Source organism: Aquarana catesbeiana, linkage group LG13 (genome assembly GCF_042186555.1).
Source record: "Aquarana catesbeiana isolate 2022-GZ linkage group LG13, ASM4218655v1, whole genome shotgun sequence".
NCBI lineage: Eukaryota > Metazoa > Chordata > Amphibia > Anura > Ranidae > Aquarana > Aquarana catesbeiana.
Genome location: NC_133336.1, coordinates 177,772,101 through 177,885,545, shown reverse-complemented (window position 1 = coordinate 177,885,545; position 113,445 = coordinate 177,772,101). Strand labels below are relative to the sequence as shown.

At 46.6% G+C, this 113,445-nt stretch overlaps 1 protein-coding gene across 1 annotated transcript; it reads left to right on the top strand.

Moving 5' to 3' along the window:
* The first annotated feature begins 14,981 nt into the window (after window positions 1-14,981).
* On the top strand, window positions 14,982-82,842 carry LOC141117522 (CD48 antigen-like). Its single transcript, XM_073610419.1, has 6 exons — window positions 14,982-15,309; window positions 30,307-30,630; window positions 61,663-61,947; window positions 71,844-72,035; window positions 75,111-75,205; window positions 80,531-82,842. The coding sequence occupies exons 1-6, from the start codon at window positions 15,246-15,248 to the stop codon at window positions 80,612-80,614; spliced, it is 1,044 nt and encodes a 347-aa protein (XP_073466520.1). The 5' UTR covers window positions 14,982-15,245; the 3' UTR covers window positions 80,615-82,842.
* Window positions 82,843-113,445: the final 30,603 nt, after the last annotated feature.

The window sequence follows — 113,445 nt, the reverse complement described above, 5'->3', positions numbered from 1 at the left end:
AGAAAGAGTATGGCACAACTGCAAACCTACCAAAACAAGGCCCTCCACCTAAACTGACAGGCTGGACAAGGAGAGCATTAATCAGAGAAACAGCCAAGAGGCCCATGGTAACTCTGGAGGAGCTGCAGAAATCCACAGCTCAGGTGGGAGAATCTGTCCACAGAACAACTATTAGTCGTGCACGCCTCAAATCTGGCCTTAATGGAAGAGTGACAAGAAGAAAGCCATTGTTGAAAGAAAGCCATAAGAAGTCCCGTTTGCAGTTTGTGAGAAGCCATGTGGGGGACATAGCAAACATGTGGAAGAATGTGCTCTGGTCAAAGGAAACCAAAATTAACTTTTTGGCCTAAAAACAAAAAGTATGTGTGACGAAAAACTAACACTGCACATTACCCTGAACACAACATGGTGGCGGCAGCATCATGTTGTGGGGATGCATTTTTTCAGCAGGAACAGGAAAGCTGGTCAGAGTTGATGTTAAAATGTATGGAGCCAAATATAGGTCAATCTTAGAAGAAATCCTGTAAGATTCTGCAAAAGACTTGAGACTGGGGCAGAGGTTCACCTTCCAGCAGGACAACGACCCTAAACATACAGCCAGAGCTACAATGGAATGGTTTAGATCAAAGCATATTCATGTGTTAGAATTGCTCAGTCAAAGTCCAGAAAATCTGTTGCAAGATTTGAAAATTGCTGTTCACAGACGCTCTCCATCTAATCTGACAGAGCTTGAGCTATTTTGCAAAGAATGGGCAAAAATGTCCCTCTCTAGATGTGCAAAGTTGGTAGAGACATCCCCAAAAAGACTTGCAGCTGTAATTGCAGAGGAAGGGGGTTCTACAAAGTATTAAACGGGGGCTGAATACAAATGCACGCCACGCTTTTCACATATTTATTTGTAAACATTTTTGAAAACCATTTATCATTTTCCTTCCACTTCACAATTATGTGCCACTTTGTGTTGGTCTATCACATAAAATCCCAATTAAAAAAAAAATTACGTTTTTGGTTGTAACATGACAAAATGTGGAAAATTTCAAGGGGTATGACTACTTTTTCAATGCACTGTATGTAAACCTGGCATTAATCTCTCAAAAAATAGAATTGCTGGCACTGAAAAATAAAAAAAAAAAGAGCGTGGACTTCCTTCGGGTCCCTTCGGGTCTGCTATGGATTTTGAGTAGAACACCCATGGCAATTTTTTTTTTAAATGTTGTGGCCCCCCATCCCCCCCCCCCCCCCCCCAATCCAAACCAGACCCTTATCTGAGCATGCAGCTCGGCAGATCAGGAAAGGGTGGGGAATGAGAGAGCAGCCCCCCCACCTCCTCCTGAACCATACCAGGCCACATGCCCTCAACATGGGAGTGCCCATGTTGATGGTGACAAGGGCCTCTTTCCCACAACACTGGCAGTGATTCCCTTTTGTGAATGGAGCCCATGGTGTTGTCCATTATGAAATGTTTTTCTGCTCACCAAAGTGGGTAAAAAGTAGTTATCTAAATTACCCTATTCTTTCAGTCAACGCAAGGCTCACCTTTTGAATTTATTATTGGCCTTGAAGTAATTGCTTTGATATTATTTTTTTGGTTGAATAATGATTTGATTTGGTATATTTTCAATATTTTTGGATGCATAGAACGCACTTTTTGGTTAAGTTCTATTGGCAGAAAGCATGTCCATTTTTTTTTTTTAATGCTCAATATTAAAATTGTGGAGAATAATACTTGGCTCTGTGTTTTACTTCAAATGACAGTTTGGGAGTAGGCAGTTACATTTAAAAAAATACAATGTAAAATTGACAAGGGACACCAACATAGTTGTATCTTTGTTCTTAAAAACTACGGGATAATGGTGTTGTGGTAACTTGCACAAATAAAAAAAAACAAAAAAACAATTATATTATTCTTGATATCACTAGAAAAAAAAAGCCTTTGATAATTAGTTTGCAATAACTCCATCAGTATCACCAGCAAAGCAGCTTCATTATTATCCCATTAAAGAAGAAGAGAATGTGCGCTACATTTGGAGATTTCATAATTTGCCACGTCCCGAATGTTAATTCTCCATTACAAACGCTAGTTTACAAGACCGACCGCTTCTGCTTCCGAGCATGCGTCTTTGTACTTTGGACTTTTGTCCGACGAACTTGTGTACACACGATCGGAAAATCCGACAACACACATTTGTTGGTGGAAAATTTGAAAACCTGCTAGCCAACATTTGTTGGCGGAACGTCCGACAACAATTGTCCGATGGAGCGTACACACGGTCGGATTGTCCGCCAACAGCCTGACATCCAACATTTCCCATTGGAAAGTCTGATCGTCTGTACGAGGCTTTAGGCTTAGCCTATGGGGTCTTATACCACATTCAATGACAGTGGCACGCAATGCATGTTAAAGCACAGCAGAACTAGCATGTGGTAACATACCTCTGCGTCCAAAAAGGATTTTGAACATGAAGGGCACATTGTGTATATTATGCAACTAATCAATTTCTCTTCACACAATTATGTTCTCTCTTGGCCAGTGGGTCTGAACTATCTCTCAGTATTTCAGAAATAGAGTAGTTGGAGACTCACCCCATACTCTGCAGTATCACACTGGCATTCTCCTCTTGTTTTACTTAACAACTTGGGAGACCCCATTTTCCCTCTCACGGGAGTTCAGTCCATACTTCTTCACAGCCCCAAATCCTAGGAGGTAATCATTCCTCTCTATGTAGCCCTTCAGATACAGTATGGCTGCTTCCCATTGTAGTCAGTCATTCTTTGGTATCCTATTCTCTACCAGTATAGCCATCAGGCTGTGGCTTTCTTACAGTGTAATTCCCAGTCCAACATCTATTTTCCATGGCTGTCACCTACTTCACCTGGCTTTTTAACATTGTTTTTAACACTGTTATAGACACTGGACAAAGGAACTTTACTTGAACTTCTCAGTGTTTGGTGGACCAGGCACAGGCTTAGACATATTTTTATTGTTGCCAGTCATTGGTTGGTGCTAGCAGGAATCCCAGGGGAAACATGGTCTTCAACCCACGTTTCCCTCAGAAAAGGGAGGGTCCAGTTCTTGTTCACATGGCAGGTCTCATTGTCTCTTACCGGACAAAAAGGTTTTATCACTCTGACTGCTTCTGAAGAACACCACCTTCCATCCAGCTTACGGTGCCCTTTCTCTTGATTAGAGAAGATTTCCTACAATTATTGAACCATGTACAAAGCAAGGTCCATAAAGACGTGGATGATTGAGTTTGGGGTGGAGGAACTTGACTGGCCTGCACAGAGTCCTGACCTCAATCCAATAGAACACCTTTGGAATTAAATATAGTGGAGATTGCGAGCCAGGCCTTCTCATCCACATCAGTGCCTTACCTCACAAATACGCTTCTGGAAGAATGGTCATACAGTCCCACAGACAGTCCCCTAAACTTTGTGGACAGCCTTTCCAGAAGAGTTGAAGCTGTTATAGCTGCAAAGGGTGGGCCAACTCAATATTGAATCCTACGGACTAAGACTGGGGTGCCATTAAAATTCATGTGTGTGTAAAGGCAGGTGTCCCAATACTTTTAAAAATATATTGTATATGTGGAAGCCGCATTGCCTCGTCAAGGCCACTCTGTAAAGTGCGCTTCTAACTCAGTTTTAGAGTCTTCAAGTTGGATCATATATAGCAGTGGATAAATTAAGAGCAGGTATGCATGGAGGAAGCCCATTCTTCCTTAAAGGCACAGGGATACATAGGAGGCCCAGCAAGAGCACAATGGCAGCTGAAGGAGTCCTATGTATCCCCATGCCAAATCTAGCAAGCAAAGCTATACAAGAATGGCGACCCCCCAATTTATAACTAGCTTTTCAAGTAAGGAGCATATAGAAGGACATTGCACAGTAAAACAAACAGAACATCTTCTCAGCTCACTTTTCAGCTAGCCTGCAAAAAAAACAAAAACAAATTGCCAGCAGGAGCTGGATGAGGTGGGGGGTTCAATTTCCCCTTGCGCATTCTTTTACTGTGTGTGGTGGGGTGCCAAGTGGCTGCCCTGCCTTTCTCTATATTTATACTACAGAAGAGGAGTCAGCTGCTCCTGCTCTATGTCATTGAGCTCGCATTGAGCTCATTACTGCCACTAAATTTTCATTATGGGCCACATCAGCAGTATGATTGCCCTTAAAGGGCTGGTAATAATATGCTATGTACAGAGTGCAGGGATTAGGGGTGTGCTGCGTACAGAGTGCGAATTTCCGGCGTGAGCTGTATACAGAGTGCAGAGTTTAGGCGTGAGCTATATACAGAGTGCGGAGTTCAGGCGTGAGCTGTATACAGAGTGTGGAGTTCAAGTATGCACTGTATACAGAGTGCAAAGTTCAGAGTTGTGCTGTATATGGAGTGCAGAGTTCAGGGGTACACTGTATACAGTGTGCATTGTCTCATTTTCACCCATCCTTCTGGGCTCTGACCTCTGTACACATCTCCCTCCACCATACCTCCACAGCCCTCATCTCCCTCTCTCTCTCTCCTACCTGGCCCAGCTGTAGAACCTCCCTGTGTAGGCAGCTCAAGTGGCAGTGTATTTGGCTCTGCCTCGCCTGATTGTTCTGTCAGATTCAGGAGCTTTGTCTGCGCCATAAGTGCCTGTGCTGTGGGGATCTGTAAGAATAGATCTGGGAGCTGCCGAGAGCAAAGCTGTCATTGTAAACACAGAAGGCTTCTTTGTTTACAGTGACAGCAGGAATGGGAAGCAGAGGTTAAGAGAAGGAGCTGGCTGAAAAACTGCGAGGGCCACATGACATGGCTTGGCTGCCTGCAGGCCTTGTGTTTGCCATATATGGGTAGCCATGCCCCCTTGAAGGTTGCTGAAAGTTGTGGTTCACCCGTCATCCTGCCCAGCCCGAAGTCCATCTTACAGTCACTCAGTAACACAGACCAGTCCATAGCTTGTTTTATTTTGTTTTATTGAGGGAATTAAACTTGGATGGGTATTAGGAAATTATGGGATGCCCAGGATTTCAGAACAAACAATTGTGAATTGTAGATCAATCAATTGTGGATTTCAGAACAATAAATTGTGAACTGCAGATCAATCAATTTCGGATTGCAGAAAAATCAATTGTGAATTGTAGATCCAATTGGGACTACTATGTACGCTCCCTGTATATACACCTCAATCTTCACTCCAGCACTTCGCTTGCTGCACACTGTTCCCCCTCCAGCACTTTACTTGCTGCAGACTATAACTCCTCCGGACCAGGTAGCACTGCATGGGTAGGCCTGACGCTGCTTCAGCCAGGCCTCACTGAATGGCCTTTTGTGGGCAGGGACCTCGGGCCTCTGTGGTGTAGAAAAGTTCAGGTGCTAGCTGTTCTCTGCTCAGCTACCACTCCCAGATAGCTCTTTTCAGGCCCTGCCAGCCAGCCTGGCTACAAAGACCCCTTTCCACTGCCCTTTTCCACAGTCCTCTCTCCACTGGATCTGCAACCATCTCTCAAACTGCAATCTCCTAGTTCTTTCAGGCATGCCTCCCAAGTCCTCTCGACTGTGCTCACTCACCAGCCCTCCTGGCTACAACCAGTAGTCCTCCTGGAGACTCCTAAAGTGTTCTCTCCTGCTGTCCTCTGCTCCCGCTCTCTCATGTGCCTCTGATTCTGGGATCTCTTCACTCCTCCTGGATGCACCCCAGCCCAGGGTCACCCCCCCCCAGACTGGGGAGCTCCCCGTGGGCCTGACAGCCTCTACACCCTCTCACTCCAGCTCTGCTACTGTTTTTGAATACATATACTACTGTTGTTAATTTTGTACCAATAAAAAATGTATAGATTTTTTATAGTACAATATTCTTCTTTTGGTGTACCCTGTTCCACTATCTCTCTTTGTCCGTAATATCCCTGGGTCACTCCATCTAGTGGGAGTGTCAGCATCCACAATGAACCCCGGGCACTTGCATCTCCCTTGATCCCATCCTGCACTCTGCAGATCTGTTGGATACAAGCTATCACTGGCAAACACAGAAGCCAGACTTCTTTGTTTACAAGTGATAGTCGTGAGCAGGGAGCAGAGGGCCTGAGCCAGAGGTAGTCCAACTGAGTTCCACCAAGTTCCAGCTGAAAAAAAGCCCTGGTGCCACATATGGTCTATGGGTGAAGCGTCCTGATCCCCTACATACAGAAGAAAAGAGAAACAGGGGCGCTCCAGCCTTGTGCATTATCTTTTAAAACATTTATTAAATCCAAATAATAAAGGAAACAACTCACAAGCAATTAGTAGAGGAGGCACAACATAAAAGTGCACCGACAAACAGCATGCGACTTAGGATGAGCGAAACCTTCCAGGGATCCCCTACATACAGGAAGGGTTTCTGATGTGACCACAAGATTATTTCAGTGTCTGATTCTGAGTCAGAGCATGCTGCCCCAGCTGTATGTACATTCAATCATCATCTATATATCTCAAATTGCTGAACTCTAATTTATAAAAACACTACTTGAATGGCTGTAAGATGGTCCAGTGGCTTCAGTACTTTTTAAACTATTGGCCCTTGAGCCTTTCAAAGTGGATTACAAATGTGGTTTGGATTTGCTATTCAGAGTTGGTTCAAGACGGATCCCTGGCCCCAACCCATAATGCACTTCTCAGCCTTTGCCCCTGTGTGCAGCCATGTTGTCAGTTTGAATACCTCCTAACATTAGAAGTTGAAAATGAGGGTCAACCTGTAAAGGAGAAAATATGTGACACACAGAGCATGCTGGGTTAAAAAGCGGGTATGGCTTAATCAGATGTAATGTACAGTGCTAAGCACTTTTTTTATATACAATGCAATGTATAGGGTTCAGAAGTCAGCAGTATATGTTGTAGTGACCTTTATATTGCTGGTCAACAAGAGGAAACATGGCCAGTGTCTCTGGTCAACAGGAGAAAGAAATGCCCGGCATTGATGGTCAAGCGCAGAAAAAATGCTGCCTTCAGTGGTGGCAAAAAATGGCCAGGGTTGATGGTCAGGGGGAGTAAACATACCTAGAATTGCAGATTAGTGGGAAGAAAATAAAGGCCAACTGGTACTTCGTGAGATTAGGGTGGGGGCATGGGCATCAGTGGGGGTCATTGATGTGTTGCTGCCTCCCTCTGCTGAAACTATATGGCTTATGTAACTCAGGAGATCACTTCACCCAACAGAGCAGGAAAGGAGCGGAAGCTGAGTACAGGAATGTACGTTTCAGCACCAAGCTGGCAGCTGCAAGATATGTTTAAAGTAGCCGTTAAGAGTTTCAGGAGAACTGGCAGTTCATGCCGAGCAAAAGTTTGACCCAAACAATGCCATTTGGGCAGGGTGTTCAGTGGGTGTTCTCCCTGCCGAATGCCCTGCAAGGCACTGCGCGCTGCACAGTGCATTCTAAGCCCTGATTGGGCAAGGCTTTGCTCAATCAGGGTGCAATGAATAGCTGTTGTTAAGGAGCAGGGCTGGAAAGCCAGCCTTGGTGTCCTTAACCGATGAGTCATCAGCTGTCAATGGGCTGAATAAAAAAAAAAAAAAAACACATTGCCGGCAATAAGAGTGAAAAAAAAAAGACGACATGGGGCCCCCAATCCATAATAGATCCTTATCCGGGCATGCAGCCTGGCAAGCCAGGAAAATGGGGGGGTGAGCGAGCGCCCCCCTCCAAACCAGACCAGGCCATATGACCCTCAACAGGGGGCCCCAGGATCCCACCCCTCCCCCCATGTGAATGAGTATGGGGGTACATCGTCTCCCTACCCATTAACCAAAAACAAGTGTCAAAAATAAAAAACAGCAGTAGACACGTTTTTGACGATTCCTTTATTAAAAAAAATTAAAAAAACAATGTCCCCCCGATGTAGATCCGATACCCGCCGTCACCGCTGGACCCGAAAAAAGAAAAAAAACAAAAAAAAACGCTCCACCGTTCATGAAGACTGACCGCCTACTGCAGGCTCCGCCGTTTGACAGTTCTCATACAGGTATAGGTAGGCATGCAACGGTTGGTGATGTGACAAGGGGGCAGGGCCACCAGGTGATGTTGCAAGGTGGCTCCGCCCCTTACCTATATAAGAACTGTCAAACGGTAGACCCCTATAACCACAACCCAGGGCTGTGGGGAAGAGACCCTTGTCCCCATCCACATGGTGGGAACCTTGTCCCCATGTTGAGGGCATTTGGCCTGGTATGGTTGAGGGGGGGGGTGCTCACTCGCCCCCCCCCCTTTCTTGGCCTGCCAGGCTGCGTGCTCAGAGAAGGGTCTGGTATGGATCTTGGGGAGGACCCACAATATATTTTTTTCATTTCTTTCTTTATTGTTTTTAAATAACCGGGTGCCGTCAATTGCAACTGTAAGTCAATTTAACCACTTGCCGACCGGCCACAGTACATATACATAAACAATGTACCTGTACGTAATTTTGTGCAATAAACAGCGGGGTGCGTGCGTGCACTGATTGGCCAGGGGGGAGACAATCGGCGGGACTGACGGATGCAATGCTTGTCGGCCACTGGCAATCGCTCCCCAGAGAGACAGGACAGCGGTCTACCGATAGTCTGAGTGTAAGAGAGATACGACGCGTTCTACAACGTAATTGAAAACCCAGAGATCTCAGAAGCTATAAAGAAACAACTACACGGGTAATACTGGCCCTTGGTCTTCATTATTTGACCAAAGAGGAAGTTACAGATGTGGGGTGAAAAACTGCAGGACCTGTTTATATATGTGGCACAGAAAGAAGGAGTTGATGGGAACCAATGGCCGCATGTTCAAAATTAAACAATTTTATTAATTGTGAGACCTTTTATATGGTCTCATTTGCCCATGTGGCCTCCTTTATGTGAGGCACACGATACGCCCACTCAGAGTGAGAATTGGAGAACACAAATGTAGCATCACGAATAAGCAGGATAAAGAGAAAGAAAAAGATAAGTATTCTGTCCCTCGACATTTCAAGCAACACCATGGTAGGGACCTGTCTGGTTTGAGGGTATTCGGAATTGAGACTGAGTGGAGACCTAGATAATGGCAGAACATTCCAAAAGCTATGTAAGAGAGAGACATACTGGATCTCTTCCTAAAATCTTTGGCCCCTGGGGGTCTCCAATTGCAATACCAATTGCACTTCGGGCTCCCCACAACAGTAGTAAATACCAATATCTGCACATGAGAGCATTCAGGTTTTATTGTAGCATTAAATACACTTTTATGATAATGCTCATCAAATCCCTGTTGCCCGGTGATATGCAGACATGAAACCTCTAGACTTCTTTGGCATGTTGACCCAGATGTGCATTGACAAACCTCTTAAGCATCTGGTAGGCTCAGTAATATAGGTCTGTTTAGAGTGACACGCATCCGATATCTTGTTGTTCAGTTAGCATGATTACGAATTGGGTGATACTTAGTCCATCCCTCCTCAAAATACTGTTTATCCAACCCATGCATGCAGTACTGTACAGACACATGTTGGGTTGGTTACGTGCGCATATGCATAGACATGTATATGTGCGAGTATGTGTTTCTGGTATTGTTGCAATTTTTGCAGCTTTTTTGTGGGGTTTACGCATTGGGTGCACATATATTCATAACATTTTTCCTATATGCATAACTCCTTTCTTCTAGCAGGCTTGTGCTTGCGTTGTTATAATTGAGCAATAATGGTGCCAATTCTATTCCCTTTATGTAACAAGATGAGATGAATAGTGAGTAAGATAGCAGTTAAGGGCATGCAGAACGGTATCCTTAGCTGAAGACAGATCACACACTGTGCATACATGGAGGTTGAAAAATCCCTCTTCTTAATTAGGTAGCGTTACCCCCTTTACGGGCTGCTGAGTGATGTGACCCACCCGTCACCCTGCCCAGTCTGGCATTCACTTCTAGACACTCCAAGACAATGAACAAGTCCATTAGCTTTTTTTTTGCATTTTATTGAGGGATTAGAACTTGGATGGGGTAAAGGAATTAATGGGATGCCCAAAAAATGATTCTTGTATGGTATGGGACAATTCAGATATTCTGCTTCTGCACAACACTTGCTGCAGACTATCTCTCCTTCTCCCTCCAGCACAATTCTTCAGACTCAGCTAGCACATGGTTAGGCCTAACTCTGGTTTCAGCCAGGGCTTAGAAAAGTTCCTTATTACAGGCAGGGACCGTGGGCCCCTTTAGTGTAGCAACAAAAATAGGAAAAGTCTTTAGTCCTAGCTGACCTTTTTGGTGGACTACTGATCCCAGTCAGCCCTTTGCAAAACATGACAGCTCTCCCAGCTGCAGCAGCCCAACTTTGCCAGTAACATCACAGTCTCTCCCACTGGCTCTACATGCATCTCAGACTGCACACTCCCAGTCCTTTCCGGCATGCCTCTTCCAGCTCTCCTGACTGTGCCTGCCACTCACCGACACCCGATGGATCCCTCCTGGAGACTTGCCTGGCAGTATTCCCCTCTCTCCTCTTTTGCTCAGGACACCCCTTGGGTTGTGTGGGGTTCCTGCTCAGCTCCGAGCCCCTGGCCCAAGGTCACCCCCAAACTGGGGGCTCCCTCCAAAGCCCCGACAGCCTAATATTCCATCTCCAGTTCTTCCACCCGAACAACTCCTCCCCAGCTGGGCTAAATCTAGGTATTTAAAGCGGAGTTCCAGGCTTTTTTTTTTTAAATTAAAAGTCAGCAGCTACAAAAAGTTTAGCTGCTGACCTTTAATAAACAGACACTTAGGAGATTGGTCAGGGCTCCTTAGAACACCTCAGACAGCTCCACCATTCTTCCCCACCTTCCTTCTAGAAGCCTCTAGAAGCAAAAGGGAAGTAAGCGAAAAATGAAGCTATCTGTGAGTCACCAGCCTACTCTAAGCCACTCCCAGTCCCACAGATCAAAACAAACAGGCCTAGCTTTCAGCTAGGCCTGCCTAAATTTTCCTGCACTGACAAAAAATCTCAACTTACACTACCCAAGTAGAGGGGTAATTATTTATGTAAAATGTTGATTCTATTATTATGTTTATTTTCAAGCGAAACCTGAAACAGTGAAGTCTTGATTGCATATAGTCCATATTACATGCATCCACTCTCCATCATCTTTTTTTTACCCTTATGGGCGATCGAGGAAACATACATTACGGTTTCAGGATTTTAATTCTGTCCTTTGTTGATTTATACTCTGTTGTGGAAAATTTTATGTTAATGTATTGTCATAAGAGTCTCCCAGTGTCTGCTCTCTCGCAGCCCGTTCTGAAGAGCTGACTGGGGCAGACTGACGCTGGTTGAGACCTGTTAGGTAGTGGAAAACTTCCTGGTGTTTGGAGAGAGGTGTTTGCGGAGAGAGCACATGTCCGCCAGCAAAGGACCCCTGTAGAATGCACAGAACAATTGTCTGGTGGGGGTGTGTTCGCTCTGCAAAGACATTATTGGTTTAGCGGTTGTTTGCTCTTGTCACCCCTGGTATGCCTGATCAACATGTTTGGGGTCCCATGACATACACCTGCAGATAATCTCCCATCCATGAGAAGCTCTAGTCATCGTCATTTGGTTGTATGTATTTTGTTGTGGTGTTAAATCCTTTTATGGTCATTCACAGTGGTGTAGTGGGTAGCACTCTCACCTAGCACCTAATCCCGACCACGACACTACCTGCCTGGAGTTTGCATGTTCTCCCTGTGCCTGCGTGGGTTTCCTCCGGGTACTCCGGTTTCTTCCCACACTCCAAAGACATGCTGGTAAGTTAATTGGATTCTGTCTAAATTGTCCCTAGTATGTATGAATGTGAGTTAGGGACCTTAGATTGTAAGCTCCTTGAGGGTGTAGGGACTGATGTGAATGTATAATGTATATGTAAAGCGCTGCGTAAATTGACGGCGCTATATAAGTACCTGAAATAAATAAATAAAATAAATAAATTCACATCCTGTGTTCATTTCTTGTGAGGTCACAAGCTTTGTAAGAGGTGTTTGGCTGTTGGAAGCCCAACCCTCGAGCTTTGGGTCTTCCTGTTGATATGCTAATAAAGTGGCTCACTCGCAGCTGATAGGGGGCTGGCTGGCAGTGTGATGGTGGAGCTGATAACGTGAGCATGTGTTGTGTCTGTTTGTGAGGATGGGGCACACACCAGAGGATGGGCTACGGCAGAAGGAAAGACATATGATCAAAAGGTGAGATGCATTTATATCATTAGATGAAATTGTTATTATTATTAGAAACAGGAGATTTGGCTGTGTGCTCTGTGTGCAGTCAAATTTTGCTGTCAACTCTCACATACATTTGTATGCACGTATGTATATATAGGCATGTTTTTATATATACAAAAAAGACCAGCTATACAATAAGATTTTCTATATACAAGTTTTTAATTAAATGTTTTCTCTCTGATGTTATACACTAGGCTGTACATCCTTGTTGATGTTGACCAAGCCCATATGCTACAAGGGTCCAGGGCAGGTGATTCCCTGGAGTTCGACATTGGCCCCCTGGTGGCTGTTTACTTTCTAGCCTGGAGAGCCATGTGGCCGGTTACAGGTGTTGTCACAGTTCACGTGCACTCTGCCTTGGTAAAGCAGGATGTAGTGGGGGATTTAAGTGGAGTACTTTTGCCCCTTCTTGCATTATGTACCCCAGTGTGGAGCGCGTCTCGTCACTGTAGTTTCCGGCAACAGGAAGGGCCGAAATGGCATCACCGGACTTCCAGAAGCCGCGCAGGTGGTAGTGGCGTCACTTCCTGGTTGCGGCTTTGGTGTGCGTTCCAGCCGCATTACAGCTATAATACATATTGCAAGAGCAGAAAATGGAGAGCATTCACAATTCACTTGGATGAACTGAAAGAGTGGGTGGTGGCACCACTGGGAAGGCTTCCTTTACCAGTCAGTGCCTAAGCCTTTGATCGTTTTCTATGCTATTAGGATTCATCCTTCTATATCAACCCTATACAAATTCATCCTGCTCCCTCCTATGTGTTATCCCCTCCTCTTGTTTATCATGGGAGGTAAGGATGAGCTCAGGCGTGTTCCCAAGTCCATGTACCTGCGCCCACCAGGAAGCTGACACTCCCCAGCGCTAATCACAGGCAATGAGACATTTCCCAGTCCGCGGCTGCACAGATCGGGAAATGTTTCACTACTTGTGATTAGCGCTGCGGCGTGTCAGCTTCCTGGTGGGCGCGGGCACATGGACTTGCGAACATGCCTGAGCTCATCCTTATTTGGGGTTAAGAATGTAACTAGTATTTGCCTTCCAATATCACTGGCAATTTTGGTATGCATATGGGTTCAATGAGGTTGTACCTAAAGGTTGCTTTTATTGGTGGACCTGGAGCCCACACCCACTGGGCGTGGGAGGGACACTCTGACCACGCCTATGCTATCTCACATTTGGCTATTTAAACATGAGTTTGAGACACAGTTCTGTTGGCTCTGAGGAAGAGGCGAAACCTCAAAAGCCAGTTCTGCTGCACGACATTCCATCTGTTATACTATACCGTGGACGGAAAGCTGCTGCTTGTTTGTAAAGCTGTAATACAAGCGCACTTGTATGAGTGTATCTCTTTGTTTTTATCTATTAAAGATTTTTATTGAGGATAATGCACTAGGCCTGTGCGCCCTCTGCTTTATTTCTTATTATTTTAATGCATTTAGACATCCCCAGTCTTTTGAGGGCAGCAAGGCGGCATATATCCGGACTTGCCAGGACAAGAGCCTGGACAAATACCACTGTTGGGCCCAACTTCGCACGCAGGAGATAATGTATGTGTTTTGTATCTTGAAATTGTTCTGTACTTGTAGGAGCTTAAAATAAAGGAATAAAACATGGGAAATGTACATGTATTGCAGGTGTATTTATTGTATGGTTTTTTTTTGCATTGACAAACTTTAAAGGATAAGTTCACCTTTTTGAAAAAAAAAATTATAAAGGCAAATTTTTTTGCAGGTATTATTTTTTGTTTTGGGAGCCTGTAAAGCATTGCACCAGCTATCAGCAGATCGCTGATGCCATGCAGGTCTCCTGCAGATCTGTCAGTATATCAGCTTGCTCGTACCTCGTACAACCAAGCGGATACATTCTGACAGGACGATTCAATGAACTACCACAGCGCTCACAGCCTGTGCATTCATGACATGTTACATGTTACACCCCGAATATGGGTGTAATGCCCCGTACACACGGTCGGATTTTCCGATGGAAAATGTCCGATCGGAGTGTGTTGTCGGAAATTCCGACCGTGTGTGGGCTCCATCGGACATTTTCCATCGGATTTTCCGACACACAAAGTTGGAGAGCAGGAGATAAAATTTTCCGACAACAAAATCCGTTGTCGGAATTTCCGATCGTGTGTACACAAATCCGACGGACAAAGTGCCACGCATGCTCAGAATAAATAAAGAGATGAAAGCTATTGGCCACCGCCCCATTTATAGTCCCGAGGTACATGTTTTACGTCACCGCGTTTAAAACGATCGGATTTTCCGACAACTTTGTGTGACCGTGTGTATGCAAGACAAGTTTGAGCCAACATCCGTCGGAAAAAATCCTAGGATTTTGTTGTCGGAATGTCCGAACAAAGTCCGACCGTGTGTACGGGGCATAACATGTAACATGTTATGAAAAGTGAACTTATCCTTTAAAGCTTTGTGAACTAAGCCACATTTCTATTTCAAAGTGGAAAATCAAAACGACCAGTAACCAAGGCCCTTAACTGAAAAAAATCAATTCAGGCAAACCTTTATTTTTTTTAAATTACCAAGAAGTTCTACAGCAGGTAAGCTGATGTGTCTTGAATATGTGACCCATTACTAATTGGCCCTTGTCAAAGTTGCTCAGATCCTTACGCTTGCCCATTTTTCTGCTTTCAACACATCAACTTAAGGCAGGGGTAGGCAACCTCGGCCCTCCAGCTGTGGTGAAACTACAAATCCCATCATGCCTCTGCGTCAAGGAGTCATGCCTGTGATTGTTAGGGTCTTGCAATGTCTCACGAGACTTGTAGTTTCAAAACAGCTGGAGGGCTGAGGTTGCCTACCCCTGACTTAAGGGATAACATGTTCACTTGCTGCCTAATATACCCCACCCATTTTAAGATGTCCTTGTAATGAGATACAGCTCTGACAGCGAAAAGAGTTAAGCATGTAAGTTTCTCCCTGACGGCGAGGGGTTTGTACAGCCTGGCTGCGATGACGAAATCAGGAAGTGACGAAAAATAAGAACGGAATAGAGTCAGAGTGAAAACTTCATTCATTATTCGGGCTCTCATGCCATCCAGACGGGCACCATGTGGGGAATTCCCCAACCATTTTTTGTGGCATTCATAGTGCTGTTTTACTATATTTCAGTGGGTGAGTATGTTACTTGCTACAGTACTCAGAGTTTGTTGTGTAGGCTTCAACGGGGTTGGTGTAAACATTGCAGCAGGGAAGTGTGCTACACTTGTTGTATATCATTCGGCTTGTGTGCAATGTAACCCATGAAGGGGTCGGTTTACAATTTTCAGAATGTAAATATGTTCTTCTGCTTGCTGACTTAACTCGGCAGCACAACAGAAGTTTTAATTCTTTCTGGGTGTGCAATACAGAGCAGTGTAAACAAATCAGGTCGCTTATCAGAGGTTCCCAGACAGGTAAAACTGAGGATTTTCCTGTTTGGCTTCCTTTATTTGTGTATTCCCAGCACTTCTGCTGTAAGAGAGCACACAGCCCAAATATCACAATGACGTAGAGGGCTAATACTAATTAAGGCCTTGTTTAGTGCAGCGGTGTTTACTGCCTCTTTGAAAAGCAATCTGCGGTGGATCACTTTTTCAGAGGCATTTGACTGGTGGCACAGATCGATATGTCCCCTTCTGAATGCTTGATTTAACTAGTGAAAGCCTGCAGCACCACACTGTGACTACATGCACGCTGTTGCTATATGCATAACTCCCAACTGTCCCTGATTTCGAGGGACTGTGTCAGATTTGCAGCAATGTCCCTCTGTCCCTCATTCCTCCTCATTTGTCCCTCATTTTGGTCTGATCCATATAGTTGTATATAAAATGCACTTTTTATCTTTCAAAAAGTGTTTCCCAGTGCTAAACCTTTCATCTAAATTCTACATTGCTGCATTTGTACATTTTAACCACTTGAGCCCCGGACCATTATGCTGCCTAAGGACCAGAGGTCTTTTTCCAATTTGGCACTGCGTCGCTTTAACTGCTAATTGCGCGGTCATGCAATGCTGTACCCAAACGAAATTTGCGTCCTTTTCTTCCCACAAATAGAGCTTTCTTTTGATGGTATTTGATCACCTCTGCGGTTTTTATTTTTTGTGCTATAAACGGAAAAAGACCGAAAATTTTGAAAAAAAATGATATTTTCTACTTTTTGTTATAAAAAAAATCCAATAAACTAAATTTTAGTCATACATTTAGGCCAAAATGTATTCGGCCACATGTCTTTGGTAAAAAAAATGTCAATAAGCGTATATTTATTGGTTTACGCAAAAGTTATAGCGTCTACAAACTAGGGTACATTTTCTGGAATTTACACAGCTTTTAGTTTATGACTGCCTATGTCATTTCTTGAGGTGCTAAAATGGCAGGGCAGTACAAAACCCCCCCAAGTGACCCCATTTTGGAAAGTAGGCACCCCAAGGAAATTGCTGAGAGGCATGTTGAACCCATTGAATATTTATTTTTTTTGTCCCAAGTGATTGAATAATGACAAAAAAAAAAAAAAAAAAAAAATATTTACAAAAAGTTGTCACTAAATGATATATTGCTCACACAGGCCATGGGCATATGTGGAATTTCACCCCAAAATACATTCAGCTGCTTCTCCTGAGTATGGGGATACCACATGTGTGGGACTTTTTGGGAGCCTAGCCGCGTACGGGGCCCCGAAAACCAATCACCACCTTCAGGATTTCTAAGGGTGTAAATTTTTGATTTTACTCCTCACTACCTATCACAGTTTCGGAGGCCATGGAATGCCCAGGTGGCACAAAACCCCCCAAAATGACCCCATTTTGGAAAGTAGACACCCCAAGCTATTTGCTGAGAGGCATATTGAGTCCATGGAATATTTTATATTTTGACACAAGTTGTGGGAAAGTGACACTTTTTTTTTTTTTTTTTGCATAAAGTTGTCACTAAATGATATATTGCTCACACAGGCCATGGGCATATGTGGAATTGCACCCCAAAATACATTTAGCTGCTTCTCCTGAGTATGGGGATACCACATGTGTGGGACTTTTTGGGAGCCTAGCCGCGTACGGGGCCCCAAAATCCAATCACCGCCTTCAGGATTTCTAAGGGTGAAAATTTTTGATTTCACTCTTCACTACCTATCACAGTTTCGGAGGCCATGGAATGCCCAGGTGGCACAAACCCCCCCAAATGACCCCATTTTGGAAAGTAGACACCCCAAGCTATTTGCTGAGAGGCATGGTGAGTATTTTGCAGCTCTCATTTGTTTTTGAAAATGAAGAAAGACAAGAAAAAACATTTTTTTTTTTCTTTTTTCAATTTTCAAAACTTTGTGACAAAAAGTGAGGTCTGCAAAATACTCACTATACCTCTCAGCAAATAGCTTGGGGTGTCTACTTTCCAAAATGGGGTCATTTGGGGGGGGTTTGTGCCACCTGGGCTTTCCATGGCTTCCGAAACTGTGATAGGCAGTGAAGAGTGAAATCAAAAATTCACGCCCTTAGAAAGCCTGAAGGCGGTGCTTGGTTTTCGGGGTCCCGTACGCGGCTAGGCTCCCAAAAAGTCTCACACATGTGGTATCCCCGTACTCAGGAGAAGCAGCAGAATGTATTTTGGGGTGTAATTTCACATATTCCCATGGCATGTTTGAGCAATATATCATTTAGTGACAACTTTGTGCAAAAAAAAAAAAAAAAATGTGTCTCTTTCCCGCAACTTGTGTCGCAATATAGAATATTCCATGGACTCGACATGCCTCTCAGCAAATAGCTTGGGGTGTCTACTTTCCAAAATGGGGTCATTTGGGGGGGTTTTGAACTGTCCTGGCATTTTATGCACAACATTTAGAAGCTTATGTCACACATCACCCACTCTTCTAACCACTTGAAGACAAAGCCCTGACACTTATTGTTTACATGAAAAAGTTATTTTTTTTTTGCAAAAAAATTACTTTGAACCCCCAAACATTATATATTTTTTTAAAGCAAATGCCCTACAGATTAAAATGGTGGGTGTTTCATTTTTTTTTTTCACACAGTATTTGCGCAGCGATTTTTCAAACGCATTTTTTGGGGAAAAAACACACTTTTTTAAATTTTTATGCACTAAAACACACTATATTGCCCAAATGTTTGATGAAATAAAAAAGATGATCTTAGGCCGAGTACATGGATACCAAACATGACATGCTTTAAAATTGCGCACAAACGTGCAGTGGCAACAAAATAAATACATTTTTAAAAGCCTTTAAAAGCCTTTACAGGTTACCACTTTAGATCTACAGAGGAGGTCTACTGCAAAAATTACTGCCCTCGATCTGACCTTCGCGGTGATACCTCACATGCATGGTGCAATTGCTGTTTACGTTTGACGACAGACCGCCGATTGCGTTCGCCTTAGCGCGAGAGCAGGGGGCGACAGGGGTGCTTTTTTTTTTTTTTTTTTTTTTCTTTATTATTTTTCTGCTTTTTTTATCTTATTTTTAAACTGTTCCTTTCATATTTTTTTTTTTAATCATTTTTATTGTTATCTCGGGGAATGTAAATATCCCCTATGATAGCAATAGGTAGTGACAGGTACTCTTTTTTGAAAAAATTGGGGTCTATTAGACCCTAGATCTCTCCTCTGCCCTCAAAGCATCTGACCACACCAAGATCGGTGTGATAAAATGCTTCCCCAATTTCCCAATGGCGCTATTTATATCCGGCGAAATCTAAGTCATAAAATGCTCGTAGCTTCCGGTTTCTTAGGCCATAGAGATGTTTGGAGCCACTCTGGTCTCTGATCAGCTCTATGGTCAGCTGGCTGAATCACCGGCTGCATTCTCAGGTTCCCTTTTGAGACAGGAGAGCCAGAGAAAAACACGGAAGACGGTGGGGGGGGGGGCATTCCCTCCCACGGCTTGTAAAAGCAGTCTAGAGGCTAATTAGCCGCTAGGATTGCTTTTACATGAAAGCCGACCGCTGGCTGAAAAGAATGATACCAAGATGATACCTAAATCTGCAGGCATCATTCTGGTATAACCACTCAAAGTCATGAATGGCGTACCTGAAGACAAAAAAATGGTTAACAATAAAGCACAGTAAACGGTAAAGTATAAAAAATTGCATACCTGAAAAAGCAAACATGATAAAACATAATAACAATAAAACATTGCAGAATAGAATACAGTAAAAAAGAGCAGAACAATAGAGAGAGAATAGAGAGAGAGAGAACAATAAATTGACAACTATTTTTTTTTTATTTTATATATATATTTTTTTTTTGACACTTTTTTTGTAACTAACTTTTGTAACTGTAACCGGTTCCAGGTTCGGGTCTCACAAAATGCGATGGCATCTTGGGAGACCCTGTGAAAGTGTGCCTAGTCTGTGGAATGCTGTACCCTACGCTAATACTCAACTAGTGAATGGTAGCGTTCAAAACATTCACCAATGCAAAGACCAGGATTGTCAGGACAGGAGGGGACAATAATAGCGGGTGTCACGCCTATATCCGCGCTTCCTGCAGACACAACATCTTTTTTGGGGGGGTTCGTTGGGTAGGGGTACTCGGGAGGACATAAAGAAAATGCCTCTCATGCAGCCGACTGCATTTGGTTGGGGATGTGAATGGGGGAAGTGCGGGCGCTGCAGAAGTGGTGGGTTCCCAATTAGGATTGGCGAATGCAGCAGGAAGGGCACTATGGGCACGACGGGCCTGTGTTTGTCTTTTTGGTGGCAGCGGGACACTACTTGTGCTTGCCACCTCACCAGCTTGAACTGCACTTATGGGACTCGCCACGTCACCAAGTGTTACTGCAGTGCTGGTTTGACTACGACCGGGGTGTACTAGGCCGCTGGTGCTTGCCAGTTCACCAAAACGCTACCAAAAAAACTGTTAGCGATCGCAGGGATCAAGGCCTGACTCTGCAAATGCTGCAGTTATGCGTTTAGTGTTTTGTAAGTGTCAGTGATCGATCGATACTGCACTTGGGTGGGCTGGGCTGGGCCGGGCGGAGGGGCAAAACGCAGGTGCTAGCAGGTATCTGGGCTGATCCCGCTAACACTGCGTTTTTGGGAACCCTAAACTGCTGGGGACGCTAGTATAGATCTGATCGGATCAGATATTGATCCGTTCAGATACTATACCACTAAGGGAGGTGTATGCTGCATGCGTGGGTGTTAGCGGTACTGGCGCTAACCTGACGCTGCCTGGGGCTGGTGCTTGCCAGTTCACCAAAACGCTACCAAAAAAAATGTTAGCGATCGCAGGGATCAGGCCTGACTCTGCGAACGCTGCAGTTATGCGTTTAGTGTTTTGTAAGGGACAGTGATTGATCGATACTGCACTTGGGTGGGCCGGGCCGGGCGGAGGGGCAAAACGCAGGTGCTAGCAGGTATCTGGGCTGATCCCGCTAACACTGCGTTTTTGGGAACCCTAAACTGCTGGGGACGCTAGTATAGATCTGATCGGATCAGATATTGATCTGTACAGATACTATACCACTAAGGGAGGTGTACGCTGCGTGCGTGGGTGTTAGCGGTACTGGCGCTAATCTGACGCTGCCTGGGGCGACGCATATCACCGCCGGGCGATCAGGGGGCTAAACCTTTATTCGGTAATAAACGGCGGGTGCCCTGACACTATAAAAAATAAACGAACTAACCAGCGTCAACCGTAACGTTTATACGGTGATCAGTGGTGAAAGGGTTAACTAGGGGGCAATCAAGGGGTTAAAACATTTATTAGATAGTATATGGGGGTCCCTGACACTATAAAACGCTGACGGCGAACCTAAATATTTACCTCACTAACTAGCGTCACCAGTGACACTAATACAGCGATCAGAAAAATGATCGCTTAGCAACACTGGTGACAGGGGGTGATCAAGGGGTTAAAACTTTATTAGGGGGGGTTAGGGGGGTACCCTAGACCTAAAGGGGGGTAATACTAACTGTCCCAACACTGTAACTGTCACAAACTGACACTATGCAGTAATCAGAAAAAAAAAAAAAAACCTGCTGGTGTCAGTTTGTGACGGGGGGGGGGGATTGGGGGGGGATCGGGGGGCGATCGGGGGGGGGATCGGGGTGTTTTGTGTGCCTGGCATGTTCTACTGTGTGTGTAGTGTGTTGTGCACTTACATTGATGTCTTCTCCCCTCGGCGCTGGAACGGAATACCGAGCCGAGGGGAGATGACATCATTTCCTTTGCTGCTGTTTAGCATACAGCAGCAAAGGAATGTTCCCATTGGCCGGCGGCGATCGCGAGGGGGGGGGCCACGAACGGATGGCCTCCCCCTCATCTCGGATCGCCGGGGAACAGAACGGGACCGCCTCGGGCACCGGGGGGGGGTCCGATCGGACCCCCCACCCGCGGAAGGCAAATCACGTACATGTACGTGATTTTGCCTGCCCGTGCCGCTTTGCCGACGTAAATCGGCGTTAGGCGGTCCTTAAGTGGTTAAAAGCCAATATAAAGGAATAGTAGTGGTAAAAAAAAAAAGCCCTTGTGGATTTAATTAACCTTTTGTTTTTGGTTAATTCTCCTTTAAGGGGGTGTGGCAGGGGGCGTGCCCTATGCCTACATACATTTGCTAGTAGGTGTCCCTCATTCTCATCTCAAAATGTTGGGAGGTATGCTATATGGTCCTAGGTACACCCGCCAAATGCAACAGGTTGTATAATTTTTACCATGGCGATGTGTACTAATACATCATCACGCCATGCTCTCATACCTAGAGTGGTCAGTTTTTAATATAAACGCAGAAAGACGGGTAGGAATGCCAGGGATTTCACACAAAGGAAGCAATACAAAGAGAACATGATACTTTTTTATACAAGAACATGGTACAGCAGTCATATACCAGAAATATGAAATGCTGGGTTTACATATTCTTTAAAGGGTTTGTTAACCCACATCATGTACTTTATATAATCCTCTCTGCCTTCTAATGATATGTCCCCCTGTGTGTGTGTTGTATAAAATAAAAAGCCCAACAAAGGGTACGGTCTCTCCTCTCCAACTGTAATCAGATTTTTTTGCATGTATATTGTTAGCGACTAACTTTTTTTTTACGCTATTCGATTTCTACAGCTGAAGTAACCCCGGCCGTCGCCTTTCTGTTTAAACGCAGATTTTCAATATTTCAAGAATTGACAAAAGTTTTAGTTTGTATGTTAATACTTGTATGTAAGTGTGACGGTTATCTCTGCTGTATCACTGTTGCTGTATCACTATCTGTGACCAATGAATCCTTTTGACGAAAAAAAAAAGCTGTATATACCTTATCTGTGAGCGCTGATCAGCGGTCACGTGATGTGCTGCATCTCTCCTTTCCCCATCTGATCGATGCAGCAGGAGGGGCCAAGATTCCCCAGCTGAGGTCAGTCTAGAGGGGAGGAGGAGGGGAGAAGGTGAGGTGGAGAGAGCCAGAGAGAGCCGGCGCGTCACGTGACCGCTGATCAGCGATCACAGATAAGGTATATATTGCTTTTTGTTTTTTATACAACACACACACAGGGGGACATCTTATTATAAGGCAGAGGGGATTATATAAAGTACATGATGTTGTTATTACAGCAACGGTGTGGGTGGACCCTAACACAGGGGGTTCATTACTGTACATGGAAGGAAAGAAGGAAGGATCATTACTGTACATGGAAGGAAGGAGGGTCATTACTGTGCATGGAAGGAAGGAAGGCGGGATCATTACTGTACATGGAAGGAAGGGGGATCGTTACTGTACATGGAGCTGCCAAAACCCCAGTATCCACTTCTTCAGCGGGCGGTCAGATAAAAGTGGTCTCTGTGGCGGATTTGCCATGAGATCACTTTTATCGGTGGCGGGAGAGGCCCCCCCCTCCCGCCGCTCTCCGATGCCCTATGCCGCTTCCTGGAGCCGCTGGGAGCGGCGGAGGTGATCGTGTCCTCTTCCGTGTTAGATATGGAGCTGAGTGAGGGGAAGATGGCCCCCTGCTCGGCTCCATACCATTGCAAAGCGAAAGAGACGTCAAAATGTCATTTCCGCCCAAGCTTTTTTCTTTTTTTTTTTAGCAATGTTTTTTTTTTTTTATTGCATTTTAGTGTAACTATGAGATCTGATGTCTTTTTGACCCCCAGATCTCATATTTAAGAGGTCCTGTCATGCTTTTTTTCTATTACAAGGGTTTTTTACATTCCTTGTAATTGGAATAAAAGTGACCCTTTTTTTTTTTTTAAAGAACAGTGTAAAAATAAAAAAGTAAAATAAGATAAAAAAAAAAATTTAAATTTAAACACACATACATATATATATATATATATATATATATATATATATATATATATATATATCGTATATTTTTTAAAGGGCCCCGTCCCGACAAACTAGCGTGCAGAAGCGAACGTATACGTGAGTAGCGCCCGCATATGAAAACGGTGTTTAAACCACACAAGTGAGGTATCACTGCGATCGTTAGAATGAGAGCTCCTCTGTAACTCAAAACATGCAACCTGTAGAATGTTTTAAACATGGTATATGGAGTTTTTAAGGATAAAAGTTTGTCGCCATTCCACGAGTGGGCGCAATTTCGCAAAACTTTACTGTTGTCTAGTTTTTTAATTCAAAAAAAGTGTACGTTTAAGACCACTGCGAAAGTACGGTGTGACACAAAGTATTGTAACGATCACCATTTTATTCTCTAGGATAGATATATATATATAGTTTGGGGGTTATAAGTCATTTTCCAGAAAAAAAAAATGATTTCAACTTGTAAACAACAAGTCTGAAAAATAGGCCTGGTCTTAACCGCATGCCGACCGCTGGCCGTCAATTGACGGCCAGGCGGCGCAGCTCTCGTTGCGGGCGGACGTCATATGACGTCCTCGCTTTCTTGGGCCACCAGGGGGCGCGCACGCGCCGCCGCTGGCGATCGCGCGCGCACGCCGTGTCACTAAGCACCCGGTGCGCGTGCCCGGCGGCCGCGATTTCCGCCGGGCACCCGCGATTACCGGTGACACAGCAGGACCGTGGATCTGTGTGTGTAAACACACAGATCCACGGTCCTGTCAGAGGAGAGGAGACCGATGGTGTGTTCCCAGTACAGCGGAACACCGATCGGTCTCCTCACCTAGTGAGTCCCCGCCCCCTACAGTTAGAATCACTCCCCTAGCAACACAGTTAACCCCTCCATCACCACCCAGTGTTAACCCCTTCACTGCCTGTCACATTTATACAGTAATCAATGCATTTTTATAGCACGGATCGCTGTATAAATGTGAATGGTCCCAAATATGTGTCAAAAGTGTCCGATGTGTCCGCCGTAATATCGCAGTCACAATAAAAATCGCAGATCGCCGCCATTACTAGTAAAAAAATTAAAAAAAAATTAAAAATGTTATAAAACTATCCCCTATTTTGTAGACACTATAACTTTTGCGCAAACCAATCTATATACGCTTATTGCGATTTTTTTTTTTTTTTTTTTTTACCAAAAATATGTACAAGAATACATATCGGACTAAACTGAGAAAAAATTTGTTTTAAAGAAAAAAAAATTGGATATTTATTATCGCAAAAGGTAAAAATTATTGTGTTTTTTTTTAAACTTGTCACTCTTCTTTTGTTTATAGCGCAAAAAATAAAAACCGCAGAGGTGATCAAATACCACTAAAAGAAAGCTCTATTTGTGGGGAAAAAATGATAACAATTTAATTTGGGTCGAGTGTTGTATGACCGCGAAATTGTCATTCAAATTGCGACAGCGCTGAAAGCTGAAAAATGGCCTGGGCAGGAAGGGGGCGAAAATGCACAGTATTGAGGTGGTTAAAGTGGTTAAAGTAGAATTCTGGGATACAACTAACTAATCTTAAAACTGCTCTCTTGCCACCTCCTAACACCTATATCAACTAACCTGTAGAAGAAAGAATGCTTATACAGTGGAACCTTGGATTATGAGCATAATCCGTTCCAGGAAAATGCTTGAAATCCAAAGCACTCGCATATTAAAGCGAGTTACCCTATAAAAGTCAATGGAAACGAAGATAATTTGTTTTACCTTGACTTCTATTGCATGCAATACTGCACGTGGCCAGAGGTGGGGGGGGGTGCCAGAGAGACTCGGAAATACTCGGAGACAGCTCGGATGCACTCGGAATGGCTCAGAAACTGATAATTTCCGAGTATTTCTGAATATTTCCAAACGGCTCCAAGTTTCACCAGCGCCCCCGCACCTCTGGTCAAATGCAGTACTGCACACCACAGAGTCTTGAATCCTGCTCGTTTTGCGAGACAACACTCGCAAACCGAGTCAGGATTTTAAAAAAAATAATAGCTTGTAGTGCAAAACGCTCGTTAACCGCGTTACTCGCAATCCGAGGTTCCACTGTACTTATCTACATTTATGCCACTCTGGTCCAGTCACGTGATTCACCCCCCCCACCCCCCCGTGTCAGCTAACAGGCCTGCTGTTAGAAATCATGGGGCCCCATACAGCCTACCTGACAGGGCCCCTCTCACCTGACAGGGCCTGGGCCCGACCACCGCTCCCCCTAGCCCGCAGGCAGCAAGCAGAGAAAAAGGAGGCAGTATTGACTGTGTGCCTTGGAGAAATAAGGATGTGGCAAAACTGCACTAACAGTGGGATGGCAAATATCAGATGTATGTATAATTTACAAAATGCAGGTGTCAAGAATATGTAGTGTACAGAGTGCAGGAGTCAGGACTATGCAACTTATACAGTGTAGTTTCAGGAGTATGTACTGTACAGTTTGCAGGAGTCAGGGGTATGTACATAGTGTAGGGGTCAGGAGTAGGTAATGCATGGAATGCAGTGGTTAGGAGGGGGTAATGGCAAAGGCAGCAAATGGGTGTATACAAAAATATCCCCCCCATCACGTTCAGTGGCCAAAACCATCCCACTCCACTGAATAGGGACGCCTCACAACTATGTACAACAAACACAGTTGCAACGAGGTGATGCAAGCTTTTAGGGATTAAATCAGATGTACAACGAACACAGTTGCAGCGAGGTGATGCAGGTTTTTAGGGATTAAATCAGATGGTGGAGGCAATATAATGCTTCCTTGCCGCCTATCAAACACTTGGAAAAGTGATCCACTGTGGTTCACTCTTCAGAGGGTAATACTAGTGTACCCTAATCTACAGCAATGCCCCTCAGACGTGTCACTCCAAACGTGCTTGGTATTACCCAAGGGTTCAAATGCAGCACTGTTAGTCCCCCCAACCACCCCCGCCACAGTACCTGGTCTGGGCATCTTCTCCTACCTGGGGCTCAGGTGCAGTGCTTCTCCTGCAGGTAGTTCCACCTGGAGCTGGGGGCCTGTGACAAGCTGTGGTACATCTGGTCCTCATTTCCTTCTGGGCACTACTGAGCTGAGCAACTAGGGCTAGGGCTGTTCTGTGGGGGCCGGGGGACAGTAAGCGGACTATCTCTACAATTTTCGTGTTTAGGTGGATTATTCCGCCGAAGCGCTCCCGGCGCGGTGTATTCATATTGAAGAGACCGGGCTTCAACTGTGCAACGCGCTGTGACAGATTATTCCGTCAAAACCCGAAAGTGAAGAAAAAGTCCGCTGACTGTCCCTTAGTTCCCACTGAACACAGGAGGCCCGGAGAGCTGCACAGGGGGGGGGGGGGGGGGGGGTGAGCTTATTGGTGGACTGGATTTGGGAGTCCCTGCCCGCTCTACCTGCTGAGATGGCAGATTGGGGCCCGGTACGGGAGGGCTGGTAGGCCCCCCTTATCAGTGGCCCTGCCTGTAGCTGTCTGACACGGGGCAGATCATGGATCGGTCTGGAGTGGCCTCAAGAATAGGTAAGTATATGCATCCTTCTTCCACAGGGTAGTTAGTATAGGTGTTAGAGAGGGGTGGGAGCAGTTTTACAATGTATTAGTTATACCCTAGATGGCAGCAGATAGCTCTAGTGAGCGGTCCGCTTTCAGATAAAAGTGGTCTCTGTGGCGGATACGCAGCGAGATCACTTTTATTGGCGGCGGGAGACGTGCCCCCTCCGGCTGCTTCCCGGTGGTCTCCGCCGCTACCGACGGCTCTGGTTCTTTCCCCTCTGATCCATGGAGTCGAGAGAGGGAAATATGGCTCCCCCCATTCGGCTCCATAACATTGGATGACGGAAGCAACGTTAAACGTTGGTCATAGAGGGGGGATTTTTTTTTTTATTGCTTTTAAGTTTAAATTTGAGATCTGAGGTCTTTAAAAAAAATACACTGTAAAAATAAAAAGCAAAATAAATAAGAAAAAAAATGTATAGTGCCCCTTCCCGTCAAGCTCGCGCGCATAAGCAAACGCATACGTAAGTCGCGCCCACATATGAAAACAGTGTTCAAATCACACATGTGAGGTATTGCCACGATCTTTGGAGCAAGAGTAATAATTCTAGCCCAAGACCTCCTCTGTAAATCAAAACTGGTAACCAGTAGAAATTTTTAAACATCGCCTATGTTGATTTTTAAGGGTCAAAGTTTGTCGCCATTCCATGAGCGGGCACAATTTTGAGTCATGACATGTTGGTTATCAATTTAGTCATTACAATATCTTTCACAATATAGAAAAAAAAATGGGCTAACTTTACTGTTGTCTTATTTTTTTAATTCAAAAAAGTGTATTTCTTCCAAAAGAATTGTGCTTGTAAGACCGCTGTGCAAATACAGTGTGACATAAAGTATTGCAACGACCGATATTTTATTCTCTAGGGTGTCTGAAGAAAAAAAAAAAAAAACATATAATGTTTGGGGATTTGTGAGTAATTTTCTAGCAAAAAAAAAACTGATTTTAACTTGTAAACAAGTTTGAAAAATAGGCCTGGGTCTTAAAGCGGAGTACCACCCAAAAATGGAACTTCTGCTCATCTGATTCCTCTCCCCCTCCGGTGCCACATTTGGCACCTTTCGGGGGAAGCAGATACCTGTCTGTGACAGGTATCCTGTCCAGACTTCTGGGAGACTGGGGCGTGGCGATCTACGTCAGCATCTTGGTCCCTTTCCTCCTCCCTCCTCTTCTGCCGACCAATGAAAGAGCGCTTCGCGCATGTGCAGTAGGGGCCTGGCCGTGAAGCCGAAAAGGCTACACTACTGGGTTCCCTTAACAGCAATGGCCGCGGCAGCACCCGACCAGCCAATCCAAAGATCACCTGCGGTGCCCACATTGCTGGACTCCAGGACAGGTAAGTGTCCTAATGTTAAAAGTCAGCAGCTACAGTATGTGTATTATTAAAGGGGCGGGCGGACCTCCTCTTTAAGCCCAACTCTAGGCAACTAAGTAGTTATACCTTGAAGAAGGGCTGAGCCTGCAACACAAGGGTAATCCCTTGTTTAGGCCTAGGGGAACAATAAAAGAAGATTTACTTACGGATTTTCAGCTTCTCCCTGCTTTCAGATCCCTGCAGCGTTTTCTCCTCCACGTTCCACCAGTCTAGGTTCCTGATGTCATCAAGACAAAAGCAGAGTACATAGCTCTGAACTGGACGTGTTGACGATGACGTCGAGGGACAGTCCCCTGCCAGAGTGCCATCTGCTGGGGGAGCCAAGAATCAGGTAGGTAAAAGTGTTTGTCCTCTTCCCTAAACAAAACAAGCAATTAACCCTTGCAGTGCGTGTACAGCCCCACTGAGAGGAATAATTTTTGGTTTTCCTAAGCTTTAATACCTCCAAAATAGTATATATTTTCTGAGTGCAGTAATCCAAGAGAATAAAATAGTGGTAGTGGCAAATTTCTATGTCACACATGGCAACATGTAAAATGCATAGTGCAATCAATGTTTTTGTATGCAGGTGTATATAGGCACCTCTGAAGTGTGGGTTTACATTTGCATGTGCATGTGTGTAGGGGAGAGTGTGGGGGCTCAACTTTTTTTGAGGGGTTTTAAGTGCTTTGGTGTAACTTTAATTTTTTACAATTTAAATTTTTTTTACTAAACTTTTTTTTATTGGGGTGGGCAACTACATGGCAAATGAGGTTTAATGTAGAAAAATGTAAAATAATACATTTGGGTGGCAAAAATATGAACGCAATCTACTCACTAAGGGGAGAACCTCTGTGGTAATCTAGGATGGAAAAGGACCTGGGGGTCCTAGTAGATGATAGGCTCACCAATGGCATGCAATGCCAAGCTGCTGCTAACAAAGCAAACTGAATATTGACATGCATTAAAAAGGGGATTAATTCCAGAGATAAAATGATAATTCTCCCGCTCTACAAGACTCTGGTCCGGCCACACCTAGAGTATGCTGTCCAGTTCTGGGCACCAGTCCTCAGGAAGGATGTACTGGAAATGGAGCGAGTACAAAGAAGGGCAACAAAGCTAATAAAGGGTCTGGAGGATATTAGTTATGAGGAAAGGTTGCGAGCACTGAACTTATTCCCTCTGGAGAAGAGATGCTTGAGAGGGGATATGATTTCAATATACAAATACCATACTGGTGACCCAACAATAGGGATAAAACTTTTTCGCGTAAGGGAGTTTAATAAGACACGTGGCCATTCATTAAAATTAGACGAAAAGAGGTTTAACCTTAAACTACGTAGAGGGTTATTTACTGTAAGAGTAGCAATGATGTCAAATTCCCTTCCACAGACGGTGGTCCCAGCAGGGAGCATCGATAGTTTAAAAAAACTATTAAATAAGGATCTTAACGACCGCAACATACAGGGATATACATTGTAATACTGACATAAAATCACATACATAGGTTGGACTTGATGGACTTGTGTCTTTCTTCAACCTCACCTACTATGTAACTATGTAACATAGAGAACCAAAAATTTTGGTGTCACAGATAATACCCTTTAATGAGACATCAGGTAATATTAGACCAGAGAATAGATGTTTGCTGGTTATCCTCTTCTCCTCATATCTCCTCTCACTTGCCTCCTTCTTCTCTACTGGCATCCTCCATACCGGTCCCAGATGGCACAGGAGAGCCTGGGAAACATATCTAACAGGGGTGCGTGGAAGTGATCGGTTGGCCATACAGCTGCCCGAACACTTCAACCTGAGAGATTGCTTGTTATAGATGTGTGCACATCTCCATCTGTCTGTGTCAATGAGCGGGTTAACTGTTTATCTAAAAATAACATTGAAAAATGCTAAAAAGTCTTATTAATCTCAGTGTGATGGACTGAAGTCAACTTCCTCTGTGTTCCTATAGGTGGAGGTGGAGATTATCCTCAGCGAGTGACTGGCGTTATCGGTGAGACTATTAAACTGGTATTCCCGCAGAATTTTACACATTTTGCTAAGGAGATAGTCTTTAAATTTAATAGGGGATCTAAGACTTTCAAAATAGCAGCGTTTGAAGACAAAAAGTTACAGACTGAGCATCTCCAATTTCAAAACCGCCTGGAAATATTGAAGGATGGAATGGGATTATGTATTAAAAATGTGTCCTTTAACGACAGTGGGATGTACATTGTCGAGATTACTCTTGAAAGCAATACAGTACATAAGGAGTCATTCAACCTCAGTCTCTACGGTAAGCATTCAAACTTATAAATTGATGTTTCATGTTGGTATGGAGAAGGTTATCTGTAAAAAGTGGCAGCTGGTGCTCAAAATTTTTTAGGGGGGCGCAAACGAACTGAAAAATACTGAAACCCCCCATCAATTGCAGCCTCATTGTGCCCATCAAATGCAGCCATTGTGCCCATCAAACACAGCCACGTGTGCCCATCATATGCAGCCGCTTGTGACCATCTTATGCAGCCACTGTGCCCATCAAATGCAGCCACTTGTGCACATCATATGCAGCCACCTGTGCACATCAAATGCAGCCACTTAAGCCCATCAAATGCAGCCACTTGTGCCCATCATATGCAGCCACTTGTGCCCATCATATGCAGCCATTGTGCCCATCAAACGCAGCCATTGTTCCCATTAAATGCAGCCACTTGTGCCCATCAAATGCAGCCATTGTGCCCATCAAACGCAGCCACTTGTGCCCATCAAATGCAGCCACTTGTGCCCAAACGCAGCCACTTGTGCCCGTCATATGCAGCCATCTGTGCCTATCAATAGCAGCCATTTGTGCCAATCAAACGCAGCCACCTGTGCCCATCAAACGCAGCCATTGTGCCCATCAAACACAGCCACTTGTGCCCATCAAATGCAGCCACTTGTGCCCATCAAACGCAGTCATTGTGCCCATCAATATGGATTCATTTCTCCCACTGCTTACAAAACTCTCTTCATCTGGTATATGTGAAATGTGTAATGACATCATGTATGCTCAATTGTAGCATTTAAGGTTTGGGTTTGTAGGATTTGTGATTTAAAATTGTGAACTGTTGGCTGAAAACTTTACAGGTTCCCATCAGAAATAAGGAACAATCTATAATGCAGTACATATGTGTTTGCCTTATTGAGCTAGGCCACAAAAAGTAATAATTTGAAGGAACAAATGGTGCACCCCCTTTCTACAAAGTGGACTCAAAACAGCCCTTTTGTCAGTGTGTGTTGGATCTGTTAGGGAGAACTGTGAAGGGAGAAGTAGTGTTTTATGTTTTTTTTTAATTGATTTTTTATTTTGGCATTGGTACATATCCATCATGGCAGTGCCCAGCTTTCCATGCCTTTTAGCAATAGCTTACTTATTAGCCCTACAAATGGCAAGTACTGACTAACACGATTCGCCACCTATAGACTTCAATGGAGTCCACCACAAAATTAGCAAACTTCTAAAATGTTCACAGACCAAACCAATTCAGACGTGCTAATCCAAAGCCTCATGTACTTGTATGTGTGCCAACACCATGAATATGGGGGATAACACTGACTGATTGAAAGTTTCAAATCAATACCTGGTTGATATGCAACCTAGTTGGTAAAATATTTTGTTACACTGAATTTGTTAAAACTTTTATTTGCTTGTTGGCCATATGGTAGAAAGCAGTGCTTCGGAGACCCGTTGCTGAACAGAAAAATTCCTAAGGGTTTATTTGTGTGATATTTACTGAAGGGAAGAATCGGCCTATCAGCAGCTTCCTTTGGGGTCTGATGCTATCCTTCAGATGAGGCGACGCAAGTTAATTCCTAGGCACTTTGTGATGTAACCATCTGTTGTATCTGGAACAAAGGTGTTATGTTTTATTTTAGCTTTTGTGACCAAGTGAATCTGTGCTTTGGCTATGAAGGGACGAAGCAAAGCTTTACTTTACTGTAAAACCAAAGGACAGAACAAACATTGAGCTTACACAAGGCTGAGAACGCTCTCCCTATCCCCAATTGGACATCTCTGGTTGTCTATATGTAGCACCCTCCTAGGTTTCAGCAGGTTGCTAGGTAAATTCAGTTTAGCTCCCCTGCAATCAGAGGAGCAGGGGTTGATCATTTAGGGCTGCTCAGGGTTAAACAGACGGCTGCTCTGATACTCCTCCTTGTCTTCTAGAAATTTCTAGAGTATAGTGGGAGGGAGGGCAGAGGCTGCAGCCTAAATATTTATGGAATTTCAGCCAATCCCTGGGGAGGTGTGGCCAGAAGGTGTGGAAGCACCCATAAATATTCTGAGGCTTGAGCAGCAGGGTACGCTTGCAGAATGTGGGGCATAGGGCAGTGTTCCAAAGTACTGCTGCAAGAGACCCCTGTTGAGGGGCCTTGCCCACCTGGGCAGAAGCCAGGAGAAAAAGCTAGCCTGAAAACTCTGAGGTCTCAGCTAGGCCTAACTGGAGGCCTAGTCGCAAAGCAACCCAAGAATACAGAGGGTCAGGAGAGAGCACATGGGATACAGCCAGTGGGAAGCTCTGGGAGAGAGCCCAAGTTGTCCAGGAGGTGGTGTGGGCCTACATTTCCCTCACTAGGAAGAGCCTGGTGGATTTTGGCAGGAGGGAATCGATGATCCTGTGGCTGAGTGAATACAAGACCCCAGTGCTGCAAGCATAACAGTATGCTACTTATACTCTGGAAAGAGGACAGGTCACAGACGGCATAGAGATTCTGTGGGACTCTTTGAGGAGAGTGCAGCCAAAAGTTGTGCAATCCAGTGAAGCAGTGGTGGAATACCATCGAGAGTTGTACAAGTGCAACCAAAGTTGCGCAAGTTTTCAAGTGTTCGGCAAAGCAGACAGAAAGTTAGCAGTCTTCAAATTTTTTCACGTTTTGGGGTATCCCATGCTCCCTATCTCTAGCCAAGTTCAACGTTCCCCAATAAAAAAAAATAACAAAAAAAGAAACCCCTAGACTCATTCTTGAGCCAGAAGAAGAATGATGTGTGCCTGGCTGTGCGCTCTAAAGGGGAAAATAGGCCCAGATTCCAAGGGGGTGATCTGCATGTATGACCACACAACAAGTAACAGTGCTTTCACATGGAGCAGTACAGAGAGTATGGCTCCCATCTATATCCAGTTTTCTGAATAAAGAGGTGGGATAGCATAGTAAAGCTTAGTATATGCTGCTAGACGGGGGGGAGGTGTCACGGCAGGCAAGTCACCTCCGTCCGCCGGGCCGCTGGGCGCATGCGCGGGGGGTTACTGCTGAGACGTGCACCCGTGCGCGGCCTGATGGTACGGCGCGCGCGGGTGCACGGCGGCCCGCGGGTGCGCGCCGTCGCCCGTGCGGGTGCCCGGTAGCGCGTCACGCTGACGCGCTCACTGGGAGGTACTTTAGACGACACCAGCACCCAGTCGGGTTGCTGGTTTGTCGTCAGCTTCCCTGCCTGTGTTTGTATACCTTGCTTGCTGTTACCTGTTGATACCGACCCTCTGCCTGGATACCTGACTACTCTGCCTGCTTAATACCCTGACCTTCTGCCTGGATACCCGACTACTCTGCTTGCTTAATACCCTGACCCTCTGCCTGGATACCTGACTACTCTGCTTGCTGGATACCCTGACCCTCTGCCTGGATACCCGACCACTCTTGCTTGTTAATACCCTGATTCTCTGCCTGGATAAAGTCCACCTCTTGCTGCTGCCATCCTGACCTCTGGCCTGTTAAAGGATCACTCCAGACCAGTTGGACTTTCTGTCCTCTGCCTTGCTCTCAACGATACCTTCCACGGGGCTGACACCCCCTCGATCCCCTCAGTTCCAAGGACGTTCTTGCCATCAGCTTGTTTTCTCTTAACCTCTTCCCTTGCACCCTCAGGCACTTCCTCAGAAGACTCTCCACTCAAGTCATTCTACAGCTTACCGGAGACCCGTGCCTCTGCGTGCCTCCGATCCCCTGTCTCACTCTCGGGGGTTCGGGTGCGCGTGGTCGTAAGGGCAAGCCGCTCTCGGCATCTCGGCCTCGGTGAGTATTGGCGTGACAGTACAAACCAGCCAGATGTCCGAGGCCGACAGAGCGCGCTCTCCCTTGGAGATCTTATGCCAACAAGTCTCCGCTTTGGCCGATTCAGTACAGAGGCTACAAGAGGGATACACACAAGTGGATAGTCGCCTCCAACAACTGACGGGGGCCCTTCCCCCTGCTGCTGCAGCCCCAGCACCTAGTAATGAAGGACCGCTCCCTCAGGCCGCTGCTAGTCCTACAGTAGTAATGGCACTTCCGGAACCTAGGGTTCCCACTCCGGAACGGTTCTCAGGGGACCGTAAAAAGTTCAGGGCCTTCAAAAACGCATGCACGCTTTACTTCGCGTTGCAACCTCGAACCTTCGCATCAGAAGTGGTCAAGGTGGGATTTGCAATTTCCCTGTTGTCAGAGGAACCTCAGGCCTGGGCACACAGCCTGATGGAATCAGGAAGTCTGGTGCTTAATACTATTGATACCTTTTTTGAAAGTATGGCCCAACTATATGATGATCCACAGCGTATGGCCACCGCCGAAAATATCTTACACCGTCTAGTCCAGGGAAGGAGACCAATTGAGGACTACACGGTGGAATTCCGTAAGTGGGCGGCCGACACTAACTGGAATGAGCCAGCCTTACGTCACCAGTATCGCCAAGGTCTGTCGGAACTCCTCAAGGATGAATTAGCCAGGATGGAGACTCCCGCATCATTAGAGGAATTAATTCAGGCAGCAACCAAATTAGATCGGCGTTTGAGGGAACGTCGGTCTGAGCGATTCCAAAATCCTCGCCCAGCATGGGCAACCCCAAGACCCCAACCCGTTCCAGGATCTTCACCCATTACAGCTGGGTCCACTGCACTTTCTGATCCCGAACCGATGCAGCTGGGTTTAGTACGCCCACCGCTAACTTCAGAGGAGAGACAGCGTAGACGGCAGTCCAACTTGTGTCTCTATTGCGGGGGTGCCGGCCACTTCCTGCGCAACTGCCCGATAAGGCCTAGTAAGTCCTCTCAACCTAAAACAATGACCTACCAAGATAACAATTCCTCTAAATCTTATGTGATGTTGTTTATCTCGTTACAGCTACCGGAAGGGGAATCCCGCCTCCCGGCGATCATTGATTCCGGCGCATGTAGCTGCTTTATGGACGCTGCCCTGGCCCGAACCTTGCATGTGCCTCTACAGCTTAAGACGCAACACTTACAAGTCCACTTGGCAGATGGGTCTCTTCCCAGTTCAGGCCTAATCACCCAGGAGACTCAACCTATCCTAGCCACTACCGAGTCAGGACACCAAGAACTTTTACGCTTAGACCTCATCCACTCTCCCATGTTCCCAGTCATTCTGGGATTACCTTGGTTACAAGCCCATGACCCTCTTATCCAATGGAGCTCGAAGACGGTCTCTTTTCCTTCCGCCTACTGTTCTCAACACTGCCGCCCTCAGAGATCCCAGATCTGTGCTACGATCTCAGCTCCTCCGATTGACCTCCAGCATGTTCCCCAGGAGTATCACGAGTTTCAAGAAGTCTTCAGCAAACAAATGGCCGATTGTCTTCCACCTCATCGGCCATACGACTGCCCAATCGACCTGTTGCCAGGATCAGAAATTCCTTTTGGGCGCATCTTCCCTCTTTCCGAAACAGAGCTGGAGGCTCTTAAACAATATATAGATGAGAATCTGAAAAAAGGGTTCATCCGTCCCTCATCTTCACCTGCCGGAGCAGGTATCTTTTTTGTCGGTAAGAAGGACGGTTCCCTTAGGCCCTGTGTGGATTACCGGCAGTTGAATAATATTACTGTCAAAAATCGGTACCCGTTACCGCTCATTCCAGAGTTATTCCAACGCTTTAGGTCAGCCAGAATCTTCTCCAAGTTGGATCTCCGAGGGGCGTACAACCTTATCCGAATCAGAGCTGGGGATGAGTGGAAGACAGCTTTCAGGTCAAGGTTCGGGCATTTCGAATACTTGGTGATGCCCTTTGGGCTCTGCAATGCTCCGGCTACGTTCCAACACCTAGTGAACGACATTTTCCGCAAATACCTAGATGACTTCCTCGTAGTCTACCTGGATGATATCCTAATTTTCTCCCCTACATTGGAACTGCACAGGGATCACGTCAAAACAGTTCTGACCATTTTGAGACAGCACAAGCTTTACCTAAAAAAGGAGAAATGCGAATTCGAAAAATCAGTTGTGCAATTTCTAGGGTTTATCATTTCAGCAAACGGAGTGGAGATGGATCCTCAAAAGATACAGGCTATTCAGGAGTGGCCAGCCCCCTCTGATAAAAAAGGGGTTCAACGCTTTATCGGATTCGCTAACTTCTATCGGAAGTTTATTGTCGGATTCTCTACTATAGTGGCACCCATCACTCAGCTAACACGCCGGCACGGATCATTCCAGTGGTCCCAAGCAGCACAGGAAGCTTTCATGAAGCTAAAGGATCTGTTCAGTTCCGCTCCTATTCTCCGGCATCCTGATCCTTCCCATCCGTTCGTGTTGGAAGTGGATGCATCAGAAATAGCCACGGGGGCAATCCTTTCTCAGAGACAGGGACTCAAGGCCATCTTACACCCAGTCGCATTCGCTTCTCGGAAACTCAGTGCGGCAGAATTAAATTATGACGTAGGTGACAGGGAACTGTTGGCCATAAAATTTGCCCTGGAAGAATGGAGGTACTTACTTGAGGGGGCGCTCCATCCGGTGATGATTTTCACCGATCACAAGAATCTTGAGTACCTCCGAACAGCAAAACGCCTCAAACCCAGACAAGCCCGTTGGGCCCTGTTCTTTTCGCGCTTCAATTTCCACATCTCTTACAGACCTGGCAAAAAGAATGGTAAAGCGGACGCTCTCTCTCGAATGTTCTCAGCAGAACTCCAGACCTCAGAACCAAGTACAATTCTAGCACCTCACAACTTTCTTGGCTTGACACAGACAGACCTGATATCTTCGATCAAGAGATCATCCGATACATGTACCGATCCAGAGGTACAATCCCTAAGGAAAGATGTGGGTCTCTTTTGGGTCCGGGACAAAATTTTTGTGCCTCAACAAACCCGGTTAACCACTCTCAAGATGTGCCACGATCATAAATTGGCTGGCCACTTCGGGGTTAGGAAGACAGCTGACTTAATCTCTCGCTCCTTCTGGTGGCCAGGTTGGAGACGGGATTGCAGCGAATATGTGGCCTCTTGTCTCCGTTGTCAGCGCAGCAAAGGTCAGAACGCCAGATCCTGGGGCTTACTTAAACCGCTCCCTATTCCGGAACGACCATGGTCCGACGTGTCCATGGACTTCATTGTGGATCTGCCAGCCTCAGAAGGCTTCACTACCATTTTTGTTGTGGTCGACCGTTTGTCCAAAATGGCCCACTTCCTACCCATGATCGGTACTCCCTCCGCAGCTGAAACAGCCAATGTTTTTCTGAAGGAGATCATAAGGCTGCACGGGGTACCAAAGAATATAGTGTCTGACAGAGGTGCGCAATTCACATCCAAATTCTGGAGGGAACTTTGTAAGGCCCTGGATATTAGAGTATGCCTCTCATCAGCCTATCATCCGCAGAGCAACGGCCAAACGGAGAGGACAAATCAGACTTTGGAGCAGTATCTCCGTTGCTTTTGTTCAGGATCCCAGGATGATTGGTCAAAACTTCTTCCATATGCAGAATTCGCGTATAATAACTCAGTTCACGCGGCTACCAACCAGACGCCCTTCTGGGCCAACTGCGGGTTCCATCCCACGTTCTTGACTAAGGACATTCCTGAGGTAACAGTTCCTGCAGTACAGGACAGAATAATATCCTTACAAGCCAATTTTCAGGAGATTCAAAGCATGTTACGAAAAGCTCAGAGGATCTACAAGGAGCAGTATGACAGAGGCAGGAAGGAGAATCCAAAATTTAGCATAGGGGAAGAGGTCTGGTTGTCCACCTCCAACCTCAAGCTGCAGTTACCATCCCGAAAACTAGGACCTAAATTTATTGGTCCTTTCCCTATCAAGAGGATTATCAATCCTGTGGCCATGGAATTAGCCTTGCCCAAAACGTACAGGATCCACCCTGTCTTTCATGTATCTTTATTGAAGCCTGTTGCATCCAGTCCATTTCCAGAAAGAGGAGAGGTTCCTCCCCCACCAACCAGGGTGGACGGTGAGAACGAGTTCGAGGTGGAGGCTATCTTGGGTTGTAGAAGGAGAGGCAGACAGCTACAATACCTGATCCAATGGAAGGGATACCCACCTGAAGACAATTCATGGGAACCTGCGAAGAATCTACATGCTCCTCGTTTGATTCAAACCTTTCATCAAAACCATCCGGAGTTGATGTCTAGCTTGGGCGTCCGGTGTCCGCCCTTAGGAGGGGGGCACTGTCACGGCAGGCAAGTCACCTCCGTCCGCCGGGCCGCTGGGCGCATGCGCGGGGGGTTACTGCTGAGACGTGCACCCGTGCGCGGCCTGATGGTACGGCGCGCGCGGGTGCACGGCGGCCCGCGGGTGCGCGCCGTCGCCCGTGCGGGTGCCCGGTAGCGCGTCACGCTGACGCGCTCACTGGGAGGTACTTTAGACGACACCAGCACCCAGTCGGGTTGCTGGTTTGTCGTCAGCTTCCCTGCCTGTGTTTGTATACCTTGCTTGCTGTTACCTGTTGATACCGACCCTCTGCCTGGATACCTGACTACTCTGCCTGCTTAATACCCTGACCTTCTGCCTGGATACCCGACTACTCTGCTTGCTTAATACCCTGACCCTCTGCCTGGATACCTGACTACTCTGCTTGCTGGATACCCTGACCCTCTGCCTGGATACCCGACCACTCTTGCTTGTTAATACCCTGATTCTCTGCCTGGATAAAGTCCACCTCTTGCTGCTGCCATCCTGACCTCTGGCCTGTTAAAGGATCACTCCAGACCAGTTGGACTTTCTGTCCTCTGCCTTGCTCTCAACGATACCTTCCACGGGGCTGACACCCCCTCGATCCCCTCAGTTCCAAGGACGTTCTTGCCATCAGCTTGTTTTCTCTTAACCTCTTCCCTTGCACCCTCAGGCACTTCCTCAGAAGACTCTCCACTCAAGTCATTCTACAGCTTACCGGAGACCCGTGCCTCTGCGTGCCTCCGATCCCCTGTCTCACTCTCGGGGGTTCGGGTGCGCGTGGTCGTAAGGGCAAGCCGCTCTCGGCATCTCGGCCTCGGTGAGTATTGGCGTGACAGGAGGCGGGAGGGGCATTAAAGCAAATTGTAAAGAACTAGGGTAGGCATGGTAACAGAGAGTCCTATGTAACCATTATCTGCTCCAAAAGATACACAAGTTCTTCCTACTCATATAAAGGTTTTATCATCAGTATCCTCTACCCAGAATGTGGCTGAGGTACAGGAACAGCATAAACAAAATTAAGAAAGCTATATCTGAAGTTGTAGCTGTAAGAAAGTGGAACAACTTCAAGGATTTTGAGTGGAATCTGAGCTTTCTGGAGTCTCCTAATTTATAGGGTTGCCACCTGTATGGGATTCACCCAGACAGTCTGGGTTCTGAATCATCTGTCCGGTTTTCAGACTGCCTGAAACCCGGACAGACCATTCTGGCAGAGGGGGAGGTTCATTAGCATACTTGCCACTGTGGAGACAGTCACAGCGGCAGTGTCATTACTTCTAACTAAATACAAACACTGTGCTGGTGTGTGTGTTGGGAATCTGAAGCTTCTTTCTGTCTCCCCCTCCAGGCCCCTGCAGTCTCTGTTATCTTTGACCCCCCTCTCCAATCACTAGTGCCGTTGTAGCGTCACATATGGCGACCCATCACATTTCGCTACCCGCTGGAGTGCGCATGCACGACACCGCCATATGCGTTCTGATAGGGCGTACACACGGTCGGACTTTGTTCGGACATTCCGACAACAAAATCCTAGGATTTTTTCCGACGGATGTTGGCTCAAACTTGTCTTGCATACACACGGTCACACAAAGTTGTCGGAAAATCCAATCGTTCTAAACGCGGTGATGTAAATCATGTACGTCGGGACTATAAACGGGGCAGTGGCCAATAGCTTTGATCTCTTTATTTATTCTGAGCATGCGTGGCACTTTGTCCGTCGGATTTGTGTACACACGATCGGAATTTCCGACAACGGATTTTGTTGTCGGAAAATTTTATCTCCTGCTTTCCAACTTTGTGTGTCGGAAAATCCGATGGACAATGTCCGATGGAGCCCACACACGGTCGGAATTTCCGACAACACGCTCCGATCGGACATTGTCCATCGGAAAATCCGACAGTGTGTACGGGGCATAACACTTTTACGACAAAACAGCACACTAAACCCGTCAGATAGTGTGATGGAACATTGAACTGCGCTGCTGTCGGGCTGGCCGCTGCTCACTGGAGGTGAGGAAAGTTTCCTAGGGTGCAAAGTTCCAGGAGGATTTCTTTTGCATTGAAGAGTTAAGATAAGCAGAATCGGAAGAGACAGTGAGTGATTGTGGGGGGGAGGGGAGTCTGCAGCCCGATGATCACAGCCAACTCACATTATCTCCTGAGCAGCACACATATATATGTATACAAACCTCCCACATCCTCTGTCCAGATTATGTGAAGTAATTTATAACCATTCACTTAACCCTGTATGTATGTGGTGAGTTTACACCTCTGATTGTCCAGACTCAGAGCCTGGATAACACGGGGTTATATGAATGGTCATCAATTACCTTCACATGATCTGGTCATACAGAGTGTTGGGGGGGTAGCATCTTATAACAGATTGTTTTCATTGAGTAGTATTGTTGTATATTTTAGTAGATGACCACAATAGCTTTTTTTTATTATAAGATATTACTATCTGGCCACTTCTCAGCCCCCAACTCCCCCCAGATTGTATCACCCCCAGACCACTTCATACAGACATCACTCAGAGCTGTTTCCTACCCCTCAGCTGAGGAACATCATTCCATGGTCACCCCACAGACACTGCAAGTAATCCCTCCCCATACTGCCCCCCATCATACCCTCCACACTCCTCTCCCATACATACTGCCCCAATCATACCCTCCACACTCCTCTCCCATACATACTGCCCCCCATCATACCCTCCATACTCCTCTCCCGTACATACTGCCCCCATCATATCCTCCACACTCCTCTCCCGTACATACTGCCCCCATCATACCCTCCGCACTCCTCTCCCATATATACAGCCCCCATCATACCCTCCACACTCCTCTCCTGTACATACTGCCCTCATTATACCCTCCACACTCTTCTCCCATACATACTGCCTCCATCATACCCTCCACACTCCTCTCCCGTACATACTGCCCTCATCATACCCTCCACACTCCTCTCCCATACATACTTGTAACGAGCCCCTGCTCACTCGGTTCCCCTCCCCCGACACTCCTCTGTGGCTATTGAATCAGATTGCAACGTCTGATGGTTCGGTCATCCGATGCTCCGGGAATTGAGCTACAGCTATGTGCAGTTCAAATCCAGTTGTGATAGCTCAGAACAAACACCAGGCAGGCTGTATGTAAGTTCAACCAGGAATCTCTTTTATTGAAAGGAATACAGGCTCTTTTATACAGTAAAGGACTAGGTGCATACCTCCTGTTCATATTACTCTGAACATACACCTGTGACCAGAAACCTAATTAACATGGGCTAATTAACTAATCCCTTTAGACAGCCTAGATGACTCAGTCATGACCTTTAGGCCAGACTGGCTGTCTTGTAGCTCAGAAAACACAATCAACATTATCACAAATCAACACAGAACCCTTCTTCACACATTAGCAGAGTTAATTAACACAAACAACAATGGGGATCTAATGACTCTCAGATCCCATACTAGACTTATTTACAATAAACACATTCTAGCAGGCAACAGACAGACCGGTGGCTGGAATTGACATTAGCACCTCCTAACAGTATTTGTCCCAGCATTATGAATTTGAGGAGAAATACGTCAGTATTCCAAGCTTCATGACAATCCAGTATTCCAAGATTCATGACAATACTCCCCCCTGGGAAACAGTCCAACAGCCACAGTGGGACCCCGAACGGGTCAACTCGAGGATGTTGGAAAAGTAGTCTTAAGGTTCCAGGTCCGTCTGCCGGGATAACCCATCCGCATTCCCGTTTTTTGAGGCCCTGGCCGATATTGTATGGTGAAATTGTACGGTTGCAAAGCCAGGCTCCACCTTAGTAATCGGGCGTTCTCTTCCGCCACCCAGTTAAGCCATATCAAGGGATTGTGGTCCGTCATGACGGTAAAAGAGCGTCCATACACATAGGGCTGCAATTTCTTTAAAGCCCAGACTAAGGCCAAACACTCTTTTTCCACGGCAGCATATCCAACTTCACGGGGTAACAACTTGTGGCTGAGATACGCCACCGGGTGCTCTTTCCCGTCATCGCCAACTTGACTTAGTACGGCTCCCAGTCCGAACATAAAGGCATCTGTATGAATGACAAAGCGTTTGTTAGGATCGGGTGCTGCTAGTATGGGAGCTTGCGTTAGAGCGGTTTTTAACTGATGAAACGATGTCTCGCACTCTGGGGACCACAGGACCTGTCTAGGGAGAGTCTTTTTGGTCAGGTCAGTCAGGGGTTTGGCTATGTCACTATAGTGGGTTACAAACTTTCTGTAGTACCCTGCTTTCCCTAAAAATGCAAGTACCTGGGTCTTGGTTCTGGGAACTGGCCAGTTTAGGACGGCCTCGATTTTTGCAGGTTCTGACCTCTGCTTCCCACATCCCACTCTATGTCCCAGATATTGCACCTCAGACATCCCGATATTACATTTGTCTGGCTTCAGGGTCAGGTTAGCGGCTCGGATCCCATCTAGCACTATTCCCAGGTGTCTAAGATGTTCCTCCCATGTCTGGCTATAGATTGCAATGTCATCAAGATATGCGCATGCAAAATCTTGCAGACCATCGAGGAGTTCATCTATCATCCGCTGGAAAGTAGCCGGAGCATTCTTCATCCCAAATGGCATTACCCGAAACTGGTAAAGGCCAAACGGGGTGATGAAGGCCGACTTTGGAATTGCTTCCGCTTCCAAGGGAATCTGCCAGTAGCCCTTACATTTTGTCCAGCAATTCATCCACTCGGGGCATAGGGTAGGCATCTGTCACAGTACAGTCATTCAGTCGCCTATAGTCCACACAAAAGGCCGAACGGGTCATGCCATCCCGTTTTGGGACTAATACTACAGGGGAAGCCCAGGGGCTTGCCGATGGTTCGATCACCCCTAACTCAAGCATCTCCCTAATCTCCGCTCTCATCCCTTCTTGCACTGCTCTGGGAATCCTATAGGCTGGTTGTCTCATGGGGCTTCTGCCCGGGGGTCTCTACCTTGTGCACAGCTATGTGAGTGTACCCAGGGAGTGCCGAGAACATCTCCTGCCGGTCCTGGAGTAATTCTCTGGCCTGTTCTCGTTCTTGGGATCCTAATCTATCTCCTAGCTGTATATCTTCCACACCCCTGGAACAGTTACTGATTTCAGGAAGCTCCAGCATCGGTAGATATTCAGTCGCCGCTGGCAGGAGCGCATATGGCGGCTACGGCCTCAGTCCTCTCATGATTGGCCTTCATCATATTAATGTGGAACGTCCTCTTAATGTTTGTGTCTGCACAGCTGGCAATCACGTAGGTGGTATCGCACAGCTGTTTTACCACCTGATAGGGGCCCTGCCAGGAGGCCTGTAATTTACTTTGCTTTAGGGGTTTTAGTACCAGGACTTTCAGTCCGATATAAAAGGTGCGATTCCACGCAGACCGATCATACCAAACCTTCTGTTGACTCTGGGCCGATTGCATACTCTCATGGACTAGATCGGTAAGTAGGGATGAGCCGAACACCCCCCCGTTCGGTTCGCACCAGAACCTGCGAACGGACCGAAAATTCACACGAACGTTAGAACCCCATTGACGTCTATGGGACTCGAACGTTCGAAATCAAAAGTGCTCATTTTAAAGGCTAATTTGCATGGTATCGTCCTACCCCGGGGGACCCGGGTCCTACCCCAGGGGACATGTATCAATGCAAAAAAAACTTTTAAAAACGGCCGTTTTTTCGGGAGCAGTGATTTTAATGATGCTTAAAGTAAAAAAAAAAAAAGTGAAATATTCCTTTAAGTATCGTACCTGGGGTGTGTCTATAGTATGCCTGTAAAGTGGCGCGTGTTTCCCATGTTTAGAACAGTCCCTGCACCATATGTCATTTTTAAAGGAAAAAATCTCATTTAAAACTGCTTGCGGGTTTAATGTCATGTCAGGTCCTGGCAATATGGATGAAAATCAGTGAGACAAACGGCATGGGTACCCCCCCAGTCCATTACCAGGCCCTTTGGGTCTTGTAAGGATATTAAGGGGAACCCTGCACCCAAATTAAAATAAGGAAAGGTGTGGGGCCACCAGGCCCTATATACTCTGAACAGCAGTATACAGGCGGTGCAAACAAGACAGGGACTGTAGTTTTGTTGTTAAATAGAATCTGTTTGTAATTTTGAACTGGTACATTTTTATCGTGTTTAGCTCCAGCCAAAAAATCTTTTTTAAGCTTTTTGGAAAACATAGGGAAGGGTTATCACCCCTGTGACATTTGTTTTGCTGTCTTTCCTCCTCTTCAGAAGATTTCACCTCACTTTTTGTCCCAATGACAAATGTTTTTTGAAAATTTGGGTTTTTTTGTGGAACAAGGATTGGAAAGCATCAGTGGAAAGGAGAAATGTTTTTCCCATATTAACTCTTAGAGAGAATTTCCCTTCCTAGGGGTAGATTTCATCTCACTTCCTGTTGTCTCCTTCCGTTTGCAAGTAGGAGTCGTTTGTAAGTTAGATGTTTGAAAGTAGGGGCCTGCCCTATATACTCAGCAGAAATTTGGGCCTTAGGTGTTGTTGTGGCCACAACACTGTAAGCCCTCACAGGGCCCTGCTGTGAAATATTAGATCAAGAATTGTAATTACATGCCCCTGTTGAACAGGGGCTGAAAAATTAGTGCCACAACACTGCAACCCCTCACAGACACTCTAGTTGGAACGCAGGAACGAGTCCTGCTGCAAAAGTATTGCATCAAAAATTGTAATTACACGCCCCTGTTAAACAGGGGCTGAAAAATTGTGCCTTAGGCACTGGTGGTGGCGGCCAGAACCAAAAATGTTCTTACAAGCTATCAGCGTGATGATTGAGGAGGAAGAGGATAATTACTCAGCCACTCAGCATCAGCATAGGCAGTCTTTGAAGGGATCTGAGATTACATCATTACATTACATTACATTACATCAGCATCAGGTGCTTGGTAGCTGGTGGTGATCCAAGACTGATTCATTTTTATGAAGGTCAGTCGATCGACTGAGTCGGTGGACAGACACACCCTGTGATCGGTTACAAAGCCTCCAGCAGCACTGAATGTGCGTTCCGAAAGAACGCTGGATGCAGGACAGGCCAGTAGCTCAATTGCATACTGTGCAAGCTCTGGCCAGTGATCCATCCTCAAGACCCAGTAACCCAGAGGATTTTCAGTGGGAAAGGTGTCCAAGTCAGATCTTGCCCCTAGGTATTCCTGCACCATGTAAAACAGACGCTGGCGATGGTTGCTGGAACCGATCATACCATGGGGCTGCGGACCAAAAAATTGTCTGAACGCATCGGTCAGACGGCCACCTTCTCCACCGCCCCTTCTTTGCCTCAGCAACACGTTGTCCAGAAACAGGAGTTTGTAACCTCCCAGTCTCTGGGAACACGTTGCACAGACCTTTCTGCAAGGCCTCCCGAAGATGTTTCGTCCTCTGCTCCCTCTGCGATGGCAAGATAAGGTCCGCAACCTTACCCTTGTAACGTGGATCAAGGAGGGTTGCCAGCCAGTATTGGTCCTTCTCCTTGATACCACGAATACGAGGATCCTTACGCAGGCTTTGCAGGATCAGGGAGGCCATGCAGCGTAGGTTTGCTGAGGCATTCGGTCCGGAGTCCTCTGGGTCACTAAGGACGACATGGTCCGCAGCCACCTCTGCCCAGCCACGTACAAGTCCATGTGTTTCTTGGGACTGATCCCTTAAAGACTGCTGCTGATGCTGAGTGCCAGGCTCCACCTCCATACTGACACAATCTTCCTCCTCCTCCTCCTCCTCCTCTTCCTGTGTGATCGGCGGGCACGCAGGAACACTGTCTGGATAAAGGGGGCCTTGAGAGCTAAGGAAGTCCTCCTCTTCCTGCCTCTGTTCTGCCTCAAGTGCCCTGTCCATTATTCCACGCAGCGTGTGCTCAAACAGGTGGACAAGGGGGACAGTGTCACTGATGCATGCACTGTCACTGCTCACCATCCTCGTGGCCTCCTCAAATGGTGACAGGACAGTGCATGCATCCCTGATCATGGCCCACTGGCGTGGGGAAAAAAACCAAGCTCCCCTGACCCTGTCCTGGTGCCATAGTCGCACAGGTACTCATTGATGGCCCTCTGCTGCATGTGCAGCCGCTGCAGCATGGCCAACGTTGAGTTCCACCTGGTGGGCATGTCACAGATTAGGCGGTTCTTGGGCAGGTTAAACTGCTTTTGGAGGTCCGTCAGCCGAGCACTGACATTATATGACCGGCGGAAATGCACACAGACTTTCCTGGCCTGCCTCAGGACATCCTGTAAGCCCGGGTACCTGCCCAAGAACCGCTGCACCACCAAGTTAAGGACATGAGCCAAACAGGGCACATGGGTCATTTGTCCCTGTCGGAGGGCAGAGAGGAGGTTGGTGCCATTGTCGCAAACCACCATTCCTGCCTTAAGTTGGCGTGGCGTCAACCACCTCTGAACCTGCCCCTGCAGAGATGACAGAACCTCTGCCCCAGTGTGGCTCCTGTCCCCCAAGCACACCAGCTCAAGCACCGCATGACATCTTTTGGCCTGCGTACTTGCGTAGCCCCTTGAACGGCTACGGAGCACCGCTGGTTCCGAGGACAAAGCACAGGAAGAGGCCATGGAGGAAGAAGAAGAGGAGGGGGTGGAGGAGAGAGGTGTGTCACAATCATTAGCATTTTGAAAGAGTGGTGGCAGAACAACCTCCAACACTACTGCACCTTGTCCTGCATCCTTCCCAGCTGCCAGCAGAGTTACCCAATGCGCCGTGAAACTTAGGTAACGTCCCTGTCCATGCCTGCTGGACCATGAGTCAGCGGTAATATGCACCTTACCGCTGACCACCCTGTCCAGCGAGGCATGGACATTGCCTTCCGTGGGAATCGCCTTCCGTGAGAAAAAGTGGCGTTTGGGTACCTGCCACTGAGGAACCGCACATTCCACAAACTCACGGAAGGGGGCAGAGTCTACCAACTGAAAAGGCAGCAGTTGAAGTGCTAGCAATTTTGCCAAGCTAGCATTCAACCGCTGGGCATGTGGATGTCTGGGAGCAAACTTCTTTCGGCGGTGCAGCAGCTGGGGCAGGGAAATTTGCCTGGTACAATCTGACGTCGGTGTACCAAAAGCAGATTGCCCACAAGTACTTGGCTGTGACACACCTAATTCTACACCTTCATTCCTCTCAGTGCAGGTCTCAGAGAGGACTGAAGGTATAGTGGGGTTGGAGATCTCAGCTGATGAGGAGCAAGGAGAGGTCCTCTTTGTTCTTTGGCGTGGGTCTTTTAGATACGCTTGCCAACGAACTGCATGGCAGGTCAACATATGTCTGGTCAAGCATGTGGTACCCAAGCGGGAGATGTTTTGGCCACGCGAGATACGCTTGAGACATATGTTGCAAATAGCAGCGGTGCGATCTGATGCACTCGTCTCAAAAAAGGCCCACACCAAAGAACTTTTTGAATAACGTGCAGAGACTGCAGCGCCCTGCACATGTGGAGCTTTGGGGTGTGATGCAGTCAATGTGATGCCCTTAGGCTGGCCCCTGGAGGGCATCCTGCCTCGTTGGTGATGTGCCGCCTCCTCCTCCTCCTCTCTCCTATCAGGCACCCACGTTGAGTCCCACGTGTCCCACGGCCACGTGCTGATGAGGATGCACCGTCTCCACGATGAGCACTAGACACAGAGCCTGCTTGCCTTCTCTTATTGGCTTGTGACTGTCTACCTCTTCTTCTTGGCCTTCCAGACATACTAATAGCCTGTAGCGAGACTAAGCTGGGATACATATATATATATATGTACTGATACTGCAGCTAGCAAAATCAACTGTCTGCCTGTAGTATGAGAACACCACCAACCTTCTACAGGTAGCTTTAGCTGAACACTGTGCAGAGCTCGCAAAAAACGAACTTGTAGCTTTTTTAGCTGCCTGCGGTAGTGATAGGATCAGGAAAACACCACCAACCTTCTACAGGTAGCTTTAGGTGAACACTGTGCAGAGCTTGCAAAAAAATAACTTGTAGGTTTAGCTGAACACTGTGAGCAGGACGCACCGCACTAACTTGTAGGTTTAGCTGAACACTGTGAGGTGGACGCACCACACTAACTTGTAGGTTTAGCTGAACACTGTGAGCAGGACGCACCCCACTAACTTGTAGGTTTAGCTGAACACTGTGAGCAGGACGCACCCCACTAACTTGTAGGTTTAGCTGAACACTGTGAGCAGGACGCACCCCACTAACTTGTAGGTTTAGATGAACACTGTGCAGAGGTTTCACTACACTAACTTGTAGGTTTAGCTAAACACTGTGAGCAGGACGCATAGCACTAACTTGTAGTTTTAGCTGAACACTGTGAGCAGGACGCACCGCACTAACTGTAAATAGTCTAGCTGCCTGACTGTAGTACTAATAGGATCAAAAGACACCAGCAATTTTCTTCAGGTAGCTGTAAATACTGTAACAAGACAAGCCTGCCTGTCAGTAAGAATATAACAGGAACGGATCTAGCTGAACACTGTGAGCAGGACGCACTGCACTAACTTGTAGCTTTAGATGAACACTGTGCAGAGGCCTCAATACACTAACTTGTAGGTTTAGCTGAACACTGTGAGCAGGACGCACAGCACTAACTTGTAGTTTTAGCTGAACACTGTGAGCAGGACGCACTGCACTAACTTCTAGGTTTAGTTGAACACTGTGAGGTGGACGCACCACACTAACTTGTAGGTTTAGCTGAACACTGTGAGCAGGATGCACCCCACTAACTTGTAGGTTTAGCTGAACACTGTGAGCAGGACGCACCCCACTAACTTGTAGGTTTAGCTGAACACTGTGAGCAGGACGCACCCCACTAACTTGTAGGTTTAGCTGAACACTGTGAGCAGGACGCACCCCACTAACTTGTAGTTTTAGCTGAACACTGTGAGCAGGACGCACTGCACTAACTGTAAATAGTCTAGCTGCCTGACTGTGGTACTAATAGGATCAAAAGAACACCAGCAATTTTCTTCAGGTAGCTGTAAATACTGTAACAAGACAAGCCTCCCTGTCAGTAAGAAGATAACAGGAACGGATCTAGCTAAACTGAATACAGTGTATATATATATATATGCAACACCTGGGATGCATATATATACACAATACACTGTAAGTGCAGCTAACTGACTGACTGTTCTGCCTAATCTATCTAACTCAAATCAAATGACACTGTCTCTCTGTCTATCTCTTTCAACGCCGGAACACACACTACACAGGGCCGCCGTGCAGGCGGCCTTATATAGTGTGGGGCGAGTACTAAATCCCCTGAGCCATAATTGGCCAAAGCCTCCTTGGCTTTGGGCAATTACGGCTCTCTGTTCAGACGGCGCTGTAATTGGCCAAGCATGCGGGTCATAGTGCATGCTTGGCCAATCATCAGCCAGCATTGCACTGCGATGCCGCAGTGAATTATGGGCCGTGACGCGCCAAACGAATTTGGCGCGAACGGCCCATATCGTTCGCAATTCGGCGAACGGGCGAACAGACGATGTTCGAGTAGTAAGTTCCCGCAGGCGCAGGCGCTCCCTGAGTTCCAAGACATAACTAAGGATGGGGAGGCCTTCTGGATCCTCTACTCCCTCCCACTGGGCCCTCACTAAGTCTAAGGGCCCCCTAACCCTTCGCCCATACAACAGCTCAAATGGGGAAAACCCCGTGGACTCCTGGGGTACCTCTCTATAGGCGAACAGTAGATGGGGAAGATATTTCTCCCAATCCTTCCTACTCTCCACGAAGGCCCGAAGCAGTTGCTTCAGGGTCCCGTTAAATCTCTCACACAGCCCGTTAGTCTGAGGGTGGTAGGGGGCACTCTGGAGGGGTTTAATCCCACAGAGACGCCAGAGCTGCTGCGTCAGCTCAGCTGTGAACTGGGTACCCTGATCGGACAATATCTCCTGGGGAAACCCTACCCTAGTGAATACCCGCAGTAAGGCATCTGCTACTGTATCAGCCTGGATATTGGATAAGGGAATGGCCTCCGGGTAGCGGGTGGCGTAATCCACCACTGTAAAAATATACTTCTTCCCAGTGGCGCTGGGGCGGGCCAGTGGGCCTATAATATCAACCGCTATGTGGCTAAAGGGTTCTCTAATGATCGGCAGGGGTTTCAGCGAGGCTTTTGGGTGATCCCCTGTCTTCCCAACTTTCTGACAAGTCTCACAGGTCCGGCAGTATTCTCGCACCTCAGCAAATAACCTGGGCCAGAAGAACGCATGAGACAACCAACTCCGGGTCTTAGTTATCCCTAAATGTCCGGCCAAGGGGATGTCGTGAGCCAGCCGCAATAGCTCCCGTCTGTATTTCTGGGGTACAACTAGCTGTTTGTGGGGACCCTGTCGCTTCCCGGTACCCATTCCCTCAGTGTAACGATAAAGAAACCCTCCCTCCCACTCTATTCTGTCTTCCCCCAACCCCCCTGGCCTCTGGGGCATATGAGGAAGTCAAATGCCCCAAATCGTTCCCCAAATGTACTTCCGCGGGTAACTCACGTAGTAATCCCACTCGCACTTGTCGCTCCCCTGAGCCCCAATCCAAGAGGACTTAGGCGGTGTATAAATGTAGCACCTTGCCCCCCACCACCCTGACTGCAACAGTCTGGCCGGTCTGGGCTGACTGGGGAATCATGTGAGGCTGGATGAGGGTAATCGTAGCCCTAGAATCGTGGAGTCCCTGGGCCGGCTGCCCATTAACCCATACTGCCTGACGATGGTGCTGCCGATTATCTCCGGCAGCAGCTTGGACGGGATCAGCCTCAAAAAGTTCGCCACACTCTTCCTGAACATCTCGATGGTTGGGCTCGTTCTGGAAGCAATGAGCCACTGGTCTGGATGGATGAGCAGTCTCTCGGTACCTTGTGGATCGGGTAGGACAATATTCGCTGCAGATGACCGGTTTGGTTACAGGTATAGCACTTAGGTCCGTTAGGAGGGTTGGGTCGGGTTGGGGGTCTAGAGGCAGACCACTGAGGTACTGAAGTTGGGTTAGAGGCTGGTAAACTGGGCCGAGATAGTGGATAGCGCTCGCTTTCGTCTGACCTTCGAGAGTCCAGATATTCATCAGCCAAAGTAGCCACTCGCTGTACAGTCTGTAATCGCTTATCTCGCACCCAATCCCGTACTACCGGAGGGGTGTGGTTAAAGAACTGTTCTAAGAGTACTAGCTGGGTGATGTCCTCTATGGTATGAGCGTGGCTTCCCTGGAACCAGCCCTTAAGGTTCCGCTGCAGACAATGTGCCCACTCCACGTATGTTATGTTGGCTTGTTTCCGGGATTCTCTAAACTTACTCTGACTGGCTTCGGGTGTAATGGCAAATCGGGCTAGCAGAGCTTCTTTTACCCAGTCATAATCTTTAGCATCCTCGTCCTCCAGGGCTCAATACGCATCAGCTGCTCTGCCAGTCAAATTACTCGCCAGTAAGGCAACCCCATCTTGGGACAGTAGATTATGTATCTGGCATAGTCTCTCAAAGTCCTGCAGGAATGCTTCAATTTCCTCCTCTCCTTCTTTAAATAGTTTGAACGCCTGGAAGGGCAACTTACGGAAAGGCGCTGTATCTTTAGGTGTTGTCTCCGATTGCCGTATTTCCGCCATTTTCCGCTCATGCTGCCGCTCTAATTCTCTCTCTTGTTGCTCATCCTGCAGCTCGATGTCTCTAATGGCATTCTGTATGGCGGTCTCTGATGGGTTAGCACCATATAATGCCAACCACTCTCGAACTTGTTGCTGAAACAAGTCTTCAACTGACTGGGGTCCCGCATCACCATCCCTCTGATCCATCTTGGCTAGCTCACTGCTCAGGGTGGCCTTGTTCTTTGTCCCACCGGTCCCTCCACGGCTCTCAAGTAAGTCTTTCAGTGTGGCTCTCCTGCAAGCTGCATAGCTGGCCATTCACTGTGGTGGTTTGGAGTGTCCCAGTAACTGGAGAGCAAATCCCACCGCTGCCAACTGCTTGCCCTGGTTCCACTCTCCTGACACTCCTCTGTGACTATTGAATCAGATTGCAACGTCTGATGGTTCGGTCATCCGATGCTCCGGGAATTGAACTACAGCTATGTGCCATTCAAATCCAGTTGTGATAGCTCAGAACAAACACCAGGCAGGCTGTATGTAAGTTCAACCAGGAATCTCTTTTATTGAAAGGAATACAGGCTCTTTTATATAGTAAAAGAGGAGGTGCATACCTACTGCTCATATTACTCTGAACATACACCTGTGACCAGAAACCTAATTAACATAGGCTAATTAACTAATCCCTTTAGACAGCCTAGATGACTCAGTCATGACCTTTAGGTCAGACTGGCCGTCTTGTAGCTCAGAAAACACAATCAACATTATCACAGATCAACACAGAACTCTTCTTCACACATTAGCAGAGTTAATTAACACAAACAACAATGGGGATCTAATGACTCTTAGATCCCATACTAGACTTATTTACAATAAACACATTCTAGCAGGCAACAGACAGACAGGTGGCTGGAATTGACATCAGCATCTCCTAACAGTATTTGTCCCAGCATTATGAATCAAAGGAGAAATACTTCAGTATTCCAAGCTTCATGACAATCCAGTATTCCAAGGTTTATGACAATACTGCCCCATCATACCCTCCACACTCCTCTCCCGTACATACTGCCCCCATCATACCCTCCGCATTCCTCTACCATACATACTGCCCCCATCATACCCTCCGCACTCCTCTCCCGTATATACTGCCCCCATCATATCCTCCGCATTCCTCTCCTGTACGTACTGCCCCCATCATACCCTCCGCACTCCTCTCCCATACATACTGCCCCGATCATACCCTCCGCACTCCTCTCCCATACATACTGCCCCCATAATACCCTCCGCACTCCTCTCCTGTACGTACTGCCCCATCATACCCTCCGCACTCCTCTCCCGTATATACTGCCCCCCATCATACCCTCCGCACTCCTCTCCTTTACATACTGCCTCCATCATACCCTCCGCACTCCTCTCATGTACATACTACCCCCATCATACCCTCTGCATTTCTCTCACCTACATACTGCCCCCATCATACCCTCCGCACTAATCTCCCTAACATACTACCCCCATCATACCCTCCGCACTCCTCTCCCGTAAATACTACCCCCATCATACCCTCCGCACTCCTCTCCAGTACATACTGCCCCCATCATACCCTCCAGAAATGTTATTTAATCACAAAACTAAATGTATAGTGTATACGACATAAAAAATTGTCGTTCGTTGCATTGTACAGAGGTAATGAATTTATTGTACTACAAAAAAAAAAATTGTACCATGCGCTGCTAAAGTGCTCAGGTTTGGCTTGAAGAAAAGGTGGCAACCCTACTCTTAAAGCTGGAACTAATAGTATGTTTAGTTGTGGAACAAGCTCAAGGTGGATACTCAACTGCTGAAGCCACTGCAAGCTCTAGCACGCTCTCCCCTAAGTAGATTGGTTTCAACTCCTCAAGGGATCAGCACTGAACTGTGTTGAATTGACAGAAATAGGTTTCTATGCTGTAAAGGAGAATCTTGCCAATCCCACTGATTGTATTTACACCTAATTATGCATGTCTTGAAACTGGTCTATTGTAATTATACAGGCCCTTGATCAACCTATTAGGAATTATTAAAACCACTATTGCAGCTTACACAAATCATACCATGTCAAAAAGTCTAAACGTTATGTTTGCAGGGTGTTCGTTGGGTCGAACACCAAGCAAACACCCTGAAAATTCGGGTGTTTGGTGAATGGCCGAACAGGGAAATGTTCGGCCCGAACTAATTCTTAGGTCAAACTGTTCACCCATCCCTAGTGGAGAGTAAAAACAGCACACATTATACACATTACACACAGTAAACATTAGTAGGCACACAGTTAACCCTTAGATTGCCCCTGAATGTTAACCTCTTCCCAGCCAGTGTTATTAGTACAGTGACAGTGTATATTATTAGCTTTGAACACTGTATTAGTGTCATTGGAGATGTCAGTGCAATTAGCTAGTACCCACACAGTGACACTTAGTGGCAGATTGCCTGACGCATTATCACAGGCCCTCTATAAGTTGCTGATCACCACCATCACTAGTAGAAAAAAATAAATACAATTTCCACTACAAAATACCATCATTTGTAAATGCTATAACTTTCACGCAAACCAATGTATACAGTATACACTTATTAGGATTTTTTTTACCAAAGACATGTAGCAGAAAACAAGTTATGAAGAAATTCAATTTTTTTAATTCTTTTATTATGTTTTATAGCAGCATGTAAAAAAAAATTTTTTTGGTCAAAAATTTCGGTCTTTTTCCATTTATATAATAAAATATACATAAAAAAAACGGATTAAATACCACCAAAAGAAAGCTCTATTTGTGTTAAAAACAATGATGTAAATGTATTGGGGTACAGTGTTGCATGACATTGTATAACAGATGTCATATACCATACTGTCAGACCCAATTCTTGCTCCACTAACCCATATCCTTAATCCCCCATTAACTTGAGACCACACTAATTTTGGAGTAAAACATTGGCCGTAGCAGTCTCCTTTATTAACCAATAAAATTTAACTTTTAACATAACCGTAAAAACATCTGTAATAAAGCATATCCCTTGCCTAGCGTTGGTCTTTGCCAGACACCTTCACCTACCATCAGATTCAAACTGGCACTGCGGTACCTTAAATTAAATTGATTAATAGGCCTCTCGCCAACATGCTGGCTCTGAGACAACCCACTGACCGCAGTGCACCAATTAACCAACTTCCAGTTAAACCACTGTTAACTGGAATACCACCATCAGGACCCATACCACCGATGGGTCCCGAACTCATCCTTTCCAGGTGTCTTCCTTCTCCGGCAAAGACCAACACCCGCCACAGCACCCAAAGGGGAAAACCTTACCCTTGGGTGCCCCTCCACACTCCCAATGCTCTGGATGCCATCCTGCAAACCAAGGGCCCACATATCGATCCCCACATCATTCAGGTTTACCCCGTCCCCTCTCAGGTATCTCCAGGTGTCCACCTCCAATTCCCAATGCCGGATAGCCAAACCCCCATTCCGAACAACAAATCTGCTGATGTCCCTTTTTACCCGCGTTGTTAATTCATTCTACCAATTTAGCTAATCGCCAATTATTCCGAGCAATCATGTCGGACCACACAACCAGCATATCAGGGAAGGACATGCGGAGACGCAAGAAATCAAACTTCATGTCTCTCGATATGTCCAGAATGGACCATACCCCCAAATCATTGCCACCTACGTGTAAAACGAATACGTCCGGCGGCCTGTCCCAACACGCAAATTTGTGCACCTCTGCAACCACCCTAATCCATAACATTCCTGGCACCCCCAACCACCGTATACAGGCTTCATGTCTGGAAATGCCCAGCTGCCTCCCCTCAGGCCCCACATCACCCCGTTTTGCCCCCCGAAACACATACGAGTGGCTTGGTATCCAAATCAATCCGTGCCTTCCATCTGAAAGAAAACAAAAACAAAAACTCCAAATAACCACAGTCTCTTGTCATCACAACTATTACAAGTCACCGATGCCCCCCCCCCCAAGTCTCAATCAACCAACAGGTGGGGCCTAACATAAATCTGGAACCTCTGTGATTCCCATCTGCCAAGGCGTTTGACTGCATCATCATCTAACCCACATCTCACTGCTTCCGTAGCTGCCCCTGTTCTGAAGGAGTGGTATGAGAATTCCCTCTCCTCCAGGCCCATTGCCCGTAAACATTTCCGGAACACCGCAACAAATTGGAATCGCGACAGAGGGGACCCATCAGCATTAATAAGAAAGGCCCCCACCACCCCCGGTCGTATAGCCAAAAACTCCTTCACCGCCTCGACCGGACACAACAGGGACCCAGGCAAAGAAAAAATCTGCACCTTCTTACCTTTTCCCCCTTGATCTGTTTTCGATCGCCTAATGATAAGGGACACCGCATCCTCTTTGCAGCAGACCTCCCGATCCAACATACCCCTGTGTACCGCTCTAGATGGGCTAACAAACTACCCTATCCTGAACACTCCAAAAAAAGCCAGTGTAAAAGCTGCCCTAAATAGCACTGCCTCATAGGCCGATGAACAGAAACACCCCAGCTGGACCTTCTGTAAAATCTCAAACAATACTGGGCGCCTGGTGTCCAGCACTTCTGAGAGCGCCTATACCCCTTCAATACTTGTTTCACCCTGAAATCTTTTGTGAAATCCTGACACCCCTTCAGTTTGAATAAGAACGCCAATCCGGCTAATTCCTTATCCAGAACCGACACCCCGTTTTCCAGGTTTCTTGATACAAAATAGGGAACCAGCAGACAAACCTCTGGCCCATCCTGGTCTGCGTCCAATTGCTGAATCAAAGTTAGTCATTCTTGTCATACCTTGCTGTAAGCCGCCCACGCAGCCTCAGTCACTGACCGTCGAATCCATCTGGAGACGACCCCAAGGCTATCTTTCAAAGCCAGGACAAGGAATCCCGTGTTGCTCTGCCCCCGGCGCCAACTCCCGGAACCTGTCCCACTGAAAGCGAGACAAAGCATCAGCTATGACGTTCTCCACTCCCGGAAGGTGCACCGCATAGATAAAAACATTCAGTTGCATACATCGTAACACCAAGCGCTGTAACATGCGCACCACCGGTGGGGACGAGACGGATACCCTGTTGATAACCTGCACCACCCTGAGATTATCCCCATGGAAACGCACTTTCAGGTTCCTGAAAAATTCCCCCCACAACTCCACAACCAGCACCACCGGAAACAATCCAGAAGCACCAGGTTGTGAGTGAAACCAGCCTCCTTCCAAGAGTCCAACCACAGGCCAGCACTCCATTTGCCTTGAAAAAATGCCCCGAACCCCGATGCCCCTGCCGCATCAGTGTAGAGTTCTAGGTCAAAATTACTTACTGGCCCAGACATCCACAAAGCCTGCCCGTTAAAGGACTCCAAAAACTAGTGCCACACCCTCAGGTCTTCCTGATGCTCCCAAACCAAGCAAACATAATGGGTAGGAACCCTAATCCCTGCTGTTCTGCAAAATACTCTCCCCATTGGCAGGATACGGCATGCAAAATTCAACTTCCCCAGCAGCGACTGCAACCTTAGCAGTTGAACCTTGCGCAGACCCAGCATAATCTCCTCCTTGGGGGCCAGCAACTTGTCCTCAGGCAGCCGACATTCCATTGCTCCTGAGTCCAAGACAATGCCTAAAAAACTTAGCACCGTGGTCAGACCCTCCGTCTTTTCTGGTGCCAGCGGGATCCCAAACCTGTCTGCGATATGTTCCAACGTGGTCAATAGCACCGCGCAGATCTTTGAGGTGGCCGGGCCCACACACAGGAAGTCATCCATATAATGAATGATCAAATTCACCCCTGAAACGTCCCTCACCACCCATTCTACAAACGAGCTGAACCTTTCAAATAAGGCACAGGAAATCGAACATCCCATGGACAGACAGCAGTCTACGTAGAATGTGTTCTCCCAGTAGCATCCCAGTAAATAAAAACTATCCGGGTATACAGGCAGTAGCTGGAATGCCAACTCCACATCCGCTTTCGCCATAAAGGCCCCTTGCCCGTAATGGCGTACCCAAAAAACTGCCGTGTCGAAGGAAGTATAACTGACTGTACATTCCTCCGGGTTGATAGCATCATTAACCGACCCCCCTTTTGGGAAAGAGAGATGGTGAATGAGCCAAAATTTATTGGGCTCTTTTTTCGGCACCACCCCCAACGGGGACACCACCAAATTAGCTATCGGGACAGATAGGAAAGGGCCACCCATGCGTCTGTGCGCTACTTCCTTCCGCAGTTTCTCCGAAACCACTTAAGAATGTTGCTTAGCCGAACGCAAGTTCAGGGACCTGGGAGGAGCCTTGGTCAATGTACACAGTACGTGAAACCCCTCCGAAAACCCCAGTCCCAACACCCGTGCTGACTCTCTGTCTGGGTACCTATCGAGGAAAGGCTGCATCCTTTCCACCCTCACTGGCACCTTCCCTTTTGTTACCAGCCTCACTGGAACGCCTTTTTCCCTGTTTAAAACAGCGGGACACGGTGTGGGCACCTCCGCACCCAGAGCACTCGTGTTTGCATCGGCACGAGCCCCCAAATTTGCAAGTGCAAAATTGTACTGCCAACACACCCTTTTTTCTTTCCAGCCGATTGTCCTGGGGTAGCAGCTCCACCGCACCCCCCCCCCCACCCCCACCCCCGAAAAAACTGATTCAGAGCCCTAGCCAATGTGTCATGTGCTTCATTCATAGACTAATGTCCTTGTGATCCCACCTCAACGACGAACGTATTCCTTTGCATTGCCGGAACTGCTCGTCATGTCGCAGCCATGCAGTGCCCCCATAGACTCTATAGCCTTCACCTACGGCATCTAGGTAGCAGAACAGCTCAGAGCAGTGTTCTTGGCTCTTTTTCCTAATTACACTGGCCATAATGGCGAATGCCTGCAGCCAGTTGGGGAACGTCTGAGGTATCAACCTACTGCCTCTTCTCTTCGTCTTCCTTCTTGGACTCCTCTGGCTTCACCCTATCCAGGTTGAACGTCTATCGTAATTGTTGGCTAACATTTGTGTGACCGTGTGTATGCAAGACAAGTTTGAGCCAATGCCCTTTGGACAAAGTTCCACGGTTTTGTTGGCTACCAATCCGATCGTGTGTACGAGGCATTAAAGAGTTTAAACAAACCATGTAACCCTGAGGCTGGATTCACATCTCCTTGCATAGCGGCTCACAGCAGGGGTCCAGTGCATCCCTGTTCACCGTTTCAGGTCAGATTTCGGTCTGAATTTTTAGCTAAATTCGGACCTGAAACGGACCAGAAGATGCACAGGACTCCTGTGTAATGTGCTCCGCAGCCGTCCCGGAGCTGTGTGAACCTTTGAGAGCCAGTAACAGGCTCCTGACATGCTAATTGGATGCAGAGAAACCCGCATCCAATTCGCAATAGCGTGAACCCAGCCTGACAGGGGTATTCACAGTCAGCTTTTTTTTTTATTTATGTAAAAGCTTTTTCCCAAAATGGTAAAAAAAAAAATGTTTTTGTAACTGAATAAAAATTGTAAAATGGAATTAGGCTTTGTTAGTCACTTATGTAAAGTAAATCTAAATTAACTAATCCATCTCTTCAGAAGTCGTAAATGCTGCTGTCCTCCTCATAGATACAGTGGAGGAGTGAGTGTATCAACCCTAAGATAGGATGTGTGTTACAGGTTAGACCTCCAGGCAAAAAAAAAAAAACCACAATGCAGCCAACAAATCTAAGGACTGGTAATCTAAAATATTCATTAATTTTTTTTTGGGGGGGGGGGGGGTGAGGGTGACCACATTTCCAAACTGCCATTCAGGGACACCCCCCGCGCCCGCCCAAAAAAGATGGTTTTTGATACTTTTTTTTGCCAATTTTTGGGGAAAACGGGGGGGGGACAGCAGCAGAATGGAGGGGGACAGCAGGACGGAGGGGGACAGCAGCAGCACGGAGGGGGACACGGAAGAAGAACGGAGGGGGACAGCAGTAGAACGGAGGGGGACACGGAGGAAGAACAGAGGAGGACAGCAGGACGGAGGGGGACAGCAGCAGAACGAAGGGGGACATGGAGGAAGAACGGAGGAGGACAGCAGGATGGAGGGAGACACGGAGGAAGAACAGAGGGGGAAAGCAGCAGAACGGAGGGGGACACGGAGAAAAGATGGAGGGGGAGAGCAGCAGATCTGAGGGGGAGTGGGGGGGACAGCAGCAGATCTGTGGGGGGTGGAGGACAGCAGCAGATCTGAGGGGGGTGGGGGACAGCAGCAGATCTGAGGGGGGTAGGGGACAGCAGCAGATCTGAGTGGGTGGGGGACAGCAGCAGATCTGAGGGGGGTGGGGGACAGCAGCAGATCTGAGGGGGGTGGGGGACAGCAGCAGAACTGAGGGAGTTGGGGGACAGCAGCAGATCTGAGGGGGGTGGGGGACAGCAGCAGATCTGAGGGGGGTGAGGGACAGCAGCAGATCTCAGGGGGGTGGGGGACAGCAGCAGATCTCAGGGGGGTGGGGGACAGCAGCAGATCTCAGGGGGGTGGGGGACAGCAGCAGAACGGAGGGGGAGCATGCATTGCTCAGTGCTCACTTTAACAAAGAAGTGTAAGTTACACTAGCCTGGAAGTTTGTCTGGCGGTCGGCGAACTCACGGACCTCGTGGGCGGGAGGGAGGGAGGACTCGGACGAGGCTCAGGAGAGAAGTTGAAGTCGGGCAGCTCGGAGTCGGGCTGCGCTGCTGGCAATGTGCTGCTGCACTGGCTGGCGGCTGCTGGAGTAGTCGGCGGCCCCGGGACTGGCACTGACTGGGCACAGCTGAACTGACTGGGCAGGGCACAGGTTAGTAAGTCAGTGTGGCTGCATGGGCCAGGCTGGCGGCTGCTCTCTCTGTCTCTTGGAGGCACGCTGCTCAGCCGTAGCCCGTAGGGTGCCCACTGCACTGACTGCCCACGTGACAGACGGTGTCAGCTGACATCACTGGTTGCTAGACGTGGGGCATGCGGCCCTAGCCTAGCAACCAGTTAGGCATATGATGTGTGTCATGTGTTACTCACAGTTATAATGATTACAAGGGTGGCGAGCCAGACTGGTGCCGGCGGTGTGGTTTTTTTTTCATTCCGGGACACTGTATTGTCCCGGAATGAAGGTGCCCGGGACACGGGACAAAAATCAAAAATAAGGGACAATCCCGGGCAATCCGGGACACGTGGGCACCCTAGCGGGGGGCTTAGATGTACTTTTTTAAGTATGTCTAAAAAGCAGGAATATGGCAATACATTTGAGAGTCTACTGAATATTTTCACTTTGTTTCCTAATATTGCTGTTTAACACATATTATTGTTTCATTGTGCAGAACCTGTTCCTGCTCCATCTATAAGGATTGACGATGAAATCGATACCAGTGACGGATGTAATTTTACTCTTCATTGCTATGTCCGAGGAAACACAACATCCCTGTCATATACGTGGAAATATAGAGACAACAGCTCAGACAATTTTAAGCTGTATAATAGCACTGGTCCCACAATCCAGATGTCTCTGCAGCCAGGATCTTTAGACAGAGAGGTCCTGTGTACAGTACGGAACCCTGCTGACCAGAAGAATGTTTCTCATACATTAAAATCATGTCAAGGCAAAGGTGAGATTTGATTACATTAATGACAGAATTTGCACAATTGTATTATATTTGTCTTCAGACACGCCTGTGGCATATCCTTGCCGAGTTGTATGCTCCCAGGGGTCATCAATGCCCGGGACCAGGCGGAGACTTCGGTCATGTGGAGAATCTAACATTAAGGCATTTCCCCTACTTAGAGAGGAGCCTTCACTGTGTGCAGTAATTAAAATAGAGTTCCTCTGAAAAGTGCTTCCCATGTCACAACACGCTGTAACTTGTATGTTGCATTAGGCAGCATGTGCTGATCCTACGCCCACTCCACCAGTCCAGTGTACCTCTGTTACCTCACTCTCAGTAACAGAATGGGGTCCCGCCAGGGCACCCAGGCACCCAACGCGGACTCATTAACTCCTTCCTTCCCGTACCTCGCAACCAGGCCATAGATCTCCATAATATGGGTTCAGATCCAGTTGCTATTGAACACCAACTGCTAGGGAGGGAGCCAGACAATGAACCCCAAGCTACTGGAGGACCTGTCACCTTGCCAGATACCATGCTTAACGACTGGTTGCTTGGTGTCTTGAACTTGTATGTGTTACTCCTAGCAACCACACTCCTCTTCTTGTCTTGCTGACATGTAATGATGTCACTTCATACCCCTTTGTGCCTTACAAACCCTGGTTCCTTAGATATGCCAGAACCAACATTCACCCTTTTGAATAACCTCAGACCATGATAGGAACAGTTAATGTAACTTTAATGAAGAGACTTTAACATTACAGTCAAATATCAACAAGTCCAATCCCTAATCCTAACTACAGTTGTGTGGCTGCCCAGGCATACTTCTATGAGTTGATGGTCCATGTTAGTGTTGACTATGGCCTGGATGTCCTCCGGAACCCCGGTGCCTCCGATGGACTTCAAGGTGCAGCAAACTTACATCATGTCTGTTCAGCATCTCTTTTTCCCATGAAGTAGCAGCTGTTTGTGCAGAGCCCTTTCCCCTTTTATCCACAGCACAGAGGAGGGGGAAGAGCCCAGGTCATAAACGACCAGAAAACTGCAGAAACAGGTTTAACCCCTTCCCAGCCCAGGCAGCCTGTCTCACTTGCTTACGGAAAACTTTCCATGTGTAGACAACCTGCCTACACACCACTCGCATAAGGGTACATATGCACAACTTCACCAGGAGAACTCTAGACTTTAATAAGATTAGTAGAAGCAAAAACCTTTTCCCAGTATCTCTTTAAATATAAATACATTTTGAAGGGCAACTGTCAGCTGTCAGATGCAAGTGATCCAGTGGCTCTGCAGCCTTCGGTAAAGACCCCCGCACATGCCCCTGCCATGTTACCTGGGCTCTACAAGCTCATCCCCACACCTGGGACTGGCATGGCAGGTGCTGCTGGGTAGAGGGGAGAGACCAGAAAATGTCTGCTCCCCACTCTGTTACGGACACTGGTCCTCGTGTCACTAACCCCAGCCAATATGACTGGAGAAAAAAAAAACGAATGCAGTGCGATCTACACTACAATTGTTTTTATTGGAGGATAGGTGAGACATCAGGGGTCTAAAAGAGAAAGAAAACCTGTCACCAGTTAAAATTCCTAAACCAAAAACAGGGCTGCACGCAGAGGGTTTTTACCTTAACCAACTGCTGACCGGGCCATAGCCGAATGACGGCTACAGCGCGGTCGGCTAATTCTGGGAGGGCGTACTATGACGTCCTCCCAGAATCGTGCACACCCGGGATTTCCTGTGACCGTTGGGTCTTCCGCACCCGTTGCATCATGGATCGGGGTAAATGGCCAATGACAGTGGCCCTTTACCACATGATCGCTCCATCCAGTGATGGAGCGATCACTTTTCAACAAACCGGAGCATGTCCGGTTCAGCTCCTCCCCTCTCCTCGCACCGATTGGTACAGTTTGCGAGGAGAGAAGGGAGCGGGTGCAGCGCTTGTGGGCTGGATATGAAGCGCCCACAGCCCCGATCTGTGCCTATTCATGGCTTATCCGTGCCCATCCATGCCCATCCATGGCTCATCCGTGCCCCTTCATGGTTCATACATGCTCATCCATGGCTCATCCGTGCTTATCCACAGCTCATTCTTGCCTATCCATGGCTCATTCATGCCTCATTCATGCCTCATCCATGGCCATCCATGCCTTATGCATGATTATGCATGCCATATCAGAGCTCATCAATGCCACATCAGTGCTCATCCGTGCCCATCCATGCTAAATGAGTGCCCATCCTTCCGTGTAATTTTTGGTATGTACATGCTGTGTGTTAGAGATATCTTATACATGGACAACTTTGTGTAAAAGAAAATGCGTTTTCATTTTTTTCCTACATTTTCCAAAACCTTATGGAAAAAAATGGCATGTTCAAAAGGCTAATTATGCCTCATAGAACATACATTGCGGTGTTAACTTTCCAAAATGAGGTAATTTTTTAGGCGTTTCTATTGTCCTGGTCCTCCAGGGCCTTCAAAAGTGTAATGCCATGTACACACGACCGGTTTTCCCATCGGAATAAACCCTGAAGGTTTTTCCAACGGAATGCTGCTCTTGCGTACACACGATCACACCAAAGCCCGACTGTCAAGAACGCGGTGACGTACAACACGTACGATGGGACTAGAAAAAGGAAGTTCAATAGCCAGTAGCCAATAGCTTCCATCTCGTACTTGCTTCAGAGCAAGTGCTTGTTTTTGGTACGTCGGAACAGCATACAGATGAGCGGTTTTCCCAATAGGAATTGGTTCCGGACTTTCTAGGTCCGTCAGAATTCGGCATAAAAAGTCCGGTGGGGCATAAACACAATCGGAATATATGATGAAAAGCTCCCGTTTGACTTTTTCTGACGGACATTCCGCTCGTGTGTACACAGCATTAGAGGTAGTCAAGAAATGAAATGTGTAATTTATGTATCTAGAACACCTGATGGTGCTCCTTGTATGTTGGGCCTCTGTATGTGACCAGGCTGTGTAAAAGTCTCACACATGTGGCATTGCCATTGCCACTTGGGAGGAGTAGTAGAATGTGTTTTGGGGTGTAGTTGTAAGTATGCATATGCTGTGTGTGAGAAATAACCTGTTAATATGACAATTTTGTGGGGAAAAAAAAGAAAAAAAATCTTAATTTTTCAAAGAACTGCAGGAAAAAAATACAACTTCAAAAAACTCACTATGCCTCTTACGTCTTCAACGTATTTACGTTGAAATGTCTACTTTCCAAAAAGGGGTCATTTGTACTTTCCTGGCTTGTTAGTGTCTCAAGAAATGAGATAGGCTGTCAGTACATCAGGTGTAATCAATTTTCACCATTGGCACCATAGCTTGTAGACTGTAACTTTCACAAAGACCAAATATACACTGTTTTTGGTTATTTTTATCAAAGATACGTAGCAGTATACCCTTTGGCCAACATTTATGAAGAAAAATTACTAATTTGCAAAATGCATTTTTTTACAAAATTTTCGTTTTTTTTCCGTTATACCGCAAAAAAAAAAAAAAAAAAAAAAAAAAAAACAAGTGATTAAATACTACCAAAAGCTGTATTTGCGTGGGAAAAAAAACAAAAAAAAAAAACAATTCTTATGGGTACAGTGTTGCATGACTGAGTAATTGTCATTCAAAATGTGAGAGCACTGAAAGCTGAAAATTGGTCTGGTTAGGAAGGGGGGTTTAAGTGCCCAAAAAACCTTTAACGTTTGAACCACTTTTAAAGCCCAACTCCAGGCAAGAATGAAATGTAAATAGTGCATCAGATCATGCATCAATTACCATTCTCCTTAATCTTATTTCTAAATACCTCTTCCTAAAAAAATGGATCGAAGTCACAATTTCCTTTATGGGCCAAGTTAATTTCTTGTCCTGTAGACCAGAAATATTTTCCGCTTGTCATCTTCTTGGGCACCACCTCCCCACTTGTTCTCCTGCCTCTGGAGCCTATGAGAGAGGATCCAACTGTTAGAACTGTCACCTCCACCAATAAGAAGTGTCCACATCATGGCAGCAGTGATGTGGACTTCCAAAGAAGGACCCCAGGAAATAAACAGGAGAGAAGCATCAGGCCAGCTGTGTTATCACAGAGTGTCTCAGTGAAATGTCATGCTCTATTATAGGTATGGCACTAATAAATTATATACATGAAATAAGAAGTACCCTTAGGCAAAACAGTTCCTTCCAGTTTTCAGACTGGACACACAGGTCATCTTGCATTGGCTGGTATGTGTGTTTGCTATGACAGAACTTTAGTACTTTAGAATTGCAAGGGTAGGAGACAAGGTTGTAAGTAGGAGGGGCGTGAGTCTGTTACATCACAAACCTGCTATTGTATCCACCCATGAGGGCCACCAAGGTGTGCAGAGTAAAGCCCCGTACACACGGGTCAAATGCTGGGTGACATCGTCCGGTTCCATAAAAACAGGCCAACATTCTGCCTGTGTGTATGGCAGCCAACATCTTCTGTCGGACGAGCATGCTGGAAAACCTGCAGTCGACCAGCTCTCAATTAACACTCTCTGCCACCAGCTCAGAGTGGGAGATCTCTGGACTGACGTTGGATCATTAGTACAGCTGCTCCAACCGGGTTGAGCGAAAAAAAAACATACATTATGTGTGTACAGTGCTGTATCTTGGCCTAGGCCAACAAGGCCCAGGCCTAAGGCGCCACTTTTTAGGGGGGCAGCAAAAAAGCCACCCCCTGCATGAAAAAAAGTCATCCCGGCTCCCGCACGGAAACAGTCCCCGGCGGCTTGCGCTACACTTTTTCTGTAGCGCCAGTGTTATGGGGCGGACTGGGCCGTGGGGCAGGGACTGGCACCAGTGTTATGGGGCGTACTTGGCCAGGGAGGCAGGGACTGGCGCCCCCATAAATTATCCGGTGAATGGCCAGACCGACCACACTTAATGTAACTGACAGAGCCTAATGCTCCACCTACCCTCCTCCGCGGCACCTTGGGAGGAAGTTGCAATATGTAACTTCCTCCTGACCCGGGCTCTTTGTCAATAAAAGAGAGAGAAGGAGGAGGGAAGCACCCAGGCCAGGTATGTGGTGATATCTGCTTTAAATTCAAGTGGCTAGGTCTCCACAGTTCTACTCACAGTAATTTTACAAAAGAGGTTGCCTTTTGTTTACAACTGCTTTCTATCTTTATTTTACAGCATAGAGAATACAGCCAGAGGGCAAGAATTCTCTTGCTTGGCTTTATGGCTTTAAAATTACTGCAGTTTGAACCCCCACTTAGACATCTAGAGCAGTCAACTGGTCATTCAGACCTCCCAAATTTCAAATATTAGTTTTGGATGAATTTGGTCTTTAACATTTATATTTGATTAAACCCTATCTGTAGTGTGAACCATTAGATTATACCTTTTACAATTTCTAAATATTTCTAGAACAGGGGCGGACTGACCCATTGGGCACTTGGCCACTATAGAGACACCAGGGCCGCCATTGGAGGGAGGGCTCATAAAGGTCTCTCCTGGTCCCCCCACCCCCACAGTGTCCCCCTGTGTGCTCCCCCCCCCACAGTGTCCCCCTGTATGCTCTCTCCCCCCACAGTGTCCCCCTGTATGCTCTCCCCTGCCCCACAGTGTCCCCCTGTGTGCTCTCTCCACCTACAGTGTCCCCCTGTGTGCTCTCCCCCCCACAGTGTCCCCCTGTGTTCTCTCCACCCACAGTGTCCCCCTTTGAGCTCGCCCCCCCACAGTGTGCCCCTGTATGCTCTCCCCCCCACAGTGTCCCTCTATATGCTCCCTCCCCCCAGTGTCCCCCTGTATGCTCCCCCACAGTGTCCTCCTGTGTGCTTCCCCCCCCAGTGTCCCCCTGTGTGCTTCTCCCCCCAGCGTCCCCCTGTGTGCTTCCCCCCCACAGTGTCCCCCTGTGTGCTCCCCCCACAGTGTCCCCCTGTATGCTCCCCCCAGTGTTCCCCTGTGTGCTTCCGCCCACAGTGTCCCCCTGTGTGCTCCCCCCAGTGTCCCCAATTGAGCTCTCACTCCCCCAGTGTGCCCCTGTTTGCTCTCCCCCCACAGTATCCCCCTGTGTGCTCTCCACCCCCACAGTGTCCCCCTGTGTGCTCCCCCCCCACAGTGTCTCCCTGTGTGCTCTCCCTCCCCTCCACAGTGTCCCCCTGTGTGCTCCCCTCAGTGTCTCCCTGTGTGCTCCCCCCAGTGTCTCCCTGTGTGCTCCCCCCCCACAGTGTCTCCCTGTGTGCTCTTTCCCCCACAGTGTCTCCTTGTGTGCCCCCCCACAGTGTCCCCCTGTGTGCTCCTCCCCACAGTGTCCCCCTGTGTGCTCCCCCCCACAGTGTCCCCCTGTGTGCTCTCCCCCCTCCCAAAGTGTCCCCCTGTGTGCTTTCCCTCCCCCCACAGTGTCCTCCTGTATGCTCTCCCCCCCAGTGTCTCCCTGTGTGCTCTCCCTCCAGTGTCTCCCTGTGTTCTCCCCCTCCAGTGTCTCCCTGTGGACTCCCCCCTGTGTCCCCCTGTGTGCTTCCCCCCCAGTGTCCCCCTGTGTGCTTCCCCCCACAGTGTCCCCCTGTATGCTCCCCCCCAGTGTTCCCCTGTGTGCTTCCGCCCACAGTGTCCCCCTGTGTGCTCCCCCCAGTGTCCCCAAGTGAGCTCTCACTCCCCCAGTGTGCCCCTGTTTGCTCTCCCCCCACAGTATCCCCCTGTGTGCTCTCCACCCCCACAGTGTCCCCCTGTGTGCTCCCCCCAGTGTCCCCAAGTGAGCTCTCACTCCCCCAGTGTGCCCCTGTTTGCTCTCCCCCCACAGTATCCCCCTGTGTGCTCTCCACCCCCACAGTGTCCCCCTGTGTGCTCCCCCCCCACAGTGTCTCCCTGTGTGCTCTCCCTCCCCTCAGTGTCTCCCTGTGTGCTCCCCCCAGTGTCTCCCTGTGTGCTCCCCCCCCCCACAGTGTCTCCCTGTGTGCTCTTTCCCCCACAGTGTCTCCTTGTGTGCCCCCCCACAGTGTCCCCCTGTGTGCTCCTCCCCACAGTGTCCCCCTGTGTGCTCCCCCCCACAGTGTCCCCCTGTGTGCTCTCCCCCCTCCCAAAGTGTCCCCCTGTGTGCTCTCCCTCCCCCCACAGTGTCCTCCTGTATGCTCTCCCCCCTAGTGTCTCCCTGTGTGCTCTCCCTCCAGTGTCTCCCTGTGTTCTCCCCCTCCAGTGTCTCCCTGTGGACTCCCCCCTGTGTCCCCCTGTGTGCTTCCCCCCCAGTGTCCCCCTGTGTGCTTCCCCCCCACAGTGTCCCCCTGTGTGCTCCCCCCACAGTGTCCCCCTGTATGCTCCTCCCCAGTGTTCCCCTGTGTGCTTTCCCCCACAGTGTCCCCCTGTTTGCCCCCCCCAGTGTCCCCAATTGTGCTCTCCCTCCCCCCAGTGTCCCCCTGTTTGCTCTCCCCCCACAGTGTCTCCCTGTGTGCTCTCCACCCCCACAGTGTCCCCCCTGTGTGCTTCCCCCCTCCCCAGTGTCCCCCTGTGCCCTCCCCCTCCTATGGTCTCCCTGTGTGCTCTCCCCCCCCCACAGTGTCTCCCTGTGTGCTCTCCCTCCCACCACAGTGTCCCCCTGTGTGCTCCCCCCAGTATCTCCCTGTGCGTTCTCCCCCCCACAGTGTCTCCCTGTGTGCTTTTCCCTCCACAGTGTCTCCCTGTAAGCTCCCCCCCACAGTGTCCCCCTGTGTGCCCCCCCTACAGTGTCCCCCTGTGTGCCCCCCCACAGTGTCCCCCTGTGTGCCCCCCCTACAGTGTCCCCCTGTGTGCCCCCCCCACAGTGTCCCCCTGTGTGCTCCCCCCACAGTGTCCCCCTGTGTGTTCCCCCCACAGTGTCCCCCTGTGTGCTCCCCCCCACAGTGTCCCCCTGTGTGCTCCCCCCACAGTGTCCCCCTGTGTGCTCCCCCCACAGTGTCCCCCTGTGTGCTCCCCCCACAGTGTCCCCCTGTGTGCTCTTCCTCCCCCCACAGTGTCCCCCTGTGTGCTCTCCCCCTCAGTGTCTCCCTGTGTGCTCTTCCCCCCGTGTCTTCCTGTGTGCCCCCCCCCGTGTCCCCCTGTGCAGGTGTGGCTTGAGTGTATGCGCTGACACAGGGGGCCCCATGATCTTCTATTGCCCGGGGGACCCATGAGTTGTCAGTCTGCCCCTGTTCAAGAACAATAGGCCTTCGATTTATCAGCATAACGGTTTACTCACCTTCGGTCTGTGGTTTTAGTTTAAGCCTTAAGGCGGTAGTTCAATAGCCAGTGCGGCTCCTTCTGGTTGATTCCGAGCATGCGTGAACTTATGTGTGCCGGACTTGTGTACACACGATCGGACTTACCGACAACAACGTTTTGTTGGTGGAAAATTTGAGAACCTGCTAGCAAATATTTGCTGGCGGAAAGTCTAACATTAAATGTTCGATGGAGCATACACTCGGTGGGACTTTCCGACAAGTAGCTCACATACAACATTTTGCGTCGGAAAATCCGACCGTGTGTACGAGGCATTAGGGTTAAAATGACTAGTCACAAGGGGAGGCTTGCCTTCTAGTCCTGATCCACATAGCTGGTGGTGTGGGATGCTGCTGCTGTCTCGCTAGCTGCTGGGGTTTCAAAGGCTCAGAGTGAAGCTGGCAGTCGTCTCCCCATCGGTTGTGACGTCACTGGATGTGGGGCACAGGGCCAGCAGGCACGCGTTCTGAGCATACGTTCTCCTTCTTCAGGCTGTGATCAAGCCTGAAGAAGGAGCATGCATGCTTCACAGCCTGAAGAAGGAGAACGCATGCTCAGAACGCGCGCCTGCAGGCCCTGTTCCCCACATCCAGTGATGTCACAGCCGACAGGGAGACGACTGCCAGCTTCACTCGGAGCCTTGGAAACCCCTGCAGCTAGCGTGACAGCAGCAGCACCCCACACCGCCGGCTATCTGGATCAGGTCTACACAGCGACCCTCCCCTTGTGACTAACCATTTTAGCCCTTACCCTGTGAGTTAATTCTTATTTACATTTTTTAATAGGTTCATCATTGATCGTTTTATTATACTGCACTCAGATGAGCACCGCTGTTCTCTACATTATATATCTACAGAGCTGCTTCCTCTTGCACAGCTGGCTGCACCTCTAGAGCTCTATATACATCTTTAACCCATCAAACTTGTTCCTAACCCATTCAAGCCTGAACTGAACTTTCCAGGGTCCAAGCTACCCCCAACCACTGGATTTTGTTATCATAATCACCTTTACCTATAGTTTTGTTTCCCACCTATCCGTCTCTCTCTCCAAGCGCCACTATACTCCCCCCCCACTCTTCACGAGTTTAGCCAGGCCTAGGGTAGCACAAAACCTAAATACACCACTGAGTGTGTACCAGGTATAAGGCTGCTTTCACACTGGGGTGGTGGGGGCGTCGGCGGTAAAACAGCTCTTTTTTGCGGCGGTATTCGGCCGCTAGCGGTGCGGTTTTAACGCCCGCTGGCGGCCGAAAAAGGGTTGAAACTGCTCGCATAGCTAGCCACGTTGCCCCATTGATTTCAATGGGCAGGAGCGGTTTAGGAGCGGTGAATACACCGCTCCAAAGATGTGGTTTGCAGGAGATTTTTTTCTCTCCTACCAGCGCACCGCTTCAGTGTGAAAGCCCTCAGGCTTTCACACTGAAGAAACAGTAGAGGCAGTTTTAGGTCGGTTTGCAGGCGCTATTTTTAGCGCAATAACGCCTGCAAACCGCCCCAGTGTGAAAGGGCTCTTAGAGTGAAACTATAGATAGGTGTTCTTCAAGGGCTGTTTTTTTATATAAAATGTAATCATCGTATACTAATTGTGTGGATGGAAATAAAAAAAAAATGTACTGTGTAATGTAAATAACCTCTGTGATTGTTGTATACTGAACTAAACATACATTATTTAACAATAGGATTTATGGTCTGAATTTGTTTAATTACAGAAACTCATCAGAATCGGCTTAGGTGGCCTCTAGTCTTACCGGTCGTGTTGGTTTTATTACTGAGTGCTATAGTTATAATATGGTGTAAAAAAGAAAAAAACAGAGCTGTATTTCAAACATGTAACGAAGAACCTAAACTCAGTGTTCCAGAAACAGAAACAGATACTACTACCAAACCGCTTCAAGAGATCTGTAAGTACATTAGACCAACTTCATGTATGTGAAACTTTTAAGGTTCAGCCTACCTAAACCTGCTATTTCAGTTTTGTCTGGCTGAACTATTCATTGGCTTTGTATGTGTCCAGTCAGTGGTTATCTGTCTCGGCTCACCATTGATCAATAGTCTGATCTATTCTAAAATACAGTTTAGAAACATCCAACAGAAAAAATTTCTTCTACTGGCTGTGCGGAGGGAGAAAGTACTGGGAGATGCATGAATGCTTATGCATCATATTTAATGTGCCCTATGCACCAACTGCTCCATACAATCTGCTGTAATGGCATGGGCAGCAGGTGGAGGGAACATTTGCTATGGTCTTTTTCCCATTATGCAAGGGATATGCATGGTGCAGCACCATCATTGGGCAAGCTTTTGGTGCCCTCAATATAAAGACTTCTTTCACTGATCCATTGTCACTAGTCAGGTGCTAGTCAGTCAAAGCCGCACATGAAATTGTTAGAATTATACTACTAAAATCAGTTTGCTTATCCTTGTTTCAGTAATTAAAGAACAAACTGAATACAATCTAGAAAGAAGAGGGCACCGGACAAGTAGTAAAGTCCTAAACAGTTTTTTTGACAAAGGATCCATAAACCAGTCAATGCATTTCTAAGAGACTCTAGGAACCTCCTTTATCAGCGCTATAAAACACAATAGATACATTGTGACAGTGTAAGGTCCTGCCACAGTGTAAGTATAGGCAAAGGTGATAAAGATTTCTCACATATACAGAGGCTCCAGAATGTTTGTGATAAGTGGAGAAAGGTGGTTTATCAATTTTTTCTGGGTTTTGTAATTCCCAGATTGAGATTCGGAATCAAAAGCCTTCAAAGAGTTTTGGGTGGGATGAAGCCAGTGTCCGGGTCTTGCTGGAGACCAGCAGGCTGAGTGTGCAGGGGGGCATACCCGTTACAAATGAAGGGCATAGCATAGGGTTGCCACCTTCTCTTCAAGCCAAACCCGAACACTTTATTGGCACAGGGCACATATTGTTTTTGTAGCATGTACTATAGGATTATAAAAGACCTGGGACACCTTTGGGTGCCCCAAGGAGAGTGATAATGCAGCACACTGTGGTGAACAGTGGGTGTAGCCAAACTGCTTTTGCTGACATCATCTTCTCCCCGCACCCCCAGTGATACAAAACCCCCAGACAGTGGCCTGTAGCTCCATGGCGGCAACAGATGTTTGTGTAACTATCTCAGTTACTTAGGGAGCCACAGCCCAGTCTGAACAATGTGTCAGAGTTTTAGGCAGATTGAAACCCGGACACATGTTTTAAAACTGAAGAATTCTGGACAGGTGGCAACCCTAGCATAGCAGCAGTTCAGGGTTTTGATTAGGAGATAGGTCTGTTCCACTCAGGAGATGGTACTCAATGCTGGAGTCAGAAGATTCTGTGTCCAGAGGATCAAGCGAGCTGGGAGAGGTACAGTGGTTGTACTTGAACACAGGAGTGCTCTGTTATCAGGTCTGGAGGACCCAGGCACAAGGCCTGGGCAGCAGTGCTGCTAGAGAGAGCCAGAAAGTAGACTATCAATACATTCATGTTTATGGTAGATACCTCTGCGTGGGCAACTGTTCTGTGTTGAACTATTTCATTTTTTTTTTATAAAAGTGGGCTGACAAGCCCTTAACCAGAGTTCCTGACTGGTGTGGACAAAAATTAAGCAAAATCCCTGCAATATCACAACATGCAAAATAAATAGATACAATATAAAAAAATCTATACACAAAATGTTTTAAAAAAAAAAAACATAGGTTCTGCTTTAATTGGAGCCGTTTGTCTAAAAATGTAAACAACGTAACCTTAAGGTTTCTGATCAGATTTTGCGATTTGGGATTACGGACAGAATAGCTGCGTGAGTTTGGGTGCCATTATTCTTTAATGAAACCACAAACGTGACGCGATTCTGCCACAATTGTCGCATGGCAATCACGGCAAACTGCTCCTTCACAAATCGATAAAGCTTGTCAGCCAATAAGGAGCAGGAGCTTCTTTTGGGCCACAAATGTGAAGTATATGGGCTTCCCTACGCGACACACAGAAAATTGCATGTCAAAATGTGAATGGTGCGTAAATGTAAAATACATTAGAGGACTTCAGTAGTTTTATTGTGGCTTTTTTTAAAGCCCAGCTCTGGGAAACGTGCAAAACTCCTGCTTGCAGAGGGGCTGCACCCACACTGCAAGGGTTAACTGCTGGTTTAGGCCTAGTTGGCCTGTTCTCTACTCCTCTGCACCACTAGTTCGCTCCCCACAGCATCATCTTCTTCATGCTCAAACGGTCTAAGGTCCTGGTGTCATCAAAACCACACCCTGCATTGGATGTGAAGATGCTGCGGTACAGTTTACTGCCAGAGCATGGGAGACCACTATATACCAAGGGAGTTAATATTCAGGTACGTAAAATGCTTTTACTCTCCCCCAGTCCTAAATAAGCAGTTAGCCCTTGCAGTGGAGGCACAGTGCCACAGTAATTTTCTATTTTGCCACAGTTGGGCTTCAAGGCAACTTTCATCAGTGCGTAATGGGAATTTGCGTTCCCACTTGCTTTTTTTGCACTCTTTTCATGGATTCCTACTCATCGCACAGAGCGCAATAAACGCACCAAAGATGCTCCAGTACCTTTTCAGGCGTGGAGCATGGTGCGTTTTTCACCGCGCTTTTTGGCACAACAAAATACATGCCAAAACACGGGTCTGCTACCTGCGCTTGGGGTTTTGTTAATAATTAATGGCACTGTAAGCACAGCAAGTGCACGCCAAAATGCTGCTTCTGTGTACTTTGTCGCATGTTCCGAAATCGCCAGGTGTGGATGGAGCCTAAAGAGACCTGCTCTTTGATGATGCAGGGCAAACCATCAGGTTCCCTTTGTGCCTCCCCTCTTCCCCATCTCTGATTACAGGATTACATGTGTGCCAATACTATGATGCTTTCTGCTGTTGTCATATAAAATATGAGCTTTTGCCAAATTTGAATGTAACATGAAATTCTTCCATTATTATTATGGTGTCATGATAATGTGATATCATTTTCTTTCTTAGTTGTGGACATAGATCCTAAAGACGATGTGCCATTCTCTGTCCCCAAGAAGACTGTAAAGTATTCTGAAGGCTTTATCGCACTCCATGAAAAAAAGGTAAGTTCGTACACTTCTACTTTTTATAAAATTACCATATGGTACAGAGAGTGCAGCCATGGTAAGCCATGATCAGATTAGCAGTAACATACATAATGTTAAGTTATGTGCATTTGGTAATATTTTGGTATTATCTTTATTTTTAATGTAAGTTGCTGAAGAGAAAATCCATAATCACAGGATTTTGTGCATGTGGCTATGTCAATTGTTGTCGATTTAAATTATATGCAGTAAGTGTCTGTTTGCATGTCTGCCACACTGTTCTTCTATAAGGCCCCGTTCACATCTAGCAATGTGGGAGCGTTTTTTGGCACTTTATTTGTTGCGTTTGGCATGTAGGGCTGCCCTACACTCCAGAAACACAAATGTAGAAGCTCCTTATCTTTTTCAGAGCGACTTTGCGTATTTTTAAACTAGGCGTTTTTCTGGTGTTTTGTTACACGTAAAAATGCACGTTCCTTTAGCGCTTTGGTTGCTGGAATTGTGGGCTGAATTTGTTTTTCAGCAGCTCTCAGATGTGAATGATGTGCTCAATAGTCTAAGCCAGAGGTCGCCAAATGGGGCCATTTGCTTTTCTTTATGCAGCCCTTGGGGCACTGTTCCTCTCACTGATATGGGGCACTATTCTTTCCATTGACATCAACGATGGGGCAGTATTCCTTCCATGATGCTAATGACGAGGCCTTATATCTTCCACTGATACCAATGATGGGGCACTATCCCTTCCACTGACCCCAACAACAGGGCATTATTCCTTCCACTGACACCAACGATAAGGCACTATTCCTCCCATTGAAACCAATGATGGGGCACAATACCTCCCGTTGAAACCAACGATGGGGCACAAACTCTCGCACAGACATCAATGACTGGGCACATTCCTTCCACTGTCACCAACGATGGGGCACTATTCCTCCCACTGATACCAATGATGTTGCACTATTCCTCCTCCTAGGTATCACAGGCGCGGCGTAATCTCCCACTGACACTGGGGTATATGTGAACCCACTGACCACAGTCTGTCCCCCCTAAAATCTGCAGGACAGTAAACTGGCTCTTTGTTTAGAAAGTTTGGAGACCCCAATACTAACCTATTAGTCAAGTTAGACTATTGAGCACAAGTATACTGGCTGGCTGAGATTTCAAAAATCTACCAGATGTGTGCCAATGTGAGCTCTACCCTTTGGAATGTATCCCTCGCCCTTTTCTCAGTGTCAAAAATTGTGCAAGAAGCTGTACCCTGATGGCACAGATTTAAAGTGATTCTAAAGGCAGAAGGTTTTTTTATCTTAACCATTTGCCGACCGCCGCATGTACATATACGTCGGCAGAATGGAGTGGCTTGGCAAATGGGCGTACCTGTACGTCCCTTTGAATTTGCCCCCGTGTGGTCGCGTGCGTGCCACCGGCGGCGCGCGCGACCCTGCCACGAGCTCCGTGAGTAGGATCGCGGGTCCCGTGGACTCGATGTCCGCGGGGATACCCGCCATCGTCTCACGGAGAGGAAGATCGGGGAGATGCTAATGTAAACAAGCATCTCCCCGTTCTGCGTAATGACACTGTCACTGATCACAGCTCCCTGTGGTCGGGAGCGGTGATCAGTGAAGTGTCACTCGTAGCCATGTCCCCTAACTGTTAGAAACACTCCCAAGGACACACTTAACCCCTTCCTAGCCAGCTAGTGGTTAACCCCTTCACTGCCAGTGTCATTTTTACAGTAATCAATGCAATTTTTTCGCATTGATCGCTGTAAAAATGACAATGGTCCCAAAAATGTGTCAAAATTGTCCGATGTGTTGGCCACAATGTTGCAGACACGATAAAAATCGTAGATCGCCGCCATTACTAGTAGAAAAAAAAGAATAAAAATGCCATAAAACTAACCCCTATTTTGTTGACGCTATAACTTTTGCGCAAACCAATCAATAAACGCTTATTGCATTTTTTTTTTACCAAAAATATGTAGAAGAATACGTATTGGCCTAAACTGAGGAAAAAAATAGTTTTTTATATATTTTTTGGGGATATTTATTATAGCAAAAAGTAAAAAATAGTGCAATTTTTTCAAAATTGTCGCTCTATTTTTAGTTGTAGCGCAAAAAATAAAAACCGCAGAGGTGATCAAATACCACCTAAAGAAAGCTCTATTTGTGGGAACAAAGGATGTCAATTTTGTTTGGGAGCCACGTCGCACGACCGCGCAATTGTTAGTCAAAGCGGTGCGAGTGCCGAATCGCAAAAAGTGCTCTGGTCTTTGGCCAGCCAAATGGTCCAGGGCTTAAGTGGTTAATGCATTCTATGCATTAAGATAAAACACCTTATGTCTGCAGCAGCCCCCCTCAGCCGCCCTAATACTTCCCTGAGCCCCCTCTCGATCCAGCGATCTGCACGACTGCCTCAGCTGTCCGGGACTCTCCCTCCTGATTGGCTGAGACACAGCAGCTGTGCCATTGGCTCATGCTGCTGTCAATCAAAGTAATTTAGAAGAGAGAGGGGTGGGGCTGAACTGCAGCTCCGTGTCTGAATGGACACATGGAGCTGCGGCTCAGCTCGGGTGCCCCCATAGGAAGCTGCTTGCTGTGGGGGCACTCGACAGGAGGGAGGGGCCAAGAGAGCCACCCGAGCAAAGGAAGATCTGGTCTGCTCTGTGCAAAACCACTACACAGAGCAGGTAAGTATGACATGTTTGGTATTTTTAAACAAAAAAAAAAAGACTTTAGTATCATTTTAAAGAAAGTGTACAGCCATTCCAAGGACAGGAACAAAAAGACAGCTTAAACAGGCTTTATTTATTTATTTTCTATTAAGTTGACCTCTAGACAAAACTTTTTTCTAGTTTTGGCCAGAGTGGGGAATCTTAGCCCCTGCCAGGTTTTTATTGCTGTCTGCATTACCAATGGAGAGATTCTTCCTGATTGATACAATGGCCATTATCACGAGGATAAACAGCAAGGGAAATTAAAACATTTTGGGTTGTCACTGAAATAAGAGTAGAAGAGCTATCAACCAACATGCACACCAGTTCTAACACTTAATCAAAGGCTAAAAACATTGCTGGAGTTGTACTTCCATTGGAATATTCTTTGTTCTCTCCAAATAAGGCTGTGCAAAAGGGTAGTTGCCCCAGGCCCCTTTTCTAATTTGGGTCCCAGGCTTACTTTTTAAAAAAAAATTAAGCTCATTTTCCCTCAAGACTTCAGCAATATGTTCGTTGAGGAAATTGTCCAGTTTGCATCCCTTACAATGCTCTGGTCTTGTCTCACTCCATCTCAACAGGCAGTTTTATGACATGATGAAGGGCTTGCTGAGACCTTTCCAGGTCATAATGTACCACTTAGAATATATTTGAACATGTGGTTCGAGAGACAGGCCCTTCAGCAAACTGGCACTTATAAAGAAGTATCTGAGAACCATGATAACCCCATAAAGACTATGTGCACTGTGCCTACTGGCTGTCGAGAGCAATGTCCTCTCGATGATACAGTTTGAGGAGTCAGGCAGCCCATAGATTATGTGATTTTCTTTCCTTCCATAATGGGTGTAAGGAAAGGAAATCGCTCAATTTCCCCCACCAACACAGTCAGTGTGTGCTCTACCGTTGGGGGGGAGAGCCCTCCCAGCTTGCAGGACACAGTGATTACTGCTAGCAGCTATAGCCACCAGAAGTATACGCCCCTTTTTATCTAATGACACCACCAAGCTTCTAATTCACTCCCTGGTTATTTCTCTCCTCGACTACTGCAACTCCCTCCTCATTGGATTACCTTTACATAGACTATCCCCCCTTCAGTTCATAATGAATGCTGCTGCAAGACTGATCCACCTTACCAACCATTCAGTGTCCTCCACCCCTCTCTGCCAATCCCTCCACTGGCTTCCACTCACCCAACGACTAAAATTCAAAGTACTAACAATAATTTACAAAGCCATCCACAACTCTGCCCCCAGCTACATCACTAACCTAGTCTCAAAATATCAACCAAGCTGCTCTCTTCAGTCCTCCCAAGACCTCCTGCTCTCTAGCTCCCTTGTCACCTCCTCCTATGCTCGCCTCCAGGATTTCTCCAGAGCTTCTCCCATGCTTTGGAACTCCCTACCCCAATCTGTCCAAATGTCCCCTAATCTATCCATCTTTAGAAGATCCCTTAATGCCCTTCTCTTTAAAGAAGCCTATCCTGCTTATAACTAATACACTGTTTTACTTTCTCCACCAGCTCATCCCCCATAGCTATTACCTTTTGTATCAATTGACCCTCCCTTTTTAGATTGTAAGCTCTTATGAGCAGGGCCCTCTGATTCCTCTCGTACCAAACTGTAATGTAACTGTAATCTGCCTTCATTTTGTTAAGTGCTGCCCAAACTGTTGGCGCTATATAAATCCTGTATAATAATAATAAAAAAAGTAGGCAAAGGTAAAAAATCTGACAGGCTGGCCGTACGCAAGTCGATTGATGGAATGACTTGGGTACAACCTGACAGCCCATAGATGGATCGAATCTCGGCTGGTCCATTGCGGAACCGGGCAAGATTTGATCCATGTATGGCCGATTTAAGTTAAAGATTTTGCAGATGTTAAGTGCAGGAAGAACAATTATTTGTAAATATTGTAATGTGATACATAACATGGATTTGCCCGTTCCAATCACCTGTGTAATATGTATTCTTACAGTCAATAAAATCGAGGTAAAAAAATCAGACAAGTGTCTTCTTCTGAACCTAACTGCAGTCTATCATTCATTTTCTGTCATATAATTTAATTTCTATGTTGAGAGGCCCCCGAATGTAAAGTCCCCCAGGCCCCCCAAGGTCTACATCCGGCACTGCCTCTGGTCATTACAACTTGATGAGATATAGAGAGTACCAATGCTTGTATTTATTTTTTTAAGGTTGTTTTTTTTTTTTTTTTTAAGCATTGGAGCCCTTTCTCCTTCCAGCCCACCTGGCCATAAACTCTCTAGTTATACCTATTCCTTGGCCCCCAAAGCCATACTCCAAAGAAACCAGAAAGGACACTGAAATGATAGTCAACTAGAATGAACCATCTGCACCGTATGTCATTTGGAATTAATGATTTTATCTATGTGGCAGATTTGGCCCAAGGCATAGGAATGATTTATATGTCTCCGTCTACAATCCTAAAGAATAAACCCCAATGAATTTATTATTAATTCTGCAGACCATTACATATAATTACTGACATGCCAATATCCTTAAAGTGGGATTTGTAGCTAAGAATTCAGACTGTTTTTTTAAGGAAGACCTAGACATGACTTACAGTTTATACTTCTCTCTTCTTGTTTTCTCTTATTGCAATGCACCATGCAGGATGACAAGATTGAATTGGGAGATTCTGAACATCCTTCCATTTTCCCCGACCCAGAAGATTCTGAAAATGAAGAGGAATGTTAGCTTTCAGAACTATGACTGACAGTTCTGGATTGATTACAAAGGAAGAGCAGTTTAATTTGTGAAAAGTGTTTATTAGCAGCAAGATTGAACATAGAGAATGAAACAAAAGGAGCTGCGCTCCTGACCAATACTTTAAATTACGTGGATAATCCTAATACATGTATACATTAACCACTTGCTTACTGGGCACTTAAACCCCCCCCTCCTGCCCAGACCAATTTTCAGCTTTCATCGCTGTCACTCTTTTAATGACAATTGCGTGGTCATACAACACTGTACCCAAATACAATTTTTATAATTTTTTATAGACAAATAGAGATTTCTTTTGGTGGTATTTAATCACCACTGGGGTTTTTATTTTTTGCTAAACAAATAAAAAAAGACAGAAAATTTTGAAAAAATAATCATGTTTCACAGTTTGTTATAAAATTTTGCAAACAGGTAATTTTTCTCCTTCATTGATATGCGCTGATGAGGCAGCACTGGTGGGCACTGATAGGCTGCACTGGTGGGCACTGATAGGCTGCACTGATGGGCACTGATAGGCACAGATAAGGCGGCACTGACTGGGACAGATAAGGCGGTACTGATGGCCACTGATAAGATGGCACTGATGGGCCCTGATAGGTGGCACTGATGGGCACTGATAGGTGTTACTGATAGGTACCACTGATAGATGACACTGATGAGCACTGATAGGTGGCACTGATGGGCACTGGTAGGGGACACTGATGGGCAGCACTGTTGATGAGGTACTGATTGGTGACACCGATAGGTGGCACTCTGGGCACAGATAGATGGCACTGTGGGCACTGGTAGGTGACGCTGGTGGGCACTGGTAGGCGGCACTGTTGTGCACTGGTAGGTGGCACAGGTGGGCACAGATGAGCTGGCGGCAGCTCTCCTTGTTAGGGACAGATGTCCCTCTGACAGCCGCCAGTGATCGGCTTTTTTTTTTCTCCTCGCGCTATCAGCTGGCTGGAATTCTGCCAGCAAAAGTCTGATGGAACATACACACGGTCGCAATTTCCGACCAAAAGCTCTCATCGGACTTTTGCTGGTGGAATTTCCGCTCGTGTGTATGGGGCATAAGAGTGTATTCCCTCAAGAACTGGTTCTGGCCAGTTCAGTGGATTGTTTTAAAGGACTGGATGCATTCACAAATGCACAAAATAGAACTCTATATTAACATTTCTAGGTAGTAACACCAGAGATTATTGATCCAGGGAATATCCGATTGTCTTCTGGGGATGAGGAAGGAATTGTTTTTCCTCCCCGCTGGAGTAAATTAGACCATGCATGTTTTTTTGCCTTCTTCTGGATCAACTGTGGGTATAGGACTGTGTATATGGAGGTTTTCTATTTATTTGTGTTTGCTATTGGTTGAACAAATGCATCTTTTTATGTATATATTTTTTTGTATGTATCATTTTTTTAATGTATGTGTATATACTTTTTTTTTAATAATCTTTATTTAACAAAACGATTTTTACAAAAATTTTTAACATTTACTTATTCGTACTTATCAGCAGAATATAAAGACCAGTTTCTATTTTCATATACAAGATACTTTATATATACTTTTCTGTATGTGTGTATATATATTTATATATATATTTATATATATATTGTATGTATATAGTGTATGTATAACTGTATGTATAATATTTTTTGTATGTGTATATGTGTAATTTTATATATACCTATGTTTATTTATACTGTATTTGTGTAGTTTGTGTACATAAATAAGGACAAAACTTATTTGTTTAGTTTTAGATAAAGCAAGGCTAGACCCTTTGTCTGAGTCCACACTGTGTAGAATCACCCTAATTGTCCACGTGACAGCTGTCACTGAAGGACCTGACAACTGTATGGGGGGAATTCACTAAAGCCCCATACACAAAAATCTGCAGAAAATCTAATAGTGTGTATGGGGCCTTACTCTTTAATCTGTGAGACATGAAGTAAAGGGAACTCTGCCCAACAGGACAAAGATGGCAAAAATACCCAGGACAGGGCTTTTAACCTTTCCCTAACAAAGTCTTTTAATAACACTTTTTTTTTTAATTTTACCAAAAAACGCTTTAGAACAACATGTTTTTGTTTACTTAAATTGTGTTACTCCAGCATTTCATATTCCTGATGTGTCTGTTGAACTTGCATAAAAAAGAATTCTGTTCTCTTTAGACATGTGCAGAACAAATAAAAAAATGTTGTTTTGCTTCGAATCATTATTTTCATAAATTTGTTTAGGTAAATTAGTTTAATCCGTTTAATTCGTTTTCGGAATTTGTTTCGTTTAATCGTATTCAAATCGTTTAGAAATTTCCAAATTTGAATCGATTCGAATAGTTTTCGAATCAATTTCAAATAGTTTTCAGAAAATAAAAAAATATAAAATAACAGAGCAAAAAAGAACAAAATAGAATAGAGAATAAAAGAACAGAATATAATGAATAGAATAGAATACAAAATAATAGAATAAAATAGAAAGAATATAACCATCTTCTGAAATTGGAACAGAATTTAGACATGGTTATATTCTTTCTATTCGGATCAATTCGATTTTTGTAAATTCTGTTCTTTTCTATTCTATTATAGTCTATTCTATTCTTTTATTAAATATATTTTCAGACTTTTTGTCTCTTAGATGGTGTAGCGCTCACAGTCAGGCAACAGGGATTTCCACACTTTCTTCACAGGCTCAATAAAAAGTCTAGGAGTTTTGGTTTGTTTTTTTTGTTTATTTAGGGGATAACTTGGATAATGAATAGGGATGCATGGGATGCCCAGACCTGAAGAATTTAAATCAACTTTAGAGGATTTTCTAATGTCTCTGGGTACTAAGAACAGACTTTAACAAGGCTGCCTATCCACAGGAGCGGCTAAGATAGTAACAAAAAAGGTTCCAAACTGAAGATACAGGTGCTGCTCACTGCGGGAATGCCAAAGAACATGGCTACTGCTATCCCAAGCTAGAGATATGGGCTTGCTTCTGGTTTCATTGCACTGGCTCTAAGCTGTCCCCTGGTCTTGGACATGTAAAGTATTGCAGCCTTACTGTCCTCTCTGTATAGGCTTGAGGTAAAGCAAAATTGAAGTTACTCACTCGGCCCCTTTTGTAGTTCCTGGAATCCAAAAGGCTGCTGTATGGGCGCTCTGCTATACAGGCCAAGCCTTGCTCTTACAGTGCACCCGAAAATTATTCACAGTGCTTCACCTTTTCCACATTTTGTTATCTTACAGTCTTATTCCAAAATGGATTAAATTCATTATTTTCCTCAAAATTCTACAAAAAATACCTTTTTGAGTATGATGCTACAAGCTTGGCACACCTATTTTTGGCCAGTTTCTCCCATTCTTCTTTGTATAACCTCTCAAGCTCCATCAGGTTGGATTCTAGGCTCTGGCTGGGCCACTTAAGGACCTTCACAGAGTTGTCTTGTAGCCACTCTTTTGTTATCTTGGCTGAGTACTTGGGGTTGTTGTCATCAAGGATGTCTCTGCTCATTGCTGCATTCATCTTTCCTTCAATACTTACTAGTCTACCAGTTCCTGTCACTGAAAAACATACCCACAGCATGATTCTGCCACCATCATGCTTTACTGTAGGGATGGTATTGGCCAGGTGATGATCAGTGCCTGGTTTCCTCCAGACATGAGGCTTGCCATTCAAGTCAAAGAGTTCAATCTTTGCTTCATTAGAATTTTGTTTCTCATGGTCTGAGAATCCTTCAGGTGCCTTTTGGCAAACTCTAGGCGGGCTGTCATGTGCCTTTTACTGAAGAGTGGCTTCCGTCTGGCCACTCTACCATACAGTCCTGATTGGTGGAGTGCTGCAGAGATGGTTGTTCTTCTGGAAGGTTCTCCTCTCTTCACAGAGAAATGCTGGAGCTCTGTCAGAGTTACCACCGGGTTCTTGGTCACCTCCCTAAATAAAAAAGTAACTCTCCTGCGCTCAGGTGTAAAGCTCAAGGGAAGGAAATGTGACTAATCCTTATTGTCAAAGCACAGTCTTGCTGCCCTCTCAGGACCATGGGTATCCAAATGTACTGAAGGACAACGAAAACAAGAGAAGGGCGCACCGACCTAGTGCAATTCCATTAAAAAATGTATTAAAAGATAAAAGAAGATGTACATAATGCTCAAAAATGTATGTTGTATACACGCATGTCAAAACAAAATCAAAGACAAATCGCCTCTAGGACCACTGGAGGATTCCAATCGTGCAAGGGGACCAGATGGCATCCAAAATGGCTTGGCTTACATGTTTCGAGGGAGAACCCTTTTCCTCAGAGCCAGAGGGTTCTCCCTTAAAACGCGTAAGCCAAGCCATTATGAACGCCATCTGTTCCCTTGCACCATTGGAATCCTCCATCGGTCCTAGAGGTGACTTGTCTTCGATTCTGTTTGTGTATACAACATACGTTTGTGAGTATTATGTACATCTTCTTTTATCTTTTAATACAGTTTTCAATGGAATTTCACTAGGTCAGTGTGCCCTTCTCTTGTTTTCGTTACCTCCCTGACTAAGGTCCTTCTCCCCCGATCACTCAGTTTGGCCAAGCGGCCTGCTCTAGTAAGAGTCCTGATGGTTCCAAACTTCCATTTACGGATGATGGAGGTCACTGTGCTCATTGGGACCTTCAATGCTGCAGACATTTTTCTGTACCCTTCCCCAGATCTGTGCCTCTATACAATCCTGTCTCGGAGGTCTACAGACAATTCCCTGGACATGGCTTGGTTTGTGCTCTGACATTCACTGTTAACTGTGGGACCTTATATAGACAAGTGTGTGCCTTTCCAAATCCCGTCCAATCAACTGAATTTATCACAGGTGGACTCCAATCAAGTTGTAGAAACATCTCAAGGATGATAAGTGGAAACAGGATGCACCTGAGCTCAATTTTGAGTATCATGGCAAAGGCTGTGAATATGTACATGTGATTTTTTTCGTTTTTTATTTTTAATATATTTGCAAAGATTTTAAACAAAATTCTTTAGTGTTGTCATTATTTGGTATTGTTTAAGAATTTTTAGCAAATTAATGAATTTAATCCATTTTGGAATAAGGCTGCAACAAAAAAAAAAAGTGAGGCGCTGTGAACACTTTCCGGGTACACACTATATCTTTCACACAAACCAATTACTATACACATATTGGGATTTTTTCTTTTTTATCAAAGACATGTTGCAGAATACATTTTGGCCTAAATTTATGAAGACATTTTATTTATTTTTATTGGATATGTTTTCTAGCAAAAAGGTATAAACTTTTTATTTTTATTTTTTTTTCAAAATGTTCGGTCTTTTTTTGTTTTTAGCGCAAAAAAATAAAAAATCCTAGTGGTAATCAAATACCACCAAATGAAAGGTCTTTTTGTGTGGAAAAATATGATCTAAATATGTCTGTCTATTCAACTCACAGGAAGTGGCAAGGACACTGCATTTTTAGCAAGTTCAATAAATAATTTCTTTATATGCTGAAAATTGTCTTAGCCTGAAAAATGGAAACGAATGCAGTTGCCACTTCTAATTACATTATGTTCCTGTGTTTATATATCCTTTCATTGCAGCAAAGATAATTCTGCTAGCCTGCCATTGTAAGGCTGCTATAGGAACCGAGGGGTGTTTAACCGCTTCAGCCCCGGCCCCCGGAAGATTTTACCCCCTTCCTGACCAGAGCACTTTTTGCGATTCGGCACTGCATCGCTTTAACTGACAATTGCGCGGTCGTGCAACGTTGCACCCAAACAAAATTGACATCCTTTTTTTCCCCACAAATAGAGCTTTCTTTTGGTGGTATTTGATCACCTCTGCGGTTTTTTTTTTTTGCTCTATAAACAAAAAAAGAGCGACAATTTTGAAAAAAACGCAATATTTTTTACTTTATGCTATAATAAATATCCCCCCAAAAAATATAAATAAGCCTATATTGATTGGTTTGCGCAAAAGTTATAGCGACTACAAAATAGGGGATAGTTTTTTGGCATTTTTATTATTAATTTTTTATTTACTAGTAATGCCGGTGATCTGCGATTTTTATCGGGACTGCGGCATTATGGCAGACATGTCGAACAATTTTGACATATTTTTTGACACCATTGTCATTTATACAGCGATCAGTGCTATAAAAATGCATTGATTACTGTAAAAATGTCACTGGCTGGGAAGGGGTTAGCACTAGGGGGCGATCAAGGGGTTAATTGTGTTCCCTAGTGTGTGTTCTAACTGAAGGGGGAGGGGACTGTGTAGGGGAGATGACTGATCACTGTTCATACTTTGTACATACTTTGTATGAACAGACAATCTGTTCTCCCCTCAGAGAACCAGAAACTGTGTGTTTACACACACAGATCCCGGTTCTCGGTGTGCCCCGAGCGATCGCGGGAGCCCGGGGGTGATCGCGACCGACGGGCACTCGCACCGGCTCTGGGGGCGAGCAGGGGGTGCGCATTTGCCCCTAGTGGCCAAAAAAGGAAGCGACATAAGATAACAGCGATTCGCGCAGCCGAGCCATGTTGCCACAGTACATCTGCGGCGGCTGGTCGGCAAGCGGTTAAAAAACTTAAACTGAAACAGATCCAGTCCACAAACACATGAAATGCCCCCTCCAATATTCATTCCACCATGTATCCTGGACTTTGCTGTCCCTCCTGCAGGCCCAGGATGACCATGGCGGGAATTCTCGAGCACTTCATCACTTCATGTTGGACACAGCGGGAGCCAATCAGTGGGTCCAGCGGCCACGATGGCCACCGGGACCCACCAATCGTTCACAGGAGAGGCAGACGGCCTTTCTGTGTGGAAGGAAAATGGAGATCTTGTGTTTCTGCTAAGAAACACGGATCTCTGTTTTCCTTAAGTCTCAGCATTCCCCCCCACAGTTAGAAAGCACTCTCTTCCAAAGTTAGATCGCCCCTGGTGTTAACTTCTTCCCTGCCAGTGTCATTTATACAGTGGCAGGGCATTTTTTTTAGCACTGATCACTGTATTGTGTCACTGGTCACTGAAACCCAAAAAAGTGTTACTTAGTGCCAGATTTGTCTGCCGCAATGTCGCAGTCCTGCTAAAAATCGCTAATTGCTGCCACTAGTAAAAACAATTAAAAAAAATAAAAAGGCCATAAAAATATCCCCTAGTTTTTAGATGCTAAAACCAATCAATATACACCTATTGAAATTTTTTTTACTAAAAATATGTAGCAGAATACATATTGGCCTAATTTGATAAAGAAATTTGAATTTTTACAATTTTTTTATTGGATATGTTTTATAGCAGAAAGTAAAAAATATTGTTTTGGGTTTTTTTTAAAAATTGTCGCTCTTTTTATTTTATTATTTGATTTTATTTGAGTACAACGTCGCACGGCCGCGCAATTATCAGTTAAATCAACGCAGTGCTGTATCGCAAAAAAATGGCCTGGTCAGGAAGGGGGTAAAACTTTCCAGGAGGCTGAAATGGTTATTAGGTACAAATTTATTAAAAGTAATGATAATCACACATTCCATGATTTGTACAGTAAATCAATTTCCAAATATATTACAAGCATATGTTAAAAAGGAGCTGACATTTAAAAAAAAATTATATAGTAATAAACCAATTTCGTATTGCAATGATATTAGGACAGATAAAGGTATATGATGGACCTATAAGGTTGCAAGTAAATTATCTTGACATCTGTTGGAGTTCTACGCATTTCGTGGATCCAATAATGTCCACTCATCGGGAGTTTGATGCAAAAGAATATCTGTAAATGTAGGTACAGTGGAACCTTGGATTACGAGCATAATCTGTTCCAGGAGAATGTTTGTAATCCAAAGCACTCGCATATCAAACCGAGTTTCCCCACAGAAGTCAATGGAAATGAAGATAATTTGTTCCGCATTGACTTCTATTGCATGCAATACAGCATGTGGCCAGAGGTGGAGGGGCGCCAGAGAGCCTCGGAAATACTCAGGGACAGCTCGGCTGAACTCAGAAAGCCTCAGAAAGGCTCGGAATAACTTGGGAACGGAGTATTTCTGAGTGTTTCCAAGTGCTTCTGAGTATTTCTGAACAGCTCAGAAAGGCTCCGAACCGTCCCGAGTGTCACCGGCGCCCCCGCACCTCTGGCCAAATGTAGTACTGCACACCCCATTAGCTTGAATTCTGCTTGTGTTGTGAGACAACACTCACAAATTGAGTCAGAATTTGAAAAAAAAAATGCTAATATGTTAAAAAGAGACAATCCCATATGTATAGGGGATGTTTAACCACTTAAGGACCGCCTCACGCCGATGTACGTCGGCAAGGCGGCACGGGCAGGCAAAATCACGTACATACACGTGATTTGCCTCCCGCGGGTGGGGGGTCCAATCGGACCCCCCCCGGTGCCCGAGGCGGTCCTGTTATGTTCCCCGGCGATCGGAGGTGAGGGGGAGGCCATCCGTTCATGGCCCCCCCCCTCGCGATCACTGCCGGCCAATCAGATCATTTCCTTTGCTGCTGTATGCTAAACAGCAGCAAAAGAAATGATGTCATCTCGCCTCGGCTCAGTATTTTCCATTCCGGCGCCGAGGAGAGAAGACTGAAATGTGAGTGAAAACACTACACACACAGTAGAACATGCCAGGCACACAAAACACCTCGATCCCCCCCCCCCGATCGCCCCCCGATCACCCCCCAATCACCCCCCCCCCCCCGTCACAAACTGACACCAGCAGTTTTTTTTTTTCTGATTACTGCATGGTGTCAGTTTGTGACAGTTACAGTGTTGGGACAGTGAGTATTACCCCCCTTTAGGTCTAGGATACCCCCCTAACCCCCCCTAATAAAGTTTTAACCCCTTGATCACCCCCTGTCACCAGTGTCGCTAAGCGATCATTTTTCTGATCGCTGTATTAGTGTCGCTGGTGACGCTAGTTAGGGAAGTAAATATTTAGGTTCGCCGTCAGCGTTTTATAGCGTCAGGGACCCCCGTATACTACCTAATAAATGTTTTAACCCCTTGACTGCCCCCTAGTTAACCCTTTCACCAGTGATCACCGTATAAGTGTTACGGGTGACGCTGGTTAGTTAGTTTATTTTTTATAGTGTCAGGGCACCCGCCGTTTATTACCTAATAAAGGTTTAGCCCCCTGATCGCCCGGCGGTGATATGTGTCGCCTCAGGCAGCGTCAGATTAGCGCCAGTACCGCTAACACCCACGCACGCAGCATACGCCTCCCTTAGTGGTATAGTATCTGAACGCATCAATATCTGATCCGATCAGATCTATACTAGCGTCCCCAGCAGTTTAGGGTTCCCAAAAATGCAGTGTTAGCGGGATCAGCCCAGATACCTGCTAGCACCTGCGTTTTGCCCCCCACGCCCAGCCCACCCAAGTACAGTATCGATCGATCACTGTCACTTACAAGGCACTAAACGCATAACTGCAGCGTTCGCAGAGTCAGGCCTGATCCCTGCGATCGCTAACAGTTTTTTTGGTAGCATTTTGGTGAACTGGCAAGCACCAGCCCCAGGCAGCGTCAGGTTAGCGCCAGTAGCGCTAACACCCACGCACGCACCGTACACCTCCCTTAGTGGTATAGTATCTGAACGGATCAATATCTGATCCGATCAGATCTATACTAGCGTCCCCAGCAGTTTAGGGTTCCCAAAAACGCAGTGTTAGCGGGATCAGCCCAGATACCTGCTAGCACCTGCGTTTTGCCCCCCATGCCCAGCCCACCCAAGTACAGTATCGATCGATCACTGTCACTTACAAGGCACTAAACGCATAACTGCAGCGTTCGCAGAGTCAGGCCTGATCCCTGCGATCGCTAACAGTTTTTTTGGTAGCATTTTGGTGAACTGGCAAGCACCAGCCCCAGGCAGCGTCAGGTTAGCGCCAGTAGCGCTAACACCCACGCACGCATCGTACACCTCCCTTAGTGGTATAGTATCTGAACGGATCAATATCTGATCCGATCAGATCTATACTAGCGTCCCCAGCAGTTTAGGGTTCCCAAAAACGCAGTGTTAGCGGGATCAGCCCAGATACCTGCTAGCACCTGCGTTTTGCCCCTCCGCCCGGCCCAGCCCAGCCTACCCAAGTGCAGTATCGATCGATCACTGTCACTTACAAAACACTAAACGCATAACTGCAGCGTTCGCAGAGTCAGGCCTGATCCCTGCGATCGCTAACAGTTTTTTTGGTAGCATTTTGGTGAACTGGCAAGCACCAGCCCCAGGCAGCGTCAGATTATCGCCAGTACCGCTAACACCCACGCACGAAGCATACACCTCCCTTAGTGGTATAGTATCTGAACGGATCAATATCTGATCCGATCAGATCTATACTAGCGTCCCCAGCAGTTTAGGGTTCCCAAAAACGCAGTGTTAGTGGGATCAGCCCAGATACCTGCTAGCACCTGCTTTTGCCCCTCCGCCCAGCCCAGCCCACCCAAGTGCAGTATAGATCGATCACTGTCACTTACAAAACACTAAACGCATTACTGCAGCGTTCGCAGAGTCAGGCCTGATCCCTGCGATCGCTAACAGTTTTTTTGGAAGCTTTTTATTGAACTGGCAAGCACCAGCGGCCTAGTACACCCCGGTCGTAGTTAAACCAGCACTGCAGTAACACTTGGTGACGTGGCGAGTCCCATAAGTGCAGTTCAAGCTGGTGAGATGGCAAGCACAAGTAGTGTCCCGCTGCCACCAAAAAGACAAACACAGGCCCGTCGTGCCCATAGTGCCCTTCCTGCTGCATTCGCCAATCCTAATTGGGAGCCCACCGCTTCTGCAACGCCCGTACTTCCCCCATTCACATCCCCAACCAAATGCAGTCGGCTGCATGAAAGGCATTTTCTTTATGTCCTCCCGAGTACCCCTACCCAACGAACCCCTCCAAAAAAGATGTCGTGTCTGCAGCAAGCGCAGATATAGGCGTGACACCCGCTATTATTGTCCCTCCTGTCCTGACAATCCTGGTCTTTGCATTGGTGAATGTTTTGAACGCTACCATGCACTAGATGAGTATTAGCGTAGGGTACAGCATTGCACAGACTAGGCACACTTTCACAGGGTCTCCCAAGATGCCATCGCATTTTGAGAGACCCGAACCTGGAACCGGTTACAGTTATAAAAGTTAGTTACAAAAAAAGTGTAAAAAAAAAAAATATATATATATATATATATATATATATATAAAATAAAAAAAAATAGTTGTCGTTTTATTGTTCTCTCTATTCTCTCTATTGTTCTGCTCTTTTTTACTGTATTCTATTCTGCAATGTTTTATTGTTATTATGTTTTATCATGTTTGTTTTTCAGGTATGCAATTTTTTATACTTTACCGTTTACTGTGCTTTATTGGTAACCATTTTTTTGTCTTCAGGTACGCCATTCACGACTTTGAGTGGTTATACCAGAATGATGCCTGCAGGTTTAGGTATCATCTTGGTATCATTCTTTTCAGCCAGCGGTCGGCTTTCATGTAAAAGCAATCCTAGCGGCTAATTTGCCTCTAGACTGCCTTTACAAGCAGTGGGAGGGAATGCCCCCCCCCCCACCGTCTTCCGTGTTTTTATCTGGCTCTCCTGTCTCAACAGGGAACCTGAGAATGCAGCCGGTGATTCAACCAGCTGACCATAGAGCTGATCAGAGACCAGAGTGGCTCCAAACATCTCTATGGCCTAAGAAACCGGAAGCTACGAGCATTTTATGACTTAGATTTCGCCGGATGTAAATAGTGCCATTGGGAAATTGGGGAAGCATTTTATCACACCGATCTTGGTGTGGTCAGATGCTTTGAGGGCAGAGGAGAGATCTAGGGTCTAATAGACCCCAATTTTTTCAAAAAAGAGTACCTGTCACTACCTATTGCTATCATAGGGGATATTTACATTCCCCGAGATAACAATAAAAATGATTAAAAAAAAAAAATGAAAGGAACAGTTTAAAAATAAGATAAAAAAGCAAAAAAAAATAAAGAAAAAAAAAAAAAAAAGCACCCCTGTCGCCCCCTGCTCTTGCGCTAAGGCGAACGCAAGCGGCGGTCTGTCGTCAAACGTAAACAGCAATTGCACCATGCATGTGAGGTATCACCGCGAAGGTCAGATTGAGGGCAGTAATTTTTGCAGTAGACCTCCTCTGTAAATCTAAAGTGGTAACCTGTAAAGGCTTTTAAAGGCTTTTAAAAATGTATTTATTTGTTGCCACTGCACGTTTGTGCGCAATTGTAAAGCATGTCATGTTTGGTATCCATGTACTCGGCCTAAGATCATCTTTTTTATTTCATCAAACATTTGGGCAATATAGTGTGTTTTAGTGCATTAAAATTTAAAAAAGTGTGTTTTTTCCCCAAAAAATGCGTTTGAAAAATCGCTGCGCAAATACTGTGTGAAAAAAAAAAATGAAACACCCACCATTTTAATCTGTAGGGCATTTGCTTTAAAAAAATATATAATGTTTGGGGGTTCAAAGTAATTTTCTTGCAAAAAAAAATAACTTTTTCATGTAAACAAAAAGTGTCAGAAAGGGCTTTGTCTTCAAGTTGTTAGAAGAGTGGGTGATGTGTGACATAAGCTTCTAAATGTTGTGCATAAAATGCCAGGACAGTTCAAACCCCCCCCAAATGACCCCATTTTGGAAAGAAGACACCCCAAGCTATTTGCTGAGAGGCATGTCGAGTCCATGGAATATTTTATATTGCGACACAAGTTGCGGGAAAGAGACAAATTATTATTTTTTTTTTTTGCACAAAGTTGTCACTAAATGATATATTGCTCAAACATGCCATGGGAATATGTGAAATTACACCCCAAAATACATTCTGCTGCTTCTCCTGAGTACGGGGATACCACATGTGTGAGACTTTTTGGGAGCCTAGCCGCGTACGGGACCCCGAAAACCAAGCACCGCCTTCAGGCTTTCTAAGGGAGTGAATTTTTGATTTCACTCTTCACTGCCTATCACAGTTTCGGAGGCCATGGAAAGCCCAGGTGGCACAAACCCCCCCCAAATGACCCCATTTTGGAAAGTAGACACCCAAAGCTATTTGCTGAGAGGTATAGTGAGTATTTTGCAGACCTCACTTTTTGTCACAAAGTTTTGAAATTTGAAAAAAGAAAAAAAAAATGTTTTTTCTTGTCTTTCTTCATTTTCAAAAACAAATGAGAGCTGCAAAATACTCACCATGCCTCTCAGCAAATAGCTTGGGGTGTCTACTTTCCAAAATGGGGTCATTTGGGGGGGTTTTGTGCCACCTGGGCATTCCATGGCCTCCGAAACTGTGATAGGCAGTGAAGAGTGAAATCAAAAATTCACGCCCTTAGAAATCCTGAAGGCGGTGATTGGTTTTCGGGGCCCCGTACGCAGCTAGGCTCCCAAAAAGTCCCACACATGTGGTATCCCCATACTCAGGAGAAGCAGCTAAATGTATTTTGGGGTGCAATTCCACATATGCCCATGGCCTGTGTGAGCAATATATCATTTAGTGACAACTTTGTGCAAAAAAAAAAAAATGTGTCACTTTCCCGCAACTTGTGTCAAAATATAAAATATTCCATGGACTCAATATGCCTCTCAGCCAATAGCTTGGGGTGTCTTCTTTCCAAAATGGGGTCATTTGTGGGGGTTTTGTGCCACCTGGGCATTCCATGGCCTCCGAAACTGTGATAGGTAGTGAAGAGTGAAATAAAAAATTTACACCCTTAGAAATCCTGAAGGCGGTGATTGGTTTTCGGGGCCCCGTACGCAGCTAGGCTCCCAAAAAGTCCCACACATGTGGTATCCCCATACTCAGGAGAAGCAGCTGAATGTATTTTGGGGTGCAATTCCACATAGGCCCATGGCCTGTGTGAGCAATATATCATTTAGTGACAACTTTTTGTAAATATTTTTTTTTTTTTTTTGTCATTATTCAATTACTTGGGACAAAAAAAAGTAAATATTCAATGGGTTCAACATGCCTCTCAGCAATTTCCTTGGGGTGTCTACTTTCCAAAATGGGGTCATTTGGGGGGGTTTTGTACTGCCCTGCCATTTTAGCACCTCAAGAAATGACATAGGCAGTCATAAACTAAAAGCTGTGTAAATTCCAGAAAATGTACCCTAGTTTGTAGACGCTATAACTTTTGCGCAAACCAATAAATATACGCTTATTGACATTTTTTTTTACCAAAGACATGTGGCCGAATACATTTTGGCCTAAATGTATGACTAAAATTGAGTTTATTGGATTTTTTTTATAACAAAAAGTAGAAAATATCATTTTTTTTTCAAAATTTTCGGTCTTTTTCCGTTTATAGCGCAAAAAATAAAAACCGCAGAGGTGATCAAATACCATCAAAAGAAAGCTCTATTTGTGGGTACAGCATTGCATGACCGCGCAATTAGCAGTTAAAGCGACGCAGTGCCAAATTGGAAAAAGACCTCTGGTCCTTAGGCAGCATAATGGTCCGGGGCTCAAGTGGTTAAAAAACTCCCCACAGCAAGGGGGAGGAAGGATTGCAAATGATCTTATTACATACATATCAGCTCAAAGAATGTACCCTGCATCCAGGGGCGGCCCGTCCATTAAGGGCACACCGGCGCTGCCTCCCCTTTCCATCCCCGCAGGAAGAAGCACACAGGCCAATGGGGAGCAGCCAAGAGGGCAGACCAGGACAAGAAGGTGCAATTCCATGGAGTATGTGATGTTAGAAGAACACATATAGATCACATTGATCTGAAAGAAAGTTATTTATAGTGTATATAACGGTATGGCATATAGTCAAGAAAAATTATTAATAATAGTGTCAAGGTGATGTGACTAGTATATCCACAGAAAGAACTCCAGGTTGTAAAGAAAAATGGATAGAAAAGGCATCAAAGTACCAATGTGACCAGGAGGTGTGAAAGGAAAGGAACCAGGTGAATGAATTCAGCAAAAGAAAAAGAAAAGAGACAATGCCAAATTGTTTTAAAATGCAGTTAGTGAAAAATAAAATGTGAATACATTGAAAGTAGAGATAACCTCTCAAGATGTCTTGCCTATGATATTTCCGAGTTGATAGAGGTAACCTGCCCCCATCACTTTTGTACCCACCATAAATCTGGCACCATCTCCTTCTCCTAATTTTCACTTTCTATATATCCTCCTTGTAGGCCCTTTAGTGCTTCACTTCTAAAAGACTTCCAGTGTTCCCATTGCTACAGTGTTATACAATGTTTAGGCCTGAATATTACCTAAAGTGGTTGTCAACCCCAGACATGAAATATGAACAAAGTATATCCCTCTATAATGTGTACTTGTCTCAATCCAGAGCACTAAGTGGCATGTCTGCTGCCTTGTTCCTCTGCTATCAGCATGAATCACTTCTAACAAGTTTCCCTACCACCAAGAGAAAAATGTTGAGAAAGGAGGGATCTCCAGTACACAGCCTGTGATTGACAACCTCAGCCCTGTTCCTGTGTTCTGTGTGAAGGGGAGGGGGTTGTCCCTTTCCTCCAATCAGCTCCCAGACCTCTCCTTACTGAGCTCTACAGAGTGTAACTTCATATCTCTGCCCCCTTTTTTCTGACAGCTCAGATAAGCTTTAAAAATTCTAGACTTTGAATGGATGTAGAGAAGAGAAGGCTGCAGATAAACAGGTATAACTTGTGTAGGAGGATGTGTTTCATCTCTGTGTATCACCTGAGGCCATTCACTTCACTGGGTATACATACCTCACAACTTTTGAGATGAGAATGAGGGATACCTATCAGCAAAAGTACGTAGGCATAGGATACACCCCTGGCCACACCCCCTTAAAGGAGAATTGTACAAAAAAAGATTGGTTGAACCCACAAAATGCTTTTTTTTACCACTACTATTCCTTTATATTGGCTTTTAGAATTTACAAATGCAACAATTCAGAAATCAGATGAAAGATTTAGTGCTGGAAAACACTTTTTGATAGATAAAAAGTGCATTTTATATACAACTATATAGATCAGACCAAAATGAGGGATAAATGAGAAGGAATGAGGGACAGAGGGACATTGCTCGAAATCAGGGACAGTCCCTCGAAATCAGGCACAGTCCCTCGAAATCAGGGACAGTTGGCAACTATGGGAACCATTCCTCCTTGCAGATCCTCTCCAGTTCTGTCAGGTTGGAATGTAAACGTTGGTGGACAGCCATTTTTAGGTCTCTCCAGAGATGCTCAATTGGGTTTAAGTCAGGGCTCTGGCTGGGCCATTCAAGAACAGTCATGGAGTTGTTGTGAAGCCACTTCTTCGTTATTTTAGCTGTCTCCTTAGGGTCAGTGTCTTGTTGAAAGGTAAACCTTTGGCCCAGTCTGAGGTCCTGAGCCCTCTGGAGAAGGTTTTCGTCCAGGATATCCCTGTACTTGGCCGCATTCATCTTTCCCTTGATTGCAACCAATCGTCCTGTCCCTGCAGCTGAAAAACACTCCCACAGCATGATGCTGCCACCACCATGCTTCACTGTTGGGACTGTATTGGACAGGTGATGAGCAGTGCCTGGTTTTCTCCACACATACTGCATAGAATTAAGGCCAAAAAGTTCTATCTTGGTCTCATCAGACCAGAGAGTCTTAATTATCACCATCTTGGAGTCCTTCAGGTGTTTTTAGCAAACTCCATGCGGGCTTTCATGTGTCTTGCACTGAGGAGAGGCTTCCGTCGGGCCACTCTGCTAAAGCCCCGACTGGTGGAGGGCTGCAGTGATGGTTGACTTTCTACAACTTTCTCCCATCTCCCGACTTTATCTCTGGAGCTCAGCCACAGTGATCTTTGGGTTCTTCTTTACCTCTCTCACCAAGGCTCTCCTCCCCCGATAGCTCAGTTTGGCCGGACGGCCAGCTCTAGGAAGGGTTCTGGTCGTCCCAAACGTCTTCCATTTAAGGATTATGGAGGCCACTGTGCTCTTAGGAACCGTAAGTGCAGCAGAATTTTTTTGTAACCTTGGCCAGATCTGTGCCTTGCCACAATTCTGTCTCTGAGCTCTTCAGGCAGTTCCTTTGACCTCATGATTCTCATTTGCTCTGACATGCACTGTGAGCTGTAAGGTCTTTTATAGACAGGTGTGTGGCTTTCCTAATCAAGTCCAATCAGTATAATCAAACACAGCTGGACTCAAATGAAGGTGTATAACCATCTCAAGGATGATCAGAAGAAATGGACAGCACCTGAGTTAAATATATGAGTGTCACCGCAAAGGGTCTGAATACTCAGGACCATGTAATATTTCAATTTTTCTTTTTTAATAAATCTGCAAAAATGTCAACAATTCTGTGTTTTTCTGTCAATATGGGGTGCTGTGTGTATATTAATGAGGAAAAAAAATGAACTTAAATGATTTTAGCAAATGGCTGCAATATAACAAAGAGTGAAAAATTTAAGGGGGTCTGAATACTTTCCATCCCCACCGTATTTATTTATCAATTATCATGCACGTTTAAGGGAAAAGGTGCAGCAACATTATTTTTTTATTGATTTTTTTAATATCTCGTTTTGCACTTGATTGTTTTTTTTGTTTTTTTTTTCCCTTTTTTATATTCATATATTTATATTAGCACAGGATATACTACAAATATTGCACTTGTGTCTTAATCTACTTTAAAGAGGTACTATCTGGATTTGCACTTGCATGCAAAAAGTTTATTTTTCCTATTTTTTCTATATTCCCATATTTATATTCGCACAGGATATACTACAAATATTGCACATAAGTGTTTTTTTTTTTCATGCGCTGCACTATATGTGAAAAAGTTACTTACCTGCCTATCCACACTCACAGCTCACTGTAGAAATTCGGCAATGCCGAAGCTGATGTCACCCCAGCCCGGCCAATGAAAGTCCGAAGACGTCAGCAACCAGTGGGAAACCCTGGGATGCCACATTGCTGAATCCAGTAGAGTTCCCCTTTAATAGTCTTTACAAGTCATCATTGTAGAGTAAACCATGAATGATGGCCCCAGAATTATTGCTCTGACTCCAGCATGTGTGGTGATACCTAGACCTGTATGTGTGGCATAATCGTCATTTTTGCACATAGGCAAATCTAATGTACACTTACATTTGTATGTGTGTGTACTTGGGGGCGGGGTTTTTTAAAGTACATATATAGGGGATCCCCAAATCCAGGTGTGAAAAATGTGTTGCATCTTTCCCAAAAAGACTCATGGCTGGATTAGATCAAAAGGGTGCTTCTACTAAATACTGAGCAAAGGGTCTGAATACTTAGGACCATGTGATATTTCAGTTTTTCTTTTTTAGGGCAGCATTCCTTCTTCTCCAAAAACAGCGAGTTAAATTGATGCCAAATAGCTCGATTTTGGTCTCCTCTGACCACAACACTTTCACCCAGTTCTCCTCTCAATCTTTCAGATGTTTATTGGCAAACTTCAGACGGGTCTGTACATGTGCTTCCTTGAGCAGGGGGACCTTGCGGGCACTGCAGGATTTCAGGTCCTTTTCAGCGTAGTGTGTTATCAATTGTTTTCTTGGTGACTATAGTCCCAGCTGCCTTGAGATCATTGGCAAGATTCTTCCGTGTAGTTCTGGGCTGATTCCTCACCGTTTTTATGATCATTAAAACTTCACGAGGTGAGATCTTGTATGGAGCCCCAGACCAAGGGAGATTGACAATTATTTTGTATTTCTTCCATTTGCGAATAATCACACCAACTGTTGTCACCCTCTCACCAAGCTGCTTGGCGATGGTCTTGTAGCCCATTCCAGCCTTGTGTAGGTCTACAATCTTGTCCCTGACATCCTTGGACAGCTCCTTGGTCTTGGTTATGGTGGAGAGCTTGAATCTGACTGACTGATTGCTTCTGTGGACAAGTGTCTTTTATACAGGTAACAAGCTGAGACTAGGAGCACTCCCTTTGGGCTAGGTTCACACTATTGCGAATTGGATGTGGATTTACCCGCATCCAATTCGCATAGCAGGAGATTGTGACCGGCTTTCTAGGAAGCCGGTTTACACATCTCTGCAGTGGCTCCGGTGCAAATTGCACAGGTGCCATGTGTGTCTTTTGGTCCATTTCATGTCCGAATTCAGCCCAAAATTCAGTCTGAAATCGGACCTGAAACAGTGATTGGAGACGCACCAGACTCCTGCTGTGAGCCTCTGTGTGTTCTAGTGTGAACCCAGCCTTAAGAGAGTGCTCCTAATCTCAGCTTGTTACCTGTATAGAAGAAACCTGGGAGCTAGAAATCTTGCTGATTGATAGGAGATCAAATACTTATTTCACTCATTAAAATACAAATCAATTTATAACTTTTTTGAAATGTGTTTTTCTGGATATTTTTGTTGTTATTCTGTCTCTCGCTGCTAAAATAAACCGACCATTAAAATTATGGACTGATCATTTCTTCGTCAGTGGGCAAATGTACAAAATCAGCAGGGAATCAAATACTTTTTTCCCTCACTGTATCTTATACTAATAAAAGAATGTACAAACAAGCTAAAGTGCTTCAGTGATTCCCACCATGATCCAAATATTGCTCTCACCTCCACATTTGACCTTTTATCCCAGATCAAATTGCGCTTTCCCCTACTCTGGGGCACTAGAAATAGGCTCCTTTTTACTTTTCCTCCTTTTCCTGTGTACTCTTTGAACCCTGGATAATTTCCTCCAATCAAGTGTGTGACCCTTTAAATCAGCGATACCGCCGCTCTAAACAGACTCGTACAACAAAGGGCATCCTCATAGTGTAGTAGGTTAAAATAAGGCATTTATTCAAGTTTTTTTAACACTTACATTAAGAAAAACAACTTCTGTTTCTGGATGACATCGGGGCTCGGAGGCTCCCACGTCACTTCCGGCATCGCCAGCATCACCCAGCTCCACCCAACGCGTATTGTCACAATCATGTGAATTCCTCAGGGGTTGAGATACAAAAGGAGATATTACCTCTTCAAAGTAAACATGTCACATCAAAAAACATCAACATCATTTAAAAAGTGAAAATAAACGTATGTTAAAAAAGTTCATACGGAAGAAGTCCAAGTGAATGAAAAAAATACCAGCTCCAATATTCTTCTCAAATGTCAGCAATAAGTGATGTTAACTCTTATTTATGCAGTTGTTTTACCACACACAGTGCTCAATGGGAACTTACCAAATTAGCTTGACCCTCAAATTTTAGAGTGGTCAAGAATGGCATGAAGTTGAATATCCCTCTGGCTGCTTCAACCATCCAGGCTTGCGATAAGTCATCCCCTCATTCTCCCACTCTGACCATCCAGGTTTATCACAATTGGTGACTGGTTTGCTTTCCAGTATCAATCTCAGACTCACAATAGGTTCCAAGCAGACATGCAAAGAGTAAACACGCTCTCCAAACTGTAAATATCGAAGATTAAAAACTGAATTTATTAAGATTGCATTTACAGAATCCAAAAGTTAAAAACAGCATACAGAGATCTCTGCACATACCCACATCCAAAATGGCCACCATCTGGCATGTATGTGGACGTGCACTCTAAACCCCTAATGAGGTCACCTTTGAGGAAACGTATGTTGGGAGGAGCTGGAGTGTACAGTGGGCATGCACTCTGAACCCCTGACAAGGTCACCTTTGACGAAACGAAATACCGAAGATTAAAAATTGAATCCAAAAGTTAAAAACAGCATTGTATACAGAGATCTCTGCACATGCCCACATCCAAAGTGGCCACTGTCCGGCATGCATGCATGGTGATGTACACGCTCCAGCTCTTCCTGACGTACACTTCATTAAAGGTGACCTCATTAGGGGTTCAGAGTGCATGTACATTGTACGCTACAGCTCTTCCCGACGTACACTTCATTAAAGATGACCTCATTAAGGTTTCAGAGCGCATATCCGTTGTACGCTCCAGCTCTTCCCGACATACATTTTGTTAAAGGTGGCCTCATCAGGGTTTCAGAGCACATGTTCATTGTACGCGCTAGCTCTTCCCAACGTACGTTTCCTTAAAGGTGACCTCATCAGGGCTTCAGAGCACATGTCTGTTGTACACGCCAGCTCTTCCCGACGTACATTTTGTCAAAGGTGACCTCATTAGGGGTTCAGAGTGCATCTACGTTGTACGCTCCAGCTCTTCCCGACGTACGTTTCCGTAAAGGTGACCTAATCAGGTGTTTAGAGTGCAAGTCCGTTGTACGCTCCAGCTCTTCCCGTTGTAAGTTTTATCAAAACTGACCTCATTAGGGGTTCAGAGTACATGTCCGCTGTACACTCCAGGTCTTCCCGAGGTACGTTTCATTAATGGTGACCCAATCGGGGGATTAGAGTGCATGCTGGTTGTACGCTTCAGTTCTTCCCGACATATGTTTCGCCAAAGCTGACCTCATTAGGGGTTCAGAGTGCACATTCGCATGCCATTTTGGATGTGGGCATGTGCAGAGATCTCTGTATACAGGACTGTTTTTAACTTTCGGATCCTGTAAGTACAATTTTAATTAAGTCGATTTTTAATCTTTGGTATTTACACTATGGAGAGTGTGTTTACTCATTGCATGTCTGCTTGGAACCTATTGGGAGTCTGAGATTGATACTGTAGAGCTAACAGGTCACCCATTGTGATACACCTAGACAGTTGGAGTTGGAGAGTGAGGGGGTGACTTATCATGGCAAGCCTGGGTGGTTGCAGCAGCTAGAGCGATATGCAACACCACACTGTTCTTGACCGCTCTAAAATTTGAGGGTCAAGCTAATCTGGTAAGCTCCCATTGAGCACTGTGTGTGGTGAAGCACCTGCATGAATAAGAGTTAAAGGGTTACTCCACTTTTGTGGGGAAAACAAATTAGCAAAAAATATATATATATAACATATACAATTGTGACACAAGTCATATTGTAATTGAATTTTTTTAAAAACGACCTTTCCTTTTCAATCTACAGCCCTGTAATTTTCTGTGAAATGCAATATGGCTACCTGGAGGTTTTCTGTTTACAGATGGTGCACGCAGGGCAACCATCAGAAATTGTGGGGCCCCTTAGACAGCTTTAGGCCTGGGCCCCCCCAGGCCTGACCGCCAACATTCCCGAGGGCTCGCCCACTGGCCGTCCCACCGAATGCGCCCACTAGCCATCCCATCAAGTCCTTCCGTGCACACATCTTTTATTTTAACACTTACAACGTCATATATGAAAATTAACAGTGTATTATAAGTCATCAGTGCTTTCATATTTATATTTTGGCCAAAAGAGACATCCTAAGCCAGCAGCTGTACGCTCGCAGCCCCCCTCACACTCGTAAGCCCACTGCTCCGATTCACACTTGTACGCTTGAAGCCCCCCTCACACTTGTAAGCTCCTAGCCCCAGTCACACTTGTACGCTCGCAGCCCCTCTTCACATATGTTCTCTCTCAACCCCCTCACACTTGTATGTTCTCAGCCCCCCCAACACCTGTACGTTCTCAGCCCCCCTAACACCTGTATGCTCGCAGCTCCCCTCTCACCTGTACGCTCTCAGCCCCCCCACACCTGTACACTCTCAGCCCCAACACCTGTACGCTCTCAGCCCCCCTCACACCTGTACGCTCTCAGCCCCCACACACCTGTACACTATCAGCCCCCCTAACACCTGTACGCTCTCAGCCCCCCACACACTTGTAAGTTATCAGCCCCCTAACACCTGTACGCTCTCAGCCCCCCTAACACCTGTACGCTCTCAGCCCCCCCACACACCTGTACGCTCTCACCCCCCTAACACCTGTACGCTCTCAGCCCCCTAACACCAGTATGCTCTCAGCCCCCCTAACACCTGTACGCTCTCAGCCCCCCACACACCTGTACGCTATCAGCCCCCTCACACCTGTACGATCTCAGCCCCCCACACACCTGTATGCTATCAGCCTCCCACACACCTGTACGCTATCAGCCCCCCTCACACCTGTACACACTCAGCCCCTCTAACACCTGTACGCTCTCAGCCCCCCAACACCTGTATGCTCTCAGCCCCCCTCACATATGTATGCTCTCAGCCCCCCCACACATGTACGCTCTCACCCCCCACACACCTGTACGCTCTCAGTCCCTCTAACACCTGTACGCTCTCAGCCCCCCTCACACCTGTACGCTTTTAGCCCCCTCACACCTGTACATTCTCAGCCCCCCTAACACCTGTACGCTCTCAGCCCCCCTCACACCTGTATGCTTTTAGACCCCCCCTCACACCTGTACGCTCTCAGCCCCTTAACACCTGTATGCTCTCAGCCCCCCACACACCTGTACGCTCTCAGCCCCCCTAACACCTGTATGCTCTCAGCCCCCCACACACCTGTATGCTCTCAGCCCCCCCACACACCTGTACCCTCTCAGCCCCCCCCACATACCTGTACCCTCTCAGCCCCCTACACACCTGTACGCTATAAGCCCCCTCACACCTGTACGCACTCAGCCCCCCTCACACCTGTATGCTCTCAGCCCCCCACACACCTGTACGCTCTAAGCCCCTCACACACCTGTACGCTCTCAGCCCCCTACACACCTGTACGCTATCAGCCCGCTCACACCTGTACGCACTCAGCCCCCCTCACACCTGTATGCACTCAGCCCCCCTCACATATTTATGCTCTCAGCCCCCTCACATATGTATGCTCTCAGCCCCCCTCACATATGTATGCTCTCAGCCCCCCTCACATCTGTACACTCTAAGACCCCCTCACACACACGTACACAGGCACACACATATGTACACAGACACACACACACATGTACACACACATGTACACAGACACACACATGTACACAGGCACACACACGCATATGTACACAAACACACACACACACACACACATGTACACATGAACACAGGCACACACACATGTACACATGCACACAGACAAATGTACACAGACACACACATGTACACATGCACATAGGCACACACACATACAAACAAGCTAAAGTGCTTCAGTGATTCCCACCATGATCCAAATATTGCTCTCACCTCCACATTTGACCTTTTATCCCAGATCAAATTGCGCTTTCCCCTACTCTGGGGCACTAGAAATAGGCTCCTTTTTACTTTTCCTCCTTTTCCTGTGTACTCTTTGAACCCTGGATAATTTCCTCCAATCAAGTGTGTGACCCTTTAAATCAGCGATACCGCCGCTCTAAACAGACTCGTACAACAAAGGGCATCCTCATAGTGTAGTAGGTTAAAATAAGGCATTTATTCAAGTTTTTTTAACACTTACATTAAGAAAAACAACTTCTGTTTCTGGATGACATCGGGGCTCGGAGGCTCCCACGTCACTTCCGGCATCGCCAGCATCACCCAGCTCCACCCAACGCGTATTGTCACAATCATGTGAATTCCTCAGGGGTTGAGATACAAAAGGAGATATTACCTCTTCAAAGTAAACATGTCACATCAAAAAACATCAACATCATTTAAAAAGTGAAAATAAACGTATGTTAAAAAAGTTCATACGGAAGAAGTCCAAGTGAATGAAAAAAATACCAGCTCCAATATTCTTCTCAAATGTCAGCAATAAGTGATGTTAACTCTTATTTATGCAGTTGTTTTACCACACACAGTGCTCAATGGGAACTTACCAAATTAGCTTGACCCTCAAATTTTAGAGTGGTCAAGAATGGCATGAAGTTGAATATCCCTCTGGCTGCTTCAACCATCCAGGCTTGCGATAAGTCATCCCCTCATTCTCCCACTCTGACCATCCAGGTTTATCACAATTGGTGACTGGTTTGCTTTCCAGTATCAATCTCAGACTCACAATAGGTTCCAAGCAGACATGCAAAGAGTAAACACGCTCTCCAAACTGTAAATATCGAAGATTAAAAACTGAATTTATTAAGATTGCATTTACAGAATCCAAAAGTTAAAAACAGCATACAGAGATCTCTGCACATACCCACATCCAAAATGGCCACCATCTGGCATGTATGTGGACGTGCACTCTAAACCCCTAATGAGGTCACCTTTGAGGAAACGTATGTTGGGAGGAGCTGGAGTGTACAGTGGGCATGCACTCTGAACCCCTGACAAGGTCACCTTTGACGAAACGAAATACCGAAGATTAAAAATTGAATCCAAAAGTTAAAAACAGCATTGTATACAGAGATCTCTGCACATGCCCACATCCAAAGTGGCCACTGTCCGGCATGCATGCATGGTGATGTACACGCTCCAGCTCTTCCTGACGTACACTTCATTAAAGGTGACCTCATTAGGGGTTCAGAGTGCATGTACATTGTACGCTACAGCTCTTCCCGACGTACACTTCATTAAAGATGACCTCATTAAGGTTTCAGAGCGCATATCCGTTGTACGCTCCAGCTCTTCCCGACATACATTTTGTTAAAGGTGGCCTCATCAGGGTTTCAGAGCACATGTTCATTGTACGCGCTAGCTCTTCCCAACGTACGTTTCCTTAAAGGTGACCTCATCAGGGCTTCAGAGCACATGTCTGTTGTACACGCCAGCTCTTCCCGACGTACATTTTGTCAAAGGTGACCTCATTAGGGGTTCAGAGTGCATCTACGTTGTACGCTCCAGCTCTTCCCGACGTACGTTTCCGTAAAGGTGACCTAATCAGGTGTTTAGAGTGCAAGTCCGTTGTACGCTCCAGCTCTTCCCGTTGTAAGTTTTATCAAAACTGACCTCATTAGGGGTTCAGAGTACATGTCCGCTGTACACTCCAGGTCTTCCCGAGGTACGTTTCATTAATGGTGACCCAATCGGGGGATTAGAGTGCATGCTGGTTGTACGCTTCAGTTCTTCCCGACATATGTTTCGCCAAAGCTGACCTCATTAGGGGTTCAGAGTGCACATTCGCATGCCATTTTGGATGTGGGCATGTGCAGAGATCTCTGTATACAGGACTGTTTTTAACTTTCGGATCCTGTAAGTACAATTTTAATTAAGTCGATTTTTAATCTTTGGTATTTACACTATGGAGAGTGTGTTTACTCATTGCATGTCTGCTTGGAACCTATTGGGAGTCTGAGATTGATACTGTAGAGCTAACAGGTCACCCATTGTGATACACCTAGACAGTTGGAGTTGGAGAGTGAGGGGGTGACTTATCATGGCAAGCCTGGGTGGTTGCAGCAGCTAGAGCGATATGCAACACCACACTGTTCTTGACCGCTCTAAAATTTGAGGGTCAAGCTAATCTGGTAAGCTCCCATTGAGCACTGTGTGTGGTGAAGCACCTGCATGAATAAGAGTTAAAGGGTTACTCCACTTTTGTGGGGAAAACAAATTAGCAAAAAATATATATATATAACATATACAATTGTGACACAAGTCATATTGTAATTGAATTTTTTTAAAAACGACCTTTCCTTTTCAATCTACAGCCCTGTAATTTTCTGTGAAATGCAATATGGCTACCTGGAGGTTTTCTGTTTACAGATGGTGCACGCAGGGCAACCATCAGAAATTGTGGGGCCCCTTAGACAGCTTTAGGCCTGGGCCCCCCCAGGCCTGACCGCCAACATTCCCGAGGGCTCGCCCACTGGCCGTCCCACCGAATGCGCCCACTAGCCATCCCATCAAGTCCTTCCGTGCACACATCTTTTATTTTAACACTTACAACGTCATATATGAAAATTAACAGTGTATTATAAGTCATCAGTGCTTTCATATTTATATTTTGGCCAAAAGAGACATCCTAAGCCAGCAGCTGTACGCTCGCAGCCCCCCTCACACTCGTAAGCCCACTGCTCCGATTCACACTTGTACGCTTGAAGCCCCCCTCACACTTGTAAGCTCCTAGCCCCAGTCACACTTGTACGCTCGCAGCCCCTCTTCACATATGTTCTCTCTCAACCCCCTCACACTTGTATGTTCTCAGCCCCCCCAACACCTGTACGTTCTCAGCCCCCCTAACACCTGTATGCTCGCAGCTCCCCTCTCACCTGTACGCTCTCAGCCCCCCCACACCTGTACACTCTCAGCCCCAACACCTGTACGCTCTCAGCCCCCCTCACACCTGTACGCTCTCAGCCCCCACACACCTGTACACTATCAGCCCCCCTAACACCTGTACGCTCTCAGCCCCCCACACACTTGTAAGTTATCAGCCCCCTAACACCTGTACGCTCTCAGCCCCCCTAACACCTGTACGCTCTCAGCCCCCCCACACACCTGTACGCTCTCACCCCCCTAACACCTGTACGCTCTCAGCCCCCTAACACCAGTATGCTCTCAGCCCCCCTAACACCTGTACGCTCTCAGCCCCCCACACACCTGTACGCTATCAGCCCCCTCACACCTGTACGATCTCAGCCCCCCACACACCTGTATGCTATCAGCCTCCCACACACCTGTACGCTATCAGCCCCCCTCACACCTGTACACACTCAGCCCCTCTAACACCTGTACGCTCTCAGCCCCCCAACACCTGTATGCTCTCAGCCCCCCTCACATATGTATGCTCTCAGCCCCCCCACACATGTACGCTCTCAGCCCCCACACACCTGTACGCTCTCAGTCCCTCTAACACCTGTACGCTCTCAGCCCCCCTCACACCTGTACGCTTTTAGCCCCCTCACACCTGTACATTCTCAGCCCCCCTAACACCTGTACGCTCTCAGCCCCCCTCACACCTGTATGCTTTTAGACCCCCCCTCACACCTGTACGCTCTCAGCCCCTTAACACCTGTATGCTCTCAGCCCCCCACACACCTGTACGCTCTCAGCCCCCCTAACACCTGTATGCTCTCAGCCCCCCACACACCTGTATGCTCTCAGCCCCCCCACACACCTGTACCCTCTCAGCCCCCCCCACATACCTGTACCCTCTCAGCCCCCTACACACCTGTACGCTATAAGCCCCCTCACACCTGTACGCACTCAGCCCCCCTCACACCTGTACGCTCTCAGCCCCCCACACACCTGTACGCTCTAAGCCCCTCACACACCTGTACGCTCTCAGCCCCCTACACACCTGTACGCTATCAGCCCGCTGACACCTGTACGCACTCAGCCCCCCTCACACCTGTATGCACTCAGCCCCCCTCACATATTTATGCTCTCAGCCCCCTCACATATGTATGCTCTCAGCCCCCCTCACATATGTATGCTCTCAGCCCCCCTCACATATGTATGCTCTCAGCCCCCCTCACATATGTATGCTCTCAGCCCCCCTCACATCTGTACACTCTAAGACCCCCTCACACACACGTACACAGGCACACACATATGTACACAGACACACACACATGTACACACACATGTACACAGACACACACATGTACACAGGCACACACACGCATATGTACACAAACACACACACACACACACACATGTACACATGAACACAGGCACACACACATGTACACATGCACACAGACATATGTACACAGACACACACATGTACACATGCACATAGGCACACACACATATGTACACAGACACACACATGTACACCTGCACATAGGCACACACACATATGTACACAGACACACACATGTACACCTGCACATAGGCACACACACATATGTACACAGACACACACATGCACACACATGTACATAGACCCACACATGCACACCACCCCACCCCCGTTCCTCTTCAGTTGTACATTAGTCCTTACTTGTGTAGCGCTGGTAGATTTACAATCTACCGCATGTTAGGTAAATCTAGTAATTTGGGCATTAGGAAGGTAAAAGTTCGCCTCTGTTCCAGCTTGGCTGACGTTGTGTGTGTTTCCGTGCTGACCGGTGGGTGTCACTGTTACCACTGGTCGGTGTTGGAAGGGCAACGTGTCGAAGTGTATAGATGCTCCTCTGTCTCAGAGACAAGCTCGGTGGAGGTGGTCCTCCGAGTTGCATTCTGGGGGAGGGTATTTATGGGACAGACGCCATGTTTAGGGTTCGTTTTACAGCCACCTGCTGGCCTTCCTGGCTGACAGGTATGCATTAAGGAGCTACCTCATGGTCCTCCGATCGGGAGGCCCACGATGCTGTGGCGCAGGGGTGGGTCCAGAGGCTTGTCTGGGACCTACCACCGCGGCCGAGGAATGGTCCTGAGCTGTCGGTCCTGTGTGACGAAGCGGGACAACCGAGGAGATCCCAGGGGAGGACTGGAGAGATCGCGCAGCGTACGGGTCTATAGAGGGGCCTGGTGACTCGGTTGGAGGACGTATCCAAAAGAAGTAACTATACAGCATAGTGTTGCCTGTTCCGCTTAAAGGTTCAGGCACTGTGACTGACTTTCATTGCAGAAAATCTGATACATCCTGTGGCAGAGGATCATGCAGAGTTACCCCCCCAAACAAGTCTGTGGCAGAGACTTTAGATTCCTGCTGCGTACTGGCTGCTAGACCGGTGAGAGAGGCCTATCCAGACGAGCAAAGAGTGTATCCCATGAGGGGAATGCATTCCACATAATTATCTGAATTCTACCGGGACATTTATTGCTAAGATTCTACAAGAAGATATTTGAGTTTCTCCTGAAGGTTTCCTTTTCCGTCTTTCCTGCTACTTTGTCTGTTTAATAAAGCATTGAAAACGTACTCCAGTGTTGGTGCGTGTGTCATCCAGAAGTAAACTCGACGGAACCCCTAGACCCGGTGCCAGTGAAACAGAGGGAAGCAAAGTGAAGGTAACAGACCCGCTTAAACCAGCAGCTCCACCGAGAGTTAGTGCTACACTTGGAAGGTGCTGTTCCTGGTCCCAGCTCTTGTGCAAAACACAGGAGTGCATATGCTGGAATTTACCAGAGATGGCAGCAAAGAGCCCAATGTCAGTAACACAGCAGCAGCTACTGACTCGCACACATTCTGAAAGCCAGCACAGCAACGGAGTTTTCATGCATCTCTCCCTGCCTTCTCTCATCCCCGCCAGACAGCTGGGCCCTTCTAGACTCTCAGGCCCAGGCCCGGACTGGGAAAAAATATAGGCATTTTAGACTGAGCAGCCAATCTTTCCAGGGACCGGGAGGGGGGGTATAAATATAAAGGGACTGCACTGTAATGATTACAGTGCCCCTTTACAGTGCAGTCCCTTTATATTACAGTGTCCTTGCAATCATGCCCCCCCTTTTACTCTCTACTCACTGTGCAGATCTCCAGATCCTCCCACCCCCTGCTTACTTACATCAGACATCAGACTTACTTACATCAGAGTCCGCACAGACCCCCCTTACATCAGAGTCCGCACAGACCCCCCTTACATCAGAGTCCGCACAGAGCCCCCCTTACATCAGAGACCACAGAGACCCCCCCTTACATCAGAGTCCGCACAGACCCCCCTTACATCAGAGTCCACAGAGACCCCCCTTACATCAGAGTCCACAGAGACCCCCCTTACATCAGAGTCCACAGAGACCCCCCCTTACATCAGAGTCCACAGAGACCCCCCTTACATCAGAGTCCGCACAGACCCCCCTTACATCAGAGTCCGCACAGACCCCCCTTACATCAGAGTCCACAGAGACCTCCCTTACATCAGAGTCCACAGAGACCCCCCTTACATAAGAGTCCGCACAGACCCCCCTTGCATCAGAATCCGCACAGACCCCCCTTGCATCAGAGTCCACAGAGACCCCCCTTACATCAGAGTCCACAGAGACCCCCCCTTACATCAGAGTCCACAGAGACCCCCCTTACATCAGAGTCCACAGAGACCCCCCTTACATCAGAGTCCACAGAGACCCCCATTACATCAGAGTCCGCACAGACCCCCCTTACATCAGAGTCCGCACAGACCCCCCTCACATCAGAGTCCACAGAGACCTCCCTTACATCAGAGTCCACAGAGACCCCCCTTACATAAGAGTCCGCACAGACCCCCCTTACATCAGAATCCGCACAGACCCCCCTTGCATCAGAGTCCACAGAGACCCCCCTTACATCAGAGTCCACAGAGACCCCCCTTACATCAGAGTCCACAGAGACCCCCCTTACATCAGAGTCCACAGAGACCCCCATTACATCAGAGTCCGCACAGACCCCCCTTACATCAGAGTCCGCACAGACCCCCTTACATCAGAGTCCGCACAGACCCCCCTTACATCAGAGTCCGCACAGACCCCCCTTACATCAGAGTCCACAGAGACCTCCCTTGCATCAGAGTCCACAGAGACCCCTCTTACATAAGAGTCCGCACAGACCCCCCTTACATCAGAGTCCACAGAGACCCCCTTACATCAGAGTCCACAGAGACCTCCCTTACATCAGAGTCCACAGAGACCCCCATTACATCAGAGACCGCACAGACCCCCCTTACATCAGAGACCGCACAGACCCCCCTTACATCAGAGTCCGCACAAATCCCCTTACATCAGAGTCAACAGACACCCCCCCTTACATCAGAGTGCACAGAGACCCCCCTTGCATCAGAGTCCGCACAGACCCCCCTTACATCAGAGTCCGCACAGACCCCCCTTACATCAGAGTCCGCACAGACCCCCCTTACATCAGAGTCCACAGAGACCCCCCTTACATCAGAGTCCACAGAGACCCCCCCTTACATCAGAGTCCACAGAGACCCCCCTTACATCAGAGTCCACAGAGACCCCCCTTACATAAGAGTCCGCACAGACCCCCCTTACATCAGAGTCCGCACAGACCCCCCTTACATCAGAGTCCACAGAAACCCCCCTTACATCAGAGTCCACAGAGACACCCCCTTACATCAGAGTCCATAGAGACCCCCCTTACATCAGAGTCCACAGAGACCCCCCTTACATCAGAGTCCGCACAGACCCCCCTTACATCAGAGTCCGCACAGACCCCCCTTACATCAGAGTCCGCACAGACCCCCCTTACATCAGAGTCCACAGAGACCTCCCTTACATCAGAGTCCACAGAGACCCCCCTTACATAAGAGTCCGCACAGACCCCCCTTACATCAGAGTCCGCACAGACCCCCCTTACATCAGAGTTCACAGAGACCCCCCTTACATCAGAGTCCACAGAGACCTCCCTTACATCAGAGTCCACAGAGACCCCCATTACATCAGAGTCCGCACAGACCCCCTTACATCAGAGACCGCACAGACCCCCCTTACATCAGAGTCCGCAAAAATCCCCTTACATCAGAGTCCACAGACACCCCCCCTTACATCAGAGTGCACAGAGACCCCCCTTGCATCAGAGTCCGCACAGACCCCCCTTACATCAGAGTCCACAGAGACCTCCCTTACATCAGAGTCCGCACAGACCCCCCTTACATCAGAGTCCACAGAGACCCCCCTTACATCAGAGTCCACAGAGACCCCCCTTACATCAGAGTCCGCACAGCCCCCCCTTACATCAGAGTCCGCAAAGAGCCCCCTTACATCAGAGTCCGCACAGACCCCCCTTACATCAGAGTCCACAGAGACCCCCATTACATCAGAGTCCACAGAGACCCCCATTACATCAGAGTCCGCACAGACCCCCCTTACATCAGAGACCGCACAGACCCCCCCTTACATCAGAGTCTGCACAAATCCCCTTACATCAGAGTCCACAGACACCCCCCCTTACATCAGAGTGCACAGAGACCCCCCTTGCATCAGAGTCCGCACAGACCCCCCTTACATCAGAGTCCGCACAGACCCCCCTTACATCAGAGTCCACAGAGACCCCCCCTTACATCAGAGTCCACAGAGACCCCCCTTACATCAGAGTCCGCACAGACCCCCCTTACATCAGAGTCCGCACAGACCCCCCTTACATCAGAGTCCGCACAGACCCCCCTCACATCAGAGTCCACAGAGACCTCCCTTACATCAGAGTCCACAGAGATCCCCCTTACATAAGAGTCCGCACAGACCCCCCTTACATCAGAATCCGCACAGACCCCCCTTGCATCAGAGTCCACAGAGACCCCCCTTACATTAGAGTCCACAGAGACCCCCCTTACATCAGAGTCCACAGAGACCCCCCTTACATCAGAGTCCACAGAGACCCCC

Excerpts from the sequence above, each read along its gene's own strand:
- LOC141117522 (XM_073610419.1), top strand. The coding sequence starts at position 15,246 with ATGTGGGGAATTCCCCAACCATTTTTTGTGGCATTCATAGTGCTGTTT. Across the intron at positions 15,310-30,306 it reads GTTTTACTATATTTCAGTGG|GTGGAGGTGGAGATTATCCT; the intron begins GTGAGTATGTTA and ends GTGTTCCTATAG. Across the intron at positions 30,631-61,662 it reads ATTCAACCTCAGTCTCTACG|AACCTGTTCCTGCTCCATCT; the intron begins GTAAGCATTCAA and ends TTCATTGTGCAG.